At 32.4% G+C, this 129,047-nt stretch overlaps 4 protein-coding genes across 5 annotated transcripts; 2 read left to right on the top strand and 2 right to left on the bottom strand.

Annotated features, from left to right (window-relative positions):
* The first annotated feature begins 15,590 nt into the window (after positions 1-15,590).
* Positions 15,591-37,191, top strand: LOC139498942 (uncharacterized). Its single transcript, XM_071287529.1, has 17 exons — positions 15,591-15,747; positions 18,025-18,984; positions 20,363-20,510; positions 21,012-21,095; positions 24,050-24,133; positions 24,849-24,902; positions 25,181-25,234; positions 25,931-25,987; positions 26,608-26,699; positions 28,322-28,352; positions 28,761-29,069; positions 30,775-30,909; positions 31,270-33,398; positions 33,715-33,939; positions 34,608-34,804; positions 35,675-35,896; positions 36,430-37,191. The coding sequence occupies exons 2-17, from the start codon at positions 18,046-18,048 to the stop codon at positions 37,043-37,045; spliced, it is 5,376 nt and encodes a 1,791-aa protein (XP_071143630.1). The 5' UTR covers positions 15,591-15,747; positions 18,025-18,045; the 3' UTR covers positions 37,046-37,191.
* A 1,001-nt stretch (positions 37,192-38,192) lies between these two features.
* On the bottom strand, positions 38,193-47,698 carry LOC139498946 (CARD- and ANK-domain containing inflammasome adapter protein-like). 2 transcript variants are annotated; one of them, XM_071287536.1, is made up of 4 exons: positions 47,606-47,681; positions 45,326-45,466; positions 40,799-40,897; positions 38,193-39,667 (listed from the first exon to the last, which is right to left on the bottom strand). In XM_071287536.1, the coding sequence occupies exons 2-4, from the start codon at positions 45,456-45,458 to the stop codon at positions 38,544-38,546; spliced, it is 1,356 nt and encodes a 451-aa protein (XP_071143637.1). In that variant the 5' UTR covers positions 45,459-45,466; positions 47,606-47,681; the 3' UTR covers positions 38,193-38,543. The 2 variants fall into 2 exon arrangements, with proteins under 2 accessions (XP_071143637.1, XP_071143638.1); XM_071287537.1 differs by lacking the exons at positions 38,193-39,667; positions 40,799-40,897 and adding an exon at positions 42,998-44,683 and having other exon boundaries at positions 47,606-47,698.
* Positions 47,699-47,705: 7 nt separating this feature from the next.
* LOC139498945 (tubulin epsilon chain-like) lies at positions 47,706-80,342 on the top strand. Its single transcript, XM_071287535.1, has 12 exons — positions 47,706-47,865; positions 49,430-49,503; positions 50,414-50,533; positions 51,607-51,722; positions 55,530-55,651; positions 65,624-65,690; positions 67,267-67,387; positions 68,253-68,449; positions 71,038-71,178; positions 76,373-76,513; positions 79,213-79,387; positions 80,160-80,342. Exons 1-12 carry the CDS (start codon positions 47,841-47,843, stop codon positions 80,316-80,318), a joined length of 1,458 nt encoding a protein of 485 aa, XP_071143636.1. The 5' UTR covers positions 47,706-47,840; the 3' UTR covers positions 80,319-80,342.
* A 1,127-nt stretch (positions 80,343-81,469) lies between these two features.
* Positions 81,470-83,692, bottom strand: LOC139497784 (toll-like receptor 4). The gene has a single exon (XM_071286018.1). It carries the CDS (start codon positions 83,324-83,326, stop codon positions 81,812-81,814), a length of 1,515 nt encoding a protein of 504 aa, XP_071142119.1. The 5' UTR covers positions 83,327-83,692; the 3' UTR covers positions 81,470-81,811.
* Between the last annotated feature and the right edge of the window lie 45,355 nt (positions 83,693-129,047).

Below are 129,047 nucleotides of genomic sequence, written 5' to 3'. Positions count from 1 at the left end.
ATATTGATTCACTTATAGGGTCTTTGCATCGGAACTAAACAATTGTTTTAAAAACCAGTTGTTGGCATGGCACGGGGTTATGTTCTTCTCATATATGTTATGATGATATGATACTAAACCACTAACGGAAAGGATTGTGTCTGATATTCATATGATGAATACATTATCTTTCAATCAGTTGAATCGAAGTCTGGGGCTGGCATGTCAGTAAACTGCTAGTAGTCTGTTGTTATTTATTTATTATTGTCATTTTGTGTATTTTCTTTGGTAACAGCTTCTGACATCAGACTCGGATTTCTCTTGAACTGAGTTTTAATCTGCGTATTGTTCTGCGTCAACTTTTTTACATTGGCTAGAGGTATAGGGGGAGGGTTCAGATCTCAACCCCGCCGCATTTTTGCGCCTGTCCCAAGTCAGGAGAGAGTAAACACATATTTAATATAACACTAATTCAGTACTTATGAAACTATCAAGAATACATCGATCAACATACGACAGAGACATACACACACACACACACTACAGAAATAATGACCTACAAGTTAACATATGACTTTGGATAACGGACATCTGTTTTTCACAGATGCTTCAACCTATTTCCCTTTTGCTTTTTACTAAAAAGAAAACCGAAAAGTTTTAATTAAAAAAATAGGGAGAGGTGGTCAGGTTGTCTATCAGAAAATCAATAGCAAATGATCAAAATAGAATATAAACACGAACAAAATTCTTTCAACAGAAGGTAAACTACAATTTTTTGGACTGATGTTTTGTTGATGTTTATAACAATCAAATGATTTGACGTTGTGGTAATATATTTAATTTTTGTATTTTTGATACTGATATACTGATGTATCAAGCTAATTTTATAATAATTATGGACAATATTTCACACAAAAATTGTTACATATGGTTGTCGAGTGTATTATGCATGTACAGTTAGTCGTTCAACATACGGAAATAATCAATACAGTAGTCATTTTAGTCACTACAGACGAATACTTAAATGTTTGAAATACCACGTTTTCTAATTATTCTATTAGTTCAAAGACATTATTTTGTCATAATATCATGACACCGTTTTGCATGATTTACGCAGTAAAAATGGAATTTAGAATTAAATGATAAAGAAGGACTGTTCTATTTTTATTCGGTTTACTGAAAATACATTCCGAAATGTTGTGCACACTTTCGAATAGCCCGCTACGACAGTTATTCTTCTTGCATGAATTTCTGGTATTATTATTTTTTTGTAGACGAAAAATAAAATTACAGCCATTTTTTAAGATGGCTAGGGAGTCTTAGTCAAAATTGATAGATTTTTTTGATGACTTGTCAAAATGAATTCTTTAATGCTTTTTTCAAAAAAATATTAAAAAGAATGGGTCACCGAACTTATTTTACATGCTACAGGTTGTGCAAAATTGTCACATTAATATCTTCTACAATTGATCTTTTGTGGTCAAATATGTTGTATATGACATCATGTAAATCATCTCTTTCAATAAGTACTTGGTAGTTTGGTTAATTGGTTTTAGCAACAGTTCAGTGATTTCTATTTTTTAATGGACTAAAGTGAATATTGATAAATATTTTCGAAGGGTTAAATATTTTTCAGTGGTGTCTTGCCATGGCTTTGTTTGAACTTGTTTGTTTGCTTTTTGGTCTTGAATGTTTGTTTCTAATATTTTATTAACTGTGCATTTGCATTCAGATATCGCAGATCAAATTTATTCGTTCATTGTGTATTAATTTACGTTTTTTGATTGAGTTAAGTCTGCCAATTGATAATTTATCGTGTGTTTTTCTGTGTTGTGATGTTATGCTATTGTTTCAGAAAAAGGGAGAGGGTTTGCACCTGTCCTGAGTCAGGAATCTGATGTACAGTAGTTGTCGTTAGTTTATGTAATATATACGTGTTTCTCGTTTCTCGTTTTTTTTTTATATAGATTAGACCGTTGGTTTTCCCGTTTGAATGGTTTTACACTAGTAATTTTGGGGCCCTTTATAGCTTGTTGTTCGGTGTGAGTCAAGGCTCCGTGTTGAAGGCCTAACATTGACCTATAATGGTTGACTTTTTTTTTTAAATTGTTATTGATGGAGAGTAGTCTCATTGGCACTCACACCACATCTTCCTATATCTATCTATGGAGCTTGCATTGTGGTTTTTTGCATTCATTAGTTCTGTCTAATGAATGTACATCATATATCAACTTTCAGTCATTTAAAAGAAAGTTGGAAATGTTCTGCATTGTAAACTCTAAAAAGGAAAGTAACTCTAAAAAGGAAAGTAACAATAATGAAAACTTTTCATTGAACATTTCAAAACACTTTTTTTTTGTCTTTATGTCATTAACCGAAGTTCATATAAACAGACATATACATTGATGTTGCTTGTTAATTAGAAAAATATACTTTTAAGAAAAAACCCTGATATGTTAAAATAAGGTTTTACCCCATGATAACAAAAGTTTGATTTGAACATTTATACCTTTTTGTTTAACTTTCAATACCACAAGTTCCAGTTGATTAAATATTTTATATTTGATAGATTAAGTTATTTGTTATTTTCCATACTTCGTATTTCAAATTTGCGTATTTATGTTTTAATAAACATTGTATATAATAGCCAAGCATGAGAACTTTTGTCTTTATATAATATTTATTTTTAAATGTAGATAATCTGTTTATTTTGAGTGAAGTTTGTGTATTCAACTTTGTATATTTATATGATATACAACATATCTTGATTTTACAGAGTATTTCACAAACTTACAAATCCTTCAAACAAAATAATAGCCAAAATCAAAAACTGATTAAACAAATGTCCCAAAAGGCACTCATTTCTGTCATTTTACATTTTTGTAAATACTAATTTTTGTGTTTGAACTTTCGTTTTTTGGAAAAAAATTTCATTACTCATACACAATTTTATATTTTTTTAGATATGGAGTTACCATGTTACTTGCTGGGGGTTCATCAAAAATTTATCTAAATTTAACATTCTACGAATTATTTCGTAGTGGTTTCGGTCAGCGTGTAAAGTTAGTATTTCTTTTTCATTGGTCATCAATCTTTCCTCTCTTTAGTTGAGACAAAATGACAACAACTGTAAGTTGTCGTGCGAAGCTCGATTGTTCTTGCTAGAAACTGAAGCTGTCTCTTTAAAATTTTCAACATTATATTATCAAATTGTCAACATTATATTATCAAATTGTCAATAAAATATCCAATAACTCTTGTGGCAACATTTATTTGCATTCGGCCAAGCGCAGCGATGTTAAGGCATTTTCGAGGAGTTTTTGTCAAGAGGAGGTAACTCCGATATTACCTCATTATGTATTCATTAATGGCGGATTCCGTAAGCAGCGTTCATCGATACAATTTTTGAATACAAATTACTCGCATGACAATCGGATGAAAAAATATACCGATATGATGCAATTTAATTATTGAATCACAAATACGGAATTTTTTTGCTTAAATTATATTATAAACGGTTGCAATACCTGTTTTTGCTGAACGTCGGCTTATTGACCCCGCCTACTGTAGAAAGACAACCAATCAAAAGCCAGTCTTCAAATGCTTGCAGTCGGCAGAAATGAAAGCACCTTGCACCAGCAATTATTTTCTCTAATGTGTGAAAATATAAGTAAGTGACAGCTAACAAATGTGTCAGTCTATAAGTTGTTTGCTTTCAATTTCATTCTTTTCAGGATCTAAAAATGGTTAGAATTGAGTAAAAGACAAATTAAGCTTTGGCAAACATTGTACACATGTGGTTAGAACCAAACTACACGGAGAAAAATACATACAATCGTATTTATTTAATCCCATTTCTAGTAACGCACCATCGGAAGAAATAGATATGTACGCGAGAGTGTCAATCTCTGACATTGCCCATTGCTGAGACCCCATTCACAACTTTTCATAGTGAAATTCTATCTTGTTGAACATATTTTCCCTACGCATATCGCATCTTGTGACTGGATGACCTACAGACCAGCTAATCTGTACATGTAATTATAACGTCTGCTGAGGGTGATTCTCGATTTTAAGATTGATCATCTCATTGGTAAATCTGGAAGCTAACATGAAAACAGCTTTAGGCAAAAATTCTGTAAACGCCCTTAATGTCCCTTCGAGCTGGTAGTGTAAGATGAGAAAATAAAAATGGCACTTGAGTTGCTGTATATGATAATTGTTTCCCCTAACATTGGCTATCTTCAACTTTTACTTCGATTCAATATGTATACGCGAATTCTAATTGCGTATTTCGTTTTGCGTTCATCTATTTATGAAGAATGTCATGAAAACAGTAACCGTTTGTATATGTCATTAATAAAACAAATATGTTTAAGCTATAACTAATTGATTACAATGTTTTGTTGTTTTTTTTGTATATTGAAAAAAATGCATACTTACAAAACACAATGAATAACCGTGTCAAGTATGGGAAAATCTCAAAACTGAAACTGTACATTTATATGTAGAATTGTAAAGCTATTCCTAAAATCAGAAAATGTAGTATAGCATTCATAACAAGAATTTGAACTTTGAACACAAATGTTTGTATGTACTGTTATCCTGTCACAATTTTCAAATATTCAATTGATACTCGATCATGATTTTAAAAAATACATCACAATAAATTCTTCCTGGAATTTTCATTATGCCATGTATACTCTGAATCAGAAGTTGTGTCCAGAACTAATAATCTAATTTCAATTCAGCCCATTTTCAGCTTGCAAGCTGGTCCCCACCTAAGCAACATTTTTAAAGGCTTTCATAGTATAATGTTCGTGTTCGTTTCCACCTTTATAACACTACAAACCATTAAAAGTCTGAAATGGCCTATATCTGTACTCGACTATACTGATTTTTACTCGACCAGTCTGAATTCGTCTGAGATTTACTTGATAATACTCGACTGTAGTCTGAACCATACTTAACAGTCTGAATGTGTACTTGACCAGTACTTAACCATTTTATACTAGTCTGAACCGTACTCGACCTAGTCTGAACCGTACTCGACCTAGTCTGAACCGTACTGGACCTAGTCTGAACCATACTCGACCAAGTCTTAATTAACCATACTCGACCTAGGCTAGTCTGAACCATACTCGACCAAGTCTTAACAAACCTAGACCTATTCTTTGTATCTATCAACTGAATTTTATCAATTTAGGATTTTTTTTAGATAAAAATGAAATTTGAACAACAAATTGAAATTAAAAATGTATTCAATACAGTATTGAAATTAAAATTTTCACAATAATCAATCATAATATAACGTCAACACAATATTAATCAACACTTACGTAAAATATATATATCAACTTTTAAAATATAAATAAAACAAGCTGATCACATAATCTAAAAAAATGAATTGTGACTAACAAATGTCTAATATTTTCAATATTTATTCAAAATTTTATGAATACTTCGGAAGTATTTTATGGTAACTGGACTATTTTCACCATTAACTTAAACCTAGTAAAGATTTAGTTGAGTTGAATTAATAATGCAGTGAATGTTTTTTTTTTCATTAATATATATATATATAAAATAGTACGTCTGAGTCAGTGACAACTCTACAACAGATGTATCCATCGAAAGCAAATTTACAGATCTAACATTGTTGGGTTGATGTTTAGACGAGTTGTATATACATTATGTACACAGCCATGTATCACCATCATTGATGGCGATCCGATGGATACATCTGTTGTAGAGTTGTCACTGACTCAGACGTACTTATAAATATAATTATTTTCTGTGACTGTATATTACATTAATTTGTAGGATCCTTTACTTTAGATAATTTAGCTGATCTGTAACAATAACATCTTCATGCCTTATATATCATGTACTGTATGTAGTACGCCGCTAGATTAAAACTGACGTGGAAAGGTAACACACGGCCAGCGAAAGCTCTTTTTTGAGAGCCCAGGTGGTCGTGTGGTCTAGCGGGACGGCTGCAGTGCAGGCGATTTGGTGTCACGATATCACAGTAGCATGGGTTCGAATCCCGGCGAGGGAAGAACCAAAAATTTGCGAAAGCAAATTTACAGATCTAACATTGTTGGTTTGATGTTTAGACGAGTTGTATATATAAAATAGTATATAAAAGAACTTAATAAATTTTAAAAAATGAGAGCTAAATTGTTTTGTTTTATTAAACCAAGAATTTAATGTAATCATGATAATAGAATTTCCATAGCAATCCTTGATAACCTTTTAAAAAAAAAGAAATGTATTCCAAAGTAACAATAAAAATGTATTTCAATTAATTTAAGTAATTTGTTTGTCAAATTAACATGGCATATAGAAAGTACTTTAATATGTTCTAATTACCTCAATACATGTGTGTTTTACAGGTAAAAAGAAAGCCCTATTTTCTTAAATTCGTGTATTACTTATCTAGTACATACATGTATATTTGAAAGGCCTTGTTATTTAACTTAAACAGGCTGTTGCAATTTTGAATCAATGTTATTTAGAATTTAATACCTCTGACCAGGTGTGATCTTATTTATGAGTTTGCCACAAGCAGAGGTTATTCTTTATATTTCACCACTAATCAGAAAAACAATTTTATTTCTTTATTTAATATTATCCCTTTTTGATATAAGTTTTATATAATATATTTTTTTTTCATCCTAAATATAATCATAGATATATTTCTAATATAAGGTTGATTTTTTTTATAAATTTTGTTGGCTGTTGTTATATATGTCATTAAATAGAAATTTATTTTAACAGTTAAAAACGTGTAGAGTTTTTTGGTCTAGTATGGTTCAGACTGGTCGAGTACTGTTCAGACCTTTGGTAAAGTATGGTTCAGACTGAAAAAATAGGTCGAGTACAAGTCGAGAATGGGTTAAGACTGTTTCAGACTGGTCGAGTAATAGTTCAGAGTATTTTTAACGGCAAAGATAAGGGTCAAGTACGATTCAGTACAGTCAAGTATGGTTCAGACTGGGGTCGAGTAATGTCCAGTAAAAGTCAGACCAATTCAGACTGGTCGAGAAAAAATCAGTACAGTAGAGTACAGATATAGGCCATTTCAGACTTTCATGGTTTGTAGTGTAACGATTTCTGGATTTCAAGTTGGAAATGATAATGTTTAAACCAAAATTATATCTGATAATGAATTACTTGCTTCGTTTTACAAAATTCTATCTTTACCTTAAAACATCTTGAAAGTGAGGAAATTATCCGTTTTGTAAGGCATAAAAAGACTTTTCGAAATTTCTACGTAATAAGAATCATCTTTTCGTCACAACAGTATTAACCCTTTTTGATTAAATTCTTAATTGCAGTGAAGTCATTTTTATTTTTAGTGAAGTAAAACGAACAGTTGGCTATAAAACAAAGTCGATATCTGAATTACACATATATGAACCTTTACTAGAAGTAAATATGAAATTAAAGTATATTAAACATTGACAAGAACTTGAAGTGTAAGTATCCAGAATCTGAATTATATCACCTAGGATTAAACAAAATTTAATATCCTTGACCTAAACTAAAACCAAGAAAGTCATATGAAGATGAAATTATTTTTTTTCGATATTGAAAAAGGAGTTATAATTATGATAAAACTAATGTCTTGTCTATACTTTCTGTCAGGTTGATAATAACGTTATTGTGTGATCAAAGTGTTAAAAAAACATGAAGGTCAAAATAAATTAATACGCGTTGTGATAGTTGCTACTTCCTCTATACCTCTCATCGGTACATGCAAGTTAAAATACAATTCCTATTGTACATGTTGTATTGACATTAACTTTATTTACAAAAAAAGAGGTGTGGTTGAATTGCAAATGTAAAAACTAACAAACAGTGTTTTGAAATATATGCATTTAAATGTCATCGTTCGGCCTTTGTCCAACAGGGAAAGTGTGAAATAGTTCATACCAAAGAACTAACTAACTAACTTATATGAAACAATTTACAAAAACAAATTTGGTAGAAACAAAATTTGAAATGAAAATGAAAAACATCAAACTAATTAGCATGATTAAAACAGAGCACCGCTACACGAGAATTTGTAATTACTGAATTGTAGTTGGGAGTTGAAATGAATGTAAAAATTTGATAAGCGATGTGAAAAAAAATTGTTTATATGTCAAAGTATAAGTGAACAGTTTCAGCATGCAGGATGTATAAACATGAGTTATCATACTATACAAATAGTCATACATGTTTAGTTATGTTTTAATTTTCCATAACAATTTAAACAACTATTAAACTACAAATAATAAGTATCTAAAACTTTATATATATAATAAATAGTTTAGCTAAAAAACGTTTCATCCTTTGATTAAAAAAACTTCATTGGAGGTTTTCAATACCAAATAGAAGAAAAAATCAGTGTCGAACACACTTTTGTGTCTTTTTCTGTTATATTATGTAATAGGGTTATGAGATGAACTTGAAATGCATGACATTCTTAACATGTTATTTTCATTTTAGCGCTGCAGGATGTACAAGTAATTAGCAGTCACATTCTTTTTTTTTTTTTTTTTTTTTATCTTTTTACTATAATTTTGTCATTGATATCAATGACAACTGCCAGAATTAACAGTAAAAGTAATGAAGACCAGCCTTTGTTAGAATTTAAATTTAGGATAAAATAGACTAAGGAAAATAACATTTGTAAATTTTTTATAAATGCCCCTTCTTACTGTATGTGTACTTTTGAGCATTTCTCCTTTCCCCTTCTAAAATAAATACCAAATTTAATGTACACGTATTCTTCAATTTTAGTATGTTGATCATTTCAATATGTATTATTTTACAACCAGGCACCTTCTTATACAGTTTTAAATTAACGGTACAAATCGTCCTTCACTAGATGTGCATTTTGACTATACTTATCTGTTATGTTAATACTAGCGGCAACATATTTAAAAACGAAAACGAGAGCTAATCAATAGAAAAGGACATAAAGTATCGCTTTATTCGGACAAAGAAGACAATATGTGCATGTGGGAGATATATTCTTTAATTTCAAGCAATTTCCAAATTTAATAACAGCTAATTTCAATAAAAAAATATCCGTTATATCCGACAAGTACAGACGTAGTGGGAGATATTATGGACATAATTGTGCAAATCGTGATACAAGCATGAAATTTGGTATATGGGTGGACAAAATGATAATTAAAAAAAATCAGCTGCTGGCCATTAAAAATTCACATTTTTTCAAGATGGCCACCGGTCATTTTGCAAATGGCGTCATATCCAATTGGTTACATTTCGTAAATCATTTGAAACCTGTGTTATAGGTATAATTCAATGTCAGTTTTGCTAAAACTTAAAGTACAGTTTCTAAAGTACGAAAAAACAATACCTACATGAAGAAAAAGAGTGACTTCCGGTCCCAAAACCGCGCCAAAATGTGGAAAATGTCTATTCTATCATTTCTATCAACTGAATAAGAGATATTTCTGATTTTTAAAAAGGTCAAATGCTTATATAGTTTGTTTTGAAAGATAGGTTGCTTATCTTATAATTATCTGACAGTTACTAAGACACAAACATGTACAAAGAAGGCCTGAACGGTATCATTTACAGTTACCAACACATCTGAATTTCTGGCATCCGCATTTAAAAAATCATGACACGAGGATCAGCGGCAAGCAAAGAAGTCCATTTTGGTTTCCAATTATCATTGTTTATTTTTCTTTAACCCAATTCCTGTGGTCATGACGTGGTACATGAACCTGTCGAATGATAAATCCAGACGAGTCCAAACATGTCCACCTTGATATATGCTTCTCTTTTTAATTGCTCCAGAAGATTAAAATCGTTTGCAAGGAAGCAGCGGCCTTATGATGCTATTCCGCCTACCACAGGTAATCATAATGAGTTTGTGGTAGGCAAAATAGCATAATAAGGCCTTTGCTTCCTTGCAAACGATTTTAATCGTGCCTCCTTAACAGCAAATTGTGATGTTTCCGTACATGATGCAAACAAATACTTCTAAGATTTCCATGTCTGTGTCGTCATACAAAATCGGGCAAAAATGTCCGTTACATCTGAGAATACTTCCAATGTCTACCAAGCTGACCTTTTCACTTTCTGATAAATACCGACTCCGTGTCACACCCACTAAATGCATGGAAGAAAGGAAACGCTGCTACACGAGGACCAAACGCATTTGATATGACATGTACAGGAAGCAATCGAAAGTATGTATTCCTTCAAAATACTATCCACAATTTGTCTACACCTAATCTTGCGAACACTGCAATTCCTAATACTACTACATCCTTGTCTATCAGTACTACTTAAAATGACTTTTTACAACCATTTTCAGCAGCATGCTTATCATGACCAATCTTTCGTGTATCTGCTTTTTCACGGTTACAAGGGGATAGCTGGGAAATATCCGTATTGAAATTGCAAAGTACATTTTCAACTTCAGTAGCATAAGCATTTTCATTAGTCTCTAAAGAAGCAATTCTGTCGGCAAGAAACTTGAACAATTCCGTTTTGTTATCATCTTCACAGAGAAAACTACTCCAAACCATTGGCGTTCTACCAGAACCAACAACTCTCCGTCGAGCACCAGTACTATGCCTTTTGTTTTCGTCCCAGCCTTTAAATAATTAATTTAGTAAACAACAAATCGATGTCTACTCTTGGATACTTATCGAAGGAACATTTATGTAAGCAGTATGATATCATTTACATTATCATTAAATATGTTAAGTGGTGGCAATAAATTAACCATTGCTGCACCACCATCGATAAATACGTCAGAATTTGGATCAGTTGGTGGCAAATCGCAGAATGTTTCAAGTATACCAATTTGCTGCGATTTAATAACACATCCTGACACATAGACGGAGGAGCAGTTTGGTTTTCATGGCTAAAGCAGAAATAACAAATCTAGAAAAGAGATTGCAATCAGTGTTCAGGTTCTCTAGCTTTGTTTTTTGACATAGTAGTTTCCGGTTTTATTTTACGGCTCTTATATGGAAATGGTTTTTTTTCATCTGGTTAAAAAAAGCAGATTGTCTTTCGTTTTGCATTGGCTTTAAAAGATCGTGCTGTTTGGACCCAATATCTTGGAGTTTATATACATATCTTACCTACTTCTGAATCAACAATTTCCTTAAAATAGTATTTTGTTTTACAAATCTGACGAACATCTAGAAAGGAATTATCAAACTTGTTCATCACTTTAGAAAGCCTTTAAAGTTTTTCGAAGAAATCCTTTTGTGTTTTCGTAGTCTTCATGACGTCGTTCTTTTGTTGTAGAATGACTCAAACCACTAAATCTTTCAAATTCATCTACCAGGCTACTGACTTATGGTCCAGCTACCATCTTTCGTCTCGAAGGGATCTGCGATTAAACGTATGGTACCAACATCGCCGTTCACGACTTATTATTATATTTTTGTGTCTGATCAATTGTAATATAAGAAATCAACTTGCTGGTCATACGTACAGTAAAAATAACCATTTGCAAATTGCATTGCCACGTGTCGGTGATGTTGTTGAAGAAAAGCCATATCTTGGAGATTGATGGATAACCATCGAGCATGATTTATACGATCAAGACCAACATTGGTATCATGCTTGATATGGATTGTTTGTAAATAACGATATCTGACTCGTGAATTGAACGTACTACAGAAGGAACATGAAGTTTTTTATTCATAATTGAACGCCAGAAATTAAACTGTGGTCGATATGACTCTCTGTCCTTACACCTGTTGATCACAGTCATACTTGAACGTCACAGAGTCATGAACTATATGTTCAGTGTTAACTATTTCATAACGCATCATCAATTGAAGCAAACCACATAATTATGCAGTTATCTGATGCGCGTGTCTATTCCTAATTACATTTGAACATACATGAAAAGCATCTGACTAATCAGTGACGCTCATATCAAAACAGCCATAAAAGTTACACAAGCATTGAGGAACCAAGATTCCAAAAAGTTGTCCCAAATACGGCTAAGGTAACTACTCCTGGGATAAGAAAATCTTTTTGTAAAGTTTTGTAAAAGGGAAATTTATTTAAATGACCATATCATTGATGTTCATGTCAACACTGAAGTGCTGACTACTGAGCTGGTGATACCCGAGTGGCATCGACCCAGTTGTGTAAACAAGTCATCAAAGGCACAAGGATTATAATTAAATACGCCAAACAAGATGTTTAAGAAATTCAAATCCTCATCTGTTAGATGAACTACGATTTCCATCATTGTGCCCATGCAGTGCGTGTAATTCGTTCTTTATTAATAAATAGTTTGCGCAGGCGCGAAATTGGTAAACGCATGTGTATCATAACCTTAAAAAATGTCATCAAACAAATTCATAACATCATTAAAAATTCAAATCCTCTAAGCAAGTAATAAATAATTCAAATGTTTGCGTGTGAATTTTGTAAACATTGTCACGCATGCGCAAACCAGGAACATGTTAAATATTTATTTCTAGTATAAACGTCACATGTTAAGAAGTATCCACCAAACCTGGTTATGTTTTTTACTCAGAGAAGGTCAAAGAAAACGTTTTCAAGAAAAATAAAAATTTCAATCTGGAAAAAATCAGCCATTTTAGAAAAGGTGGTGGCCTACTTGAATAAATCAAATTTTCTTATGGCCAGCAGTTTTTTCTTAAAATGTATTTAATAATGATGCTTCGTGCTAATTTTCATGCTTGTATCACCATTTGCACAATTCCCTTGATTTTGCTTGCTAATATTTTCCACTAACGTATTGGATACTGAGGTGTATATACAATTGGGGACTTACATTCCATAGCAGTTGTAGCGACCCATTTGTAAAAATAACATGTATGGCATCAATTTTAGTGCCCCATAAGTGTATTTCGACAATACATGTCTCTACAGTAATGTTCGAGGTAAAAAGAAAATGAAATACAACTATTGAGAACCTAATAAACTAGAAGAAACGTAAAATATTACAAATTCTGGAGAAGAGATCAGAGGTTTGCATGAGGGAGATACTCTAAGGCTCTCAGTTTTTCAAAACCGTCGATTTAAAGTCAGAATTTTGTCACCCCCCTAACCTAGAGCAGTGCTCTCCCAACTCCAAGATGGAGAAGAAAAGGTAATTTGTTACTTTAGTAAAACTTTCAGTAGGTCTGAGAGAAAATATTGTGTTACCAGAAGAGAGCTACTAGCTGTAGTTGCCTCTATTTAACATTTTCACCATTATTTATATGGTAAATACTTCAAGGTATGACGTGACCATGGTGCATTAAGTTAGTTGTTTAATTTTAAGATCCAGAAGGTCAGTTAGCTCGTTGGTTCGAGGTCCTAGCATCTTATGATTTTAAAATTGAGCACAGAGCTTGAAGTTCCTATAATAATGCAAACGCCTTAAGTCGACGTCCTTGCTATAATAAAGAATGTTCTCACTGTGCTAGAGCAAAAATAAATTATGAATTACAGTAGTTCCAACATGTTCAACTCATAAAAACGTTTTAACGGTTGAAAAATGTAATGATAATGTCACTGTTAGTGGATCTTGCAGAAATGTTTATGATGTTAGTGGCAAACAATCAGTTACAACAACTAGTATTAGCTGTATAAATGAAGATAGGCCAATATGACAAGTGACGAAATGTGCCACAAAGTAAAAAGTCCTGTAATTCATAAAGAATTTAAAAGTAAGGGTCCAGATAAAAACCCTGATATAATCCCTGTTCAGTCTAAGATAGTAAGAGTTTGTACCATATCTAAGGATTAGTGTTGCAGTCAAAATGAGAAATACGACTCAGTTCAAAAGATTAATTTTGAAAATGTTTCAGAATCTCAATTATCTGATAATGTAATCAGTATAATTATCCAATGGAAAATAGATGAAGTTAAACCCATATGGGCAGATGTATCCCATATGAGTCCAGAAATAAAATTGTATTGGTCAAGATTAAATTCTTTAAGTCTTATCAATGGAATCTTATATAGGGAAAGCTATATAGGAAATATGATCTATATTTTGTTCTTCCAGCTAATTTTAAAAGGTTCATGTTGAACCCAGTTCATAACACAGTGACCGGTGGTCATCTTGGTGTAAGAAAGACTCTATCAAACATTAAACAGAGATATATTTGGTATAAAATGAGACAGGATGTTAAATTTTTATTTGGTAATGTGTTTACCTTAGAAAATTATTTACTTTCTTAATGTAATAACTTGTGTTTTAGTCGTAATCATCAACACATCCCAGCAGTGCAATAGTTTATTTACGAGAGGAGCCATATTTTATTGTGTATTGGCGGTCTATTACACGAGATTGCCTGTGAACATAACAAACGTTTTGATTGGTTTATCAATTGACCAGAAAATTATTAATATAAGGTTGGCGAAACGAAATTTAGATTTATTCTTACCGCCTGAGGAGTCGGAATTTAGCCGTTCTTATTTTGTGACACTATTGTATGCGGGATATTTATGTTTGAAAACAAAAATCTAAACCTCCTTACACATGACAATTGTTTGTTTTGAAGAAGACGACATTCGACCTACGGGAAAGTCCCGTCAGCTGTCGTTCCATTTAGTCAACTTTCTATCGATACGATACTATGAGAGAGGTTTTCTGGAAATCTACTTTCACTTTAGCAGAGATAAATATTATAGATGATTACGGCACATTGTATATAAATATAAATGTATTTTTTATGATGATTTGTACGTGTTTGATTATATATATAGACGTTACATAAAATGCATCTGAACTTTATACCTGACTTATTATTTCAACCATATACCAACTAAAAGGATTCATGCAAATTATGTTCGATTGAGCCTCTTTATTCAATGGTACTTACTTAAGGTGGTATGGGAGTCTAAAATAAAAATGATAGAATTTGTTCATACTTTGCCAAAACGTAGTATCTATTAATATATGTTGAAAAATATAATAAAAATGATAGGTCACCGTGCATTTTCTCAAGCTACAGGACGTGACAAAATAACACATTTTGTATGGATTATACAGGAAAAAACACCCTTTTGTGATTAGAAACTAAACAAAATGATAGAATTGTTAAATACTTAAGGAAAAGATAGCTTTCAGACAATGCTTTGAGAATATCAAAAGAAAAGATAGGGTCACCGTACGTTTTTTCCGGCTAAAATACAAAATAGGAAAATTTCATGTAGAATCCTTCAGAAAATGCACTGTTTTAGAGTTACCTCCTCTTGAAATGCCAATTTAAAAAAAAATAAAAACAACCAAAACTAATCAACATTTGCTAAAATATTAATATTTGTAAGTTATATTCTTATAAATTGGTTCTTTTAAATAAAAATCACATTAAATATCTGCATTCCTGCATCCTATTTTGCTAACTTGATAGAAAATATGGACCTTTGGTTCTCTGTTTTTTACAATCCAAGATGGAGGAAGACACCCATACCACCTTAAAGGGCGAAATCGTAACAATATAAACAGTGCACATATATTTTCTATTAACATTTTTAAATTTTGAGGCCATTTAAAGTTACCTTTTTCAAAAACTTATTACACATGTTACATATCATGCCTTGTTTCCGCACTAATAAACATGATCTATATAGACATTCTGTGTAACTTTAATATAGATATAGTTACACGTAGAAGGAAGTTATTAATAGCCAGATAATAAGTGCATACACTCTATTGAAATAAATGCAGTTGAGCATAAATCGATTGACTATCATAATTACCTAATACACCTATTAAATGGATATTTTATTTTAATCAAGGTAAGTTGACTGGCTCTTGGATTTCAGTTATTTTGTGAATCGTTCAAGAAGTACCCGTTACTAAATTGCGTAGTAATATATTCATTATATATAAAAGGTCAAAATAATAAGCTATATATGATTATTGACCAATGATAAATTGAACAAGCTTCAACATATATGATCAACATATTTATCTTGATTTGTGTTTAATGGCTTTATGGTAGCAATGCGAATATAGTCTACGTTTTGTTCCATGTCAGACATAAACAATGAACTATTTCAAAACTTTATTGTTGTAAACATAGTAAATACGTTGCAAACAGAAAATGTATTGTCAGTTATCGATTGAATTAAACACGGTAACACAGATTAGTGTTTAACATAATTCAAATGTACACACAATTGTATTATTTATTTAATATATGAATAGTATACATTTGAGATAACACATTCAGGACTACACAAAATAATTGAATACATAATGAAAAATCTTCGTCTCATAACCTTCACACATGGTTCTTAAGCTTCCGGAATAAAGATTATTAAGACGGTTTATATTCATCTGACATTAGCAATCTGCATTGCTATATTAAGATTATTCCAACATCTGCGTTAAATTTGGAGCGATAGATTAAGGCATATATGTTTACCTTCTAATGAAGGAGTTGATATAGATGGACTCAGGTTGATTGGTTTGCCTTTTAATGAAGGGGTTAATACTTACTTATTCATGCAGTCACGAAAAAGGGAGGAGTATTGAATGCTCGCGTAGTATTAAGTTTAACTTTTCATTTGTTTATTTCTAGAACACAAGAAAATCATGTGAACTTTGCATAAAAGTAGCTGAAAATTATGTACATGTTAATACATTTTTTTAGTGTCATTTATAATTTGTTAGTACATTTATACATACGTGAGAAATATACTGACTTAAATACGGCATACACATCTGTGTATTGTTCAAAACAGTATTTGTCAATCGCGATCGTGAGGTATATCGATGTTGATTGTCGTTGGTTTGCTGTCTCCGTGACTATGATATTTTTCTACCTAGCTACTGCTCATTATTATCAGAATTTTAGATATAATAATATTATAAATACATTATGATGTATATATTTTGTATTCAATAAATAGTTAAACCGAAATGTTTGAGACATTTGTTATACACAGTACAATTTCAATAAAGCGAGCAAGAATTAAATAACGTTATTAATTTATGGTTGTTTCATTTGCAAACACAACATGAATAAATCACCTTCCTTTATTACCAATTGGAAAAAGAGCATGTGCAAGTGATTTCCGATCAAACGTGAAAGTTTCAAATACTGATAAATGTATGACAATTAAAAGAAATATTTGGGTTTTAATATGATTTATGAGTTTTGAACAGCGGTATACTACTGTTGCCTTTATTTAAAACAAGAAGATGGAGGTTTGAAACAACTCTCCACCAGAAGCCAAATGACATAGAAGTTAAATATTGTATATCACTATACTTAGCCTATGTTACACAACAAACAATAGAATGGCATGAATTAACAAATGCAAAACAAACAAACGAGAAAACTAACGAGCTAATAGTATTTCATTTGTAATAACAAACGAAAAACAAATATGGTATACAGCAAAAAACCATGGCACTGAATGACATGTTCCTATTTTTTTGTCAGAAATACACATTAAATTCATCCATTGACTGGGACAATTTAGGTGAACGTTTGTATGCAATGACCACTGCTCACTATGTACTTTTTAAAGACACTTAAACTATGGGGTCACCAAAGGTTCTCAACACCTTAATAAAGTAATTCGAAAAATTAATCAGAAATAACACGATGTTTTGATTTATATCAATTATATAAATCAAAACATAAAGATTATTTCTGATTATTTTTTCGAATTATTTTATAATTAAAGGCGTTAAGAAACCCTTTGGTGACCCCACAGTTTAAATGTCTATCGTAGGTACGTCGTGAACAGTGGTCGCTACAGAGAAACGTTCACGTAAATTGTCCCAGTCAATGGATGAATTTAATGTGTCAATCAATGGCCACAGCCACACTGTTTTGAATTTCATTCTAAACATGATATATTTTATTTGTTATAACACTAAGAACAATTGGTATGAATGTCAGTTACACAACTCTTTACCAGAGCTTTCAACAAACGACAACACATAAACAAGATGGCTAGCTTCGAACAGTTAAGTGGATATTCTATAATACCCTTTAGTTACCACTGTATTTATAATAATCTTTTTAAATATTTCATATTGTTAGTTCTTTTCTTCAGAAATTCAACTAAAGGTGCACAATGACAACAAATCAAATGAAAGAGGAAATTAATATTATCCGAATTCTAATCGTAATTCACAAACATATCACTGTCATTCAAAGGCAATTAATTGACCACCATCTTACAAATCTAACTTTATCGTTTACACAACTACTTAATAAGTATGGGCATGAACTTTACCATTTATGTTATACTAAGTACAAATGCTGCCAATGTGGTCCTATCGACATTTTGCCAAATCAACAAGTTCTTACTACAAAGGATTATGGAGTTCTTTTTGAAATAGATAGTTCTAGTCGTATTGCTGGTCACATATCGAAACCATCTCGTAAATGCTGCAATTTTGCAAAATCAAACGTCAGTCCAAGCGATTTAGATTTCAGTTTGCTAACAAAAGTTCTTTTACATTGCTGTCAGGACCTGTTTTGGCAGCATTGCCTTGAAGCAAAAGGTTTAACTTTAGAACAGTTTTTAAATGCCAACAAACACAAGATATATCACATGTGGAAAACGTATATATCATGTCCATCATGTGAAAATGGAAAAGTTCCAGGACCAAAGTCATTAAGCTTAACTGAATATAACTGGAATTGTCTGTTTGTGTCGACTACAACACCACTGTACCCGTCTTCATTTACAGCAAAACGTGGAATAATGGTCAGTCAGCTTGATCCAGACCTTGCATATAAGCTTATGTCAACTTTCTGTGATGTCATTGAAGCAATAGAGTTATTACGACAGTTTCGGAATCGGTTTGCGCACCCTACCGATTTCCAAGTAAAAACGTGTGAATTTGCAAAGATTTGGTCAGCTATTGAAAAAGCTGTTTTACTCATAGCAGATGTATATGGCCAGAGAAAAGAAGTTCAAAATGAATTGTCAAATGTTGGCAGTCCTTATTTGGATTTCTCCACTGAGAAACTGGAGTTAACAATACAAGCATTGCAAACCAATAACGTGAGTTCCATTGCTTTACACTATATTTTGTTTTTAATAATAACGGTTTCTTCGATTACCAGAGGACTGATTAACAGGTTTACATTAATAAAAGTAACAGGATTACGCTAGTTCATTGATTGATCAGTTTGAACAGTGTTGTCGAGTTGCTATAACCTAGTAAGGTTCGATAAATTCTTTAATGTTTTTGTATAATTTTTGTAAAACATTATTAGTAATATTACTAAGAATGTAACATTTAATTGTTTTTTTTTATTGAAAACCTTTGCCAAATTAACCAAAACAATTTGTGTACACTACTAGTACCCGCTATGTCTTGTTTTCACCCTGTAGCCACGATACCATCATTGCATCGAGTATACAAATTGCAACCATGGAGCACACATAGCAATACGATATCCTAAAAGTTCTTTTTATTCACGTAACAATTTGTATTTTGATGAATGTAAGCAAGGTCTATATTGTCAATTGTGCTAAATATTTGAAGGTCTAAAACAGAACTATCATTCCTTTTTTACTTTACGGACGTAAATTTATGCATGTTTGATTTGGGTACTCCTCATATCGAAATCATGAATTGTTAACTTGTTTTTGTTCTTTTGGAGATGAAACGCGCGTCTGACGTAAATACAAAATTTAATCCTGGTATCTTTGATAAGTTTATTTGGTTCCATGACACTGCTTGTGGAGTTTTAATTCTCCGAGGGTATCACCAGGCCCGTAGTCAGCACTACTGTGCTGACATGATTTATCATCGATACGGTCATATTCATAAATTAAATGCTTACAAAACATTTGAATTCTTGAAATACTTAGGATTTTATACCTCAGGAATAAATTACCTTAGCTGTAAAACCTTTATGAATTTTGGTCCTCAGTGCTTTTCAACTTCGTTATTTATTCGGCCTTTTTTACTTCTTTGGATTCGAGCGTCACTGATGTTTTTTGTTGTAGACGAAATGCGCGTCTGACGTAAATGCAATTTAATCCTTGTATCTATGATAAGTTCATTTGGACATGTTTGAACCTTTTTGGGTATGATTTAATATCATGTTAAATCAAGTTGGTGAAATTATATATAAAATAAGGATACTTCTACAAAATAAGCACAGAATGAAAAATTATACAATAATCAAAAATACACGTCTATCCCAAAACTATCAAAAAAGGTGCAATTGACATCATAACACACTATGTAAGTTGTACACATATAGTACATTGTAGTCACAATTAATAACATCGTTACACTAGTGTCATCTCAGATTAAAAAAATCAAAATCATCTAATTTTAAAGACATGAAGACAATTTGGTCACATTTGTAGCTTATTTAAATTCAAAACATGTAGCACTTATAATATATAATACTTTATATTTAAGAACATACAAGGACAACATGAACAACGTTTGGATCATATTGACCAAGTTGTGAGCAACATGCAAACTGAATTCAAGAGGGAAATAAGAGAAATGAACAGAACGTTTAGACAATTTACGTATGAAAAACGATCATGGAATGAGCTTAAAAGTAATGTACTGCTATAACTGAGATAAAACTCAAACATGTAGAACAAAATATTGAATATTCTTATACTATTTGATACGTTTAACATTCCATGGCTACAATCAGGTTATTTTAACTCTTTAAATGTTCTTGTATCGCCACATAATTGTATCCGAAATGAGCAATATGACGGGTTGAATTAGTAAAGCAGGTACTGTTTATATTTCACGAACTTCTCAGTTAACATATGTTGTTGGTAGTTTCCTTACTCTCCATTAATTTTTTTTGTAGTGTTTTATGAACGGTTCAAGGTTTTTTTTGTCAGTTATGTTGTCTGGTTTTATTTGTTTACCCAAATATAAATATCTACTCACTTTTCTAATTAAAACTGATTTTTTTCTGTTTTGTATTTGGCTGTTTTTTTTATGATTTTAGACGCTTTTGTTATTTTGCAAATAATGTAAATGGCATTATATTTTGCTATTGATCGATTGCTATATATATTTTTCAACTGTATATTTGCAGGTAATGAGGTTCAGGTAAAGGCTACATTAACAGCAGAAGAGTCGACAACAACGATCGTGTCGTCCATTGTCAATTCTTTAAAAGGTATCTATGTTTTCATATCGCATGTTTAATTGTGATGGACGCATTGAAATATTTTGCAGTGGCTGGCGATGACATCCCATTGACACAGTATTGGTTTTATCTTCATGCCGTTATCTTAGTGTTTTTCAAACTGATTTGTATTGTTGTCAATATAATAGAGTGCTATGCGACTGCAATACAGGCGTGAGATTTATCTAGATATATAACCAGGATTCGATCCTCGTTGTCTACAAAAGGAAATGTTTGTACCAGATCAGGAATATGACAGTTGTTTTTTTATTCGTTAGATGTTGTTGGGATTGTTAATTTTGGAATTTCATAAAAGGACTTTCTGTTTTGAATTTACCTTAGTGTTAAAGATTATTTTACATTTTAGTAATGATAAGTTTTAGATTATGTTTACACTGCATGTAAAATATACCACCTTTCCATTTTCTTGTCCAAGTGCAGGAGTCTCTTCTGTTTTTTAACATATCGTGTTCGCAAGGTTTTAATAAGCAATGTGTCCTATTGATTACCTTAAACGCAATTTTTTAAACCTTTCTATATTTATTATAAAGAATATAAGCATTGCTATTTGTTTTACAATAGACGCATACCGTCATAATATATGACTTACATTACATTTTATACCATCCATAGAGCAGAAATCTATGTGATGTCTTGTTTTGTTTTTCCTTATATACATGTTCACCATATGCATAAAGCCGATACCGAAACCGATACCGAAACCGATATCGAATCCGAAACCGATACCGATACCTAACATAAGTACTGAGATAAATGGTAAATGTTTATAATGTTTGATTTACTCAATCCTTTTAATCCATTATAATGTTTGAGATTAGAATACACTAGATGATATGTAACTTCAATTCAACAATTAAAATTAACATATCAAAAAAGTAAAGTTAAATTGAAAGAGTATTAAATACACTAATGCAAATTATGTCAATAAAAGATGGGGACACAAATTTATGTATGATGTACATTATTCATGAAACAAGTTTAATTAAAGGGAAAGGTAAAGGCAACAGTATCCGCTCTTCAAAAGTCATAATTTGATTGAGAGAAAACGAACAGTACATACATTCTACAATAGGTGCAATATCGTTCAGACTACTAGTGTGATTTTATCAAATTCGTGTTGAAACATAAATGCTACCTGGCGCGTTCGATATATAACTTTGTTGAAAGGTCTGGTTGATTGTTCGCATCCAAAAAAGGACTGTTTGATTCCAGCACAAGTATCGGATATAATACATGAAATAATATAAAAGCTATATCAAACATATCTAAAATGTGATGTGCAGTTTTGCTTATATGTATTTTATATAATATATTCGACTTTCAAATAGTATTGATATAAAATAAGAACTATCTTTTTGGTTTCGTTTGGGTTTCAGAGAAAAGGAATGTTAAATTTGATGCTGATAGCACCACAAATGAGAACAACAAAAACATATTAAAAAAAAATAATTACAAAAGGTCTTTCATTATCTTCGTTACATTCACAGGTTTTTTTTAAACTACAAAAAAAGGCAAATGGAAATGCAAAGACTGATGTTGTTATTTTGAAAAGTTCCCAAATTCATTTGATATAGAAAAGACTTTCGAGTCCCAATCATTTTAATATGGTCGCAATCGGTCCACAAACTGGGTAATACCATACATCCGTCTGAACATCTTTTAGCAACATCATAAACTTTAAGGCAGCTACGCAATCAAAATGCAATAATCCACGATCAAAGCAAATTAGCCAATGAAAAGATTCGTACAAGAAGAGTTTATGCAGAACATTCCATAATAAAAGGACAATGTATTAATTAAAAGGTTTTCTTTATAAACATAGTCTGAACGATATTGCACCTATTATATAACTATTTGCTGTTGTTTCCCTTTGACAATAACTCCCTAATAATTAATGTACAAAATAAATAAATTGTCAGCATCTTAAATTGTATATTACTTGCATTAATGTATATTGTAATGGTAGAATTTAATTTGCTTTGTTGATATATCCATGTCAATTGATGAAATCAAGTTATATTCCTTCTAGTGTATAAACATTTCAAACAATATGATGGAGTAAAAAGGTTGAGTTAATTAACATAATAAACATATACCTTTTAGCTCACTGCTATTTTTGGTTTCGGTATTGGTTTCGGTTCCGGTATCGGTATCGGCTTATGGTGAACATGTATATTAGGATCGAATTCTTGATTTAGTTTGGAATTCTAGTACAAAAAAGGGGAAGAAAGATGCCAGAGGGACAGTCAAAATCATAGATCGAAAATAAACTCACCCCATGGCTAAAAATAAAAAGACAAACAGACAAGTAATAGTACAGAAAACACAACATAGAAATCGAAAGACTAAGCAACACGAACCCCACCAAAAACTAAGGGTGATCTCAGGTGCTCCGGAAGGGTAAGCGATCCTGCTCCAAATGTGGCACCCGTCATGATGCTTATGTTATTACAAATATCCGGTAAATAGTCTAATTCGGTAGGTAAAATTCATGAAAAGGGAAGGGTATTGTAGTTACGATATATAGAACATATCCGATATAACCTGTGAAAGACTTCATTTATATTTGCTCCATTTAGAATACTAGTTTGACTGTTACTTTGGTAAAAAGGTAACATTGCACAAGCTGCTTTCGAAAATGTCTTTTGAAATATTAACATTTATAGATAGAAACGCATTCGAGTTTCTGGTCATAATGACTTCGCTCTTCTAATAATTGTAGCCTCGTATAAAGGTCTAGTGTCTCTTCAATGAGTAATTTTAAATAAGAAAAGTATAACTAAACAGTTATTTAGCAACAACTACGATTGGAAATTTATGTAAATACCCAAAGAAAAACAATTTTAAATAAGCAAAAAATACGTGGAGACACTAATATTTAAAATTCCACTTATTTTAACTATTTGATTGTTTTGTCGATACAGGTTTACCACGACGAATCAACTTGTCATTTGTGAATTTGAAGGATAGTTTTTCGGACGTTATAAAGAGGAACTTCTCAGGATCAGGTTTGTATAGTGAATACCCAATGAAGTCAGAGTAAGAGAAGCACATTATTTAGTCTTAAGATTAAGATTATATAACTAAAAGCAGTTGTGTGCGTAAAACGTCATGGGTAATATGTTGTTACATATTACAACATAGTTATTGGCATTTTTACCTTCTAGTGTTAGAAGTTAGAAGTCAGTCGTTATTACTGTGACTAAGTTCTATTGAAAGCAATATATTTATGCATGTAAACTTTTGTGTAAAAGGAAATGAAATTACCGAAAATAGCACTACTAGACACTTGCAACATATCAAACACTATAATACGATTCAGCGTTAATGTAAGCAAACACGTATATGAACAGAGATTATCGCATCCAACATTAAGCAATGTCCAAAACGATAATATGGAAGGGTGGGAGATTGTTTGCGTTGAATATAAAATTGCTATTTTCTTGCTCGTCATTTATTATCCAAAATGCAATGCACAAAAAGATATTGGCACCTCATTACCACGATGAGGACATATGCTACGGTTTATTGAAATAACATCAATTTGGATAGATCCTAATCCTGTTATAAATGGATTGCTTCTGAATGATATCGTCTTAATGCGTTTGTTTTATCTTAAAAAAGTTAGAGGAGTATAATTTATATCATATAATATGTTTAGTAAGCCATTACTTTTACCACACCCACATAACATTGACATAATGTGGTTCTTACATTTTGCAGATAACTCCGACTTCACTCGCAATCTCGTTGATGTAGAATCTGGTATTATGACAGGTATATGTACTTAGCTATGTTTATATTTTTGCCAAATATTTCTGAAATACAATGGTTAATGCTCCGTCTTTCTAATATGCAAGTTACAAAATTTAGACAATAAAAAATAGTTTACAGTTAAATATGATATATGGCTGCTAGTAACTAAGAGGTTAAGTCATTGAGCGACATGCCGTTCGTGATTTAAAGATTTTTGCAACACTCCAGGGACACAATTTGTCCCTGCTTATTCCAAAGCTTAAGCTTTGTTTTTGATAACATTTTTTTATATATTCCAGATCAAATAAATCCATACCGCTACCTATTTGATGAAAACGAACAACAAAGTTCAGGTAAAGTTATATTTCAAGGCCAAAATAAAAGCAATGCATTCAGAAATTATTGAATACCATCAACAATTCGAGAATGTAGTTTTAAGATAAATTACTCGTAATTTTGTTTCTGTTTTCTTATTATTTATTTGTAAAAGTGACAATAGTCGAATAACTTACAACAATATCCCCTTATAAAAAACCTCTAACTTTATCAAATTGAATAAGTATTGGCCGATTTAAAAATTTCTATAATAATAGTAATGATCACAACTGAGATTTAATGGTTTAAATGTAAGAATTTGTGACCAGCGAAGAGGAACAAAATATTCTTTATAAGATCTGAAAGGAAGGTTGATATAATGTAGTATATTTATTTCTAAATGGATTCAGTATTTTGTACATCTAAATTGCGCAGTTGTTGTCTACATACGTCATGTGTGTATCTAAGTCCGATTACTCGGCGTGACTTATTGTAACCTAAATGTCTTCTACCATTTTCATTTAAAAGTTTTAACTGAATATAAATTACATTTTTTTTTAAACTTTTTTCGTCAATATGTGTTGCATTAAGTACACTCATAATAGATACGAGGGTTAAAATAGTGTACAACATACATGCGGTTCATTCACAAAGTGACACTCTCTTAAAAACATTACAAGTATTAATAGAGAACAAATGTATGCAGTTAGAGAGTGGTTATATTGCTATTGTAGATGATGATACGTCAGGGCATGATCATAGAAGTATTGAAGGAGACTCCTCAGATACTGGTATGTATTGCATATGATTGTACAAGTTGAAAGCATTCACTCCACTTTAACTAAAGTATATAACTGTCTCATTAGAAAACATACCACTTCTACTTGTTTTATATTTTCACTGTCAGTGGATTGTTTACAACAGGTGGTAGAGAATACATCAACGATGCTATCCTCGCCCATGATAAGAGATTTGAAAACGTGGCGTGACTGCGAGTGTGACTGTATAGTTTTTTGGGGTTCGTCTTCTTATTAATTTTTTTCTGGTTAAGACACTGAATCCAATCCTTCCTTTTTACGCATAGAAAATAACAGGGATCCATTACCCAAATGCTTCAAACTAATTGATTCCATTGAAAAATTAAACATGAACTGATCGAGAATAAGAAACTGAAACCATTAAAAACATCTAGTTCAAGATTGGTCAATTTTTTTTATAATTTGTTTTAACTATTTTTAATTTCAGTAGGATATTACTAAAGGTACAATACCATACATACACAATCATGTTTACCTACATTAAATATACAATAGGACGAAAAGCTTACACACATTGTATTAACAATATCAATGAATATTAGCAATATTAAGAAGTAGGTCACTATACACTTTTCAACTTTTTCTACATACAGACGATGGAGATGGGGATCTATTACGCTGTGGCAAATGCAGTGAAGAGTTCAAATCTCTCAAACGATTTAAGCATCATAAAACATCTCACATGGTTAGTACTGTACATTCATTTATGGTACCAATTTTTGTGGATTGAGTGAAACTTGCATTTTGTTGAATAGTTTATTTCGTTATTTTTGGCAACGTTTGCATTAATATGCATTCCTTCAGACAATTTGTAATACCTTGACATTTAAATTCTTCGTTTCTTTGTTCAAAAGAAATTTTAAAACTAGATACCCCAAAGATGATTGTGGCCAAGTTTGGATTAATTTGGCCAAGTAGTTTCAGAGGAGAAGATTTTTGTAAAAGATTACTTTAATTAACGAAAAATGGTTAAAAATTGACTATAAAGGGCAATAACTCCTAAACGGGTCAACTGACCATTTTGGTCATGTTGACTTATTTGTAGATCTTACTTTGCTGAACATTATTGCTGTTTACAGTTTATCTCTAACTATAATAATATTCAAGATAATAACCAAAAACAGCAAAATTTCTTCAAAATTACCAATTCAGGGGCAGCAACCCAACAACTGATTGACCGGTTCATCTGAAAATTTCAGGGCAGATAGATCTTGACCTGATAAACATTTTAACCCCATGTCAGATTTGCTCTAAATGCTTTGGTTTTTGAGTTATAAGCCAAAAACTGCATTTTACCCCTATGTTCTATTTTTAGCCGTGGCGGCCATCTTGGTTGGTTGACCGGGTCACGCCACACATTTTTTAAACTAGATACCCCAATGATGATTGTGGCCAAGTTTGGTTTGATTTGGCCCAGTAGTTTCAGAGGAGAAGATTTTTGTAAAAGTTAACGACGACGGACGCAGGACGACGACGGACGACGGACGCAGGACGACGGACGCCGGACGCAAAGTGATGGGAAAAGCTCACTTGGCCCTTCGGGCCAGGTGAGCTAAAAATGGTACCTCACGAATAATAATGAATCCAACGTTACATGAGTTACTGCGATTAGTAATATATATTCTGTTTACTAAATCACAAGGTGTACACGGTCATGCTGAAAAGAGTATATTATGCACATCTATTCAAAGCATAGGCTTATAATATGACAATAACAATTCAATGTTTATTAGTTCTGAAATTGGCTAAATGCAAATAACTCAAAATTGTGAGTTAGAGACTTCTTATAGTTTTATGATACTAGTAACTTAAAAACTAGACATATAAAAAATAAATCCGGAATAAACCCATGTATATGAATAAATCAGATGTCAAATGTCTTACTATGAGAACTATATATACTAATTTTTATTGTATTAACACATACTTTTTTTTTAACAATACTGCACTTGCAAACGACTTTTCTAGGTGAATTATCAAGATAAACATTTCTAGATTTTTGTAATAACTTAGGCGTTTGTAGGACGCCTTTTTTAATCGATCTAAACATTCAATAGTTCGAAACGTATATAGATATTACTATTGTTCTGCATATTATCAAATGAGTATTCCATTATCATGTAAAATAAATCATATGGAAGTAAAGTGCAAAGATTGCCATACGTCTGCATGAAAAATTTCTAAAGCAGTCAATATAGTCATGGTTTCTAAAATATTTTTATTCTATCTTGACCAATAGTAGTATATTTTATAAAAGTTATTATTTAACTGTTATCTATATTGTTTTTTCTATTTCTATTTCTTTAGATAAAAGACAGGGATTTGAGACGTCAAAAAGGTATTTATACCCAGCTATGTTCTTTTTTTATGTTTTATACCTTTTATGGAGCTCATGATATCACCTCTTGGTTTTGAAGGGGGTTTGTAGGGGCCTGTGTGGATACGAGTTTATTCATATTAGACAGGCTTCATACAAGCACCTCTAAGACAGAATGAAAAGAAGAAATATACAAGATCCTACAGTTTTATGTTCCGCTATCCACTGTACATTATAAAAGATATATATGTCGAAAACACATATGGTGCAGTCAAATTAATAAATGTTCTGACTGTTTAATTCAAAAGGTTTTAAAGTTAATGAAAAAAATGAGTATATATTGCGGAATTGCTATGGATTTTACATATGTTTCACTATAATAGATAATGTATCATTTATTAATAACTATTTTGTTCGCCTCAATTTCAGATATAAATGCCACATTAACTATAAAGGGATTGCCAAGAAACATAGAGGAGGAAATTGTTAAATACAGCGACAAGATTCGTTCAATAAGAACCAGAGATAGATCTACTGCCGAAATAAAGATAATTGACGAAACTCTCGGAAGCCTGATTATTTGGACGAAGATTTCTGTTGCTGTTTTCAAATCAAAGGACTTATTTCTTAGGGCTCTAAAAGAATTTTTAGACAAAACATTTTCCTACTTTCCGTTAGAAGATGACAATGATATTGATATGATGGTTTCAATACAAATAGATGAGGAAGAAATAGATGGTAAGTGTATACGTATTGATAAAAAGATATGGTATGAGCGCCAATGAGACAATCGATCAAAGTACAGCCTTGGTTCATACCAAGAAGTAAGCTAAAATGGGCCTCAAAATGTATAAATGTTAACAATAATAGATCAAATTACTGCCTTTAACATACATTCTATAGTTCACACCGAGAAAAAAGCTATAAAGGAGCCTTGAAATGATTTGTGTACACTAATTCAAACAGGAAATCAATTGTCAAATATGTATATAAAATAAATCACAAGAAACGAGAATCAATTATGAACCACACCAACAAACCATACAAGCATTCCCCATTTCCATTCTCAATTTTATTTTAAGAACTTAACAACAGGCTCCTTACTACGTTATTTAAAAAAATTACCCATCATGAAGTTGAGATGACTGCGCTTACTTGGTATTTATATATAAGCATTTGTATATCTGTTTGAACTTAACTTGTTCATCTATTTTATTGTAGTGTTCCTCTCATTTGAGACGGATTTGAACCATAATCATTATATATATATATCTTGTATATTTTTGCCGGTTTCAAATTATACATGGATGTCAAGCACATTGGATATTCGTTGCAGTCATGTGCTATCAAATGTCAAAATTGGAGCATGATGATAAACAAAGAAATCAGAATTAATTAAATTCATAAACTAATAAATACAAAATAATGCTATATAGGAGAAGCAATCATTCTTGTCATGAAAAAGCAAACTAGAGTAAGTCTTTAATCTTATTTTGATTGATCAGAGAAATAATAACTCTATAGTAAACACAAAAGCCGATAATCGTTTCTTTACAGATACCTGTGTGTCATGTTTTGTTTCGTTGTTACAATTATACTCCCATTAGCTCAGTCCTGGTTGTGTTTACGATCCCTGTCATATTCATTTCGTCTCTATTCTTGATTTTACAGGAACCTCAATGTATTTTAAGATGTATTATTATTGGCAGTGCGTTTATCATCTATTTAAGTCGTTTAGCCCCGATACTTATTGATAAAATCAAGTCTAATACGTTCTGATTACAGCGCAATTGCTTTTCGTTTAGCATACTAAATTTTAAGCCTAGTATCGTTATTGATTTTTTACTGGAACCTCAATGTATTTTAAGATATGGTATTCATGGCAATGCGTTTATTGTTTACTCGTGTCGTTTGGTCCTGATACTTATCTATAACCCCAAGGGTGACTGGGGTATAGAAATATGGTCACTTGGTCTTCTCCCGACCGGCAGTAAAACATTAGCTGTGCGGGATGTATCAAGTTAGCAGTCACGTCCGGTCAGAAGAGGGACGTTAAATCCGATGCCTCGTGTAAAGAGAGTGCCACGCTCTTTGCACGTTAAGAACCCTTGCAACAACTCTTTGAGGGGTCCGTAGGTGGACTGTTGCAAGCAAAATTTCTGTCCCTATCCAATATACCCTCATTTTCCAGTGGCACTCCAAATTTCCCCGACCATCATCCCAGATGGCCTCTATTGTATCAACCTACCTATTGTATTTCTTGTGAACTTGTTCTCGTCCTGAATATGCATGAAATCTTTGCCACTGGACGTTAAGCAACCAACAATCAATCAATATTTATAACATAAAATCTAATACGTTCTGATTACAGTGCCATTGCTTTGCATTTAACATACTAAATATTAAGTCTAGTATCTTTATTTATTTCTTTTCTCCTTTTCAGTGGACGACATGGGTGACTTCTTTCGTTGTGGAATTTGTTCAAAGGAATTCTATGCTTTAGCTGCATTTGAGTACCATAAAAAGAGCGTATGTGGTCGAGGGGCTTCCAAGAGACAATCCGAATCTTTCACTGCAGGTAACTTATGCCAAATACAGCTGTTTCAGATATATTCATCAATTATTTCTGTTTCCTAAGGACCAATTGATCATAGCAACTGCATCTAAAGTAGATAGACAAATATTTTCTATAAATATGAACATATCACTCATTTTTAATCAAAAAGGGTAAAAAAAGAAGATGCCAATGAGACAATTCTCTACAAGAGACCAAATGACACAGACATTAACAACTATAGGTCACCATACGGACTTCAATATAAGCAAAGCCCATACCGAATAGTCAGATATAAAAGGCCCCGAAATTACAATGTAAAACAATTCAAACGAGAAAACTAACGGTTTTTATTCATGTATCACTGTTGGTGTATCATTTTAGGAGATTTCAATACTATTGATGAAAATGATGGAAAACGGACTTCAGACCGGAAATCTAAATCTCGAAAAACCAAGGAAAGTTATAATGTTCAACGTGATATAATTAATCTAACGGATAATAGAGAGAGTAAAGATGTAAACACTCGTTATAGTTTGCCATTTAGAAATCCTCCTGTTGAGCAACGTTTGCAAATGTATCGACATGCAGACACTGAAGTTGATATGAGCGTTTCTAGTTTTAAAGAGCTGTCTATGAAACATGTAGCTGGGTTTGAAGATAATGTAACGCGTGAAGAATCGAACACAATCATGGTGTCTGATGCTACTACTGATACTAAAGAGTTACAAAGTGAAAACTATGTACAACGAAGAGCACATGAAAAAGTCAGTAGTGCTAAACACAAACATGTCGAGGAAGATGTTAGCATTGACGACATATGCGATGTCAACATACCAGGTGTTACTGTAAAAGATGTATTGCAATTCTTGATCAGAACTTTTGGTGGTGGATGTTCATTTGACGAATTTATGAGAAGGTGTAACCTCTTCCCTATGGGTGCCAATATTTGTGGTTGGTTTGAAAAGCGTAAAAACAGTTTCAATATATTCTGGGATAAAGAAGATATTTTATTCATTCAACCATACTACCCAAATATACAAACTTGTGCTCAGTGGAATAGCAAAACATCATCAGGGAAGTGTGACAATTTGGGCTGTCAAGGTTTCCATATCTGTATGCGCTTTGTCAAGGACATATGTCGGGATACAAATTGTCATTTGTCGCATACTTTCAGCAGTCATCACAATCTTCATTTGAAAGATAAACTCGGTATTTCTGATTTCAGCGAAAATGATATTAAAGTAATTCTAAACTGTGCTTCACCTTCACTGTGTGTTGATTACACGTACACCAGTGGCTGCAAGGTAGTAGACTCAGAGAAAAGATGTCCACAACTTCATCTTTGCGCACAAAAATTACGTGGGGATTGCACAAACCCGTGTAAATTCAATAAATCCCACTCTACGGAGGACTTACATAATAAATGGGTTCTGAAATCATGCCACATGGATGAGTGGCCAGAAGATCTAGTATTTCAAGCAATACAAATGCCTTCAGGAAATGACATAGATGATGACGAACGCTCAAATAGCTCTGATTATAGCCAAGACGAACCTGATACTTATGATGTGGATGCTAATACACGTGAAAATAAAACAGATACTGATTTCAAATATGGACTTCAGCATGACTCATTTAAAATCGGACCAGAAGGTGATATTGATGATGCAGATGATTATAGCTTTGACAGTATTTTTCATCGTAAAGAATATTTTGAAGAAACCGCACCAAGGCAACCGAAGGATTCCGACCTTCTTCAAGGTGAATCTGATACTGATAATGAAAGTGTATCTAGTGTTGATCGTCTTTTGGGTTTTAAAGGACGCCACTCTTCAGGTTCAATACGGGATGATATGACACGATCCGCCTTGAGCCAAGACGAACTTGCTATTGGAGAGAACTTTGATAGTAGTAACAATGACGAACTTAATGAACAACTTGCGATTGCTCTATCAATAGATGATAATTCATATGACAGTATGTTCGGTCTTGATGCTGAAACCAGGACTATTGATGATGATAAGGACACAAAGAAATTGCATCATCGATTTAACATAACGGAAAAATCCAAAAACATCCTTCAATCTACCATTGGTGATTTCTTAGATCTTCCGGTATCCGAAACCAAATCTCCCCAAAGCGAATCTGTTCATGACAAAGACAGTCCTTCAACGCCATTTAAACAGGAACAACACAATCTAAGTTTACCTACAAACGTTACAGACTCATCGATTACACCGACTCTTAGGTCTTCCTATGTAGATCCTTCTAAACCGTATTATCAAGAGCGACGTGCTTACTTGGTGAAAGGTGAATCCGACAGAACAAACATATGTGAATTCGTCACAAAAGACAAATGCAAGAGATATTGCAGATATCATCATATTCCTAGCGGAATGCCCTACCTTTGGCAAATTAATATGTTTGGAAAGTGGTTATCGTTTGCCGTGGCAGAAAGTGAGCCAATAGAAAAGGCATTCTGTAATTTACAAGAACTGGTAGCAACAACAGTAAGATAGTTATTATGTGTACACATATTTACATACTTTACTGCAATATGCGATTGATAATAATTCTTATTATTTATTATAAATTAATATTACGGTTATCTCTTTAATTTACAGTCTAATCATGCTGAGAACATTATTTTTTATTTAAAAACTTACAGCGTATAAAGTCATAACACATTTGTAAATTTTATACAAAAACAATAAATAGTTTATTGAAACACTTTTAGAAACACACTTGCAAACAATACAACGCAAGACCATTGATAAAATATATATTTCTCGTAAAAATATTAAAATAAAATGTGCCTTTTTTCAGCTGCGATACTTCCGTAACACGTACAGTTGTCACATCCGGTTTACCCATATGTATGCAATCATCTATGAAGTTGAGGGTCAGGCAGCAGCTAATGAAGAACGGTGTAAGATACGACGTTTAACTACAGCATCTTTTGTTGAAAAGGACCCAGTTGTTAGCTCCTTCCTTACAAATTGGAGGTGGTACTGGAAAAATGATGAAGGTCAATGGGTTAATTACGAAAAGGTTAGAAAAAAGTAAATTCACAAAAATACTGAACTCCGAGGAAAATTCAATCGTAAAGTCCCTCATCAAATAGCAAAATCAAATGACGAAACACATCAAACGAATGGACAACAACTGTCATAATCCTGACTTGGTACAAGCATTGTTAAATGTAGAAAATGGTGGATTGAACCTGGTTTTGAAGCTTAATATCTCACTTATATGACAGTAACATCAAATTCAGTTATATTTACAACGAGTTAAGAATTAAGAATTTGTCAAATGTTCAAAAACCAGAGTTATTCTTTGATTACTATCATTGTATTTGCACGATTGGTTATATATCAATGTGAAGGAAGAATATAATGGTCAAATTAAAAAAAAATGGACTTGGATGGAGAGTTGTCTCATTAGCACTCATAACTCTACTTCCTATAAAATGGCTAAACTAGTTGTAAAAGCAGGTTCCTTTCTTTGCAACGTCTTTTGTTTATTCCAAAACACTTTGATATAAGTAAAAAGAGTGAATATGAACGTCACATGTTTTCTTTAATGACAATTATTGTTGTTTGGAAAGCAAATCTTTCACCCCAAAAAAAGTGCATAAACATGTATCGTCACATTGAAAAATATCATTATTGTACAATCGAATGGTAAATTAGGCGATCTTTTTTTTATTTTTTTACTAGGATGCATTTTTGTTTACACTGGAAAAGAAGTATCTCACAGGACAGAAGACATATATATTCTTCAGAGAGAATTTGTCATCAAAGTTTAAAATAGACTTCCTCAAAATGATTCAAGTTAACCTTAATACAGACAAAGTTAGAGATATCATTCGACGCCCTCTGTTTGTATCAAGATATGATGTGCAACAGGATAAGTTGTAAGTTGCGTAATGTGTCCTTAGTTTCTTTCCCACAAGACTAATAGTTAGTCCTTAAAATTATTTTCATGTATACTCCGATCATCAGTGTTGTAGTGAATTTTGTCCTTAAGGAAATTTGATAGTGAATGAGAGACGATAGAACATTTGTTTTAAAATAAAATGATCTTTCAAATGTATGTTAGCCATCCATAAAAAAGCACGTATTCAATATGAATAGGAAATACATGATTGGTAGGTAGAATGATGACATTAGAACATTAAAAGAAAAAAACTGTTTGTGATGATCTATATATTACTTTTTTCATCTTCGTTATTGTCAGTTTAAAATAAATATAATACTCATGATACAAAATTATGAACGCCATAATTATGAAAGAAAAATGTCCATCACATATCAGACTAATTTTGCTAGCATTTGTATCTCCCTTTAACACATAAAAGGTTGACAGGGATTCAAAAATAACATCACCTTAATTATTCCGCAGAAAAACACTTGCTAAAGTCTACATTGCAGTTCGAAATATAAAATGCGCACCCACGTGCCGTTGGAAAAGGGACGGCTGACCATGCAAGACCCTCATTGGTAGTCAAGGTCGTTAAAAACTCCTCTCGTCGTTTGAAAGGGGACATCCCTGTCAACCAAAACATTCAAAAACTTTTCTTTTGTATGAAGTTGTCAACTTTTGATTGTTTTCCTCTTCCCGAACATGCATTAAATATTTGCCACGGAACATATAACAAATAAAAAATATTCAATAACTCTCCCTTCAAACACAACTAGTTTATGAATTACAATTTTATGAATTAATTTAATGTACTAGTATTTGAAATTATTTATCTTAAAACAACTACATTTATATTTTTCAGTCCAGAAAATATTCCGCTCCCTACAGTAATGAATGCACCAAAACCACCACATTTCTACAGTTGGGATTATTCTAATGATTTCGAGTTCGTAGAACTTGAAACGAAGGAGGAAGAATACAGAGAGGTGTTTAACTCATTGCAGGAGTCAATGAGTAGTTCTCGGTTTGAGTTCAGCATAATATATAGAATTCAGAATCGTAAATTATGGAGTGAATTTGAGACGTAAGTTTAATTAACGAGCAACACGACCGCTTATGAAAACATATCAGCAAAGGTATATTGTCTTTGCAACATTTTATGTACGTTTCTTATTTACTAGTTTGTTAGGAACGAACCATTCGAGGGGCATCGTTTAAAATAATACAACTTTGCATTTTCAATTATACTTCATACAACAACGATTTGAAATTAAAGTGTGTTACAAATCATGCAATTGACAATGCAGTCGTGCGGGTTTGGCGGTGTTCTTTGTGAACTGTTTATATTTTAGGATAATATTAGGTATAACGACAAAAAGGAAAATGTTGATAAAAGCTTCATTTTTGTAACAAATCATATTTAGAACAACAAAAACAGTATATATTAATGTTAATTAAATTTAATTAGAATTGTAGAAAATTAGTGAAAAATAGATGCGGACCTGTCTATATATAATTTTTCAACCTTTGGGTTAGTAAAACATAATGATTGTGCAAGGCATTCATGGAATATCATTATGTACCGCTCTTATAATATGAATTGTGTATATATTTTAGAAAGAAGAAGCTAATGTTAGCTGACGTTGAACAAGATGGTAGAAGTCGTGATATTGGAGAAAGACATTTATTCCATGGTACTGATTCACTGGAAACCTGTTATGGTATCTGCACAAATAATTTCGACTTCAGAACCAGTGGTCGCAATGCAACCATGTATGGTCAAGGTTCCTATTTCGCCGTTCATGCCGAATATAGTCATAGTTACACAAAAGCAAATACATCTTCAGATAATCGTATCATGTTTAGATCCAAAGTTCTTGTCGGTCAATTCACAAAAGGTGACCCTTCCCTTCGACGGCCTCCGGAAATTCCTGGTCAGTTTCACAAGTTATACGATTCATGCGTTGATGATTTACAAAATCCACAGATTTTCGTAGTGTTCGACAGGAACCAATGTTATCCGGAGTACCTTATCATGTACAAAGATAGCGAAACAATAAGTCAAACAAGCGGCCATTCAATGACTTATCCACTTTTTGAAGAAAAGGTGTCTACGTTACCATTACAAGAAGGCGATTCAAGAGAGGGTCAATCTATTCCAGGAAGTAAAAGCTCTTTAGAAAAATCAAAAACTGCTTTAAGGAAACCAAAATCGGTTTCAAAGCATCTTTAAATTAAATCAGCCTTGAAAGAGAACGTTAGAGATCAGATAATATACAACTTGAACTTGTGATACAATAGATATATAAGTGTATACAAACACTGTGTGAAATGTTACATTATATTGTACATTGTAAAATTGAATTTATTTTTCCATAACTTCTGTCATTTTTGTCTGTACATAGCGTAAAAAATGTAGATTTATTCATTTATTTTACGCAGTCAATCCAGTTTATGTAATCTCCTTTCAAGTATTATTTTAACTATATAAATAGTAGTGGAAAAAATGCAAGCGCTTCCAAGACTACAATTATTGTCACATGTTTATTCAATCTAGATTTCAGATGTATATAAGCTATGACTTTGATAAGTTAAAAATGAGTGATGACCAATTTTTTTTAAAGGAGTAAAATATAAGGTTTATGAAAAAATGCATTGCAAACTCTCTCATTCCTATATTTTTTGTTAGATTTTTATGGCATCTATATGAAAATAAGTAGATGTGGTATGATTGCAAATGAGCCAACTATACGTAAAAAGTAAAATCACCAAAAAAAAAACTCCGAGGAAAACTCAAAACGGAAAATTCTAAGGATAAAACACATCAAACGAAAACAACTGTTATATTCCTGACTTGGTACAATGTAGAAAATGGTGGATTGAACCTGGTTTTATAGCGCTAAACCTCTCATGTACACTACGAACAGTAAAACTTAAGTCCGATTTAAGAATTAGCAAAACGACAATGATACATACATGAACAAACGACTACTAGCAGTCACTGACATGCCATTTCCAGACATCTGCCTTCATCATATTCTTGTTGGTGACCTGTTGTTGGGAGGTCATTCACGATGAACATACCAATGGTTTCGGGTGCAGTTCCGGTGATCTATCTTTTTTGGCTCGGTGTAACAAAGACTTTTATGTACTTAATCGATTGTGTGTTGGTTGTTTAACGTCCAGTGGCAAGTACTTCATGGATGTTCAGTACAAAAAGGGTAAGAATAAGACCAAGAGTAATCATAGTAATATCCCTGTCGCATAGATATAATTCATAGCATGAGCTAGACAAGGTTAGGCTAGGCTTGTTTGAAACTTTAAATTATTCATCGAATTTTATCGAGGATTACTATACAGAGAAGTAATATCGGTAATAGCCACTGTTTAATAATGTTTAATATTTCTGTCATACACAGTCCAACAAAATTAGACAAGAACTTCAAATTAATGGGCACTTTCAAGACTTATACATGCAGAGCTATTTTGTATTGCTTTGAAGGAGTCAATTGCATATCAAATATTTAGAACTCACAAAAAACAAACTAAACATCTATATAGATAGTAGTGTAATCGGACCGCACACCATTGTAGCGCAGTTACAATAAAAGGCATCACAAAAACAGGTTAACAAATGAATGTCCATATACAATTTGGTCATCTCAATTAAATGTTTTATTGATAATATAGCAAGCATTAAATTGTTGAGGGTGTTAATCGCTGGAGTGTCTTCATCGAAGAAATGATTTAATTCCAGGAGGTAAAGGGAGACTTTCTATTCCGATATCAATGTTGTTACATCGTTTTGCCAGTATTTTTCTGATCGTCCTTTTGCATTGCCCAAGTAAACTAAATTGCAACAAATATTGAGCTTTTATCCAGTCTATAAGTTGTGACATTTTATGGCCTAACTGTATATCAGGGGAGAACAGAAACCAGTCTTGAGGAATCAATGCACTAGCATTGATTAGTAAGTAAACGGTATCAGAATGGTCACCATAGGCAGCAGCAGTAATTGGTCGAAATTCATGACCGTCAACGTTTGCACCGGCGTTGATAAGTTTCACTATGGTTTGAAGTAATTCTCTTTGTTCTCTTGGTCTTTGCAAGAGACTTAGATATCTCCCTTGAAGAAAATCTATTGTTCGACCGTCATAACTGAACTGTGTCGCTCTGACAATGTCGACATTACTTCTGCTCAAATAATCGCAAGCAATAGTCAATGGAGTTTTATTATTGGCATCATAATAATCTAAGGAACAGTTATTGTCTACCAGAAGGTTGATAATATTTGGATAATCCAAAGCCACTGCCAAATGTAATGGCGTCCATCCTTTAATGTCGCTTGCATCTATATCAGCTTTGTGTTTTAATAACACTGAAATCATTTCTATCGACCCAACCTCTACAGCACGGTGTAATGGGGTCCTATAGCAACTGTCCCTAAAGTTTATATTACAACCAGACAGAATAAGCAATTCAGCTACTTCTACGTGTCCATAGTGGCTTGCAATTGTTAACGGTGACATCTGATCGTCATCCCATACATTCGGATCAACCTCTTTTTCGATAAGCTTCCTGATTACGTGTGGCAAACCTTCCCTTGCAGCTAGATGAATTGGTTGGGGGTAAGGAAATTCATCCACCGGTAAATATAAATCGCAATTATTATCTATTAATTGAATGGCGATGTTTTCGTGTCTGAGATCTATAGCATGTGTCAGTGGTGTCCTGGTAAATATGATTTCGGCATCAATATTTACTCCATCCTGTATCAGTTGTTTCAGTTTTTCACTGTCTTGCTTCTCTATTGCGCCAACCATGGCAAACTGCATGGCTTTCTGCTTCATTTTCTCTGTAAGAAAAAAAGTTATTTTATTCTACATTCATAAATTTATCAAAGTGACACATTAAATAAAGGTTTATATAATTATAACATATGGCTTCAACAAAATGCTTGAAACTTTTAGATTTAAACTAAGAGCACAGTACACTTACAGTCACACAATCTTTGAGGTATACGTACACAAATGATTCGAAACACAGTGACATACGAACAATCAACAAATGACGTACTTTACCCGCATACTATGCAAGGATATGGTTGGGTTGTTTTATAATGGTGGTGACGATTTCAATGAATTAATCTAACAGGGAAACAAAAACAAACCACCACTTTTTTTATATAAGATCTACATTTACAAATGTAGGAATTGCCATGGCTTCCCTTTACAAAATCAGGGTTGGATCAAGTATCTTTTAAAATGCATTTCTGTAAAATTTGGCATATTGTTTAAATCAACGGCTAGAAACAATTTTGGAAGATGTTATGCATTTTTTTTCCTTTTCCCTGCCATATCGAAGTCTTGAGATGTGACATTTCAACACTATAGCATAGGGACTCGGTTAGCAGTAAGTTTTTTTTTTATCAATGTTTATTCAATCTTTTTTCGTATGTCCTGTCTATTTGTATTACATTATGAACGTTTTTAACGTTGGCATCAATAGTTTTCTTAGTTTTCTAGCAACTAAGGATTTTTCAGTATACGGACATGGATAGTAAACTGCACATTTGTCAGTATACGGATATGGATAGTAAACTGCACATTTGTCAGTATACAGATATGGAAAGTTAACTACATTGCTAGAAAATTAAGAAATATTGATGTCAACGTTAAAAAACGTTCATAATGTAATACAAATAGACAGGAAATATGAAAAGAAAAGTTGAATAAAGTTTAACATAGATAAAAAAAACTATCCGCTAACCGAGTCCCTGTGCACTATAGTGCAACATAAAATAGCATTCAACTCTTAGAAGAGCACGAACATTCATCCTCATATGATTATCTCAATTCCGACAACTTTTTAGAAAACATTTAAATTCAATGCTCAAGCTGTTAAATATTTCCTCAGCAGCAATTTTCATTTGCACGAACTATATATCCGCATGTTTCGCTTTCAGTTATATTTAGAAATTGTTAACCTTCTTGTTTCCGATCTCTTTGAGCTCTCAGCACAGCCATGATGTCCTCTTGACCTGGGTATTGTTGTACTTCCGGTACAGCTGGAGCAAGAGGCAGGTCTTGAATGGTAACATAAAATAAAAAATGTTTAAAATTACTTCAGCTTTTAAAAGTAAAGCAGTTTGTGTGTTTGAATGAACTTATGAACAACGATTGAGAAAACATTCAGGATGAAACGATAAAAATGATGAGAAATAATAAAACAAAGCAAACAAAGGAGCAAAACAAAAAGCAAAAACACGACTTGATGTGAAAGACAAAGTATGTGGGCCTCGTTGCATTGTATAATGATTGATTGTTGTTTTTATTTCGTCCAATAAAAGATATCAATCTAATTAAATTATTTTAGTTGTACAAATTATTCATGACATACATGCATGATTTTTTTAATAAGTTGTTATTTGCTTTGAACTAGCTGACAGTACCTGCGAGTACAGCTTTCATCTGTACTTGTTGTGGCGGTGTAATAATTAGTACTCTGTCATTTCCGATCTGTATTTTGTTTTGTTAGATGTATTTCTGCGCTGTATCTATCCGATGAGTTAAGCCGAGTTTGACTTATTTTCTTAGTTTGTCCTTAAAGTGATCTGTTACATCCCTTTCTTAGGTTATGAACGAGTTGGAACCTTCAAACAGGTTTAACGCCACCCAAGTCAGGAGCCTGTAATTCAGTAAGTGTCGTTTTTGCTGCATGATGTATGAAAGTATTGTTACCTTTGAACTATCTGGCAGTACCTGCAATTACTCTCGTTTCTGCTTTGTAAATATCTGATGAGTTAATTCGTTTTCAAATGGTTGTTATAGTTTGTTCTTGTGTTGTACTGTACCCTTTACCAAGTCAATTGGCGCTTTCAAACTAGCTTAACCCCGCTACATTCTGTACATCCATGCGCATGCCCCAAGTCGTGGGCCTGTAATTCATTGGTTGTCGTTTGTTGTTGTATATCATTTGTTTCTTTTTTCGTTTGTTATTTTGTACAAAAACTGGCCATGAATTTTCTCGTTTGAATTATTTTTTTATATTTGTTATTCCGGTGCCTAAAATAGCTGACGGTGCGGTTTGTTCGTGTTGAACCTACATGTGTAAGATAGTTTCTGAGTCATAATGATTGGTCTCTTGCGATTTGTCTCATTTACAAGCCTATCACAATTCTTATTTGTAGACGTAGATACAATTTGCAACCAATTTGAAAGCCAAAAAAAGGAATCAACTTCAAATTACATGAATTATACAATTGACAACTCGAAATCAACCTTATCCGTCATACCCCATTCACATATCCAAAAATGTATTCTGTTTGTATTATGAACTATGTTGTAATTAATATTTTGTATAATATGCTCCTGTTACGCAGTCTTCTGCGGCTGAGTTTTCTTTAATAAACTATCAAACTATCATCCAAAAATATAATAAGAAATAAAAGCAATACTCATTCCGATGTTATTGTTTCTTAAGTCTTATTTAATTGTTGAGCCTCAAGGCACACAACCTTTTTTATCATGTATTTGTAGATCTTGTCTTGCTGATCAATTATGCTGTTTAAAGTTTCAATCTATCTATTGTAGTTTCAAAGATTTACGGCAAATACACAAAACGTAATAAAAATGACCATGTTAGGGCAATGACCATAATAAGGAGTCAATTGATGATATTGCTTTGTTTGACTCATTGGAAGATATTGTATTGTTGAACAGTTTGTATAAAAGTTTTCAATATAATACCAGTAGGCAGCTGGAAAATTCTTTAGTCAAAATTTGTCATTTTTGGGCAATCACTCTAATATGAAATTGTCTGACAGTTCTGGCGGAAATACATAATATATTAGTAGAGCTTAACATTCTGAACGTCTGCTCCTGTCAGATTTTCTCTATTCATGGCGATTTTCAAATAATAGACAAAACTTACCCTTTACCCATGTGCTTTATTTTTAGCCATTTCGGCCATCTTGATTGACAGGCGTGGTTATCGGACACATGTTCTAAAACTATATATACATGTACGCCTATAATAATTATGGCTATGTTTGGTTACATTTTGGTGAAGGAATTTCAGAGGAGAAGATTTTTGTAAAAGTTAACAAATGACGGACGACGACGACAGACGAAGGATACCAAGTGACATTCTAGCTATGTGAGCTAAACATAAGAATAAGTTAACATTTCGTTGTGATTGAATTTATTCAAATCACAAATACAACTGGAGTAGACCACTTAAATTACAATATGGGCAAATTGTACTGAAAACAGGCGGAGATACTATAAAAAAAAATGAATTTAGCTAACACGATCACTCAAGATCAACTATATTGTTTATACTGCTTCAAATTTGTACATGGTAAAAAGCCGCAAGGCAAACAGCTAAACCATTGCATGCGAGAACACTAACAAATATCGGCACATGTCTTAAGCTGTATTGCCTGTCATGTAATTAAACTTTTTCTTTCAAAACGATAATAGACATGGCAGTTAAAATCAAGGTCAATTATCATGATTATCAAACAAACAACTCTTTGAAAATTCGATCTATCCGAAAATAATGGCGAATGTCTAATTAAAATATTCCTCAACTTTATCACAATTGGTTGACAATGTATGCTCTTGCAGATGTCGACCAATCACAATGTACGCATTTGACAATGTTAACAATGTATCAGATCCTGAAATCTAAATAATAAGCAAAGATGATAAGGACTCTCTTCATCGTAAAAACATCTTCAATGCAGGAGGCAGAGACAGTTTATTGATGACAGCATCTATATCGTGACATGTTGTTGACAACAACTTTCTTATTGTCCGTTTACATTGCCAACTTAACGTCAGCTGAACAACACCTTGAACTTCTATCCATTCTAACAACTGGTGCATTTTAAATCCTAGATGGACTGACGAAACAGGTTGCCAGTCTTGTGGAATCCATGCTCCTGAATTTATTAGCATCTGCACAATGCCTGTATGATCTGCCATTGCAGCTACGGTGATAGGGAGGCTCTGGTGTCCATCGTTGTTTGGAAGGCTTTGACTTCCATCAATGTTAGCACCTTTATTAATTAGTGCCATAACCATGGAAAGAGTTTCTCTATCTTCCTTTGGAAGTTGCAGCAGGCTTAAATATCTACCTTGCATAAAATCCCTTTTCCTTGCTTCATAGCTGAATTGTGTTGCTCTAATAATGTCATAGTTTTTCCTGCTTAAAAAGTCACATGCTATACAGAGTGGTGTTCTACCATTCACGTCAGAAATGTCAAGCTTACAGCTGTTTTCCAATAAAATAGTTACAGTTTCTTGATAGTTCAAAGCAAGTGCTAAATGTAACGGTGTCCATCCTTTCTGGTCGGTTATATTCATATCAGCCTTATTTCTAATTAACATTTCTATCACCTCGATTGATTCACTTTCGACTGCTCGATGGAGCGGTGTTCTACCACAACTATCCTTAAAATTAATATCTGCGCCGTATTTTATCAATTGATTAACTACATTGGTTCGACAATAATAACTCGCCAAAATCAAAGGTGTCATTTTGTCCGTGTCACAAGCATCCACATCAACATGCAACTCGATCAATTTCTCCACAACCTCGGACAAATCTTCTCTAGCTGCGAGATGGATTGGTTGAAAGTAAGGAAAGTGATTGACAGTAAGTTTCGGATCACATCCATTTTCAAGTAGAAGTATCGCTATGTCCCCGTGTTTTAATTCGATTGAGTGTGTCAATGGGGTTTTCGTGTACATTATCTGAGCATCAATATTAACGCCGTCTTCGATCAATTGTTTCACCTTTTGACTGTCTCGTTTCTCGACTGCACCGACCAGAGCAAACTGCATCGCCTTTTGTCTCATCCTCTCTATATAAGTAAAATAAGTCGTGTGTATTACATTTGTACATAAGGGTCTGGAATACCGATGAAATTCGCATTGCAATATATTACACTGCATGGCACATACAAGTTTTGAAATATTAGAACACTCTTAGAAATATAATTTACTGTGATCAGTTTCACAAAATATCTAACAACGAAAGTTGATAGTAAGTCATGAACTATATATTTGGTATACTAAGGATCATCAGACCTGCTAATTACTAAGTAATAAGACTTTTTTGTGAAACGGACCACTGATGTCGCCACGGAAAGTGCGTCACCATCTTATATACTGTAAAGTATATATGAATCACTGCAAATCGTAGCTACATGTCTTTTCAGTATGAACACATCGTTCTTCTTTTTAGTCAAGAACTTCTTATAATAGTTTTTTTTAAATCAAGAAAAATTGAACTGCAAGCACAAAATTCAAAAAAAATAAAAATAAACAAAAAACAAAAAAGCAAATTTCTTTTGCAATATATCACGCAATTTCATGACATGCATTTAACGCGCTGATAATGTGTTCAATATTGATAGGAGAGGTGGTGTGTATGTTATTGAAAAAGGAATCCAACATTACAAAACAATGTTCGTTAGTTCAATTGGTTATTTGTAGAAGTTTACCTTCTTGTACAGGATCTACTCTGGCTTCTAACATAGCCATGATGTCTTCGTCGTTTTCTCTCTGTCGTAATGCGGGGACAGCTGGTGCTGGTGGAAGATCGAGTGTGTTGTTATTGGTCTGATTGTCCATCATAGAGATAACTGGAATCATAAAAAAAAATGTAAAAACAAAAACATACATTTTCGTTTTATTATTTGTTAATGGTTATGCTTACTGGTAAAATAAAGGTCAAGAGGTGAAGCTATCATCGGAGTGACGGTAACGGCAAACCGTGAAGCTATACCATCGATCACTTAACATTTTTCGAAAGCACAAACATTTCAAAAAACTCTTTTAAAAAAAAAAATCGATTTCAACAAATATGCCGTTTTTAAAATATATATGGATTTAAAATTTGCCGCCGTGTAAAGATTGATATATATAATTGATGACAATTGCATGATTACCAATTATCAACTCAATAGAAATTACAAACCATCAGTCATTACGATAGATACGATTGTTCATGCTTTATTGCCAAATATCAACTGAATAAAAATTGTAAACCATCTAGCATAACGATAGATACGAGTATTCACGATAGATTAACACATATCGCAACTCAATCGCCTAAAAGAAGTACAAACCCTCGATCACTAGATCGCGTTGAGACGAATAAGACCTACCGAATTAAGACTAATCTGGGTTTTTAAAAACACGAGCAACACGACGGGTGCCAAATGTGGAGTAAGGTCCATTCGGAGCACCTGAGATCACCTCCAGTTTTTGGTGGGGTTCGTGTCGTCTTAAGTTTTCTATGTTGTGTTTTGTGTACTACTATTTAGATAAAAGAAGAAGTGGTATGAGTGCCAATGAGACAACTCTCCATCCAAAGAACAATTTATAAAAGTAAACCATTATAGCCGGGTCAATTAACGGCCTTCAACACTGAGCCTTGGCTCACACCGAACAACAAGCTTTAAAGGACCCCAAAATTACTAGACGTGTAAAACAATTCAAACGGGAAAACCAACGGTCTAATCTATAAAGAATCTGAAATAAAAAAAAACGAAAAACACGTGTAAATTACATAAACAAACGACAACTACTGTACATCAGAATACTATTTGTCTGTTTGTCTTTTTTATTTTTTAGCCATGGCGTTGTCTTTGTATTTTCAATCTTTAATAGAGTTTGAATGTCCTTTTGGTATCCCTCTTTGACACGACCGCAATTAAATCAACTCAAAGAATACAAGGTTGATTGATTAGATTTAGTGATTTCAGGCACGAATTCCCCCATAAAACAGGGAAATGTAAGTTGTAGCTAACCACATGTCTACCACCGAAATTGTTGTCAACATATAGTCCTCCAACTCTCTTACTCTAATAGAAATAAAATTTGGAATGAATTTCGCACTTAACAAAAGGTTAGACTTAAGATAACAGTGAAAATGAAAAGTTTATCCATTTAAAAAAAGGTCACAATTTCCTACTTTAGTTCAGAAATTTAAAGGAAAAAAATACGTTAAGAAATGGATATATTTGAATTATTTCTTCAAAGAAGGAGTGGCATGGATAGGGTGCTATAATTTCCTTTCTTTTTCACAGATCCTATATATATATATTCTTTTAGCCGCCCTGTATCCCACAATTAACCCACTTTTTTAAATCCATGAATCCAGCATTCCGTCTTCAACACAGGCACGTGTCTCAGATTTCTTCCCCCCTCTATACTTAATATATAAGGGGGCGTAGGAGGGGGTCCTGATCCCGGGCTTAAAAAACATGAAATCCCGCGGTCCCGAATTTAAACAAATTTCAATCCCGACATCCCGAAATTCGAAAAAAAGAATTCCCGGATCCCGAAAGAGTCAATTCCAATATCCCGAGTTTAAAAACTCCATACTTGAGACTCCATATCCCGGATTCCCGATAAAGGTCCTATCCCCCCTCATATATAAGATATTATATAGGGGAGACAAGTGCCTGTGGTGTCAGTCAAGCGTATCATCTCCCTCATCTCAGATTTCATAAGAATTTTAATCCCTGAAAAAATCTCACTTAAAAATTATAATTACAATACAAAATAAATCATGCCGCTATCGGGGAAAAACATTCGCATGAAAACAGAAAATCGATTAGCATACTGCATCTATTTGATTGTTTGACATTTCCTTGTTTGGTTTTCTTGATAGATGATCCGTGTATGCCCGTATCAACTGATTTTTGAAAGAGTTTAATCCAGTCACTAATTAAACACAAATGTTGTTTCATTACACCGATAATTAGCTTACAAACCTGAAATAACACCCTGAAGCGGCTGCACCCTCAGTTTGTGTTCCGGAAAGAAATATCATAACATTACCCGTTTTTGTTTTGTATTTATTTTCTACTATTTAATCTTATAAACGTTTAATAACATGATAGTAATGCATGATGTATTAAGCTGTAAATTAACCAGTAAAGCTTCTTTGACGATGAAAAATATTTGAACACAATCATTTTCTTTGCAGTTATATAGACATGAATCACAATGACACAATCTATTGTTGTTCAAGGTAAAATAATTTAACAAGTTTGAAACTCACTAAAAAAAAAAAAGAACAAGGAAACAAAACCAGAAGGCATACAAGTTACAACACCAACATAAACCCCTTATCGGGTAACACGAATGACCGAAATTATAACACTGTTATTATCAAAATATCACTTGTAATATCGGAAATAACACTTGTAATGACTGAATACCACTTGTAATGACCGAATAACACTTGTAATGACCGAATAACACTTGAAATTTTAATATTATCACATATTGGTGACTTTTGAACATTGATTAATATGAGGCAGGCATTACCTGTGAATGGGAACGAAGTTTGTTTAAATTTTTTTTTGGTATTTTAAATATTTGTTAAAAAAAAGATACGGAAATACCATAACGTTTCCGATTTTGGTTCTGTTGTTAGGGATTTTACTAATGTGACGTTATTTAAGTTATGACGTCATGTTCAATGTAAACAAAGAAACGCAATGCATCAGGTAGGCCTAACGTTTATTCATACCAAAGACAAAGAATGATTAAAAATGAAATATTGGTATTGTGTTCCTTGAGTTCCTATATTTTACTAGACTAATCAAAGTCACGACAACAAGACCGGAAGAAGGAAGTAGATTTCTGCGTTCTGCGCAGATCCGGAAATTAAAAGACACGACATAAAAATATTTGAACGATTTTGAGTTCATTAGTACGTGTGTACAATGAAAAATTCGGGAAAATTTTCCCTGATTTTTTTTTCTTTTTTTTCTATTAATTTTTCTACTGTTATTGGGGACTTCGTCCCCATATAACTTTAAAATGATTTACAAAAAGCAGATAAGTTCATAAAGATAATTTAAAATTTAGTGTGTACATCGAGCATGGCGGCCATTGTGATTTCTGTGGTCGCCATATTCGATGTACACACTAAATTTTTAAAAGTTTTTTATGAACTTATCTGCTTTCTGTAAATCATTTAAAAGTTAAAAAATATATCGATAATATACTATTAATTAATAATCAATGTTTAAAAGTCACCAATATATGCTAATATTGAAATTCCAAGTTTTATTCGGTCATACACTTTCAAGTTATTGTCCAAAAACAACAAAAATACTTGTTTTTTTTGCCCATTTTTGGACTTTTATTGTTAAATTGTTGGTAGCACAACCCCCAAAATCAATCCTAAGTTCCCAACTTTCCTTTATGTGGTATTGAACCTTTCCTAATTCGTTAAAATTTCAAAGAGATCCATTCACTTCAATAAAATAAAGTTATTGTCTGGAAACCAAATATGCCTTCAGACAAAACATCATACCAATATGCAACGCAAAAAAAAATTGTTTGCATTTGTATAAAACCTCTGTTTGAATGGAATAAAACAAAAACATCAAGATATTAAAGTTCAATTTTGTGCCAGAAGGAGGAGTGGTGTTGTTATGTTTAATACTCCTTTTTTTTTGGTTACTCAATGTTAACATGATTAAACATTGCTGGCTTTCATTGGCTTTAAAGCATGTAGAGAGAAATAGTAATAAGTATTTTAGTATGATCTACATGTACATCAATATTTTCTATTTTTACAGTTGGACAATGTGGAAATCAGATTGGTTGTAGATTCTGGGATCTTGCATTAAGAGAGCATGCAGCTGTCAACAAGGTCTCATATATTTTTTTTAACTTCATGCATAGTATCTGAATTGAATGGCAGACCAAAGTTAATTCAGATATATTAAAGCACAAACTCAACTATACTAAGTTGCAAACTATTTTGGCAAACAGGATGTTATGGTCATGGATACATATGATAAATGTATCTTATTTTAATTCATTTGATAGTTCTGCATATGAAATTTCTATTTTGTTGAACACTTAAATTGGAGGTTTAATGTTCATCTATCATGTTTGCATTTTATAAATAATAAATATTTTGTATTTTTTGCAATGAGACGAAATGACATAGAAGGGTGCATATATCATGTCTATAGTTTACCATACAGTATTCAACAATAATCAAAACCCATACCACATATGCATATAGCTAGATAAAGAAAAAAAAGCACAGAAATGATCAATGTAAAAATAATTAAGAATTAAAGGTGGTACCTAACACTACAGGGAGATAACTCTGTAAAATAAGCTAAACGTTTTAATTACGTTGTGTTGTAAAAGGAATATCAAGCTTCTCAATGATCAAAATTGGTGTTTGTCAAACTGCTATATAACCAGTGTAATTTTTCTGACAAAACAGTTGGTTCAAAATTTTTGAAATTTTTATATTTTTTTCAAAATTAAAGGTCAAGGTAAATACTTTGACAAAATTTTATGAAAATTAAACGAGCCAAATTAATTTTAGTGAAAGTGTTGGGTACCACCTTAAGGCTTAAACATGGTAAAAGCCTGATTTATTTATAACTTAACAATATTAAAAAAAAAAGATTTTGATTTACAGCAACGACCAACAACAAACTAATGAAATCCATGGAAAAGAGTACCCCAAGTCACAAATAAACATGAAGCCCTTGTGTTTTATTACAAAATGTACAATGATTTTGTTTGTTTTTTTGTAGAGTGGTAATTATGATGAATCATTAAGCAGCTTTTTCAGAAATGTTGATTCCCGATATGATGATCCAGCCAACATACCAATGGGTAGTGGTAAAGGAAAGATTAAAGCACTCAAAGCTAGAGTTTGTATAAATTATTCATTTTCAGTTAACTTGAGTTGTCTCCCATTGTGTTAGAGTTGTTGTTCTTGGACAGCTACCTTCATTCACCTTTAGAACCAAATTGTATTCCTGATATAAATGTTAAAATTAATGTAAAAGAAAACTTTAAAAATGCACCTCATTTATCATGTTTTTACCTTAAGATTAAAATATTGAGTAAATATATATACAAGATTCATACAAGGTACTGTCCAAAAATTCTATATGCTATTTTGGAAAATGTACAGTATATTTCTAATTAGAGGAGATTTTATGTACAAAAACTATGTAGAATATGAACCAAAAATTATGGGTTACTCTGTGCAACAGCAATCTCATTAATTTTCATTATAACAATAAGAAGATTTGATTGCTAATGAGCCAGCTCTCCACTAGAGATAAGTGAACAACTATAATCAAAACTGCTCTGAAAATGCTCTGAAATGGTGAATGTAAATCTATATCATGTATATACAAACAAGACTAATAGCCTGATATCTATACAGAACAATAATTAACATAACAAATACATGTATGATATACAGAAGCAAACAACAACAACTGCATTACAGATTCCTGACTTTGGACAGGCACATACGGAATGTGGTTGAGTTTGTCTTAAAATTATTACTTTAAAAAATAGGAAATCTGAGAAGACCAATCCATACAATTTCAATAATGCATTTTTAAAATCACATTTACAATGTATCTGTATACAAAACCATAAAAAATTGAGAATGGAAATGGGGAATGTGTCAAAGAGACAATGACCAGACCAAGGAGCAGACAACAAACAAAGGCCACCAATGAGTCTTCATTGCAGCAAGAAACTCCCGCAACCTATTTATAAAAGCTACAGAAAGAATTCACATCGACACAGGCTGCTACATGTGATATGTCAAAACTGCAAAAATTATGATCATACATTATGACATTGGAATACATTATTTTGACTTTTACTAATTGTTTTGTTTGATCTGATAGATGGTGTTTACAATGATATGATAAATGCAATAAAAGATGCATAAAATTACTAATCCATTTGTCCATTACAGGCTGTTTTGGTTGATATGGAAGAGGGGGTTGTCAGTGAAATGATGAAGGGACCATTAAGAGAAGTGTTTGACTTTCAGCAGTTGATAACTGATGTGTCTGGTTGTGGAAATAACTGGTAAAATAATTTATTGGTTTTCTATTGAATAATTTTTAAAACCCTTTCCATGTAGTATGTTGGACTGTGCATTCATTTTTTTGCCAGGGTACCAATTTTTTTTGGATTGAGGAAAACTTTTGTGGATAATTGATTTTGATGTTTTGATGAAGTCTGCATAGATGTTGGAGACAGTATGAGTATTTTGACCGTATGTATCTGGACTGTATGCGTACTTTTTCAAAATACTCAAACGGTCGAACCATATGCATATGGTCAGACTGAACGAGTACATGTATATACGGTTCAGACTGTACGCGTACGGCCCAAATACTTGTATGGTCTGGAACATAGACATATATAGAAAATTTGTAACTCTATCTGGATAAATTATGGTCATTTAAGCTAATAGCAAGCTCTTGGCTAATGAGTGTAGTGTTGCGTAGTTAAATCTTTCAAATAGAATCTGATCTGAGCTAAGCATGATGTTTTTTTAATGGAGTCGGCATAATCATGATTATGGAAGATGTCAAATTCATTTATTGTCGAGCCTGCAACTTTTGTTGCAAAAAGCTCAACATAGGGATAGTGATCGGGCGGCGACTACTACGTTTTTTTTGTAATGTTAATTCTCTCTTATTATAAGTAATAGGATAACTATATTTGGTATGTGCCTACCTTGTAATGTCTTCATGCCCGTCAGACAGTTTTCACATGACCTCGACCTCATTTCATAGATCTGTGAACAAGGTTAAGTTTTGGTGGTCAAGTCCATATCTCAGATACTATAAGCAATAGGTCTAGTATATTTGGTGTATGGAAGGACTGTAAGGTGTACATGTCCAACTGTCAGATGTCACCTAACCTTGACCTCATTTTCATGGTTCAGTGGTTATATTTAAGTTTTTGAGTTTTGGTCTTTTTTTTTCTAATGCTATATATACAAAAGGTCAACTATAGTTGGTGTATGGATTAATTTAAGGTTTACATGTCTAGCTGGCAGGTGTCATCTGACATTGACCTCATTTTCATGGTTTAGTGGTCAAAGTTAAGTTTTTGAGTTTTTGTCTTTTTTTCTAATACTATATACAAAAGGTCAACTATAGTTGGTGTATGGAAATATTTTATGATCTATATGTCAGCCGCACAGGTTTTGTTTGACCGTGACCTTGTTTTCACGGTTCATTGCTCAGTGTTAAGCTTTTATGTTTTGGTCTGTTTTTTTTAAACTATAAGCAATAGGTCAACTATATTTGTTGTATGGAAGAATTGTTAGCTGTACATGCCTGGCTGACATGGTTCATCTGACCTTGACCTCATTTTCATGGTTCATTGATCAATGTTTAGTTTTCTTGGTTAATGTTAAGTTTATGTGATCATGACAGTTGTAATAATTAAGCTAATATCATGAATATATTTAGGACTATCAACATAATATCAATGATTAGTAAAGAAGGTATGACATTTCAGCGTGTGCACTCTTGTATAATAATCTGTGAGAAATTAAGTTAAAACAACTGATAAGGCCAGAATTTTTTAATTTGTTGGTTTACAGATCTGTCGATTTCCAGAATAAAAATAAAATTGAGTTTTCATGCTTTTTTATTCCCGCCGACCTTTACAAATGCATTATCCCTGAAAAATAATTAAACAATCTTTTTTTTATGAAATGAAATGCTTTAATCATGACTAACAAAATTGATAACACTTTCTGTAGTGAAAAAATAAAACTTCCAGTTTACGTTTTTAAAAATAGACAAATCAATAATAAATGACCTTGAAATGTCGTTTGCGCAAATAATTTTACGAAACAAAACCTGTGTTTAAAACCAAATACACAATAAGTTTGTTTCCCGTATTAGTGATCAGTCCGTAAGATGCATCATCTGATAGAAATAGACTTGTCCAAATGTGGACAGGTGGAAGACATCAAGTTAAAGTACTGAATATTAAATAATCATTTTGAATTTTCTTGTTTCATAGATAATAAAAATATATCGTCCATTAGGATAAAAAAACGGGAATGCATGACAACAGATTAACCCGATATTCTCATTTTTCCAGTGGACGAGTCTATTACGTTTTTGACATGTGTGTTGGAACTTATTTTCGTACAACGTTTTTCCTTTTTTTTTCTTTATCAGTTTTCGTGCTTGAAGAGCTACACGAATCTTTTTTTCTTGTTTGTGAAATGACGATTTAATTTCGTCTTTGTCCATGCACCCCCCCCCCTTTGTATGAGAAATTATTAGAATGTCATGCAATGTTTTTATGACAGCTCAGCAATAAAATTTCATCGAACTAAAATCTAAGAAATGTTGACTAAATAGCATAACAAACATATTGACAGAAAGGTGAAATATATATATTTATTTTGCATATTTTTCTGTCTTGAAAGATATTTTTTTTCTTTTTTTCCCGACCGACTGACCCGCCTTATTCAGGGGGGAAAATCTGTAAACCAACAAACTAAAAAACCCTGGCCTAAGTATTATAAATCTTTTATGCATGCTTTTTTTTAAATTAGAATAATTCTCTGCAACATACATTATATTGGAAGTTAAAACAATTGAAGTATTCATCCTGTCACATTTATGCAGTAATCATTATATTCCATCAGTACAAATGTCCACATCTTAAAACAGTTGAATTTAAATTAGAAATAAGGCCAATGAAATATTTAACAAAACCAAGGGAGATAACCCATTTTAAAACAATATGGCCATTGAGCCTTCATTTTTCAAAAATAAATAAGGCCGTTAGTTTTCTCGTTTGAATTGTTTTACATTGTCATTTCGGGGCCTTTTATAGCTGACTATGCGGTATAGGCATTGCTCATTGTTGAAGGCTGTACGGTGACGTATAGTTGTTAATTTCTGTGTACTCTTGTAGAAAGATGTCTCATTGGTAATTGTGCCCCATCTTCTTTTTTATGCCCCACCTACGATAGTAGAGGGGCATTATGTTTTCTGGTCCGTTCGTCCGTCCGTCTGTCCCGCTTCAGGTAAAAGTTTTTGGTCAAGGTAGGTTTTGATGAAGTTGAAGTCCAAGCAACTTCAAACTTAGTACACATGTTCCCTATGATATGATCTTTCTAATTTTAATGCCAAATTAGAGTTTTTATCCCAATGTAACGGTCCACTGAACATAGAAAATGAAAGTGCGAGTGGGGCATTCTTGTACTGAGGACACATTCTTGTTATACTTAAATTAAAATGAAATATAATGTATTTTTTTAAGTTTCCAAATGGTATTGCTGTACCATAATCATGATAATATTCATCACAAAGTTAGGGAAGTTGACAATTACAAATCACTTAAATTCTATGATATATTAATTGCTTTTGTTTAATCTGCTTCAAAAATATGGGAGATAACTTTTAATTCAGTTATCTTTTTATCTAATTTTATTTACTACTGTTGGACAAAAGATGCATGGTAAACAATATATATATTAATTTTATTTTATAAAGGGCTGTAGGACATAAGATGTATGGTACACAGTATAGAGAACAGTTATCTGATGTTATTTTGTAATATTTAGGGCTGTTGGACATAAGATGTATGGCGCACAGTATAGAGAACAGTTATCTGATGTTATTTTGTAATATTTAGGGCTGTTGGACATAAGATGTATGGCGCACAGTATAGAGAACAGTTATCTGATGTTATTTTGTTATATTTAGGGCTGTTGGACATAAGATGTATGGCGCACAGTATAGAGAACAGTTATCTGATGTTATTTTGTAATATTTAGGGCTGTAGGACATAAGATGTATGGCGCACAGTATAGAGAACAGTTATCTGATGTTATTTTGTAATATTTAGGGCTGTAGGACATAAGATGTATGGCGCACAGTATAGAGAACAGTTATCTGATGTTATTAGGAGAGCTGCTGAGTTCTGTGATTGTCTACAGTGTTTCTTTATACTACATTCCATGGGCGGAGGTAACATATTTTACTTAATACTACAATTACTACACAAATCAATTAATTTGACAGTGATTCTTTCTGAACTGTATTTTTCTTATGTGACAGAACGCCTTAATGGTCTCCTGTTAACCTCAAGTGCAGGAGGTTGCTGGTTCCAACCCTCGTTAGGTCAAACCAAAAACTTTAAAATTGGTATATGCTTCCTCTCCACTAAGCATGCAGCATTAAGCAGTAAGAGCAAAGACTGGTTGGTTTGGGTTTAGTCAGAACAATGCATAGAAAAATTGTAACACATCTTCCTACAGACTATTACCTTGTGAACTAGCAAGAGAAACAAGGGCTAGTGTGATGGTATCATACAAAGCAAGGCTTATATTCCTATTGCATTCTGGTAGCATGTTCTTGTCATGTTGATTTTATTTGGCAGTGGATGTTAAAAAGCCATCCATTATTTTCAACCACTCTATGTGTTAATGAACATAGTTTATCATGTTTAGTCTCCTGCAATCACCCTCTTTTACAGTGAATCACATAACACCAGCAAAAGTAATGCTTGGCTGAATTTATTTGGGTGTACTTTTAGAAATTCATTTTTGGATTGTCTCCCTTTTTTCACAAAAAATATTGACTTATAGTTTTCAGTGTCTTTTTTACCTTGCTGTACAGTTTATTTGATTTTTGGTAATATTTTAAGCCATTTATTTTTCATAGCAGAAAACATAAGAATTATGTAATGTTTAATTCCTTATCATTGATGCTTGACACTGAAGGGGACCACCACATGTTTACACACTGTGTATCTGTATCCATTCAATGAAACTTCTCATTTATTTAAACATTTGTTTTTAATGATTTAGTCTGGGAAATTGTTTACTGGGTAGACTTTCAGATACAAAATCAGAATAATTTGGACAATGTTAAAAGGGGTAGACAATATTTCTGAATATATGTTATAACCTATGACATTTTATTCAAATGTCTCAATTGCAGAAATCTCAATTAATACATTTTAAAGATTTCTTGATTGCAACGAGAATGTTCTATTTAGTTTGCTTAATAAAACAGATATTTTCTGATATGCAGTCTATTTAATACCTGTCTTAATACTTCAAACAGAGAAAACAAAAGCTGTGTCCAGACTTTTTTTATTTGCTTTTAATTCTCTTTTCGGGATATTAATTTAAATAATTTTATCAGTAGTTGAAAAAAAAAAAATTTTGGCATGAACTATTATTATTGTGGGATTTTTTGGTAATTGAAGAAATTGATACCAACAAACAACAGTGAAAGTGGATCAACTGTTAGTTTTCTGTATAGTTATATTTTATCACTGGTACAAAAATTCCAGTAGTTGCAGGGAGGCCTTTATACTTATTCATTTAATGTAAAATTGGTGTATCCTCAAAACCTTTTGTAGTTGTTATTGGTTAATGAAAATAAATGGAATTAGTCATAATTTCATCATAAATCACTAGTTGTCTCTTTTCAAAATGAAGAACAGCAATAAAAGTACTGTTCCTTTGACATGCAATTACACAATGTACACAGAATGTACATCAGCCTAGTATTTTCTTTTCTCTCTCTCCTATATTTAATAATAATGTAGTCTGCTGTTGTCTGTTCTATAGTCGGGTTGCTGTCTCTTTGACACATTCCCCATTTTCATTCTCAATTTTATTTAATAATAATAATATAAGAAAGAAAATGTGGTATGATTGCCAATGAGACAACTATCCACAAAAGACCAAAATGACACAGACATTAACAACTATAGGTCACCGTACGACCTTTAACAATGAGCAAAGCCCATACCACATAGTCAGCTATAAAAGGCCCCGATAAGACAATGTAAAACAATTCAAACAAGAAAACTAACAGCCTTATTTATGTAAAAAAAAAATGAACGAAAAACAAATATGTAACATATAATCAAACAACAACCACTGAATTACAGGCTCCTGACTTGGGACAGGCACATACATAAATAATGTGGCGGGGTTAAACATGTTAGCAGGATCCTAACCCTCCCCCTAACCTGGTACAGTGGTATAACAGTACAACATAAGAACAAACTATAAAAATCAGTTGAAAAAGGCTTAACTCATCAGATGGACAAAAATACAAGTGGAGGTTTGTAATCATTTTCTGGGATATAAATGTGGTCTCACTGTGAAAAACAAAAGTTGATCATCTAAAAATGTCCACTGATCAAAATCATGTGGGTCATTGAGATTTATAATACTTATTTTCAGGACAAATTAATGAAATGAATCCACTTACATAATATTGTTTAAAAAAAATTATCATGTATAATTTCTGTGATATCAATATACTTCATTGTATTTGTGCATGTAATATATTTATAAATAAATGGGGAATGTGTCCCATGACACAGATGATGCCCCAAATTGCTAACGTATAAAGTTAGAAAGGGACATAACTGAAGAACAGTAAAAGTGACGCTACCCAAAAATGTTCATGATCTGAGGTTTGTGGTACATTATAATAAGTATTGTGTGTAAGTTTCCTAACATTTGGTTGAGGCCAACTTAAGTTAGAGAACTGAAACTTAATAAATAGAGGTTTTTTTTCATTTATAAAGGGGCATAACTTTAGAATGGTTAAATTGAGGACCCCAAAATTCAAACTTGATCTGTGTTTAATGGTAACAAGCATTGTGTATAAGTTTCATAACATTTGGTTGAGACAAACTTAAAGGAAGATGTGGTGTGAGTGCCTATAATGAGATAACTTTCCATCCAAATAACATTTTATTAATTTAAAAGTAAACCATTATAGGTCAATGTCAGTGGTATGATTGCCAATATGATGCAGCTACCCAACAGAGTCAGAAGGTTGGAGTTATACAACTTTTATTCACTGTGCAGCCTTCAACAATGAATGTATTCACTATAATAAATAAGCATTAAATGACCCAAGCATGACAAAAAATGAAATAATTAAAAATGACATAACCAACTGCTGCATTTAGGCTAAAAAAATATATATATATGGAAAACAACAGAGTTACAGGCTCATGACTTTGGGTTACAAGCAATAAAAAATGTTGTGGGTGCACAACCCTACCTGTAAACATAATGGTAAACCAGGAAGTGTAACATCACAACATATCTATTCACATCTCTATTATAATATTGAACCTGTCCTTTGCATTATGTAAATCAGTTCAGACCATAAACAAAAATGATATAAACAGTTCACACCAAATCCATGAAATTATGAGGTAGAAGAGGGGTGTTCAAAATTCCAAACCCAGGAGAAAGGGGAGGGGGTGTTCTTATCATATGTGAATGTCCCAATTCAAATGTATAACTAGTCGAAAAAAGGGGGGTTCCAATACCTAGAAACCTCACCCTTTTGTCAAGTTTTGATCAACCCATTCCTCAACTCACTAAACCTTCACCCTCTTCTGATATTTTGACTGTTTTGGATTTCTGATGTGCATGATACTGTAGATTTGATTCATGGCTGTGTCTGGTCAAGGACTTGTAAATTATTCACACTATACAGCTATAGACATATATGTTTACCACATTCTTGTTCTGATATGCATGTAGTATTTACCATTGGAATTACACACTATCTATTGATCTGTCTTCATATTTTGTATGAAATGATGACAATTGTCATGATACAAATGTACTATATCGCAGATCAAATTTATTCAGTCATAGTGTGTTAATTTATGTTTTTTGATCGAGTTCTTCTATGTTGTGATGTATGTTATGCTATTGTTTCAGAAAAAAGGAGAAGGTTTGGTACCATTAAAACGCTTAATCCCGCTGCAAATGTTTGTACCTGTCCTAAGTCAGGAATCTGAAATACAGTAGTTGTCGTTTGTTTATGTAATTTATACATGTTTCTTGTTTTTTATATAGATTACACCATTGGTTTTCCCGTGTGAATGGTTTTACACTATTAATTTTGGGGCCCTTTATAGCTTGTTGTTCGGTGTGAGCCAAGGCTCTGTGTTGAAGGCCGTACATTGACCTATAATGGTTAACTTTCATAAATTGTTATTTGGATGGAGAGTTGTCTCATTGGCACTCACACCAAATCTTCCTATATATATTCATTCATATTTTTTATGTCAGGGCCTTTTATTGCCAATAATACGGTATGGGTTTTTCTCATTGTTGAAGGCCTGATGGTTGCCTGTTATTGTTTGCATCTACTTAATTTGAACTTTGGTGAATATTTGTCACATTAGCACTGACATACCCCATCTACTTATTTTTATAGCAAAATTTCTAGTGAACTAAATATTAAAATATCACCTATTAGAAGTCTTCCTGCAAGATTGATCTACACTGGTGTAGGTGTTTTCAAAACCTAATGACAAAAAATTAAACCTCAATCCAGTAAGAGAATGGAAACAAAAAATTCAGCAATTTTCCATTTGGAAAGGGGCATGTTCATTCATTTTTTTATGTAAAAAAGGCTGTTAGTTTTCTCGTTTGAATTGTTTTACATTGTCATTTCGGGGCCTTTTATAGCTGACTATGCGGTATGAGCTTTGCTCATGTTGAAGGCCGTATGGTGACCTATAGTTGTTAATTTCTGTGTAATTTTGGTCTCTTGTAGACGGTTGACAATCATATCACATCTTCTTTTTTATATGACTCAAGAATGATAAAAGTGATGCCAGCAAAATTCTTTGATCTGTGTTTTGTGGTAATAATCATTGTATATAAGTTTCATAATATAATAATAAAGTTAGAGTTAGAGAACGGAAACCAATTTCGGGTCATAAGGACGGACAAGGGTAAAACTTTATGCCCCCTCTGTTCAATGCTGTTGTGGCAGGGGCATAAAAAATAAAAGACATCTACATGTAGATTGTATTTAATTTTAATCAAGAGAAAAACTTTAACCTGCACTGAAAACCATATACACTGTATATGAAGGCACTTGTTACAAATACAATAAACAGTTTTTAAGAAAAAAGGTTAGAAAATATATCACATTGTATTTCCATGCCAAGGCACCAAAATTTAGGAAAAATTTTACATAATATCACAGATATATTGTTTAAGTTCATGCAGAAATGCACAATAGAAATAACTATGATAAATGCCACAAAAGGAATGCCTACTTCATTATCAAATGAACATAATTTAAACCTTTTAGCATCTGTTTAGTGTCCACAAACATGCCAAAAGTAAAATTAATCATTATAGAACAAGCCATTTATACAACTGAACATGTCAATGTACATTTAAAAATTTAAAAAAAATGCCTGTATTTTTAAAACTTCAAAGAGTACAGTCATTGATAGTGTCCTGTTATAAAAATGTATTCATTGATATATTAAATATTCATGGCTTATGGTAAAGAAATATTTTTGAAATTGATGGTGTGGAAAAAACTTTACTTTCAACATTTCTTAATCAACTGTCTTTAACTTTATTTTAATTTCTGCTTTTAAAATCAAACTCAGATAATTCAGAAAAACACCTTTTAACAATTAATATGTTATGTTATAAAAAAGGTTGTACGCTAGCTAAAATGTTTATTGTGTATATCACAATGTATATAGGCAGGTGTCATACAATGACAGTCTTACAGAAAAAAACATATCTACTAGAAAAAAATATTACACAAACATTATGAACATGACACATGTATCATATATGCATGTGTGCATGAAATTCACATACATGTACTTTGGCTTCTTGCTCAAAGTTGTAATAAAAAAAATATCCAACCTGGGATTTAGTCCTTAGTTATAAGTAAAAAATAAACATACATCTAACATTTCTAATGCGTAAACTGTCAAAAAAATTGTTGCATATATCATTGTATATCTTGTAACTTTTCATCAGCTTTCATGGCTTTATAAGGAAAATGTAAATCATGTTCTGACATATAAAATCAATGATACTCTTTTTTTAGATGACAATGAAAAAATAAATAAACATACATGACAAATATGCATGATATGTGATACATGTACATTATCAATGGTACAGAAACAATTATCATGTCAAGTTAAATACTGTTAATGTACATCTATCGTCATTGTATAAGTTACAGTACTTACATGTACTTATTTATGACAATCTGACATAAAATATTTAAAATTCAACCAATAAAAGCTCTTTGGAAATGATATTTGGAACAAATAACATAAATAAACCTCAACTCAAGTGACTGTGTATAAGACATGAAATATATACAAACAATACTTATCTTCATCATGTTTATGTACTGTACATGTAATGAAGAGTTAACTCTCTGTTTGTCTTTAGTTAGTATAAATTATAATCAGTGCATAGTAATCTAATATACCATGTATACATCTTGTACATTGTAAAATATATTTCAATCATGGCATGGAGAATCAACATAATTCATGCTTCTGAAATAAAATATAAACAATTGCAAATAATTAAATAATCATGATAATGGACAGTTAGAGCTCAGACATAAATAAGTCTGAATTTGCTTTTGACTCATAGAGGTCTAAATTTGTAAGTTTTAGGATTTGTCTCCCTTATAATTATTGCAAGACAAAATACGACTAAAATAAGTCAAATACTGTTAAGCAAGAAATAATTGACAAGAATCAAAAAGTTGCAAATGTTGACTCCTACAACATGTACAAGTCGATCATAAGTTATCAAAATTGGTTAACTTCAAGACCCACGCATATTTATAAAAAGGTCATGCATCTAAATCAAATAATGACAACATTGAAAGACGATGCTTTGTCTTCTATAGAAAAATATGAATGAGAGTCTAAAAAATCGGAGATAATGTTAATTATCCTTACAAAACAACCACCTGGAACCACACTAAATGAGGTAAAACATCTGTGTTTAGTAAGGATGTTCAATTAAATAATTAAATATAGATAGCTCAAGTCCTTGTGAACTCTCAGACAGGTTTTTGCTGTCATACATGTAGGTGGTGTACTTTGGCCACCAAGTAAAATTAAGTTTTTTCATCAACATAAATAGACCTAAACAAGTCTGTCATTTTCTGACTTAAATAAGTCTAAAATTGAAAACACATTTTATAATCATGATAATAAATACATGTTTTGACTTCTTTAAGTCAAAAACAAAAATGGACTTGTTTATGTCTGAGCTCTGACTGATGGAATGGGGGAGATTTTAAATAGTACATAGGCATGACAGGTACATGTTCATACATTTTCTTATATAATAATTAAAATACAATGCTATATATGTTGAACAAAATACATATATACATGTAATACAAGTATACTTTCATTTGTAATATTATGCATGTAATTGTTTTTATATTAATTTATTAATACTATTTAATTTAATACACTTTAATCATTATAATATCCAATTCATTAAAGTTAAAGATTGTCAGTTGTCAAAATACAAAAATTGTACATCATATACATCCATCAAATATTATCAAGGATATCTTTTTAATTTAATACATTTATTTCTGATTCATTTAAATTGAAGATTGTCAGTTGTCAGAATACATCTTTTAGCCATTCCATCTAAAAACTCTCACTTCAGCGAACTGTTCACCGACAAGTAAAACAGCAATGTCCCCTTTATGAGTCACTGCTACATTTAAAGGCTTTGCTTCATTTCCTATTGCGTCTGTATCTTCAATAAGGCACTTGATATGTCTTCCCTTTTTGTCAAAAATTTCTACTCTGAAATTTCCTGCATCAGCCACTATAATGTTATTGTGACTATCTGTTGCAACTCCCATGGGACAGGAGAGTTGACCATGACCTTCACCTGTGATGCCGAACTTATGTTTAAATTCACCCGTACTGTCAAACACCTGAATACAGTTATTTCCACAATCAGAAACGATAATGTGGTTTTTCTGATTGATGGTAATAAAGTTTGCAGAAAGAAATCTTTTCTCTCCAGAACCTTTACTTCCAAATTTAGTTGAAAATTTTCTCTTGTCAGTGAAAATCATTATTGTGTGACTTTCTAAGTCAGAAATAACTATTTGATGACTACTATTTATAGCTATACCACTAGGTTTGGCAAATTTATAAAATTCACCAATGTCTTCTAAAAGTTTTCCGTCCATATTATAAACTCTCATAATTGATGAACCAGCATTTGCAACAGCTACAAGAATATTTCCATCTCGCATAAAAGTGAGCCCACTTATCTTGCAATTCATACAAGTGATTCGGCTTAATAATATTCCGGTATTCGAAAAAACAAGTATTCTTGAGCCACTTCTATCAGATATTGCGTATTGGCCAGTTTGACTAATGGCTAAATCGTATGGCTTATGAAAGTCTATCAAGGTACCTCCAAACTGTCCAAACTTCAGTATCATTTTATCTCCTTCAACAAACACATAGTCTTTTTTCTCACTGTCAGAACGTTGAAGTGCTGGGTATAAATATGAATCACCACTTGCCCCACTTTGGTCTGTAAATTGACTGTTATTAGGTTCAGAATTTGGGTTTATTGTTCTAGGAGGGGCCGGACGTGCCGGGGTCGAAAGAGCATCCAACAAACTTTTGATATGAAAGTTATCGGGGAAAGATTCAACACCACCCGCGGGAATCTGTATGATTTGCTTACATTCAGGGCATGGAAAATTGCCAACTTTGTCAAAATTTCTGCCGAATATATATCCCCTGATGCAATTTTCACAGAAAGTATGCAAGCATGATAGCGCTTTCGGGTGATCATAGTTTCCTAAGCAGATGGCACACGTTAAATGGTCGTCTTTTATCTTTGAACGTAAAGTTTTCTGTGGAACAGTTTGTCCCTGACTGAAAGATGCCATGTTGTTTGTGTTTAGAAATGAGCTTCAACTTCCGCCGTTAGTTTAACCTCCCTATAAGAGGAAGTCTTGTTGTTAATGAATACTAAGCGATGTTTTTACAAATTTGACACTTCCTTTAATAATTTGAACAATGAAAATCCCCATATATAATTTCATGTTGACTAATAAGCCATAGAAATAGACTATAAATATAAGTAACATTTAGGGAGGTAAATAGATTTTTTACCGTTACAATATGACTAAAACCCAACATGTTATGACTATGAAGATATAGCTGAAGACCAAAGCTGAAAAACAAACGACACGTACCTAGTTGTGAATTTATGTCATGTCATGGATTTGAGTTGTCTAAATAATTATTATGTCTTGGAAGATAATTAATTTTTGTTTCTGTTAAACTTATTTTGTAGTGATACCTGTAAAAAGTCATATATATTTTTTCATTTATCATATATTTAGCCCATTTGTATAAGGGAAAAAGGGGGTGTGGAGTGAGGGTCCAGTGTAAGGTTGTATACGATAAGTTAATTAATAATTGTTTGCTTTTTTGCCTTAAATAAGGATCTGGAGGTTTTTTTTATTTTGGGGAAATAGTGCAATTTTGAATGTAAAAAAATAAAAGCAATATATAGAAAAATAAAGAATAGAGATTAGTGAATGCATAGATATATATTAAAGCTTAAGAATAGAGGAAGAAGTGCAAAGTTTTTATAGAATATCAGGTGTAAAACTTCATGATAAGCCAATGGTGCGAAGCTACCATCTGAGGGATTATGACTGAACGCCTCTAAGTCAGAATCTCGCCCAAAAATTTAACGATACTTTATGCATCTAGGCCTTGGGAGGCAACGATAGACGGGCGACGGACCTACCTAGGTGTCCCCGGTGGTAAAGCCACAGATGGTTTTCTTAATAAGGTATACAAAATTTTTTAGAAGTTATATTATGTTGGTGAATTCTGGAACGTATAGCTATGCATTTGTAATGTTCCAAGGTGGATTGAAAACTTTTCTACAAACCATATTGCATGCATGTGCACTTTTAAATTGGTAAAATATATTTAAGCGATTTTGTTCCATCCTCAAAAATAACATGCTAAACAGTATATTAATTATCAATTATCTTTATAAAGAATGACACTTTTAATTTATGTTGCATTTAATTATTAAGGAATCAGATGTTTTCATTAAATTTATATTGTTTCAGGTACTGGATCTGGTGTTGGTACATTTATATTGAATTTGTTGGAAGAAGACTATCCTGATGTATATAGGTAAATAGTGACTTGGATGTAGAGTTGTCTCTTTGGCACTAGTACTTATACAACATCTTCCTATATCTAAGGACTATAAGATGAACTAAGAATTTTATATATTTGTTTTTTGTTTGTGTGGATTGCTGTTTTATTTATTTATCTGTCTCGGTTGGCTGAAGTTGTTTCTGATCAGTGACTTATTCAACCAATGTTTTTTCCAAATACTCATTAAAGACTCATTAAATGTCTTTTGGATTTTTTATGCACCATTTATGGTAGTTTTTGATGAAGTTAAAGTCCCATCAACTTGAAACTTAGTACACATGTTCTCTATGATATGATCTTTCTAATTTTAATGCCAAATTAGAGTTTTAACCCCAATTTCAAGGTTCACTTACTCACCGTGTATTATCAGTACACCGGATATAGGTACTAACCAAGCGGGCATGATCGATTTTGACCTTACAAGGTAAAGAACATCTTTGTTTTGCTTTATCAATATTCAATGTACATTTCTCAACATTTGAAATTCCTGCTCCCAAATAATTTTTGCATCGATTTTTTCCTATTCATAAAACAATTTTGATATTCAAATAAGAACAATTAACTTGTTCATGCGCAAATAGTTGTGAAAGTCAACAGACACTTTCAATTTCGATACAGTAGTTGAGACATTTGCATGTTTTATCTGAAAGAAACCTTATACAGGGCAACAGTAATGGTTACCCATCATAAACCTACTTGTGATTACTCATTCCTTGAAACTGTTTTGATAATAAACGAGTATGAAAATAAAGTTTTTGTGTACGGTGTACAACAACTTAACTATACACCGTACATAAGGATTTATGTGGTCAGCTAAACACCGTACACAACGCTTCTTTAGGGATAAAATATTGAAAAATAACATATGTATGAAAGATTTCAATGCCAATTATTGAAACAGCTATACTTATTACACACACACGTTGACCTTCTATCAGAAAAAGAGTTGCAATGAATATAGAATTATGTTGGATGAGACGAGGGCCAACTTCTTTTACAAGTATTTGCACATGCTTTTTTTGTTTTGGGAAAATAATGAGACATCTCTAATCATTAACCTACGACCAAATCATTTCCTAAAACAGCAGTTAGGTTTAGATTGAAGTACACATTGATATTATGTGAACAAAACAAAGATTTTTCGTTACAGTGTAAGATCAAAATCGCTCACACCCGCTTGATTAGTATCTATATCCGCTGTACAATGATACACAGTGTTACTGAACATAGAAAATGACATTGCCAGTGGGTCCTCCATTTATTATGGACACATTCTTGTTTTAAACAATATGTCATTTTTCCAAAATCAACAAATTACAGTTGTATTTAATATATAGAAATATTGGAATTTTAAAACAAGAAAAACTTGTAAAAGAACTTTCCTTAGATAGAGCTTACAGGCTAAGAACATAGTATTAAAATGCAAATTACCCTTCTAATTAATATTTGGATTCAACATTTTGTTTATTTTTAACCTATGAATTTTTTTTTTTTATGTGAATACTTTTGAGCATATATTTATAATGAAGTAAAAACTATCTGTTGGCAGATTTGTAACAGCAGTTTATCCCTCAGCAGAAGATGATGTTGTTACCTCCCCTTACAACAGTGTTTTAGCCATGCATCAGTTAACAGAGAAAGCTGATTGTGTCTTGCCTGTTGAAAATCAGGTTGGCAAATTAATTCCTTGATATCAGGTGACAGTTAAGTCATAATTTGTTATTTCAGCTTTAAGTATATATATATATATATATATATATAGATTGCCTAACAATGTAATTTTAAAATTACATTGTTAGGCAATCTATAATTTTATTTGTGTAATTGAATTAATCTCTGTACTGATTAATCCACACTCCCATAGATTTGTATGTCATGTGCTGCTATTTATAGGCACTTATATATATATATATATATATATATATATATATATTTCTGGTTTACTTAAGCACTGACCAATTGTCTTTTGTGGGGTTATGTTTATCTTAGAACAGGTTAAAAGTCTGAATACACCATGCATGTAGTTCTATAAGAGGGGGCTTGGTCACCATGCCCAACTCTACACCCACCTATGTAGTAAGCTATGAAAGCATTTAAAATTTCTTATTAATCACACATTTACCGAGGTGATGTATAGGAATGGTTAACATGTATTACTTTGGTTGTTAATTTACAACTATCAGATAGTCTTAGCTTTTTGCCAATCAATAAATTACTAATTGCACCAGTTCCTTATACTGTAAAAGTTGTATTGTTAATGGGAAAACAATTTTAGTTGATTTCTTGGTTTCTTCTAACTACTTAAATTAATTTTGTACCCAAAAAAAACTTGTTTTCTATTTAGTCTACAAAAAAATATTATGGCCATGAATCCGCTGTGTTTTCACAAACCAGCAACATTTAATTAGAATACTTTCACAGAATTCTATTGTTTAAATTAGTTTCTGATTAGTTGTATGTTTAGAAAACCAATAATTCATGAATCTAGACTATATTTCAGTTGAGTTAATTTTATGTTTTGTCTCTTTTTTTCAGGCATTAATGGATATTGTTAACAAAATAGGTGAGGCCATACCCTCGGCTAGAACCGGTAAAAAGACATTCTTCCCTACAGATGTGAAGGCAGGAAGTGCTATACATACAGGAGATGGTGGACTGACCAAGACATCAGAGGAAAAACCATTTGATAGCATGAATAATATAGTTGCAAATCTTCTCTTGAATATGACAAGGTATTGGTTTGATTGATTGTTTGTAAGTGTTTAAATAGATATAAGAAGATGTATTATGAGTGCTAATGTGACAAATCTCTCATCGAAGACACAATTTGTAAAAGTGAACCATAATAGGTCAAATTACAGTCTTCAACACGGAGCCTTGGCTCACACTGAAAGCCTATTCCAATCTTAGACTTTAAATGGTGGCTAGATTTTATTTATTTATGGAGGAAGACATAGTTCTGGTTAAGAACAACCTAACCTTGGCAGGGAAAATTAGTTAGTCAATCAAGATTGAAGTTAAACGCATCTTTACCATTAGAGTTTCAAGGTATTTTAAAGTATAACATGGTCTCTAGATGACAACAGGACAAAACATACAGTAGGATTTTTGTTTGCTTCATATTTTTTTCACAAAATTAAGGAATAACATATTTATATAACTTGTTTATTCCAGTAGAATGTGTACTTATCATTCTCAATAAAAAGATATGTTAGTTTTCCATAAGCCTTTTCTAACCAGTGGTGATGATTTATTTTTAAAAGTTGATTACTTGTTGATGTATTGATATAGGAGAAAAAACATGCGCACAAACATGTTTAACCCCGCCGCATTTTTGCGCCTGTCCCAAGTCAGGAGCCTCTGGCCTTTGTTAGTCTTGTATTATTTTAATTTTAGTTTCTTGTGTACAATTTGGAAATTAGTATGGCGTTCATTATCACTGAACTAGTATATATTTTTTTAGGGGCCAGCTGAAGGACGCCTCCGGGTGCGGGAATTTCTCGCTACATTGAAGACCTGTAGGTGACCTTCTGCTGTTGTTTTTTATTTGGTCGGGTTGTTGTCTCTTTGACACATTCCCCATTTCCATTCTCAATTTTATTGTAAAACAGGTGTCAAATCACTACTTGTGAATGTAACTTTGATAAAAAAAAATTGAATGTTTTTTTTTGTCAATTATTGGGGTTTAAATACTTGAGCGAGGTACATTTTGAAGATGAAACTCTGCATTATAAAAAATGTGCATGGTCAACACTTTTACAACCCTATGAAATTACAAAAGTAGCATTCAATACTTATAATTACATTTTTTAGCTAGGATCATGAAAACACAATTTCTATCAAGTTTTTCTTTAATTTACCTGTGCACTTTTTTGTTGGACCTAGAGTCATCATGAATGTTACATTTCATTATGTACTGAATGTTGATTTCAGAAGGACGCATCATGATTGCTGTTAGCCAATCAAAATAACATATCATAATGAAACATATACATGCAATGTTATTATTATAGAATAAACTTCATAAAATTTATTGGTGTACATTTATACTGTGGTATGGAGCAAAATCCTTGCAATTCACATGTTTCTCTTTAATCATGCTGATTGGAAGTTTCCTTAAATGGTTGTTTTATGATAATAATATAATAATGCATGAAAATTTAGCAATATTTAACAAATATTTTAATGTAAAATATGTCTTTGTGATGGTACAAGGGAAATAACTCTTGATTTATAGAAAAGTCTCTGTTCTGTTAAAAGAAATAATCTGTTCTCCTTGTCAATAGAAATTTTTAAATTTGTTTTATTTTTAAATGAAATGGATATGTAAAAGTATATGTTGGCGTATTACATCATATTCAGAACATAGATATAGGGAAGATATGGTGTGAGTGCCAATGAGACAACTCTCCATCCAAATAACAATTTATGAAAGTAAACCATTATAGGTCAATGTACGGCCTTCAACACAGAGCCTTGGCTCACACTGAACAAAAAGCTATAAAGGGCCCAAAAATAACTAGTGTAAAACCATTCAAATGGGAAAACCAACGGTCTAATCTATATAAAAAACGAGAAACGAAAAACATGTATAAATTATATAAACAAACGACAATTACTGTACATCATATTCCTGACTTAAGACAGGTGGAAACATTTGCAGCGGGATTAAACGTTTTAATGGTACCAAACTTTCTCCCTTTTTCTGAAACAATAGCTTAACATCACAACATAGAAAACCACACGATAAAATATCAATTAGAAGGTTTAACTCAATCAAAAAACATAAATTAACACACTATGAACGAATATATTTGATCTGATAACCCACATACATGTATGTAGTATACTTTTGTTGTGTAGGGGAATCTATAGTTTTAAAGATTATTAAAAAACAATAAATAGTTTGAACCATTAAACTGCATGTGTAAAATATCTTTATCCTGCAATTAGCAAACTATTTTTGCTTTATTTGCACATGTACAAATAAAGTATCCTTTTACTCCACTGCCATGTTAAGCAAGCGGTTATATGAATATTTATGTTTCCTAACCAGTTCATTTGGGGTCCTCTTAGCGGTCCGCATTTCAACCATGTCGATTTCTTTGAGAAATTTATTGGAGTAGTTTCAGGATAAACACAATATATGTACATTGTCGGAAAATATGTGAAATTTATTTGTACTCGCTATGAAACAGGAGAAAAGCTTGTGGAGCCTAGCTTTTTGTCATTTTTCTAAAGATCATAAAAATAAATTTTATATATTTTATATATATAAATATATTTGTTATATTTCTTGATACAGTTCTTTTTTTTTTAGTTCTGCAAGATTTGAAGGATCATTGAATGTAGATTTGAATGAAATCACCATGAATTTAGTGCCATTCCCAAAGTTACATTATTTAGTGGCAAGTCAGAGTCCCCTTTACACATCTGCAGATGTCCACTTGCCACCCAGAAAGTAAGTAATGTATGTTGTGGAGATAAGTTAGATCGAAATCAACCTTATATACATGAAGTTTAAGGGCATATGATACAGTTTTGATCCTGTATTTACAGTTTGATGAAAATTTTCATATAGGCTATTTTTTGCCTGATTAAATCAAATATGTAATAGAAAATATACCTTCATGCAGTGATCGGGAACAGGGGCGTAGCTAGGCAATTTTTGATGTGTATGCAATGCCGGAGAAGGAAGTTATACGACAGGGGATCTGGGGGCCGCTCAAGGCCCGCAGAAGCTCTGGGGTAAATGGTGCAAAATCCTGCATTCTCGCAATTTCCGAGGACTTAAAATGACCTCACAGAAATCTTACTTTTAGGAGAAACAAGTCAACTTTGGAAATAAATAATCAGAGAAAAACAAAGAAACCCGTACTGTTGGCTTAACAATTTGTTTTTTTTCCCTTATGTGTAGTGGGTTAAAATGGCTTTATTAGGTATATTTTATTTGTTACCTAATCATGCTGAACCCACTTTACATTAGAAAACAAACTTATTTCTAGCCAACACTGTGCAACTTAAATGGTATTTTTTTATTGAGAAAATACACAAATAAAAATTCGAATCACATATATCTTTATGTTTTATTTTATGAGTGAACAAGCAGTGTTTTTCAGCTTTTTTTTTCTCTCAAAGTTAATTCGGAAAAACCAATTTCCTTTCTTTTTTTCTACTAAAGATGTCCAAAACCGTGTCTGCTTTAAAAAAAATTCTCGGTATATGTTCAAAAGACCGAGTCCAGATAAACGATTCGTTTTCATTGTATTTCTCAAGTAGGTCTTCACTCTTCTCATGGTACTAAAAGACCGTTCTGTCGTTGCCATCGCGACCGGCATACGACGGACGGACCAACAGACAGACGGACGGACAGACGGATGCACAGACCAGAAAGCACAATGCCCATCTATTATGGTAGGTAGGGCATAACAAAATCAAATCAATTTTTTTTCTTCACCAATATTTAATAAAATTTAAGATAAAATTCTAAAAATTTGCTAGTTAGTAAAGGTTAAAAATGGTAATAAAGGGTGGGGTTGGGATGATGGATCAGTACTTCGCGAAAAAAAGTTTTTTTTTATTCAAATCAAGTAAGGATTACGAAAAACAAAAACTTTAAAACTGAAAGCATGGAAAACACGCACTTTTATTTAAATTTGGGAACATGTAACTTGTTGAACGAAAGAGGCACCCGTCTTGCACTATTAAAAATTTAAAAAAGTGAAAACACGTTGAACGTCAAATGAAAAAAAAGGTGAATACAGTTGCACGAAAATTACCCTTTACCACCCCCGTTAAACTTAAGTTGGACTAGACTGTTTAAGACTTATACATACCTCACAGGAAATTCATAAGAATGAATTGATGTCCATGGTCTCATAAGAATGTCATATTTTATTTCATCAGTTATTTTGGAATCTTCAGAAAAGATGTCAGGGTAAGGAGGCATAGAAGACGTAACAATTGTGTTTTGACACCCGGAGGACTCATCCATTTTAAATTGTTTGCATCAGCAACAGAATTACTATGCTGGTTTCGTAAATGAAAAGGGAAGACTAGTTTTCGGAACGGAATATAGCTACAAAGTGTCCTATAACATATTTGGATATTTTTTTTTTTATTAACTTCATTACTTTGATTTTGTTCTTACTAGATTTACCATATTTTTATTTTTGTGAAATTTTCGATGTGTACGCAACTGCGTTTTTGCGTACGGGTTGCTACGCGCCTGGGGAAGGACGTGCACCCTGCGCCTATAGCGCATATTGACTAGAAATGGCGCATACAGTGACACATGTAAGCGCCCACGTGGCGCACGATATTTTTCACTTCGTTTCAAAACGTTTAGATATTGTCAAATGAATTTCCGATTGTGTTCCGTGCCGCCATGTGTGTGTACACAACTGTGTAATGTTCCTCCAATAATAGGAGCACCTATATCTTTTGGGGACATCTCGGGTGTTTCCCCATGATAATAGAACCATGCGATTTATCATCTCGGGTGTTTTCCTAGAATTCTAGTCAAATCGGCACTTGGTTAAATCGGCACCTGGTCAAATCGGCACCGGGTATAGTCAAATCGGCACCTAGTCAATTTGGCACCTGGTTAAATCGGCACCCGATGTAGTCATTTCGGCACCCATGTTAGATATGTTTAATACATGTTCTGTTTCAGTTTTTTGAACAAACAAAAAATAAACAAAGAAGGGGTAATCCATATATTGACATATTTACATTTATTGTGTTTTTGGGTGGGTGTGGGGTGTTTCTATCTCGGGGGTACTCTTTCTACAAACAAGGTCATAGGATGTGCCCCTGGAATAGGTCACCTTTTCAAGCTTGAAAATATGTGAATAGGTCAGGAAAACTATCAAAAATATATGATATCGTTCAACGTAATGTGTATTCAGAGTATTGGATATTCTTATGCATGTTTTAACCAGTTGAACATTTTGAATGATTGTTGGTTTAATGCTGATTGAAGTTTCCTAAAAAAAAAACCCACCTTAATTGCTACTTAGCATGCTTTATTTGATAATATCATGAAAGGGACTCGTCGTTTTCCTTTGTATTGTTGTTATATTCTCGTAATTAAACAACAGCTTGGGTATTTAAGGGCTTCATTGTTTTATTAAGTTTTTGAAGAAAAAACAGCAATAGCTACCTGTAAATAGTTAAAACAACAAAAATGTTAATTAATTTATGTAACTGATAAATCTAGGACTTCATTTTTATCAATGTATCTAATTATTTAATCCTGTCAACGTATATGTGTTCCACCTAACTAAAGTTCCAATGGAAACTTTGTTATAAACATTGTCATAATATCTATTCCTGTTAGAACAAATATTCTATACCATTTATTCCGTTAGGAACATATACTGTAATATTTATTCCTAATATTATGAAAGAACTTCCAGTCCGTGACAATCCAACCCCAAAACAATTAAAAATAGAAAGATTAATAGATATTTGGAATTGTTTATATATGTATATCTTATCAAATATTATTGGATGCCGAATTGACTTTAATTTGGTGCCGATTTGACTAGATGCCGATTTAACCAGGTGCCGATTCCACTTTTTCTATGGGTGCCGATTTGACCAGGTGCCGATTTGACTTGTACCCGTTTTCCTATTGTAATAATAGAACCATGCGGTCTAACTGATAACCAGAAAAACGTAATTAACCATCATTCATGATATATTTTTTTTATAAACAACTTTAAATTTGTGAAATTTGGCTAGTACAGACGAGATTTAACTCTAATAATAATCTCATTTAGTTTAGCTCGATATTATTTCGATTGAAGAACCCCAAAGACTTTTTAGGAATATAGTTTTTGTCTCCATAAAAGACGCTTAACTGTCCTTGTCATTGTTTTGGTCTTTGGCTCGTTTTGATATTTTGTAAACATGACTTCAGCGATTTGTTGTTTTGTTCTATGAATTAATGGTACTCTATACTGTTATTCTTGTCACCGTGTTGAAGTTATAATAATACAAGAAGTGCAGAGGAAATGCCTGAAATGTCCTCTGATACGGTATCGACGAAGACCCAAATTTAATGTACAAAAAAAAAACCCAACATGAACATGAACAAGGCAACAGAACCAGTTTAAACATTGTAAATAAAGGTTAACTTAAATATTGTTGGGGTTGGAAGAATTTATTGTATATTCATTGAAATTGAAATTACAAAATCACAGGAACAATATCCATGATTTTATTTAAAATCATAAACTAGGTATTAAAGTACCAACACCTCTTTGCCAAAATATACTGATACTTTTTTTTTTTTACAGAAGTCAATTCAAATGGCCCACTCATTTGACAACATGGCCCATTATTTTTTTAAATGGCCCATTGAATTTATTTTTGAGGGGCCCTGGGCCCATAGTGAAAAAAACCTTCCAGATCACTGTTCATGTGCTACTTTTTGAGTTAACTGAGGTCGAAATTTCGTATATTTGCTCAAAATTCGGATTTGTGGCCGTATTTTTCCTCTCGAAAGAGAGACATAACTTTTTTGTTTTAAAAGATAAGCACAAATTGTTTTTTGTTAAAAAATTTAGTAATTTCTGTATTTTATAAGTATCATAAAAAATTATGCATTTTTTTATTCAGAAATAACTCATATTTATCAAATGGTCATGAATTGAGAAAAAAACGTCATTTTTTGCTGTATATATATCAAAATTAAAAAAATTGCACTATTTACAGTTTTATAAAATTTGGTCCACATAATCTCCCTGCAAAATGAACCAAAATGTTGTTTTAAAAATAAGGGTCCATGGACTCATTTTCAAATTAAATCAGTTTGAATGATAAAAATCAGTCGAAAAATGCATCTTTTCCCGATATGTCATAGTTTGATGTCGCGAAAATAGCATTTTACGTTAGCAACGTCAGTACCTTCTCTGTAACTGTATCGTATGCCCTTAATATATCTAATCCTATTTCTGGTTGATAAAGATCTCTATGCAAAGTATTTAACTGTTAGAAATTTGAGTTCTTTCCAGACTTGCATTAGACAGACCAAAACTCATCTGTCAGTTTGTATTTGAATGTTCCAAAAGCAATCAAAGTCTTATACATGTACATGTAGAAGTGCACTTGCTTAAGGAGGTAGACCTAGGTTGAGGGAAATAACTCTTAAAATCATCAGTACGTTTGTGTCAACCATTTTCAAAAATATATTCTAAGCTTCTAGGTTACAGAGATTATTTTCAATCTGTTTCAGGTAAATGCTTAAAATACATTGATGAACTTGACTTTTACAAACGCTTAACTGATATAAAGAGTTATCTCCCTGAACCAAGGTCTACCCCCTTAAGGTAGTTTCTATTCACCGCAGTAAATTTATTTTTATTTTTATATATATCTAGCACATTCCTAATACAGTCTGTTCAACCAGGGCTAAGCTTTCTCATTCAATTGATTAGGAATATATATCAAATGAAAGAATAAAGCATTAATTGATATAGAAATACCTACATTTAGCTGCAATAAACTCTTATATGAATAACACATTTTTTAAATAATTCCAAAAAAATTAGATAAACTAGGGATATACAAAAAAAAAGTGGTTTGAAATTTATTTTAAATATCAATTTTAATTTTTCAGATACAAAAATGTATTTTTTATTTTGTAGATTAGATCAAATGTTTTCAGATGCATTCTCAAGAGATCATCAATTACTGCGGGCAGATCCTAAACATAGCCTTTATTTAGCATGTGCCTTGATGGTACGGGGAAATGTAGAAATCTCAGATGTTAGGAGAAATATTGAAAGGTACCATAATAGGATGGCAATTAGTTATGATACTTTACAAATCAGGCTCAGCGTATCAGTCTAGTACAAGTCAGGGCTAATATTCTTAATTCATTAACATGTTCTCATCCTGAATATGCATATTAATGTGCCACTTGACTTTAGTCCTAAGTCAGGACCCTGTAATTCAGTGGTTGTTGTTTGTTGCTGTGTTACATATTTGTTTTTTTCGTTTATTTTTTAATGCAAATAAGGCCGTTAGTGTTCTCGTTTGAATTGTTTTACATATCGGGGCCTTTTATAGCTGACTATGCGGTATGGGCTTTGCTCATTGTTGAAGGCCGTACGGTGACCTATAGTTGTTAATGTCTGTGTCATTTTGGTCTCTTGTGGATAGTTGTCTCATTGGCAATCATACCACATCTTCTTTTTATAATTGGGCCTCCATCCATTACATCAATTATGATAAGATTTTACCAAAAAACTTCTTATGTTGATTTGTTGATGTCTTAATGTAATATTGTTGAGAATTGCTTTTTATTTGTTATAACAAAACATTCTGCACTGACAAAAACAAAGAGAAATAGAAAATTCATTACCAAAACAGTCTTGAAAAAATCAACTTGATTCATGTATCATGTCTTCTAAATAATATAGATAGATACTTTTATATTAAAGTACAGCTTGGTATATGGACGTGAAATTAAGAAACAATTCATGGGGGCTTGAATATATCATGATTTTACCATGGGTTGGCCCTTTATGACAAATATTTTACCCTGAGCAATAGAGAGGGGTAAAATATAAAGGGACAACCCGTGGTATTATTACGATATATTCAAGCCCCCATGAATTATTCCAATTCTAATAGGACAAATAAGGCAAGTCTTTGAATCTAAGCAGGTAGCTCATTCATAAACAATCATATTATGTGGGAGTATGATTGGAACAGCCCAAAAATATTTTGGGACCCTATTATGCAGAAAAATGGTTTTTTTCCGGTTTTCGGTCATAGGACGTTTAAAAGAGGAGCTATATGTAGATAAAAATTTATGAATGCAAAACTATTAATAAATCTTCTGAATATAGTAATACATAAACAACACATTTGTGATACAGAATTTACTCAAAATTGTCTAAAATCTGCTCTTCGGGTCTGGGCAGAAACAAACTTCTTTTACTTTGTCAACATTCACACTGATATCCCGATGAATATGCAGTAATGTTATGTAACTGTTGTTTGTTCATTGTTGATTGTACATTTGTTTTCAGTTACATACGTGAGGGGGAATAGGACCTTTATTGGGACTCCGGGATCGGGAGTTTTCAGCTTGGGATTTCGGGATTGACCCTTTTCGGGATCCGGGAATTCTTTTTTTCGAATTTCGGGACCTCAGGATTTAGTGTTTTTAAGCCTAGGATCTCGGGATTTCATGTTTTTAAGCCCGAGATTTCGGGATCAGGACTCCTCATATCCCCCCTCATACATAGTACCGTGACTGATAGATCTCAGGGCCATCATGGCATGGCAGCACACGAGAGATGTTATAAACCAGGGTACGTGTTCGGCATGGAGCGACCTCCCAATTGAATTCGTCAAAATTACATGCCAGGTCAGTTTCGTATGTTTCAGACAATATTGAGATTTGTTCGTTTGTAATATTTCCTACAACACGATGAAGCAGATACAGTGCAAAGAAGCTATTTTCTGATAACTTGACGCGACTCCACTCTTCAGTTCCTTTATCATATGGTCTATGAACGCAAAAAATAATGAGACTTTCCAATACTGTTTTGGCGTGGTTGCAGGGTGATTGGCTCCGGTAGTCTGTTAACCACATCGCCGCGGCATATTTTCAACGATATCGAAGGGATCTGATAATTCTAATGCCCATTGGTACAACTCATTCCAAACTGATGAACTGTACATTGTAAAATGTGCTCCAAAACTACATATCTTAAGACTGAGTATTACAAATTCAAATCTTGTAAAAGATACAAGTTACCTTCCCCTTCCGATTTTGTCATAATCTCCAAATTTTATTTTATTTTGAAACCAAATCGTTTATTATTTAATGATATTTCATCAATTAAAAAAGTGACAACATAGGTGTTTCCTTTAACATTCAATTTATAAATTTTTATTTTGTCATTTTTTTTTGCAAGCCGAATCAATGTGCACGCAACTGCGGAGCTACAATCTTTTTCTGCATGACTCGAACAGCTTCATCAACACTTGTAACTAGTTTGTCAAACTAATATCCGGGATAGACGGAAAAGACACTGACAGTCTCTGAACGTTATACAAATATCATAATCATAATAGTCTTAGATAATTCATGCATCGCTCTGTCCAATTCCGATTGACCAACTCACCTCTCCCTCTTCTGTTTTTTTTTTGTGAAAACGACGTGGATGCACATGCTGTCGTGCCTCCGGGTAGCTACGCCCCTGGTACTCAAAGCGTTTGAAGTATGTCAGGTTAGAATACAATATTTTACAATTTTTAAGATGTATATACCATCCAGCCAGAGGCTTATGATGTATTGTCATTTATTTATAATATAAACACAATTTACAATGAAAGGTAGCAATACAAAATTAAAACAGTGTGCACATTATACATTTGATTTCTAAGAAGGAAATAGGTACATGTCACACAGATTTGAGGTATATGATATTTGAAACAATATTAATTGACACAATTTATGTATTTTCAGACTTAAACCAAACTTAAAATTTATCCACTGGAACCAAGAAGGTTGGAAGACAGGACTGTGTGCAGTGCCCCCTGTTGGTCAATCATATTCTTTACTGACATTAGCTAATAATACATGTATTCAACATTCCTTTACTGACCTCAGGGATCGATTTGTTAAATTATATAAACGTAAAGTAAGCATGTTGTTAATGTATTGTGTGGAAGTTAGATGCCGTAAATTTAGAAATTATTTTGAGGTTTTTATTATTGGGGAAAAAAAACTATTGGCTCAATTTATAACAATTAAACTTCTTATTGATGCCTGCTAATATTCATGTATAATACTGTTATATTACAATAATACACAAACAACCAAAAAAACCCAAATACAACCCATGTATACAAGAGTAAGCACAACTTAAAAGCACAGTTTTCAAAATTCTGTTAAAAAAGTAAAAAATAATTGTATAGGATTGGTTAATACCAATGTTTGCATTATTTGTGATATGTAAAAATAGCATTAAACTGATGCTGAAGTTCATATCATTGTCTGATAGCCATGTATTCTTTTTGGTAAATATATTTTCTTGTCATAAACTTTTTATAAACTACTTTTCTAAGATTCACAGTGGGTTTTTGTATGGCTTTTGATCATAGCTGTAGACTGTACAGTCACTTATATTAACTTTCATCATTTGACCTTTGTTGAATAGTTGAGCCATTGTCAAGCATATAACATCATAATATTTGATATTTAAGCGTTGTTTTTTTTTTTATCAAAATATACTTAAATAAAGGCAACAGTAATATACCGCTGTTTCGAAACTCATAAATCGATAGAAAAAAACACATATGACACAGAAACGAACTAAGCATTAGACAAAATCTGATGAGAATAACAAATATAACATCAAAACTAAATACATAAATAAAGCTTCTTTATGTATTTTATTTTATTTTTTCCAGGCTCATGTCCATCATTATACACATATAGAAGGAATGGAGGTATCAGACTTTAACCAGAGCTATGAATCTCTTAATACTCTGATAGATGAATACCAGGCACTGGAAAAACAAATGCATAACCCACCACCACCAGAACCAAGGCTTCAGATACTGACGTGACAGAGAATTAAATTGTGAATTTCATATTGTGTTGGGTGAATCATTGTTAAAGATAAAGTTGGCATGGCCTTTGAACATAGGTTTCATAGGAGTTTCTCACAGTCCAAAATAGAATTAATTTCAATATGACATTGATCGATTACTGCAGACATGAAAATGTTTTGTGGCAGTTTTATTTTTCAAAATTTTAATTGAAACAGGAATAATAAACTTTTGCATGCGTTTATTATTGCAATGGTTGACCAATTGATAATAATGTGAGGAAATTATGCATACAAATATGGGTTTAATATTTTTAAAGAATGCAATTTTTTTCATTTTTGTTACTTTTATTCTATCTCAATTTTTTCTATAAAAAACATTTCAATGATTTATGAGTTTTTACAGTAATTATTCATGGTTTAGGTTGATTTCCTGGAATGCATGTGACATCCATCTTGCTGAACTAGTAAACATTTTTGTAAGAAGGGCTACTGATGCCCTCCTCCAGTTGCAGTATTTTCTCCCTGCCTTTAAGACCCATTTGTGGCTGTGTTTTGTTCTTTGTTATGTTGTATGATTGCCTACTTTTTAGAATCACAAGAGACCAAAATCACACAGAAATTAACAACTATAGGTCACCGTACAACATTCAACAATAAGCAAAGCCAATGCAGTAGAGTCAGCTATAAAAGACCTAACAATGACAAATGTAAAACAATTCAAATGAGACAATAGCCAGATTAATGTACCAAAAAATTAACGAAAAAAAATATATGTATAAAACACAGCCACAAACCATATAAACCACTGAATTTTGTCTCTTTGACACACTCCCTGCTTCCATTCTCATTTTTATTAGATTCTGTGAGGGTTTGCTTGTAATTAAACAATGTGTTGTTAATTTGAAATAAAAAAAAAATGAAAATGAAAAGGGCCCTTAAGCATTAATGTCTGAGAGATCTGGGTTATTTCTGCAGATGCAATAACATTTGTAGCAACGAAGACAAACATATATAATGGGAAAAAGAAAAAAAAGGTATGATGTATCAATACATTACACAAGACATGCCCAAACCAAATGCTGATATCAACTGATATTCATATTAATGCCTCAATAGTGTTCCAACTCCAAACAAAAAATACTGGCTGACAAGAAAGTCAAATTATGATTAATTTAACTTTTATTGTACTAAGTTATAAGAAAATAAGGAGATGTGGTTTGAATATCGATGAGAAAACTAACCATTAAAGACATAACATGTGAACAGGTACATGATAAATTATTGAAATATTAGACTCCCAGGCCCAAATCAACATATTTTAAAACAAACTCATGTAAAAAGCTTAGACATATAGCTCTTCATTATAGTAAATGTGTAGTTACTACAGAGTAGAAAGAACTATACAGTTGCATTACATGTATCTCACGCGGTTCCATTGGTGTAAATTGAGTTTAGACCATGGCATTGTTTTGTCAGAATCTGTAAAAAAAAGATTGTTTTTCAACACTTTTACAGTTGTGACGTTGGAGGGTTCCCTAATGGTTTCCTAAGTGATTCAGTAACAGCCTTCCAAAAGAGGACTTCGCCCAAACCTCTTTGATACATGATAGGGCTTGCGCTATCTAAAAGTGTTCGTAGTCGCCTTGTCATATGTTTGGAATCAATGCTTTCTAACGTAATAAGCAAGACAACATCTCGTCCATGTCTTCGACGTCTTTCCTGAACCACGTCAACTTCCCATTGACACCATTCACTTTTCGCAAATTCATTCGATTTGACGATTACAACTTTCCAAGATCTTTCTAAATATTTGTCAATATTTTCGGTAATGGATTCGCCAACATCAAAATCTCTATGGTGGACGCATAACTTGACGCCCTCCTCTCGTTCCATTTTTACAAGAAAAGTTTCGTGAACCAAAGAACGATCTGCTTCACAATACACTACAAATGCGTGATGCTCAAAATCGTCGGCTTTCGGTAAAGGGATGTAACCTTTTTTTCTACTAGATTGTACTCGCCATAAACAGATATAGTTTTTAATGTTTGTTTGACATTTTACTCCCACAAAAATAAAAGTCACCATTATTATCCCAAAGGAAGATATACATATTGCCATGGTGTATAAGGGATTCCAGGGCGGACATGTCTTCTTTGATTCTACAAATTGCATTACAAACCGTCCAACAAATTTAGAAGGTTGGTGACATCTATATGCAAACGGGTATTGAAGAAATTTAGATGGTGTGCTTTTTAACATATCGCTGAACCATAAAAGGTTACAATCACACGTATACGGATTATTACTCAAATCTATGCCATCTACTGAACGTAACATATTAGGCGGAAATGAAGATTCATTCACAGTGTCAATTTGATTATTTGATAGAATAAGTCTTTTAAGGGATGTCATGTTTTGAAAAATGTCAGCACCGTTATTCCAGGCTGTGATTTTGTTTGCATCTAAACTAAGCACCCTTAACGACTTAAATTTGGAAAATACATATCTTGGAAGAATTGTAATTCTAGTTGATGCCAGTATCAATTTCTTTAATCTAACTAAAGGTGAAAACATGCTGTATACAATCATCTCATCTTTTGGAAAGTAATTATGAGATAAACTGAGAAATTCGAGATTTGGCGTTGATGCAAATATTGTTTGTGGGTTGAAACCGGATCTATCGAAATGAAAGTAAGTTTGTTCCATTATAAGCGATATTAAAGATGAGGAATTAAAGGCGAAGCTTTCAATTCTTTTTAGATTTCCAATATTAGATAGCTTCACGGTATTCAACATTTTCATCGAGGCGAAAATGTTGTCTCTTATTTTTCCAATATGGATGCCATCTAAGTTCAGGACTTCAACTCTTGGAAGGCATAACAGTGAATGTTTACCGATATCGCCGATATTGTTGGAATTGAGTTCTAAATTTCGTAAATCTGGTAGAAAACTTGTTTCTCTGTGGCGATCTTTACACCAATTGGGAATAAGATGGAGCGAATTATTGTTTAGATATAAATCCATGACTGTTTTTGGTATGCCAGTTGTAGCAAAGTATGATATTGAATTTCCGGGTAAGTAAAGTTTTTAAAGTTTTTTCAAAGGAGAAAAGATTGAGCAGTTCATATTATAAAATCTATTTCCTTCCAACCACAGTGTTCGGAGAGAGTTATTTGTGAAACTCATGAACATATCTCGAGGGAGCGATGTCCACTGATTAAAGCGCAAATGAAGAAATTTGAGATGTGTTTTTGGCATGTTGTCAATGACAATTTTAAGAATATTGACATCCAGTCTTCTTTCGTACCAAATGAACAAACTGCTTAGGTACACCAATCCGTCAAATGCCTTAGGATGTATATACGCAATAATATTATCTTCAAACTCTAATTTTTTTATAACATGGCCTGTGAGATTTACCAATCCATTTTCCCCTATTTGAGTTAGATTGGTCCCGTTCATTACAACCACAGTCGTACCGCTTGGCATTGTGGGAATATAATTTAAATCTCGACCGGAACAAATAACGATAGGTTTTCTTAAACACTGACAATGATTGGCGCAATATGTAGTCTCTGTCCTGTATTCAAGTATCAAATAGAATTTAAACCACAACCAGATAGCAATGCCTTGTGGTCTCATTCTGGAGCTGAATCTGAAAGATATAGCAATCTTTTAGATACACAATTTACACGGAGAGACGAAATATACATAAACACTTACTAGTATAAGTAATCTGACAACGTCATGTTTTGCAATTTGATAGACGCCCATGCAGATATTACAGTTCAATGAGAGAAGGGGAATTAAAAGAGTGACTCATTTTATTCATTTTTATTTCTTCACCTTATATACCTATTTATAACAAATCCCTTGAAGGCTTCATAAAACTGTAGACCGTAAAATCGAAAGAGATCTTAAAAGAGAATATATTAACAAAAAACCCTTTAGTATCCTTGAAATCTTGAAATTATGTGCCTTTTAACTGCTGATAAATGAATCAGAAATAATGGACTTTTTTAAATGTAAATTTCAGCTATTAGGTCACCAGTTTACCAATATTAAAATCTCATAATTAGATGGATTAAGAAGAAACTAGTATATAAGTGTAATTTTTCACATAGTTTTATGCTAAATAGGATATTAAAAAAACATGGACTTGTCCAAAAGAAATATCTTATCACAACGAACATATTTGTACAATTCAAAATATTTCATATTTAAATATCTGAAATGAAGGGGGAAAATGTGGCCATGTCTAACATGTCTAATGTCAAACATGTTTTACTGGGTATTGTTATGTCTTTTATTTATTATTCGTTGATTGCTTTTGTAGTTAGTGTTTGTATTGTGTCGTTACATCACTGACAAAAGTGAAGAGCGTTGCTTAAAGGGAAATCACACTATTTAAACTACTAATAATAATTCATTGAAATTTTGCATGTAGATAAATCATACTTATTACAATATTTTAGGTGAAAAAAAATTGGGGTCACCGATGTTGTTTTTGAGATATGACGTCATCAAAAAGTAAAGAATCCCGTTATACCAAAATATAGAAATAGCGCTTTAAGTTGCTATATGAAGGCAAAATTATTGAAAAACGATATTTAACTGGTATAACTAAAACAGTCAATTGTAACTTTTACCATATACACATTTATTTTTCTCAGTTTCCCTATTTTTCAAGGCCTTTGAACATTTCCCGCCATTTTTAATTTCTATTTATTAAAGAATTTTCTTGAAATAAAAAAAATCTACTAATGTTTTTCCCTTCAAACTTCTGCATAAGTTGCAACTAAAGGGGAGATTTTAAAAGCATAAATAAAAAAGGGGGGTCACCGATGTTTTAAATCCGCTAAAACGGAAATAATCTTATTATCGATTTTTGGCGGGAACTATATAACTAACGTTATAGAACGACGTTGCTAACATAGGAGCATGTCTTGCAATGCTTGGGACTATTGGGTTGAATTAAACATTTTCACTACAAAATATAATAACATTTTTTCAAGTTATTTCGATTATTCATTGATATTTTTATCAATCTATCGAAACGTTAAACATTACATACAGTAACAGTTTAAAGTAAAGTAATTGTCAAAGTTGAATTCATGTTAAATTTTTAATTGCATTTGTCGTATAGGGAAAACAAATGTCTGCCTCATGCCGTATTAAAGAAATAATTTACGGCTTGCAGATTGAGAATCTTTTACTTCGGAAGACTGAGGGTATCCGGGCTGAAAAGTAACACGTTCCATTTAAACTAAAAAAAGAATAAATTCACTAACTTGTTCCCACCGGGGAAGATAAAACCTGAAATGCCGTGTTTAAAAAGCACTTTGAAAAAGATCCCCTAATGACACCATTTTCAGAAGAAATTTAAAATTAGTTAACATTCCGTAATTACACAAAGCTCCTTAGTCGAACCAAATTAAGTTCCAGTTCCAGTAAAATTTTGAGTTTAAGTTCGTGTTTTATTTTGATTTCGAATATTTATTCTAGTAAGAGTTCTTGTTAAAGCTCGAGTTACACTTAGAAACTTCCGAGTTATACTGTTAGATAGAGTAAAAGTTCTGTTAAGAGTTAAAATTTTGAAATCCGATGAAATTAAAAGTAAGATTGCAGTTTATATTTTCTGTTGGTGCACCTCTTTTTCTTTGAATGTATATTATTTTATCACATTCATCATTCATTACGGTATATGTCCTTTTTTTTTTTTGCAAATACTGATTAATAATAGTTAATTTAAAAATAACTGATTGAACCTGTGTGTCAATTAAAGCACTCTCTGCTATACTATATTGGCCTTTTTTCCCGAAGAACCAAAGAATCAAGAGTTAATCAGCTACTGTTGTATTAAAAAAATGGTTGTCCTTTTCAGTTTATATGGTCGGAATCCGAAAATCTCACTGTATCACTGTCGACAGGCAAGTGATCACATTGAGTGATCTGAACACGAACCTACATCTGAACTATTATTACTAGTTTTTGGTTTTTTTGTTCCATTGTTTTCTTGAATTTTGCAAAACGTTCAGTGGCAAATATTACATGAACATCAGTACAAAACATTTGTCTATATGAGTGGAATATTCTTTCAACAGACGGACCATTACTATGATGTGTTGGTTACTATTTAGCAGTACTTTGTGAGACATGTAACTCTACATAGATACATGTGTGTGTGTTAAATATTTCTCTTGATGAAGACTTTTAAAGCCCAATGTATCGTACGTGTTAAATTTTTATACGCCCGTTTACGGGACGTATTATGGTATATCGTTATCCGTCTGACCGTCCGTCCGTTTTTTTCTGCAAATTTTCAAAATGTATCAAGATGAAATCTCCAATTGCACAGTATTTCACAATAGTTTTTTAAGAGCTTCGACCACATGTATTTTGTGTCAGAAACCTATATTATGTAAAAAATTTGATCACAATCCAAATTCAGACAGTATCAAGCTTGAATATTGTGTACAAACGTGCCCCAACTGTTCAGGGTTCAACCTCTGCATGTGTATCAGGCTGCTCTCAGCGAAGCATTTTGTTGTTGTTGTTGGTCATCAATAGTACCAAAATAATCATCCAACTGATGAGTTAAGCCTTTTTCAACTGATTTTAATTCGTTCCTATGTTGTACTGTTATACCACTGTCCCAGGTTAGGGGAGGGTTGGGATCCCGCTACCATCTTTAACCCCGCCACATTCTGTATGCATGTGCCTGTTCCAAGTCAGGAACCTGGTATTCAGTTGTCGTTTGATTATGTGTAACACATTTGTTTTTCGTTACAATTTTGTGCATAAATTAGGTCGTTAGTTTTCTCGGTTAAATTGTTTTACATTGTCATTTCAGAGCCTTTTATAGGTGCGGTATGGACTTTGCTCATTGTTAAAGGACGTACGGTGACCTATATTTGTTAATTGCTGAGTTATTTTGGTTTCTTGTGAAGAGTTGTAACATTGGCAATCATACCACATTTTCCTTTTATATATATAGGCATAGTTGTAATTCCCAGATTATTTGACGTCTAGCGGCCTTATTTATAACTTGTTGGTCCTACATTTTGCTAACGACAGTAAAATTTTGGATGATTTTCAACTGCCGTTATTTTATAAACGTTTAATATTTCAATAAATATGATTACTCTACGAATAACTCGTTTTCATGCTCCCTCCATCCCCCCCCCCCCCCCCCCCAAAAAAAAAAAAGGTGAGAGATGTCAAAGGAACATTTGGGATAACTTTAGTTGTCACATGTGAAATAAATAACGATTTCAAACAGCACTTCACACATAATTTACGTCCTGTGGCAAGTTTAATGCATATTCAGAACTAGAACATATTAATTTTGACCCTGCTTTGTATGAACCCGACAGGCTGAGTCGGATAAATACAAACTTTATGAAATGAGATTTTGATGAATTATTTATACATGTAGTAAAGAAGACTTTATGAATGACGTTTCATGCATGTGATATTAGAACACTGAAAGTCGAAACTCATTGTTCTTATTACAATCCTCTGTTGGACAGAAAACTACAGATTCCGGAATCTGTACACTAAAATGCTGTTACTCTTGGTCTATTAGTATCCTTCCCCCAAAAAAATAATATACCCTGAACCTTACATACCGCATCGCGACGATACGCTGCCAAAGAAAAGTATGTGTCACCGACTTTGTTTCCGGAAAAAATTGTCCGAGAGGGTACTAAATTATATTGAATATGCTATAAATTTCCAACGTTCTAAGTGTTGATTATGCCATTATTCTGTATTCCGTAAACCCCAATACAATCAGACCCTCTTTTGTGAACACGTATTTTTAATTTGATTATAACAGTTGTAAAAAAATATGATATATTCATTATCATTTCTCTTGCTTTAGTGGAACGTCCCTCCGAGCGGTTCGCTATTTCATAAATTAGCAACCTTTACGACGGACTCAAAACCGACGACGTCATAATACAGTTACGACACTATAGCGGCGCCGAGAGCGATGCGTATAAACAATAGTGTGATTTCCCTTTAACCCAGTCACATCGTACATGCCCCAAAGACCAACGTATGTAGTTCATATATGTCATATTTCTTTTTTTGTTATAAATTAGGCTGTTAGTTTTTCAATTGAATAGTTTCATAGTTTTAATGTTTGGGCCTTTAAGACCGACTATTAATATAAGATGTATGCCTATAATTGCTTTCCTCTATTCCATTTAAACTTTGATAAATAGTTGTTTCTAGTAATTAGAACATATCTCCTTATTTACAATAAAAGAAAAAAGTTAAACACGCATTCATAGATCAGATAACTTGATGTACGCACTGTTTTAATTAGTAATTATGACTGCATACCTCATGGTACTTTAGCTGTTCTAACGAAAGTGCGAATATCAAAACACAATAAGTTTGGTTTACTGAACTGTCATGAACATTGTATTTCTTTTCAACAAAATAAAAAGAAATTTAATACTCACGCTTCATATGTTATTGTTGTCAGTTCATCCCGTATGAAATGCAAATACTGTTATACACCGAAAACAATTTTTAGTGTCACATTAGTGATAACATCGTCAATTGCTTCCTTATGAGTTAAAAAAGAGATGCATTTTGTAGGACTAAAACAAACTTATTCTTAAATTGCCATTTGATTATGGACTTTCCGTTTACAAATTTCCTCCCATTTCGGTATTTTTGTTTCTGTACTTTTTATTCGACTGTCACACACTTTCGAGGTTTTGCTAGCAATTTTCTGAATACAAAAAGGTCTATACCAAGTTATGAATATGACAGTTGTTATCAATTTGTTTGATGTGTTTGAGCTTTTGAGTTTCCCATTTGAACATTTGATTACAGACATTCTTTTTGAATGTTCCTCGGATTTTTTGATATTTTTAATTTTACTTTTTCTTTTACAAATTATGAAGAGATATGTTTTGAAATAATCTTAATGTAAATCATACCACATACCAAGACACAAGAAACTTAACAGGACATATACTGTGTAAGGAGGAGAAAGGTGTTAACAATATTGTGAAGTGACGCTTGGTATTGCATCATCCGATTAATACACATATCTATAAAAAGGGAGAACACTTCAATAAACAAGAAATTACGTCGAATTAGATTGTTGTCAAATGCCCATAAACTTTTTAAGTTGTCTACGATGTTTTCTCCAATGTCCAATCTGAACGTACCCATGGAAGAAACGGTTAAACATTTCTAGCAAATGCATCTTCTTGTCTCATTGACATTTTCTATATTTTGTTTTGAATTTTCTTTCCCTTTTCACAAATGTTGTTATTGTTTCCTCGTGTAATGCAAAACCGTAGTCATTCAGATGTTCCATTTATAAAATGATAAATAATATATATCATTCATGATTAATTTTTGATTCCAATAGGACAAATAGTTTTTTTAAGCAACTGAAGCATGCAAAGATGAAATGCCAAGTTTGTGGATACTCTATTTTACTTTCTATAACTCAAAGCAAACACTTTCGAAAAGATAAATGGATTGCATGATTTGTTTTCTTAAATAACATCGTCAAAGATGTGTTTAATCCTTATTAGTCTCAATACAACCATTGTTTTCGTTACCGCCTATTATCCGACAATTCCACAGTTGATATGTCGTACCTTAGGGGTATAAGCTGCAATGTTAACTGGTTGAAATCAATGACTTCACGAGTAATGCAATAAGACAACACCTGATTAAAACCCCATATTAATGTGAATCATATGTGATACTATCACATGAGCCTGAAAGAATGAATTTATAAAAACATGAAAGTGCATTGAATAGATTCACTCTTTCATAATTTACGGATTATTGGTAATTCATTGCACATACACCAAATTGAAATATACATATGCATCTTGGTCAACCATTCATTGTAAGGGATGATGCAAATTAATCAATGGCAAATATTTAATGCCTGAGATTTAACCAAGAAATATTAACTTCTGATAAATATAAAAAAGAAGATGTGGTATGATTGTCAATGAGACAACTATCCACAAAAGACCAAAATGACACAGACATTAACAACTATAGGTCACCGTACGGCCTTCAACAATGAGCAAAGCTCATACCACATAGTTAGCTATAAAAGGCCCCGATAAGACAATGTAAAATAATTCAAACGAGAAAACTAACGGCCTTATTTATGTAAAAAAAATGAACGACAAACAAATATGTGACACATACACAGTTCCTGACTTGAAACAGACACATACATAAATAATGTGACGGGGTTAAACATGTTAGCTAGATCCCAACCCTCCCCTAACCTGGAACAGTGTTATAACAGCACAACATAAAAACTAACTATACAATTCAGTTGAAAAAGTCTTAACTCATCAGATGGACAAAAATACAAGTGGACGTAGCCGGGTACTCATAAATAAAGCACATTTTAAAATTAAATAAGGTGTCACTATTGTATTTTGATAAAAAGATTAAAAATGTACAAGAACTTTAAGCATAATTGACTAAGAGATCTACGCTACTCATTTAGTTACAGTAACTTCAAAAACAACAGAGATATATAGATAATGGTTACGAAAACCCAAGGTTGATCACTGCATGACAAAAATGTCGACGTCAATAAAGAAAAAGCAGTAGATGCTTGATGTTAATTTTAACTGCAATGTAATTGTAACTGCACTTTTCAATACAATTGTACAGTGGTAATACTTTTGTTACACAATATAGGTATTTGCATTACCCATAACTCATACAATGAATTGATTAATTGATAATTTGGTCTTTAATACCGAGGTTCCTCTCATAATATTGACACCTTTTTAAGTTGAAGGGTTATACATTCAGTCCCGATATGTTATCCTTTTTTTTTTTATCTTTATCAACTCATATGGTATCTTAAGATAATCCAAATTGCCTACTTGGTATTTGAGACACACAATATGATGAACTGTATTTTGAAGGTGTATTAAACATATGTTGTGTGCATGTAGTAAATCATCAACAATAAGGAATTAGCTGTTTTATCAGGACTACAACAACACCATTCTTTCACATGTTGCAGAACATCTACTCAAAGTCAAAGTGATGCAACCAAACAACAAAAACAAACATCCATCTAGACAATGACATTATGGTCTTCACAAAAGGTGAATGTTGATACATAGAATTGTAATGATCATCATTACAATATTCCTGAAGGTGATAAAAATAAAAGCCGATAATTAAATACGATGTTTCTTTCTAAAACTTGACCTTTTAAATAATTGTCCTGTTATATGAATGAAGCTTATAAAAAGATTTATTAACAAGTGGTGGCCTTAAACATTCTATACATCAAAAATTCGTTCATTACCAAAGGCCTACATCCAATACGACAAACACTACACACAATATTGAATTTTGAACAATACGGTAAAAAACTAATATAATTAGAGGATAAGAGGAAGCAAATTGTAAAAATTTACAACTATGCATTTGATATTACATGTGCAAAAATGAAAAGCATGGTTTTAAATATGATATCTTACTTAAAACATTGTTTTACACGTCCAAAAAGGTAAGACAAAAGAAAAATCAAGCAAATACTTATTTTCATCAAGATTATTATGAAAATTGTTTTTGTGAACAAACTTTCTTTGCATTATAAAAAAATCCTATATAATGGCCCCTTTAAATAGTAGCTCAACTTAAAAATAGACAAACAGAAAGTACAGCTGAAGGTGAACAACATGTATTGTTACACAAAGTATAAGACACAGGGTATGCGTTTAATGATTTATGCGTGCGTAAGGACGACTCACATTTTCCGCTCATATTTTCCGTAAACACCTTTACATGAGTTTTGTGTTTCAAAATTGACAAAGTGATAAAGTATATTCCTAATGCAAAAACGAAGTAAGAAATGTCGTTATAAGTGATTGTGTTGTTTCAAACTTTGGATTACATTCAAATATGTATTCTGAATCTATTCAGATATATTATTTCAATGTGGATTACAACGATTACGTCAAAGCAACTAATAATGGTAAATTTTATGTGTATCATATTTCAAAATGTAGTCCTCTGCTATTAGTTTCTAGTTTCTTCTCGGTTTTTATTTTTACTAGGTGAATGAGAAAAAAAAGAATAGGTTTTTGTTGAACCATATCGAGTGCACCGCAGTCGATTTTATATCATATATATAATTGATATGAACAAATGAAGAGAAACAACATGCAATTAGTTGTATTTTTTTGTTGAAAATTTTAAGTGACTGTTATTGTTTACCATAACAGTACCACCTGAACTCCCTTTTTTGGCCCTTTTCTGTGTGTGTTTTTTTTTATATTTCTGCAAGGTCGTGTCGCTCTTTCTTGTTTTGTTGTGTATTGAGTCCTTTGTGTTTTTAAACAAAGATGAAGTTATTCATTTCGTGTTGTGTTTGAGGATAATCAAATATATTTTCAAAATTCAAAGCAACACATTATGAATACCATGTGTCCGTAGAGCTTTTTGATTTATTTTTATCAGTAACGCTCACAGCGGAACAGTTGAAATCAAGGAATGTATGATAACCTTAACACTTACAGGGATATATGACAAAAAAAGGACCTACCAAAAACAGACAAATGTATAAAATGTTTACTCGGCTTGAGGTTGTTGAACCTAAGTTGATGATAATTTCTGAATTCATTAACGGACAATTTTAGAAAAGTTCGTTATAAATCATAGCAATACCGAAGACTGTTGAGCTGATGATGCCATATGGGACTGATTATCAACAAGCAGGAGGATCGGACCAGTGCTGTAAAAATGAAAACAACAAGTTATAAATTTCATGCCTCCGAATCACTTTTTGTGATTTACCGCCATTAGGAACGCTCAAGGACAAATATCTGAAAGCCGTCAATAAATGTTGAACAAAATCATTGATTATATATGGCCAAAAAAGGACCTATAGCAAAATATATATGTGGTCAACTTTGCCTAAAGGAGTTGAAACCTTAGTTTGTTATGATTTTAAAATTTATAAACAAGGGTTTGTTATAAATCATGCTAGAACCGAAGTACTGACAACTGAGCTGATAGCACCCTATTAGGAAGGTAGTCCACCAGCAGAGATATCGACCCAGTGGTGTAAAATTGAAAACACCACTTTATAGTTTTAATGCATCCGAAGAACATTTTTGAATTTACTTTTGTAAGAACGCGCTAAAACCCGAATAGTTGAAAGCCAGAATAATAGTGTACAAATAAACAAAACCAATGCAGGACAAAAAAGATCTAACAGAGTAGGCAAATTTATTTATGGGGCAATTTTGACTGAGGGAATTGAATTCTTAGTTTCTGAAATGTCAAAATGATTCACTTAAGTACTGTTTACTAAAGTACTTGAAAAGATGCGTTATTTCATATCTATTGTTATCCTATTAACACCTTTTTTAATCTTACTTCAATACAGTTTTCAGTGTCTGATAATGAATGAAAGATGCTTGCATTAAGAACAAAGAAGAGGTCACTGAAAGTACTTGACCTCTGATTTGGTTAAGTACCACTAAGGATAATATGTTGATAAGACGCACGTCTGCTATTTATATTTAGCCTGATGTCCTTGATGACTTGGCACAAATGAAATACGTAAAACCTTGTTTGAAAGGGGTTGGTTGTGAGCAGCAATAAATTGCATTTAACTGACTGAAAATCAGGGTAACACTTACTAGTTTGTAGTTAACGCGTATATTGTCGATTGTTGCCGACAATAATTGATAAAGAATCGCGATGTGAGAACAAAATTCTGCAAAAAAAAACTTACACTTCAAATTTAGTAGTTATCAATTGATATACATATAAATAGAAGTGTGTGATAAAAGTATCTTCGAACGAAAATGGGAAAGTAAATGTAGTATTCAGATTATACAAGACTAAATGAAGATTGACAATCATTCAAATATGAACGCATGCCACCTTTAAAGTTTAATATACATAGTACACACTGTAAAAGACATACAACAACATGTTTCTGGTGTATGTTAATGCAGTATAAAATCACTTTGAAGAAGAAGGTAGTAGTTTAAATTCATCACGAGTTACATGAATACAAAAAGAGAGACAACAGATACCAAAGGGACAGTCAAACTCATAAATCTAAACCAACTGACAACGCCATGGCTAAAAATGAAAAAAGACAAATAGAAAAACAACAGTACACATGACACAACATAGAAAACTAAAGAATAAACAACACGAACCCCAACAAAAACTAGAGGTGATCTCAGGTGCTCCGGAAGGGTAAGCAGATCCTGCTCCACATGTGGCACTCGTCGTGTTGCTTACGTAGCAATACACAGTTAGGAAAAAAACTTAAAATTGACACTCATAATTTTTTAACACCCTCTTTCCTCTCCTGTCTAACAAAGAAGGCTTTATATGTGTGTTATGCATGTATATACTTGTTAAAAGAAAATCTTCCATAGATTTGATTTCTAATGGTCATAAGGGTGAAATATAATCCCTTTTAGCTGTAACCATGGCAACAATCTGCATTTCTTAGATACAAAATATAGCAAAAAAGGGGGGTGAACATGTCTCAAAAGTCTCCAAAATTTGGTCTAAAGGAAAATTTCAATGCATTACAGTGATACCTTTCCTGAATCCATAGGTTTATATCTATCAATTAGTCCAAAACAATTCATATGCTTTCCTGTTCGTTTTTCCATAAAATTGAATTGAATAGATCGAGCGCAAAATCTTTGTTGATAAACACTACAATAATTTATGGACCTATGAACGGTACGGATAGGAAAATACGGACTGTCAATCATAGAAATGGCATATAAAACATGTTAAAATCAATCTAAATGTTCATATAAACCCACTAAGAAGGCTATATTATTCTTCAAGTATCTAAAAATCAATTTTATTGTACAAAAACTTTCATATTTAAAAAATTCACAGGGGCCATAATGCGAAACTAAACTTCTAACTGTGTATTGCTACCTTAAGGATTAACATTTTTTTTCCAATTCCACTTTAAATAAATTTCTGTTTTCTACTAGTTAAAACGAGCATTTTCGCCTGCTAGTTTTGAAAATCGGTTCAGAAATAAATATTTTATGAAGGTTAGCAGTTGACACTGAAATGCAACAAAAAAGTGATTTTATGAAACATGCCATGTCAAAGTGCATTTTCTCCCTTTTTAGTCAATTTTCTAAAATTATAACTTCTACCCCTGTCTTTTCTTGTTTAAAAACTTAAATTAACCTTAACAGTAGACAACTTTTACAAGTTAAAGCTATTTTAAAGCTCTAGAATGTCAATTTTGTTGTGTATTGCCATACCAAAGCCTTTGTTAAAATTTAGTAAATACTGAATTTATTTATAACAGCGGGACAAAATTTAGGCTTTATTCATGTCAAATTGTGCCTTTATACTTGCTAAAATAATAAATTTGATTTAGTCGCATGAAAAAATATAAAGCGTTCCCTTCTAAGGTTTCTATATAACGCGCAATCTTCTTTTCCAAGGGGTAGCCAATAAAGTATCAATTTATAACGGAACCAAGTCTTTGTGTCAAAATGTCTATATTGATTGCTAAGGATAATAAACAACATTACTAACATATATTGTCATACTAAAGGTTGTTTCTCCCTTAGAATTGTATCTATAACATAAATATCAATACTTTAGTGGTATGTTTGTCTAAAAAAAAGCAATTATTTGCTTTGTCAAATGCCATAAGGTAGCAATACACAGTTAGGAAAAAAACTTAAAATTGACACTCATAATTTTTTAACACCCTCTTTCCCCTCCTGTCTTACAAAGAAGGCTTTATATGTGTGTTATGCCCTTTTCTTGATCTTGATATCTATATCACTAATGGAAAGCTGAATACTAAAATTTATGATAAAAGGGATGATTTTTCATTTCCTATCGTTAATTATCCGTTTTTAGATGGTGACGTTCCCTTGTCACCATCTTACGGTGTTTATATATCTCAACTTGTACGATTCGCTCGTGTATGTAACAATGTTTTCGATTTTAACGAGAGAAATTTATGTATTACTGAAAAATTATTACACCAGGGTTTTCGATATCACAAACTAGTCAAAACATTAACTAAATTTTATCATCGGTATAAAGACATCATTCGTAAATATAGCTCAACATGCAGACTTCTAATACGTTCAGGTATTTCACATCCAATTTTTTATGGTAATATTCTTTATAAAGCACAAAGGTGTCAGTATTCACCTCAGAAACTTACAAAACCTTTGAATAGACTTATTAAGAAGGGATATAATTACGATACTGTTGTCAAGTCATTAAAGATTGCATATTTTGGCGTTAATATTGAGTCACTGATAAGGTCTTTGCATCGGAACTAAACACATTTATTCTAAAATACAGTTGTTGGCATGACACGGGTTATGTTCTTCTCATATATGTTATGATGGTATGATACTAAACCCCAAACGGGAAGGATTGTGCCTGATGTTCATATGATGAAATCATAATCTTTCAGTCAGTTTAATTGAAGTCTGGAGCTGGCATGTCAGTTAACTGCTAGTAGTCTGTTGTTATTTATGTAATATTGTCATTTTGTTTATTTTCTTTGGTTACATCTTCTGACATCAGACTCGGATTTCTCTTGAACTGAATTTTAATGTGCGTATTGTTATGCGTTTACTTTACTACATTGGTTAGAGGTATAGGGGGAGTGTTGAGATCTCACAAACATGTTTAACCCCGCCGCATTTTTGCGCCTGTCCCAAGTCAGGAGCCTCTGGCCTTTGTTAGTCTTGTATTATTTTAATTTTATTTTCTTGTGTACAATTTGGAAATTAGTATGGCGTTCATTATCACTGGACTAGTATATATTTGTTTAGGGGACAGCTGAAGGACGCCTCCGGGTGCGGGAATTTCTCGCTACATTGAAGACCTGTTGGTGACCCTCTGCTGTTGTTGTTTTTTATTTGGTCGGGTTGTTGTCTCTTTGACACATTCCCCATTTCCATTCTCAATTTTATGCATGTATATACTTGTTAAAAGAAAACCTTCCATAGATTTGATTTCTAATGGTCATAAGGGTGAAATATAATCCCTTTTAGCTGTAACCATGGCAACAATCTGCATTTCTTAGATACAAAATATAGCAAAAAAGGGGGGTGAACATGTCACAAAAGTCTCCAAAATTTGGTCTAAAGGAAAATTTCAATGAATTACAATGATACCTTTCCTGAATCCATAGGTTTATATCTATCAATTAGTCCAAAAAAAATCATATGCTTTCCTGCTCGTTTTTCCATAAAATTGAATTGAAAAGATCGAGCGCAAAATCTTTGTTGATAAACACTACAATAATTTATGGACCTATGAACGGTACGGATAGGAAAATACGGACTGTCAATCATAGAAATGGCCTATAAAACATGTTAAAATCAATCTAAATGTTCATATAAACCCACTAAGAAGGCTATATTATTCTTCAATTATCTAAAAATCAATTTTATTGTACAAAAACTTTCATATTTAAAAAATTCACAGGGGCCATAATGCGAAACTAAACTTGTAACTGTGTATTGCTACCTTATGTGAATACAAATCCGGTAAAAAGTCTAATTCGGTAGGTCACATTCATGAAAGGGAAGGGGATTGTAGTTACGACGTAAGGAACATATCCGATATCATTTAGGAAACGGTTATTCCATGACGGTCAACCAACTCGTGATGGCGTCCATAAAATTTTCGAAGGGATGATTTCAACTTCACCATTTGGAACTCTTGGTTTAATAGATTCCTTGTGAGCAGCAACCCTTTATCAAGAAAATCATGATAGGAAATGCTAGCACAGGAATATCGTATCAATTGGAAGATATATACCCCGTATGCAGGTGCTGCTGGAATGATTCGTGTCTTGTCACCATTGCATTTTGTCTAAATCCACCTACGTTTTACACGAATGTTTGACATTAATAAATTATTTTTGCTAGTTGAAATAGCAATATTCTACTGTTGTTCTATCGTCAACTATTCGTTAGCTTCCTTGCAACTGTTTAATATTGCTATGCAAGACATTTTTAACAATATTTCAAGATTTTTTTCTTGCAAGGTTGTATATTCATACTTTATCTTTTATCAGACGTCATGTGTTACTCTGACAGTTCTTAAATGTACGGATAGACGACATACACACATGATATAATTACCTACTGACAAAACAATTGTGATATACATAAGTTTTTAAGAACTTCATATGATTTGTTAGAAAATTAACCAAAAAGAGCTATAATTTGTAATGGCCAGTGGTTTTGACATAGAAGAGGGGCTAAAGATACCAGAAGAACAGTCAAACTCATCAATAGAAAATAAACTGACAACGCTATGGCTTTGAATGAAAAAGACTAACAGACAAATAGTAGTACACAAGAAACAAAATAGAAAAATAAGACTGAGCAACACAAATTCAATCAAAAACTTGGGTTGATCTCATGTGTTCCGGAAGGCAAGCAGATCCTGTTCAATAAGTGGCACCCGTCTAGTTGCTCATGTTACTAAGAAACTCGGTAGGTCACATTCATGAAAAGGGAAGGGGATTGTATTTACGACAAAAGAAACATATTTGATATCATCTGTGAAACGGTTATTCCATAACTGTCAACCAATTTCGTAACATTGGCGTCCGTAAAATTTATGAAGGGATGATTTCAACTTCATCATCTGAAACTCTTGGTTTAATAGCTCCCTTGTGAGCAGCAACCCTTTATCAATAAAATTATGTTAGGAAATAAAAGCACGGGAATACCGTTTCAATTGGGAGATATATACTCCGTATGCAAGCGATACTGGAAGGTTGCTACATAGAAATGGAAAGTTCATAATTGGGAAGCTGAAATCATCTCGTTTGTCGTGAAGTTTTGTTTTTAACCGATACTCATCGTCAATTTCTAGTTGTAAGTCAAGATATGAGGCAGACTTAATTTTATCTTTTGTATCCTATCTATCTAGTTCGATGGAATTTATGCTTTCAACATAGTCACAAAATTTTGAATTATTTAGTGAGAGTACATCATCTATAAAGCGAAAAGTATATTTGTTATATACAGATCAAGTCCAGAATAGAATAGACATTGGGATAAATAAGATTCAAATTGGAAAATCAGCATATGATAATACTTTATAACCTTGAAACTGAGGAAAGTTGTTTTGTTTGCAATCCTCCCACATCCACTTATTTTTTAAAGTAGCAGACTTGTGTGTAATTGTACTTTGATAAAACAAAAACCTGTCCACATGCATGACATGTGATATAATCTTAAGGTCCAATATGCAGTTGTAAAACATTCGATGGAGGGTATTATATTAAGGACAAAACTACTATGATATTGAATATTTATAATTTAAAAGAGGGACGAAAGATACCAAAGGGACAGTCAAACTCATAAATCTAAAACAAACTGACAACGCCATGGCTAAAAATAAAAAAGACAAACAGAAAAACAATAGTACACACGACACAACATAGAAAACTAAAGAATAAACAACACGAACCCCACCAAAAACTAGGGGTGATCTCAGGTGCTCCGGAAGGGTAAGCAGATCCTGCTCCACATGTGGCACCCGTCGTGTTGCTTAAGTGATTACAAATCCGGTAAATAGTCTAATTCGGTAGGTCATATTCATGAAAGGGAAGGGGATTGTAGTTACGACGTAAGGAACATATCCGATTAACATACGAATGCATAAAATTATCAGCATTTCAAAGTTCAAAGTACAAAAAAATGTATACATTGAGACCTATATAATGTCAGACTGTCCTGTGTTGCGCACAGGTATTAAGCAAACTGATTAGTAATATTTTGTTTGATTCAATGTGACCTTTCATATATGTTTAAAACGTCAAACAGGAGAAGTATCATAATTCGGTAAGTTTCTTAGGCAACATTAAAATGTTATATATATGCATGCATTATTAGTAAAATACATAGTAGATTTATTGTTATGTTTAAATAACTTTCTTCATAATCTCACCCAGGGGCCGGTAACAAGAAGCTCTCTTTGCACTTAAGATCATCTTAATACTGTCTTAGAGACTAAGAGTGTAACAAGAAGCAATCTTAGAATGATTGACAGCCCTTAAGACATTTCAGTTTCTTACGGATTTAAGTGATTTCTTTGCAACCCCTTATCATAAACTTATCAATTCGGGTAACTCGAAAATATCTTATTTTATTTTGTCCTTTAGTAAGAACTCTTTGCATCAACTTAAGCATTTACGAGCGTAACACGACTCGGACTTAACATGTTTTAGTGTAAGTGTGGTTTTACCCACCACTTAACTGATCTTTGAATGAAAATGGCGTTTTTTTAACATATAATTAATAATTAACAGGAGAAGAAATCAAGATCACTTTACAAGACCATTTATTCCATGACGCTGAAATCCTCATGATTTTGTGACGGATTTACATATTAGGCCATACCAATTTGATTCCTTGTTCGACGGACCAGCCCACACCTATTTTTTTCAAAACAGACTTTTTTCATTTTTTTCATATTCCCGCTTCCGGCATCCGGAAATGTAATCATGTCCATTTCCCCCACCGTTTTTTTGTAAATATTATAAAAAGATATCAACATCTGTTTTTTTTAAAAATCACAGCCTAACCTGTATATAACGATTTTAAACATAAAAGCACCCCACCACACTGTGTAAATATCTGTGAGAATATTTCACTACAAACTGCTCAGAGTCTGAATTGACCAGTTTTTGTGCTCGACCAGTAAAATTGAGCACACATTTTACTCGACTAGTCTCGACATTGTCTCGACTGGACTTAACTGTACTTAAGGGTACTCGACGAGGTCTCGACTTTACTTATTTAGTCTGAAATGGTCTTGACCAAGGCTCGACCTGTCTTGACTAGTCTCGACCTGTCTCGACTCAGTCTGAACCAGTCTCCACCTGTCTCGACTAGTCTCGACTCAGTCTGAACCAGTCTGAACCAGTCTCGACCTGTCTCGACTATTCTTGACCTTCAAATTTAGTTTTGTAAAAAAAGCTATGATTTGCAATTCGGACAAAATAGAGATAGTACACTTTAATTTTTTAATAACTTTTTCAAATCAACTTGGATTGTCATCAAACTATGCAGCTAAATTAGATATATATTTTGTTGATTTGAAAAAGTTATTAAAACAATCAAAGTGTACTATCTCTATTTTGTCCGAATTGAAAATCCTAGCTTTTTTTTTTACCAACATTACTTTAATTCTTAAATTTTACAGCAATACAACAAACAAGTAAATGAAATGGGATTCATTTTTTATTTCACAGCCAGTAATCAAAGTAACTTATAAGCTTGAATTTTGTAAGATCAATATTTAATTTAGTTAGATGGGCTTCTTTAGACCAGTCAAAACTAAATTTGAAGGTCAAGAATAGTCGAGACAGGTCGAGACTGGTTCAGACTGAGTCGAGACTAGTCAAGACCGGTCGAGACTAGTCAAGACAGGTCGAGACAGGTCGAGCCTTGGTCAAGACCATTTCAGACTAATTAAGTAAAGTCCAGACCTAGTCGAGTACACTTAAGTACAGTTCATTCCAGTCGAGACAATGTCAAGACTAGTCGAGTAAAATGTGTGCTCGATTTTACAGGTCGAGCACAAAAACTGGTCAATTCAGACTCTGAGCAGTTTGCAGTGTTTGTTTCTGCATGAAACCTATTTATCCAAAGTGGGAGTGCTCCAGTAACAGCGGAAATACCTATAAAGAACAAAAGTTGGTTTCTTTCCCCCTTACTTATATTCCCTATCAATAAATGTTTGTTGTCAGAATAAAGATCAAAGAACAAAGAACTTCTGAAGCCAGGACTTGCCTTCAACTGCAATATTATATTGTATGCTGGCGAAACAAAACTATCCATAGCCGCTGCATGTTTATGCACCTGTCCCGATCGATCCAGGGGCCTGTCGTTCAGCAGTTATCGTTTGTTGACGTTGTTCATTGGTATTTTCCCGTTTGGATATATAAATTAGATCGTTGGTTTTCCTGTTTGAATTGTGTACGCTTATAATCTTGGGGTCCTTTATAGCTTGCAGTTTGGTCTGTATCGAAGCCCTGTGTAAAAGGCCGTACTTTGACCTGTGTTTGTTATTATCAGGTTGAGAATAACCCTCCCTCAGACAAGGGGTAATTTTACTGAAGAAGAAAAGAAAATAGAAATACCCAGGATTTGTAAATTTCTTCTATACAAAACCTTTGAAAACTTAGAATTTTGTACTCAAAAAGAGGAGAGTTACATCATTTTTTAAACAACTTTTTGTAAAAGAGGGGTCCACTTATTTTGAATAATATTAAACTGTTCAAGGATTATGCGACGCGAGATTTTGTGAGATTACCCGTGATGCATCTGGAAAATGCTAAACTAGCTCTGATTAATGGCTGATATTTGCATCACCTAGAAACAAACTGACACCCGATATGTAAGTATTACAATCCATATTTATCAAATGTTATGCTTAAAATAAGGAGTTTAAAATGGTTCTGGTGAAATAAATAAATTTTACGATCGCAGTAAGAGTACACGGCTCCATAGAAGAAATTTGCATAATGACCGAAGTGACCTCACCCTATCCCGCCTATTGGGTGGTCCTCGCATCATTTTCTATTTTTATACTCCTTCCTCAAAATACGGAAATGAATGAACAAATTTACATTTTCTGCAAGGTATATGATTTGTTCGTGTATTGAGTAAATGTCGTAGTGATTGATGCATTAGTTTTCCTAATTTTTCCGTTTCTTTGAGCTGATTACAACAAAAATGGCGTTCTGGAGCGAAAATGGGGGTGGCTTAGCAGAAATGAATAAAGTTCTTCAATTGACCTAGATTGATGTTCAAACTAGTTTATAAACGTAAAACATTAGTGATAAAGTGTATAGACGAAAGCTCAAATCGCCAAATAAGGTAATTGTGATACTTTTCGGTCTTGAAAAATCAATGTGTTTCTCAGATGAATCTCAATTTACCAGGCATAAATTGGGAGGGGATCCAGTTGTCATAATCAGCTGATAGTTCCTTCCTGCTTCAATCGACATGAAACCTTTAAACCATGTGTTTTGAATTAGTTGAACGTCAATTTTAACAAGCCATGTTCCATGGAAAACACCATAGCTGCATGGATGGTAAGCTTCTCAAATGTTCATCCCAATGCCGGCAACTGACCTCCCTAGTAAATCAAGTTGACGTTGTGTACAAATGAATGTACTTTTTTACTGACGTTCATACACCAACAGAGCTTATCTGCTTAAATAATGAATAGGTAGTGCAGTTTTTGTCTTCATTATAAATCATTACCACCCAGCTTTATTATGCATGATATTGTTATGGACTCCCTTCATCTCTATCTGAATATACCACATACATGTACATATCACCTGCATTACAAGTGAAACATTTTGTACAAGACTACATTATTTTTTTTCCTTCAACAGCGTCAAATTATACATTAAAAATGCCTTGCAAGATGTTTCCTGCAACAGTGTCACATAAAAAATAAAAAAAATAGCCTTGCAAGGTGTCTTCCTGCATAGCTGTCAAGCAAAAAAATGTACCCTTTTAGACTAGTTATTTATTATATTTTGTAGTGTACTGTATCTTAATTTTATGATACATTGCCCCGTAAGATAAATAGTTGGCTATTATTCAGTTATTTTATATAGATATATTTAGAAAGACCCAAATAGTTCCAGTTTTTTTTCCTAAATCATTCTATATTAAATTTCCCAATATGTTTTTATTGTTTAATTTCAATATTGTGAAGATATTAAAATATCAATTTGTCGTTTGAATACCAACATGCATGTTAAGACAATGTGCTACATAATCAATAATTCATTGAGGTCCTGCATTACCTATTATGATATGTAAATGTGTATATACATATGTTTGTAGTTAAGCAAGCACCAGTAATTTAAAGTATGATTTTTTGGTTGCGACATCAAATGATCCTACAATATTGAAAATATATTTTTTTTTAGAAACATTGCTACATGTAGATACTTCCTGAATTTGCACAAGTTTGCATATATGTAGCATAAACCCATATATTACAAAACTAACATAAATCTTGCAAATATAATTGTTCGAGCAGAGATATTGAGGTAATATTACTATTGTTAAGACAGATTTGATATTGGAATAATTTAAGCCATATGCTATTGTATTTTTAGTGCCACATGTAACTATATTTCACATTTTTTTTCCAGTATTTTCCAAAATGCCCAAACTAGTGAATGTTAAGATGAAAAGGCCAAGCACAAGAAAAGTCCCCAAAAAAGTCTAAAGCAGTTGACCATTCATGCATTAATCATGTGGACTGACATATGGCATGCCTTCAAATAGAAATACTTGAGTATTGGTACACCTTAATGTGACTATTGACTAAAACGTTCCTCCAAATATCACCTATGAAAAGATATACCAACAGTATTTCATTGGATCATTAACATTCAATATCTTTTAGCCAAACATGGAGAGCTATACTCTGTGTGTAGGGGAATTGATAGTGACTTAATAGATAATCAAGTGCACGTGATACCAGCTGTCTGAACTAGATTATATCTTTATTTTACATAAAAATAAATCATAGTATATTTTAAATTCCTTTACATGCCAGAATCATTTAATATTTGCCTAATCTGCTTAGTGTTGAGGGTATATTGACTATTCTCTTTCTTGTCACAGACTTTATTTATCCAGTTTTTCATATAAATCTGTGTGATTAATGTCTATGAGGATGTGTAGTAAGATAAACAAGGACACAAAGGATATGATTGAAATGAGACAACTATCCATGTAATATCAAATGAAGATTTTAAAAACTATTTGTCTACATGTATAATAGATGAATGAAACCAACAGTCCATACATAAAACATGTAAAAAAAAAGTTTGTATACCAAATTTAAAATTAGGACATAAAACTTTAAAGGTGTGGTATTATTGTCAATCGAATGAGACAGCTCAGTTCACCAAAGCTCAAATGATGTTGATGTCCCGGTAAGCAATTATTCAATTGATCTTTATTTCTTATCTTGATAGACAGAAGTTATTGTTTTACATGCATATTTGTAATTGTGCGCTATAAAGTCAATACAAGCCAAAATTGTACAAAAAGTATCTACTGTTAGACATTAAACATTTTTGTCATGTTTACAAAGACATTTATTGATAAATATCTAGTCGCCACAGTTAAGACCTATCAAACATTAAAGTTACTAACAGAAAAGTAAGACTTTTATTTTAATTCTTGATGTAATCTGCTGTTACTTACCTCCTATGTACAGTCAGAAAAAGATGAAAGAAGTCTTCTTTGATATATGACAAGTCGCCCTTTTCGAGTTACCTTCTGTGTTTTACTACATGATCGAGGCATATTAACCAGGAATAATTTCATGATTGGCCGTTATGACAGAGAGCTGACACTATAAGGTTGTCCTATTTAATTCATGCACAAATGAGTTAAGTACTCTGACAAGAAAGAAAAGTTCATTTAAAGATGTAATATACAAATATAGCCTTTGTATGAGGTCGATACAAGGATATATTGACCTGAAAGAAGTATATTGACTGTGGACGAAGTCCGAGGTCGATATACTTCTTTGGGTCGATATATCCTGTATTGACCTCATACAAAGGCTATATTTGTTATACATGTATTATTAATTTCCGACCATATTTGTATCAAAATCGTCATTTAGGTTTGTTAATTGGGATTTTATAGATATTACATTGTCTCCTTGACAATAACAACATATTATAGTTGTTATTTCATTTACTTTTTTTTTGGACATCTTATGTATTTGAAGATTTTTTTCGTCAAATAATCGATCACAGATATCATGTGTTTCAAAACGTTTAACAATATCCTGAAATTCATTACATGACGTCACAAAGTATATCGGTTTTTAGATATTCTAAAAATAACCATGCGATTTGCTTTTTGCCGGTCAATATGCTTTTTGCTATCCGCCGTTTTCTCTACCTTCGAAAATATAGTTTAACATGTGACTATCCCTAAACGAATCAAATTTGTTAAAATATACGAATTAATAATATTGTTATTTATTTAATAGTAGAATTAAAAACATTGCTTGCAGTACACACTGGCTAACATGTCTTTAATGCCTTTATCATGGTTATGATGATTGAAACCGAGAGTAACATGCAGATCGAGGCAGTTTGATTGGGTTTAACACTGGGCCCCCTTTTTAACAGTACTTGTCCTTACCTTAAGAAAATGATCAGCCACTGATAATATATAATAAAACGCAAATTATACAGTGAATCGTCCTGAAATGTGTGGTCCATTCTTTTTTGCCACAAATATGGTTTTGCACCTGTATCCCACAGATTGATAGTTTCCTAAGTTGAAAATAGCTACAATGACATCATCTACAAGAATGAGATTTTGTTTTCATTTCTTTGGCAGTTGACTGAAAATAAAAATTTACAGAAGTTACATACAAACACATTGTCAATTGTCGTAATACACATTGCGTTACAATGTCCATCAACTAAAACACTTAAATTACGCTATTTTGTCAATTGAAAATTAAAGTGGTAATCTATAATAATTACATTTAAAAATGAATGAAGTCCGTTACCATAATGATAAGTCTATACGTGACAAAAATAAGAAAACAACTCGATACATGTGTACAAAAATTACGTTCCGATATCGTAAGTGACGAGTACAAAATATAGAAGTAGTGGCGAGTAGTGCGAAGTCTCGCTGCGGAAGAGATTACGATAAACCGCGAAATTCCCATCCTTCTTACTATACAAATCCTTGAACTGTTTAAGTAAATGTGTTAATATAACATGGTTAATTCCAGGAATATTATAAAATTCTTGGACATGTTTTGACCATTTAATACCAGATAGATATATAGTTCTTTGAGAAAATATGAGCCCTTTTGTACAAACAAATATATTATAACCTATATTGATCCCTCATAAAACATGTAAAAGGGATCTGTATTACATTAAGGGGTTGCCCCCAAACTGATTATGACTTGAATGAAGAATTCATTTTTTTTTGTCTCATTGTCAGTCACACATACCAGAGACATATATATATATATATATATATACAGATTTTTACACATATATATGTCTCTGTACATACATAGACCAGATTTATTTATGTCTTGGTGAACAGGGAATAAATACTTCAGAAATAAAAAAAATGTCAAAGTACAAGTGATAAATCAAGTTTTAATATTATCAAAACCTACTATTTTATGTTTACAAAAAAAAATTTAATCGCTCGCCTTTACTTTTCAAGCTTCGCCTCAAAAATTTGCAAATGAAATATTTAAAAAAAAAATTTCAAATCGCTCGCCCCAAATTTTAGAGTCCAAAAATCCGTAGAACAAGAAATTTAAATTGGTGTGGCCTTACCAAGAACTGTCGATAAGACAAAACGACCTTTTTGGAACTTTTTTTTTTGCAAAGGAGCACATATATATGATTTATGGCTATATCCCTTAACACCCTACTAAGCCCTATTTTCCCAAATATTGTACAAAAGAGACCTTTTTAGACACTGACATATTAAAGAAATTATTTTTTTGATACATATTTCTAACAACTGTCTTATATATATGTAACACTCACAAACGTGTCCTTCCCCCCAAACGTGTCCGAATCCCCCAAACGTGTCCACATTGACGTCACTGAACTGCAAAACATGTCTAGTTAAAAACATCGCCAAAGCGTGTGATTTGTATAAACGCCCAAACGTGTCCATTTCTCAACAAACCCCCAAACGTTTCCAATCCCAAAAATGTGTCCATATCAAGCGTTATTTGGTTATTGCTATTCTATTAACGTATTCTAATTTTACCATTAATTAAAAATATAGATAAGCTTTTTAAATGGCCGAAAAAACTGGGTAAAAGTTGGGGCGTCATTTCGGCTATGTTGTATGTAAATTGTAAGCAAACATGTTTAGTTAAACTGTACAGTTAACGGATGAAAGTGCCCCTTTGTCTGCACATTAAAATTGTATGTTCTCTCTAAATATTGTGAAACACCGGCAACTGGACGATCAACAGTATAAGATAAATTTATACAGTACAAATGTAAAAAAAAACAACCTTTTAACCTATGTTCTCTGAATATGCATGAAATACTTGCAACTGGACAATACACAATCATCAGTTTCAAGATAATTTAAACAGTATAGAACAGTAAAATCATTAAAACATGTATGTTCTCTAAATATGCATAAAATACTTGCAACTGGAAATACGCTATCAACAGTCTAAAGTTAATTTATACAGCAAATGTAAAACTATTTCGCTCTAAATATGCATACTTTAGATAATATGAGTACTTGCAACTGGACAATTAATACGCTAACAGTCTAGAAAGTGAATTAATACAACTTACAAATTAAATTTGCAATTACGGTAACCACTAATAACCGGCGTTGATCACATAACATTCATATAAATAAACAGAATCTATAAAACCAATGCATGAAACATTTGGCACTGGACGTTATGTCTCTTGATCATGTGTCTTTAGTGATGCTTGAACCCTAAAACTTATAAAAAGAAACCGGATAACCAGTTTATGATTTGATGAGTTTTTGAAATACACACAAATTCAGATAGAGAACTATTAACAAAAGATTTAAAAAAAAAAATGCTGCTTAACGCTCGCCAGGCAATATTCGGATAAATATACAAAGCATCATCGGAGTTTTTAAGTACATAATAATTTACAAAGTCACCGATTAAGTGAACTCTATAATTATGCGCAGGTTCGCTCTAAATGAGTTTGAAATACTTGCAAATGAACAATAAGCAATTTCAGTCAAAAATTAATTAACAATTACAAATTAAATTTTGAATTATGATATTCATTAAAAACCTACATTTAATTAACTAAAGCTATTAAATGAAAACTTTGTCACCTGTGTTCCCATCATAAAATTCCCGTAAACGTTATCAGTGATTTTATTTAGGAGATACATGTATAAACGCTAAAAGACATGAGACGTTCTGGCGTTAAATATTGGACACGTTTTGGCGAATAACATTTATCGGACACGTTTGGGGATTATGAATTCGGACACGTTTGGGGGAAATTGTACATTTCGGACACGTTTAGGGAGAAAAGACACATTTGGGGGAATCGGACACGTTTCTGGGGAAGTACACGTTTGGGAGTGTTACATATATATGTCGTGTACATGTTATTATTTTGTACAGGTTATAACTTGACTTGTCCAATTTTTATTAAGTAAAAGATAATAACTTGTACAAATCATTATAATTCTACCTTGGCCTTTTTCCTGACTACAACACAACTTTCCCTTTAAACAAATAATTTATTATAAGTGCATCAGTATAAACGTGAAACATTTTGAAATTTTTATTTGATAAATTTGGTAGCCAATTTGTATACAGTTTCATGGTTAAGTAGGGTATAAAAGGATAAAAATTGAGACATCAAATAAAATCTTCAAATAATTCTGTATTTACTTGTGAAAGATAAAGATGTACTTTAAGTAATGTAAAGGAAGCCAAGTTAAGTTCCAAAAAACAGCACTTCAAAAATAATTCTTAAGATGGCATGATGTTTTGAATGTAGCAGGAATTAAATTAATAAACTCATTTGCAAAGGAGACGAAATTATTTATTATTGTACAGTTGATCAACCTTACCCTCTGCATGCCAAGAAATTACCTCCGTTGAAATTCTGCAAATATCCCATTGAGCAAATTGCATGAAAGATAAATTTTGACCATTTGTTATATAGCAGTATTCTTAGCGAGACGTACATAAAGGTCATAAATCAATTATTTGAATGAAATTAAATCTGTATCTACTAATATGTGCCGTAGGAGGTCCACCAGAATTTTTAGCTAGGATTTCTTGGCATGGATTAGAACAGCACACTCTGAAGTTAAAATTGGTCTTGGAGGCATACAAATAATAAATATAAGGAGTTATAAAAACACAATTTTCCACTATAAGCAGAGAAATTATCCGGATTTTCACTCATAGTCAAGTCAAAGTCAAAGACCATTTTGATTATCAATTATGTACTATCAGGATCACTATTTAAAATTCAGTGGACTGTGCCCGTAAAAGGCAGAAGTGGCTTACCAACTCACTGACATTGCTTTAATTTTGGAGCTCCATATATCCTGCATGGTGTTAATTGAAGGGAATTTCTTCTATGGCTAGAACTGTGATTTATGTATGATAGACAACTCCCCCCTCAAAGTCATGTGTTTCGTAAAAATATAGAATGCTGACATAAAAAGTATGATGATTTGATGTACACATGAGAACAACTGACACTGGTCTGAATGATTAAGAATTGTGCAATTCCATAAAAAAAGTAGATAAATAATTTATTATAATTAAACCCCATCTGTCAGAGAACAATTGAATATTTCCCTTCATTTAAAAATCAAAATAATTGGAAGAAGATTTTCATTTTATTTATTCCTTTCGATGACTTTGTCACTTTGCACCAGTAGTCCGTATTTTAGTGACTCCTGGTTGTTCAACCCAATATGCTCAAAGTGTCATTTTTGCTGAAGTTACAATGTATATCCTAACAAGAGGCTGTCACAACGACAGCAAACCGGATTTATTAATATTTATTTGTGTCCTGGCAATATACCAAGAACCATTACTGATGAATGGTGAAAGTGAAAATCGTCAAAATCAAATTTGACCTCCATTTTGTCTTCAGTATCAACATATTAAAATTTGAAAAGCTTAGATTGAATGGTTCATGAGAAAATGCAACAACGTGAATGGAAACGCCATTTTACAATATTTCAAGAACCATAACTCCTGAACGGTAAAAGTCAAAATCGTCATTATTGAACTTGGCCTATATTTTGGCATCAGTAACAACATATTAAAATTTGGGAAGCTTTGGTAGAACAGTTTATGCGTAAATGCACGGACACGACTGAAAACTCCATTTTTCAATCTTTCAAGAACCATAACTCCTGAATGGTAAAAGTCAAAATCGTCATTATTGAACTTGACCTCCATTTTGTCATCAGTAACAACATATTAAAATTTGGGAAGCTTTGGTAGAACAGTTCATGCGTTAATGCACGGACACGACTGGAAACTCCATTTTTCAATCTTTCAAGATGGCATCATACAAGTAATTACTCTTACAGCCCTTGGATGGTGTGAACTTCCCAAAAGAACGTGTATCGTGTAATGGTGTATGGCATATGGTGTAATGGTGTAAGGTGTATAGTGCTATGGTGTATGGTGTAAGGGGAATGGTGTAATGGTGTTTGAGGAATGGTGTGATTGTGGTAACGTGCGATCGGGAATGGTGTGGATGATGGTGTACGACATTTCATTGGTTCAAAACGAAATTCTTTTTAATTATTTTTTTCGAATTGTAAACATAAACAATACTAATGATCTTAATATTTGAAGTTTTATTGCATTATTGGTAATTTTTGATCGTGAAAATAGAATGGGGAATGGTGCGTGGTTTAAGGTGTAAGGTGTATGGTTCATGGTGTAACGTGTATGGTGTATTGGTACAAGGTGTATGGTGTAATGGTGTATGGTGTATGGTGTTATGGTGTAAAGTGTTAGTGGGAGGTTTACACCAGCCAATGACAGTACAAAGTTTTTGTACAGATAATAAATAACCTGTACAAAATAATAAAATGTACACGACACGACACGATACTGATCCGCAAATTTCTCCCAAAAACTATGAAATAGTTTCTCATACATACTGATCCTCCTGAAATTTCCTCCAAAATTTTTACAATCACTAACAATATATCGATCTATCAGTACAGTTTATTCCGTTAATTAAAAAGACGAACTGCATTTTATCGGAATAAACGGTATTTCTTATTCAAATAAAAGACTGCTTCATATATACTGATCCTAAAATTTCCCAAAAACTATTATAGAATACTGTCTTATGTATACTTATCCTCAAATACGTCCAAAAACTCCAAAACACTCTCTAAAATATACCTATCCTCAAATTTTCAACAACAAAAATTAAAACACTGTCTTATAATACTGCCCAAAGACAGGTGCCCATAATTAAGTGGTTGTCGATTGTTGCTGTTTATCATATTTTTCCCCCCATTTATTGTATTGTTCATTAACCAGGCCGTAAGTTTTCTCGTTTAAATTGTTTTACATTTTTCAATTCGGGGCCTATTAAATATTGCTGACTATATGGTATGGGTTTTGCTAATTGTTGAAGGTCGTACAGTGACACATATTTATTAAATTCTACGTCACGTTGTTTCTGGTAGAAAGTTGTCTAATTGGCCATCATGCCAAATCTGTTTCTTTTTCAATGATCTTCAAATTTCCACCAAAACTATAAAACGTCGCCGTTCCGGGTTACGAAAATGAATTAAATCGTTCCGTTATTCATAGGTAGATAACCAATGAAATGGACCGATATCATAATAAAATGGTCCAATTTTCCCGTTGTGGGGACGGGGGATATTTCCTCTTGTTTAAAATCCAGTTTTCGTAGTCTTGCACTGAGCCAGTTTATTCTTTTTCCTTTAAATATTCCCATATTTTTAACTTAATCAGGATCAATATTTGTGAAGAATATGCAAGAACAATTCCTGTTACTTCAAAGCGAACGAAAGATTTTTATTCGGCAATGACTAAACCAAAGAAAGAAAACGTTAACGGGCAGGACGGAAAGTTAGTAAGTGTACTTAGAATAAGATCGTCTTAAGGATATTCTTAAACGATGTTAAGAGAAAGGAAAGGGCGAATAAATAATGCTTCTAGTTACACTCTTAAAAGATTCTTAGTGCACTCTTTGTGCTATCTTAAACTATGACTTACGAGAATTTTAAGAGATGTTTCTTGTTACTGGCCCCAGGGTCCTTATTGTCTAATTAATAAACCTGGTGCCGGTAACAAGATATTTTATAAAGAGAGGTCGTAAGTATTGAATTAAAGGGAAGATAAGATAATTCTAAGATCACTCAAAAGCTCCCTGAGGTTGTTCGTAGATCGCTCTTATTTCTTCCTTAAGTTACATCGTAATAGTTTTCAAGTTACGAGTTCTTAATAATTTTCTGATGTCTCCGTTTTTGGTTTCTCACAAAGAAATTAGAATCCCCTTAAATGAATCATAGAAAACGTTTTAATAAACGATTAAATGCGCATAACAACCCATTTAACCTAAGGAAAACAATTCTGGCCGCAGACCGCCATTATTCTTCCGGCCCTATTTTGATAAAAGTAAAATTGAATTAAAAACTTTGCAACGCTTCAAACATTAAATTATTTTAACTGCTTATAGAACATTATTATTTTAATAAAACTATGATTGTCTCAGGACAATTCTTTTGAGGGCCCTATTATTCACCAGGCCAATGGTAGGATTTAAATAGAGTATAGATGACGAGTCTCAATTGACGTCGGTTTATTTTTCTATCCTACCGTTCATTTCGGTCCAATCACTACTAGAATGGTTTACTTTTATAATTTGTAATTTGGATGGAGAGTTGTTTCATTGGCACTCATACCACATGTACATCTTCTTATATTTTTTCACTTTAAACAATATTTTTTTTTCACATTTTAAAAGCCTTCTTACAAAAAATAAAATCACAAAAATACTTAACTCCTAGGAAAATTCAAAACGGAAATTAAGTCCTTCACCAAATGGCAAAATCAAATGATTGAACACATCAAACGAATGGACAACACAGTTACTTGTCATATTCCTGACTTGTTACAGGCATTTTCAAAGTGTAAATAAATGACGGATTTAACCCGGATTTAAAGAGCTGAACCTCTCACTTGTATGACAGTCTTGTCAAATTCCATGATATTGATAACGATGCGTGAACAAAAAAGACACAATAGACAAATTAGGTGTCTTAAGATCATCATATCTTCATCCTAACTTTGTGAATGTTTTCTCATTTTTTTTACGTGAAGATGAACGTGAAAAGAAACGCACCATCGGTTATTAATTCGTATAAAGAAATTGTGCATGAATTTAAAACTTTGAACTTCGTATTTTTACGATACGATGACACTACGAAGATCAATATTCTTATTTCAAAACAAATAGTTTTACACTTTATATCAAAATCCTATTTGAATTTATTTCATAACTACATTTAAAATCATGCATTTAATTAAATACATGTTATTACAAAATTTTATAAACTATTTTATTAATTGGTTTCGTCTCTAATAAATGTTTTATCAAACAATTACTTTAACTATTTAGACTTTCACATATAGGATATGTTAAGGACGTCCTAACATAAGATGCGTTTGAGATAGCTTCGAGACGCAACTTAAGAGTGTCCTAAGTCGATTCTAAGTCCATCCTAAAATCGGTTTTATCTATGACTTAGGACGAATCTTAGGATACTTTCGAGAACACCACCCCTGGTTTAATCGATTTGTTTTGTATTTTAGGTATCACAAGTACTTAGTCACGAATTTTACAGAAGAAGTTTAAGTAAGTATTTGTTTTACTGTTGGGTTTAATACATTCTAATGTAATCTGTAAATTTCATCGAGATGCATTATATTGCCATATTAAAAATTACTAGAACACACTCGCGAAATTGCGCGCATTTACCGCTTGTAAACTGTTGTAAGATGAATTTTTGAGAATTTCAGAAATGGTAAAATAAAAGCCCTCTCCCTTTTTACCAAAATCCGATATGTGTTTCCTTTCTGTTAAATTCCACTATTTTCGTGTTTCTGGCCTCAAACCACATTTATTCTTTCCCTTTGCTACAATGCAATTTTTGATAAAAGTCCATTTGAATTAAAAAAACCATTGCACCGCTTCAAACGTGAAATAAATGTAACTGACTAAGACTAATTTCTACCCTAATTTCATTTTCAACTATACATTTTTTCCGCGTGTTTTACTTTTTCAAGACATATGCAACTACTATGACCCCTTAGATAGTAAATATTTAAAAAAAAAAAAAACAAAAAAAAAAAAACGTTAGACAGAAAAACTTCGGAAGCATGACCTCATATAATAATTTGGAACTATACTCCACGAACCACGAACAAAGGGTGGCATGAAAGCCATCTGTATACTGTGCACATATATATATTATTAATAAAGTTTATTTGCAATTAACTACGGATTCCAAGTTTCTTCTCCTCGGCGATCACTACTGTAATTATTTAAAGAGTCTCTGTACATAATAGCAGTGTTATCTTAGTAAAGATGTAGATAAACTCGAAAAGAATTGTCCTCTCTCCGAGTACTTATGAAAATCATGTACAAGTTTTAAACTGTCTACGATATATGATAAATTTTGTAGTTACTGATGTATTTTATTTTTGATAATCTCGCATGAAGCTGATACCATACTGACACAATTTTAATCACAATCGTTTTGTTCTGTTTGATCAGCTTATTTTTACCATTTAAATTTACAAGCTATAGGCTTTGGGATATTTCCAAACTGCAGCTTGTTTTACAGAGTACAAAGTATATATGAAAAACCCTATTGTTAGTAATGGAAAGAAAACTAAGCTTTTATATTAAGAAGATAGCTTATAGTATTTAGAATTAGGATTAAAGCAAAATTCAATTCATGCTTCCCATTTGTTCCTTAGAAACAGTTTTAGATTGAGTCCTATTGATTATTGGGGCGTTGTTGAAGGTTGCGTACGTAATGATATTATAAGAATCCTGGTATCTTTGCTTATTTTATGATTAATAAAATCATAAAGGGGATTCCAATATTAAGGTGCGAAATTTCCTATCCACAAACTGACCTTGAAACCCAGAAAAACAAATTAGTATGTAACTAATTGGTGAGACCGACATTTACTAAGATCTACCTTCGTTCTACATGACTGATTATAATCGAATAATGTAAACACAAATATATGATAAAACAAATTGAACGAGGACGAAAAGATAAAGAACTGATGGATGTTTGTCATCCAGTTCAAAGTTTATAGATAGTTAGAAATCAAAATTCAATGTTCAATAAAGACGATACAGTTGAGTTCTATCGTCTTTATTACATATTGTTTTTGGAAGTCTCATAAAATACTTGTAATTGTTTTATAATTGTAGAAAGAATAAAAGTGCTTAAAGTGCTTATGTAAAAAATCTAGAAACAATCGTTTACGATTAAACTTGCAAAGGACACGGACCTATCATTTCTTTTTACTTTTTACAATCCGTTTTTTAGACTATTTAAAAAAAGAGGATGTGGTATGATTGCCAATGAGACAACTGCCCACAAGAGACCAAAATGACACAGACATTAACAACTATAGGTCACCGTACAGCCTTCAACTTTTTTTTAAATGCATGCATTTTTAAGGGTATACGATACAGTTTTTATCCCGAATCTACATTTTGATAAAATTTTCATATAGACTATTTTTTAACATGTCTTGCGGAAAAGAAGTCCATTCATTAGATCGAAAATTAAGAAACTTGAGATGAGTTTTTGGCATATTACCGATGGCAACTTTGAGGATATTCACATTGAGTCTTGTTTCATAACGTATGTACAAGCTTTTCAGATATACCATTTTATTAAAGGCATTTGGATGTATGTACGAAATCAAATTATTTTCAAACTCTATTTTTTTAATAACATGATCTGTAGGATTGACCAATCCATTTTCCCGGATGTGACTTACAACGACTTGCGTTCCGTTCGGCATTCTGGGAATATTATTTAAATATCGACCTGAACAAATAACGACATGTTTACTTAAACACTGACAATCATTGGCGCAATCGACAATGTCTGTCCTATATTCGAGCATCAAATAAAATTTAAGCCATAACCAGATGGCTAGGTCTTTAGGTCTCATTCTGGAGGTGAATCTGAAAGATATAGCAAACATATTAAAATCACCTGTGAACATCTTTACATATCAATTGACGTCCAGATGGGACAATTTAATGAGAGTTAAAAGAGGGACATATTCTTACAAATATTTCATTTCACTTATGAACATATTCATATTTATCATAACACCTTATGAAAACATGATGTCTTACAACCGATTTAAAAAAAAAGACAATATATCAATAACAAGCCTTAAGGTGGCTCCTGGGTACAAAAATTTCAGAAAAAAATTAAACCTTTATTTTTTCATTACAAATTTTATTTATTACACTATTAGTTGTTACTTTATGATATGGTACAAAAAACAACCCAAATAATTGATTTGGTTTGGCCCCAGATGACTTTAAAAATTGAAAAAGATCCAAATTATCTCCCTTTGATGCAAAAATGCCATTTTTTGGCATTAAATTTGAAATATCTTTTTTAACTCATCGGTGACCTATATTTTTTATTATTGTTTTCAAATAAGCTTTACATAAACTAAATAATTGTAAAATTTAAGCAATTTCTGTAATTAGGTTATTTTTTTATTTCGATATTTCTTCTTTTTCTCCTATTAGTTCAACAGAAAAAGAGGACATTAACCAAAATGTATGCTTCTTCCAGAGGCAGATTTTAGCTTAAACGAACGGTGACCCCATTTTTTTATTTCATTTTTCTTTTAAGTATACGATAAAGTTCATTTATAAAAAAACATAGCGAAATCCTATATTAGAAAAAAAAATTGATTTATACCCAGGAGCCCCCTTAATTGTTTCCCTAAAGATTCCTAATGTTCAAATTTGTCAATCCTTGAAATCTATTGATAAACGAATTTGATTAGAATATATAGACACTTGTTTTTTTAAATGTCAGTTATGAGGTAACAATGACGTCATAAACTCTTGACATGCATTGATATATTGTTACGTATATCAAGCTTAAGACTGCAGTCTTTTATGTTGTTCAAATCTCGTTTATTGATTAGAAAGATTCTATATGAGTGCCATTTTTAACATTGTTTTAAACTAAATTAGATAAGACATAGCGAAACAAAGAATATTTTGCATCTTTGAACAATTCAAAATATGTATTGAATAATGCATTGGATCATATATACATATATCTATTTTTTAAATGGGATCAACTATGCAAGGTTTTAGAGGGACAGTCTTCGAAAAAAATTACAAAAGTTTGCATCTCTAAAATCTCTAAATGAAATGAAAAATACATGTAATAAATAATTTATAATTTTGTGAGGTGCTCATTGTTTTAGTAATAACAAACTGCATACCAAATGTCTATGTTAACAAATAATGTACATCAACACACAATTAGGTTAGGACGCCCCCGCTGCAAGGGGAAGGGGTCATTCAGTGTTACTCTTGACCGTTCTTCCTTCCGTCTTTCAATCTTTCCGTCCGTCCCATTTTCGTCGAAAACAATCTTGAGCGGAAGCATTCATGTCATCAGTCACATTATTTTATTTACTGAAATGAAATTAAATCATTTATTCGTTTCTGAAAAAACAAAAAACAAATAGAAACTAAATACTTACACTTCCTATATAACTGTTCTTTTTTTTTTGTAAGAATGTATCGGAAATATTGATATTTGTTCAAGATAGTGTCAAGTATTGTGATAAAACCGGCAATTGCTTCCTTATTTTTTGATAATAATATTTTTAAAAACAAAGTTTAAATCGTTGTTGTATTTGCTATAAAAGATAGCAGTATCCGTGATCTTAAAAATCCGAATAACGTACGTGTATTTAAAGAATTATTGATTAAATTATCCAAAGACGACAAGATTTTAAACCTTGCAAATTAATCGATATTATTAGCAATAATACTTATATTTACATAAATATAAGCATCGGTGTTGACTTGAATATCAATTATATGGTCATTTTAATAACTTTCCTGTTTACGAAACAATGATTTTCTAAAAAATCTAAGGATTTCTTATCACAGGCATATAATGCCTAATCCGAACTTGGCACAACGTTTTGGAATTTGGGTCCTCAATGCTTTTCAATTTTGTACCTGTTTGGCTTGATAACTATTTTGATCTGAGCGTCACGGATGAGACTTATGTAGACGAAACGCGCGTCTGGCGTATACACATATAATCCTGGTACCTTTAGTTTACCTGGATCATTTCTAAATTTTCTGGCACGGTTAACAACATTTCCGTAAAAATGAGGATGTGCTATCCCGATTGAAATAAGTCTTCTACAGACACAACCAAACTTCAAAACCAAATCTTTATATCTATGGACAAATTTATTAAAGGTTTTAAGTAATTTATGGTAATGATATCCCTGGTTTAATTATTTACCAGTAATACAAAGATTACGTTTGTTAAAATCAAAAAAGTCACAACAGACACGGGCATAGCAAACAAGCTGTGAAATAAAAACACCGTAAGATGGTACCAAAGGAACATCAGCATCTAAAAAATATTGCGTTGGATAAAAACCGCAATTTTTATACGTCTGCATGTAAACAAATTTCGTTGTAGAAGGGTCTAAAAACAGCACAAACAACATTTTCCAAAAGACCATACAAGTGAAAAAGTATATTTTAACAAAACGCATTAACGATTAACAGGTCGAACAACTGATGTTTTTTTAATATATTCCTTTATTTTAATGTGGTCTGGTTTACAGTTTATATTTTAAAATTGATCTTTTGAATTATTAAATTTGCCAAACCTCAAACTCTCTGTTTATTTCTATTCAGTTTCATTCCAGAAAGGCTTCCAAAAGTTTCAATGAAATTGAGGGCTATATTTATATATTTGCGTATTTTTACACACATTTACAATTCACTATTTTGAGGTACACTTTTGATATGCATACAAGTTATGTTTGACCTTTCCCATTTTATCGAAGAACACACCGAAGGTGATCTAGGGGTGTCAGGATTGATCAAATGAAAGACCAACCGTAGTGAGGTCTTTCGTTGGGCAATCCTGACACCCCTAGGTGTGGTCTACGAAAAGAAAAACTTTAAAATATGCATTATCTGACTTATATACGGTTTGCTATATTTTGTTTCTATTTAATTTGTTATGACATTTCTATCGCAAAAAAGTGAATATTTTCTCAACAATTTTAATAAAATTGAATGAAATATTAAGAACAATTTCCTGTAGAATAACCTAACATTTTTTAATCAGGATATAATTATAATCCCGAATGGACCGCATCAAATGAAACTCGTGTGTTTATTTTGAAATCTTCTGCAGACTGGAAATCACGAAAATGATTATCAATTGTTACGGCCTGAAATCGCCTTAAAATTGTAGCCAACAAAATATACAAATCAAAAATAAAATTTAACAAGATTTATTTTACAAAAGTTTACAAAAAGTATTAAACAAATATTACTGTCAACTTAACTGTCAAAATAGTTCCTAGCATACTTAGCTTTCTGTTTGAACACATGTTTTTATTTTTTTTCAATTTTATCAGCTTGTTTTTGACAATTAAGTTTTTCACAGTTTTCTTTATTATAGCCAAAGTTCTTTCGTCCAATTGATTCTTTCGAATTTATCGTTAGTATGTTAAAGTCTGCCTAGCCATATTCCTTCAGTTTTTGTTCTATTAATTCTAAGATTGAGCCAAATGTTTCTATTAAGTTCATGACTAAAGATATTTCCTTTTTGGATTTTAAAAATAAGGTTGTGTCGTCAGCCAATTGACATATTTTAATACTACAGTCTTTTCCTTTTAATTTAATTTGGAACCCTTTGATATTTTTCTCAGATCTAATTCTGCATGCTAGTTCCTCCACTGCTAGTACAAAAATCAAAGCGGACAACGTACATCCTTGTCAAATTCCACGACAGATCTGAAAGGGGTTTGATATCCACCCATTATTTACAATGCACCCTGAAATACCATTGTATATAGTCTCAGCCCAGTGTATTAAATCTTTTTAAAATCCAAATTTGTTTAAAAAGCTTTTGAGAAATCTAGAAATAAAATTGCTCCTTCTACATTTAAGTTTTCAGCATAGTCAATGACATCTTGTATTTGTCTTATATTAAAACCAATGTATATATTTTTTACATAGCCTTCTGGTCGGCATTACCAATATTGGGTAGAACGTTTTTTTAGTCTTTGTGCAAGTGTATAAGCAAGAATTTTAACATCTACATTAAATAAAGTTATTAGCCTATAGTTGTCCAGAGATTTTGAATCATTCTTTTTAAAAATCAATGAAATTGCCCCCTTTCTTGCGAATTTGTCAAACTTTTCTTGTGATATGTCTCATTATATATTTTGGTTAGTATCTTTTGAATTTGGAGCCAAACTTTTCTATAGAATTCTACATTTAGTTCATCTAAACCTGGTGCTTCATTTTAAACACTGCGTCTGTAATTTCTTCTGATGTCACTAGCCCTTCTAAACTATTACTATCTTTTATAGATTACTTTAGCCGTATTTGGCACAACTTTTTGGAATTTTGGATACTTAATGCTCTTCAACTTTGTACTTGTTTGGTTTTATAAATATTTTGATTTGAGCGCCACTGATGAGTCTTATGTAGACGAAACGCACGTCTGGCGTACTAAATTATAATCCTGGTACCTTTGATAATTATTTACACCACTGGGTCGATGCCACTGCTGGTGAACTTTTTGTCCCCGATGGTATCACTAGCCCAGTAGTCAGCACTTCGATGTTTCTGTGTTGACACGAATATAAATAATGTGGTCATTTTTATAAATTTCCTGTTAACAAAACTTTGAATTTTCGAAAAAACAAGGATTTTCTTATCCCAGGTATAGATTACCTTGACCGTATTTGGCACAACTTTTTGGAATTTTGGATACTCAATGCTCTTCAACTTTGTAATTGTTTGGTTTTATAAATATTTTGATTTGAGCGTCACTGATGAGTCTTGTGTAGACGAAACGCGCGTCTGGCGTACTAAATTATTATCCTGGTACCTTTGATAAATATTTATCAGATAGTTTTTTTTCTATTTAGTATTTTGAATATACTCTTTAGTAATTTACCATTTTCTACATAAAATAATGCCTGTACCAAGTCAGGAATATGACAGTCGTTATCATTTGGTTTGATGTGTTCGAGTTTTAGATTTAATTTGCCATTTGATTAGGGACTTTCCGTTATGAATTTTCCTCGGATATCAGTATTTTGCTGATTTAAATTATTGCTTATGTATTGTGTACGTTCATTCGTGAATAATTGTGTCGTTCGGTCATGCGTTGAACATTTTTCTTTATTTGAATTCTTCCGACTCGTTATTTTACAATTAATGGAGTCCTAACAATGATCAATGGCTAACTTATATTTCATAAAGACTCTCTTAGATAGTTGTTCTAGTGGCAATCCCACCTCATTTTTTTTCTGTTTATATTATTACACTTTCAAATAATTAGAGGCTAATACGTTACAGCGATAGTTGAATCATTTCTGAAAAATGTGTATAGCTATAACATTACCAAACAGATGGATGCCATAAGAGCCGGCTCTGTTAATCCGGCGCACCTGACATTGATCCCGGTTTTTGTTGGGTTATATTCCTCAGTTATTAGTTTCCTAGGTTGTGTTTGGTGAGTTTTTTTGTTGTTTTTTTTGGGGGGGGGGGCATATTTGAAATAATAACAATAACTGAAGTAGACTCATAGCAATTTTCCTGCAGACTAAATTTTCCATGAGAAAGAATTGGTTCGGTTCATTTTTCCCATCAGCCAATGTATACAAACATCATAAACTTAGTCTTCTGTGCACGATTTTATCATTTTTTTCGCATCAATTTCGTATAATCGTCAATTTTTTTTTAATCGGTCAGTGTTATTGTGAAAAAATGGCAGGTGATTAAAGTTCGTGTTTTCAAGCCGAAGTTTAACGATTGTCACCTGTTTGTCAACAAACAACAAAAAGCATGGATATTGAGCACGTGTTTAACACGTACAATCAGATAGCAGTTTATTTTAAGGACATCCATGCGTAATGCGATTACCGGATTGTTACGAGATGGGTCACACTTACGTCACTTTGCAAACGGAAATATGTCGGGAAATTGCTTCCTGGAAGGTCCCTAAAGCAATTAAAATAAAGTAAACTTCTTCTAAATATGAACAAATTAAAGAATTTTCTTCAGAAAAAAGTATCTGTTTATAATGAAAACTATCAATTGAGTTATAAAAAACATATGCATTATTTTTTTCTAATTTGAGGTTTCTTTTGACTTTAAGAATACAGACATGAAACACCCCTGGGTGTTGAAACAGTAACAGATTGTACTCATATTGGTGAAAATGCTAGAAGTTTAAATGCGGACAACTGCAGTTCTCCTCTGCACTTATGTAGAAAGGAACTAAACGGAATAAAATGAATTAAAACTTAGGATAACCAAAATGTAGCTGCATTCGCTCTTTTCCATTTACTTCTTTACAATGATTTGTAAAGAACATAATTATGAGTAAGTAATAGAAAGAGAAAAAAAAACAATCGGACGATGCTGACGAATTAGGGTTTAACGTCCTGTGACAAATATCATGTGCATATGAGAACGACAACAAGTTATACGAACCCTGTGTTGTATTAGAAAGACAATTTCAGTCGGATTTGAGTACGTGCTACTTTGAACAGACACAACAAATTAAGGCTGATTGGAAACGTTAATAATAAATTCATGCATCTTCCAGCGGCCAATTCATATCACGATATATTGAAGTGACACACCCTTTAATAAAATGCAAAGAAAGTCAAAATAAAAATGCTCTTACTAGAAGGATACTGTTGCACCGTATTGTCAAATTGTTTTTACTCAATAACATCTCATTCTTAACTTATGAGAAAAAGCGGTTGAAAAACGGATTGATGTTGGATGCGTAGATGTAAGGTTGAAATTTGTATAGTTTATACACCGATAAATTCCTTCGTTTTTATGTATTGTTTGTGAGTGCATTAGTCCAGTTTATATACCTACACATGTATATCCGTTAAAAACGCGTTTAATCCTATAACATTTACAGGATAAATGTCATATACGAATTTTATATTCAGTTACGTAGTGAATTATTTTCTATTAAGATGTGTGCAAGATCTGCACTAGATTAAGGTAGCACAATACAAAAACAACTAAATTTTATCAAAATTTCATTTTCAGCTGTTTTTGTTACTTTTTAATATTCCAAAACCACAGAAGAAAAATTTATTTACATATCTTGCACTGTTAATGAGTGTTGATGATAATTAGTTTTATAAACAAATGCACGTGTCTGACTGATACAAGATAGAAACATGTGGGCAGTACTTTGTGGTTTATCAATAGAATCATTTGACAGCTTTATGACCACTGACCATCAATAAAAATAACAGTTATGAAAAAGAGGTGGATTAGGGATTTATGGAAAAAAGAAGTTATTGAATTCCAAATAAAAATACATTTCTTTATTGGAGCTGCCAGGAGAAAAAAAACCCAACTATTACATGTATTAGGAGATATAGAGGGAATCAAAATATAAATGTACAGATATTAAACAAATATAATTGTACAACAATTAATGTTTCTGATGTTTATACTAGAATATCTTAAGGAGAATATTGAAATATGATATAAAAAAGAAGATGTGGTATGATTGCCAATGAGACAACTCTCCACAAAAGACCAAACCGACACAGACATTAACAACTATAGGTCACCGTACGAATTCTTTTTGAAAGAAAATACAAATTGAATATTTCATTATGAAACTGCAAAAGAATGAAAAAAAAATGTACTTAGTTTGTGTAAAACACCTTATTGTCATTGTATACAATAACAATTTTAGAAATCCCCCATATGGATCATCTAGACTGACCAACTGATCATTTTGTGTAAAAGCATAACTTACTTTTTGTAACAATGCAAAAATCAAAACATATTTTTTATGTACTAAATGAATAAAAGCCATATTGAAGAAAGTAAATGCAATGTGTACTTAAACTTCTGAGATCATTTATAGTAAAGGTTTATCATGGTGGGTGGAGTTTTGACCATATCTGTAGCAACTGACTTCCAGCAAGGTCACTAATGATATAAAATCTCCCGCCAGATCTGATTTTTGTTGCATAGGGTGTGCATTTCTTTATATATTTAGAATTGCTGAAATGGAATCCTTTCTTACTGGTAAAAACCTAATTGATTTATGATTAAAGGCTAATCCTGAAGTATCCCCATGGTACATGTGTGAATTATATTGAAGTTAATGGGGTACAAGTGGGAAAATTCTTTTTTAATCAATTGTGACACATTCATTTTTGTCATGGAAATGTAGTTTTAAATGAAATTAGCTCCGCAATAGGTGTCCCTATATGCCTGATTTTCACACATGTTGTTCCTTGACCAGTTATCTTCAAAACCGTGTCTCAGATTTCCAAAAACATCAATAGAACACATTTTATACCCAATTGAATTAAGTGATCTCTTATGAATTGAGGTTGCAAACTTCATTGGCGGTTTATGAGAGAATGAAATACAATAGGAAAAATCTGAGACACTGTTTTGGAGGTCAAACTGTGCTGCACAAGAATCTATAAAATATTTTGGGATGCTATACATAACAAAGAGGCTAATATCATTCAAGTGTGGACATCACAATATAGCAACTAATTACATAATATCACCTTTGAAAGATTAATCTTTGTACTTTGTTTTGGTACCTCATTTATAAAATTCAAAGTTGAAATGAAGAAATTACATCAGTTTATAGTTGTCTGATTGGGGGTGAAAAAATCTTTGTATTGTGCTACCTTAATTTGATAGTTTGATATACACTGATATACATTCAAAAAAAGTTTAATGTTTCTCAGTAAATATATGATTGATAACCTATGTCATAATCCTTCACTGCACTATACGGGTAACAATTCACCAAAATAACGTACACCTCCCAGCTGAATTCAGACGCAATTTCAAATTGTAAATAATTACTAAAAATGTTCTGGTATCTGGAAATGAAAAGGTTCAGGTGAATCCCTTTTAAGGAAGTCGGTAATTATTATTCAGTGAGAAACCGTAATAGTTGATGCGAAATGAATAAAATAAACGTAGTGCAAGCTTTTTTTCTTGCATTGCTGTCTGAAATTGCCAGCTCCAAAAATGTCAATTCCGTGAAATGTTTGCCTACATGTTTATTAACCGTACAAACTAATTTAGATAGATATCCCGTACTCGAAATTAAAATGTTACATTTGTTAAGATTGGAAGGATAATGTAACACAGCAATACAATAGACAGTGGACAACAACATGGCAATATGAGATAACGGAAATAGAAGTAACTTTCAATATATACTATATTTTCACTGAACTTTAAATTTATTTAGGGGCCAGCCGAGGAACACCCCTGATTGCGGGATGTTCACGCTGCGTTAAAGATTCATTGGTGGCCTTCAGCTGTTGACTACTTTGTGGTCGAATTGTTGTCTCTTTGACGTATTCCCCATTTCCATTCTCAATTCTATATTTTGTACTGACATGGTAGCGGTTTTTTTTCTTAGAATACTGTTTGATACGCACATTTTTTTATTTTATCTCAGACTTTCGAGTAACTCTTTCTAATAAATGATATAAATTTATTTTATTTTTTGTTTAGCAGGTGTCTTAATATAGTCATAATAGTTAGGAGTTCACATGTAAACATGCCATATAAATCTGATGACTTTTGATATGCTAGTTTTTTTTCTTTTCTTTCCGTTTGTTGCTAATGGGACTAACATATTCTTAAATTAGTTTTATGCACTTCTCCTCTTTGAATTTAACTTCAGGTTTGGCATTTTTATTATATCTTTTCAATATATGTATCCCGTATATATAATTGTAATATATTGAATTAAATTATCAACTTGATTCCTTTTGATAGCTATTATGCGTGTGTTTCGCTGTGCTATATGTTCTCCCATTTATTTGTATTGTAGTCCTGGCATGTAATGTTTTCATTTAATGTTATATTTTACATTGCCATAAAAGCAAGACGTTTTGCTAGCCACAAAACCAGGTTCAACCCACATTTTTTTTCTTAAAATGTATTGTTCCATGTCAGGAAAATTGTCATTGTTATATTATAGTTCGTTTTTGGTTTTGTTACATTTTAGTGTTGTGTCGTATTTCTCCTCTTATCTCTTATATTTGATATGTTTCCCTCAATTTTAGTTTGTAATCCCGTTTTTTTCCCCAATCGATTTATGAAATTCGAACAGCAGAAAACTACTGTTGCCTTTATTTACTTACATAATATTTAGCAAAACCCTTAAGAATGGTTTTTGGTCCTCCGATATTTTAGTAAAATTAAACAGTTGGACAAAAATGATCTTTTCTTATTTCGCTTATCAAGTCGTTCCCTGAATACTGCCTCGCTTTTTTTAAGGTTTGAACACAAAGTATGCTTAATTTGTTTTGTATTTCATTCAAAATCAATCATTTTACATTGTACTTTTTGTCACGTACTACAGTTATATTGTAATGGCGTTTAAAAAACTTGACCAGGTTTCTTCCAGAATAATAATTTAAATAAACAATGCTTTCGGGACATTAAAAGTGACGTTATTTATTAAATTACTGTACTTAGGTGGATGAATGTGACATTTTTTTCCTTTTCCTTTTTAGACCTCTGCCAACCCATCAAAGTTTTTATTATGATCACCAATTTTTACCCTGTTTTGATATAATGCCAGTATTCCGTGACTACATTTTAACAATAGCCTTGTAGTATTAAAAAAACCAACTAAATGATACTCATATTTTTTTTGTAGACTTGCTTTATATACAGCTTTTTATAATGTATCGGTCCTTTTTCTTGTATATATTGTCTTTTGTTCACTGAATAGCACTAAAAGAAAGTTTACTAAAGAGACATTCAAATGCATAAGTCGCGAACAAACTGCAAACGCCATGCCAAAAAAGAGAAACAGCGAGAAGACGACTCACAGCACACAACACATATAATAGAAAACTTAATAGGGAGCAACACAATCCCCAAGTGAAGGCAGAGCCTGTTTTATATGGGGATTATGTAGTGTTACTTCTGTAAGTACAATCCCGTTGATAAGACTTCCTTATTCTGGTCATGACAATTAGAAAATAGACGTCATCATCTGTCATGTCTGTTGAACAAACATTCGATGAAATTCAACTATCTAGTGATGGTGTCAGTAAAAGTTTCGAAGGTGGATCATTTCAACTTCAATACTTGGAAATCTTGGTTTGATGACTTTCTCAAAAATATGAAACCTCTCTCAAGGACATTATGATGAGACATGCAAGCTCTAGAATACCGTAACAACTGAGACATATATACTCCACATGCAGGCGCTGCTTGAATGTTGGTGCATACCAATGAACAGTTAACAATTTGGAAGCTGCAATCATTTATTTTGTCGTTAACTTTTGTTTTCATCCGACTCTTATTGTCAATTTCAAGATAAAAGGTACACTGGACTGTATCTGTTATCTGTTACTTTTGTTATTTTATGTTCAATGGGAAAGGTGTGTTCAATATAAGTTTAATTCTCAAAAACCTTTTTAAAAAAACTAATATTCCAAAAGTTGTGTATGTGCTTTAAAAGCACCCAAATTGCAATACAATAAAAACCAGGTTTGTTCATAATTAGATATAGGAAGATGTGGTTTGAGTGCCAATGAGACAACGCTCCATCCAAATAACAATTTAAAAAAAACAGTAAACCATTATAGGTCAATGTGCGGACTTCAACACGGAGCCTTGGCTCACACCGAACAACAAGCTATAAAGGGCCCCAAAATTACTAGTGTAAAATCATTCAAACAGGAAAACCACCGGTCTTATTTATATAACAAAAGGAGAAACGAGAAACACGTATAA

Source organism: Mytilus edulis, chromosome 12 (assembly GCF_963676685.1).
Source record: "Mytilus edulis chromosome 12, xbMytEdul2.2, whole genome shotgun sequence".
Lineage (NCBI taxonomy): Eukaryota > Metazoa > Mollusca > Bivalvia > Mytilida > Mytilidae > Mytilus > Mytilus edulis.
This window is presented reverse-complemented; position numbering and strand designations above follow the sequence as displayed.

Excerpts from the sequence above, each read along its gene's own strand:
- LOC139498945 (XM_071287535.1), top strand. The coding sequence starts at position 47,841 with ATGACACAATCTATTGTTGTTCAAG. Across the intron at positions 47,866-49,429 it reads ACAATCTATTGTTGTTCAAG|TTGGACAATGTGGAAATCAG; the intron begins GTAAAATAATTT and ends CTATTTTTACAG. Across the intron at positions 71,179-76,372 it reads GTCCACTTGCCACCCAGAAA|ATTAGATCAAATGTTTTCAG; the intron begins GTAAGTAATGTA and ends TTTATTTTGTAG.
- LOC139497784 (XM_071286018.1), bottom strand. The coding sequence starts at position 83,326 with ATGGATTTATATCTAAACAATAATTCGCTCCATCTTATTCCCAATTGG.
- LOC139498946 (XM_071287536.1), bottom strand. The coding sequence starts at position 45,458 with ATGATGGACAATCAGACCAATAACAACACACTCGATCTTCCACCAGCA. Across the intron at positions 40,898-45,325 it reads AGTAGATCCTGTACAAGAAG|ACCTGCCTCTTGCTCCAGCT; the intron begins GTAAACTTCTAC and ends TTACCATTCAAG. Across the intron at positions 39,668-40,798 it reads AAGAGATCGGAAACAAGAAG|AGAAAATGAAGCAGAAAGCC; the intron begins GTTAACAATTTC and ends TTTTTCTTACAG.
- LOC139498942 (XM_071287529.1), top strand. The coding sequence starts at position 18,046 with ATGACAACAAATCAAATGAAAGAGGAAATTAATATTATCCGAATTCTA. Across the intron at positions 24,134-24,848 it reads GAGGAACTTCTCAGGATCAG|ATAACTCCGACTTCACTCGC; the intron begins GTTTGTATAGTG and ends TACATTTTGCAG. Across the intron at positions 29,070-30,774 it reads AGATGAGGAAGAAATAGATG|TGGACGACATGGGTGACTTC; the intron begins GTAAGTGTATAC and ends TCTCCTTTTCAG.